The sequence below is a fragment of the Ambystoma mexicanum genome, chromosome 10 (genome assembly GCF_040938575.1).
Source record: "Ambystoma mexicanum isolate Mex_15411 chromosome 10, UKY_AmexF1_1, whole genome shotgun sequence".
Classification (NCBI taxonomy): domain Eukaryota; kingdom Metazoa; phylum Chordata; class Amphibia; order Caudata; family Ambystomatidae; genus Ambystoma; species Ambystoma mexicanum.
Window position 1 is genome coordinate 575,383,084 of NC_090932.1, and position 144,179 is coordinate 575,527,262.

Here is a 144,179-nt window from a genome sequence, read left to right on the forward strand (position 1 = left end):
AATGCTTCTAATACCAAACCTGTAATCCTTCATATAACAAGAGATGTGATATCCAAATCCTTCCCCTTACAAACCTGAGACCCTCCCTTTAGCATGAGATGTGATATCTCAATGCCTCTAATACCAAACCTGAGATCCTTCCGATAGCATGAGATGTGATATCTCAATGCTTCTAATACCAAACCTGAGATCCTTCCTATAACATGAGACGTGATATCCAAATCCTTCCCCTTCCAAACCTGAGACCCTCCCTTTAGCATGAGATGTGATATCCAACTCCTTCCCATTCTAATCCTGAGACCCTTCTGATAGCATGAGATGTGATATCTCAATGCCTCTAATACCAAACCTGAGATCCTACCTCTAACATGAAATGTGATATCCAACTCTTTCCCCTTCCAAACCTGAGAGCCTTCCTATAGCATGAGATGTGATATCCGACTCCTTCCCATTCCAATCCTGAGACCCTTCCGATAGCATGAGATGTGATATCCCAATGCTTCTAATACCAAACCTGAGATCCTTCTTATAACATGTGATGTGATATCCAAATCCTTCCCCTTCCAAACCTGAGACCCTCCCTTTAGCATGAGATGTGATATCCAACTCCTTCCCATTCCAATCCTGAGACCCTTATGATAGATAGCATGAGATGTGATATCTCAATGCCTCTAATACCAAACCTGAGATACTTCCGATAGCATGAGATGTGATATCTCAATGCTTCTAATACCAAACCTGAGATCCTTCCTGTAACATGAGATGTGATATCCAAATCCTTCCCCTTCCAAACCTGAGACCCTCCCTTTAGCATGAGATGTGTTATCCAACTCCTTCCCATTCCAATCCTGAGACCCTTCCGATAGCATGAGATGTGATATCTCAATGCTTCTAATACCAAACCTGTGATCCTTCCTATAACAAGAGATGTGATATCCAAATCCTTCCCCTTCCAAACCTGAGACCCTCCCTTTAGCATGAGATGTGATATCTCAATGCCTCTAATACCAAACCTGAGATCCTTCCTATAACATGAGATGTGATATCCAAATCCTTCCCCTTCCAAACCTGAGACCCTTCTGATAGCATGAGATGTGATATCTCAATGCCTCTAATACCAAACCTGAGATCCTACCTCTAACATGAAATGTGATATCCAACTCTTTCCCCTTCCAAACCTGAGAGCCTTCCTATAGCATGAGATGTGATATCCGACTCCTTCCCATTCCAATCCTGAGACCCTTCCGATAGCATGAGATGTGATATCCCAATGCTTCTAATACCAAAGCTGAGATCCTTCTTATAACATGTGATGTGATATCCAAATCCTTCCCCTTCCAAACCTGAGACCCTCCCTTTAGCATGAGATGTGATATCCAACTCCTTCCCATTCCAATCCTGAGACCCTTATGATAGATAGCATGAGATGTGATATCTCAATGCCTCTAATACCAAACCTGAGATACTTCCGATAGCATGAGATGTGATATCTCAATGCTTCTAATACCAAACCTGAGATCCTTCCTGTAACATGAGATGTGATATCCAAATCCTTCCCCTTCCAAACCTGAGACCCTCCCTTTAGCATGAGATGTGTTATCCAACTCCTTCCCATTCCAATCCTGAGACCCTTCCGATAGCATGAGATGTGATATCTCAATGCTTCTAATACCAAACCTGTGATCCTTCCTATAACAAGAGATGTGATATCCAAATCCTTCCCCTTCCAAACCTGAGACCCTCCCTTTAGCATGAGATGTGATATCTCAATGCCTCTAATACCAAACCTGAGATCCTTCCTATAACATGAGATGTGATATCCAAATCCTTCCCCTTCCAAACCTGAGACCCTCCCTTTAGCATGAGATGTGATATCCAACTCCTTCCCATTCCAATTCTGAGCCCCTTCCTATACCATGAGACTTGATATCCAACTCCTTCCCATTCCAATTCTGAGCCCCTTCCTATACCATGAGACTTGATATCTCAATGCTTCTAATACCAAACCTGAGACCCGTCCTATAACATGAGATGTGATATCCAAATCCTTCCCCTTCCAAACCTTAGACCCTTCCTTTATCATGAGATGTGATATCCAACTCCTTCCCATTCCAATCCTGAGACCATTCCGATATCATGAGATGTGATATCTCAATGCTTCTAATATCAAACTTGAGACCCTCCCTATAGCATGAGATGTGATATCCAAGTCCTTCCCATTCCAATCCTGAGACCCTTCCTATAGCTTGAGTTGTGACATCCAACTCCTTCCCATTCCAATTCTGATCCCCTTTCTATACCATGAGACTTGATATCTCAATGCTTCTAATACCAAACCTGAGACCCGTCCTATAACATGAGATGTGATATCCAAATCCTTCCCCTTCCAAACCTTAGACCCTTCCTTTATCATGAGATGTGATATCCAACTCCTTCCCATTCCAATCCTGAGACCCTTCCGATATCATGAGATGTAATATCTCAATGCTTCTAATATCAAACTTGAGACCCTCCCTATAGCATGAGATGTGATATCCAAGTCCTTCCCATTCCAATCCTGAGACCCTTCCTATAGCATGAGATGTGATATCTCAATGCTTCTAATACCAAACCTGAGACCCTTCTTATAACATGAGATTGGAATATCCAACTCCTTCCCATTCCAATCCTGAGACCCTTCCGATAGCAGAGATGTGATATCTCAATTCTTATACCAAACCTGAGATCCTTCCTATAACATTAGATGTGATATCCAACTCCTTCCCATTCCAATCCTGAGACACTTCCTATAGCATGAGATGTGATATCTCACTGCTTATACCAAACCTGAGACCCTTCCAATAGCATGAGATGTGATATCCAACTCCTTCCCATTCCAATCCTGAGACCCTTCCTATAGCATGAGATGTGATATCTCAATGCTTCTAATATCAAACTTGAGAGCCTCCCTATAGCATGAGATGTGATATCCAAGTCCTTCCCATTCCAATCCTGAGACACTTCCTATAGCATGAGATGTGATATCTCAATGCTTCTAATACCAAACCTGAGACTCTTCCTATAACATGAGATGGGATATCCAACTCCTTCCCATTCCAATCCTGAGACCCTTCCGATAGCAGAGATGTGATATCTCAATGCTTATACCAAACCTGAGACCCTTCCTACGGCATGAGATGTCATATACAACTCCTTCCCATTCCAATCCTGAGACCCTTCCTATAGCATGAGATGTGATATCTCAATGCTTATACCAAACCTGAGACCCTTCCTATAGCATGAGATGTGATATCCAACTCCTTCCCATTCCAATCCTGAGAACCTTCCTATAGCATGAGATGTGATATCTCAATGCTTATACCAAACCTGAGACCCTTCCTATAACATGAGATGGGATATCCAACTCCTTCCCATTCCAATCCTGAGACACTTCCAATAGCAGAGATGTGATATCTCAATGCTTATACCAGACCTTAGACCCTTCCTATAACATGAGATCGGATATCCAACTCCTTCCCGTTCCAAACCTGAGACCCTTCCTTTAGCATGAGATGTGATATCCAGCTCCTTCCCATTCCAATCCTGAGACACTTCCGATAGCATGAGATGTGATATCTCAATGCTTCTAATATCAAAACGGAAACCCTCCCTATAGCATGATATGTGATATCTAAGTCCTTCCCATTCCAATCCTGAGACCCTTCCTATAGCATGAGATGTGATATCTCAATGCTTCTACCAAACCTGAGACCCTTCCTTTAGCATGAGATGTGATATCCAACTCCTTCCCATTCCAATCCTGAGACCCTTCCTATAGCATGAGATGTGATATCTCAATACTTCTAATACCAAACCTGAGATCCTTCCGATAACATGAGATGTGATATCCAAATCCTTCCCCTTCCAAACCTGAGACCCTCCCTTTAGCATGAGATGTGATATCCATCTCCTTCCCATTCCAATCCTGAGACCCTTCTGATAGCATGAGATGTGATATCTCAATGCTTCTAATACCAAACCTGAGATCCTTCCGATAGCATGAGATGTGATATCTCAATGCTTCTAATAGCAAACCTGAGACCCTTCCTATAACATGAGATTGGAATATCCAACTCCTTCCCATTCCAATCCTGAGACCCTTCCGATAGCAGAGATGTGATATCTCAATTCTTATACCAAACCTGAGATCCTTCCTATAACATGAGACGTGATATCCAACTCCTTCCCATTCCAATCCTGAGACACTTCCTATAGCATGAGATGTGATATCTCACTGCTTATACCAAACCTGAGACCCTTCCTATAGCATGAGATGTGATATCTAACTCCTTCCCATTCCAATCCTGAGACCCTTCCTATAGCATGAGATGTGATATCTCAATGCTTCTAATACCAAACCTGAGACTCTTCCTATAACATGAGATGGGATATCCAACTCCTTCCCATTCCAATCCTGAGACCCTTCCGATAGCAGAGATGTGATATCTCAATGCTTATACCAAACCTGAGACCCTTCCTACGGCATGAGATGTCATATACAACTCCTTCCCATTCCAATCCTGAGACCCTTCCTATAGCATGAGATGTGATATCTCAATGCTTATACCAAACCTGAGACCCTTCCTATAGCATGAGATGTGATATCCAACTCCTTCCCATTCCAATCCTGAGACCCTTCCTATAGCATGAGATGTGATATCTCAATGCTTATACCAAACCTGAGACCCTTCCTACGGCATGAGATGTCATATACAACTCCTTCCCATTCCAATCCTGAGACCCTTCCTATAGCATGAGATGTGATATCTCAATGCTTATAGCAAACCTGAGACCCTTCCTATAGCATGAGATGTGATATCCAACTCCTTCCCATTCCAATCCTGAGACCCTTCCTATAGCATGAGATGTGATATCTCAATGCTTATACCAAACCTGAGACCCTTCCTATAACATGAGATGGGATATCCAACTCCTTCCCATTCCAATCCTGAGACACTTCCGATAGCAGAGATGTGATATCTCAATGCTTATACCAGACCTTAGACCCTTCCTATAACATGAGATCGGATATCCAACTCCTTCCCGTTCCAAACCTGAGACCCTTCCTTTAGCATGAGATGTGATATCCAGCTCCTTCCCATTCCAATCCTGAGACCCTCCCTTTAGCATGAGATGTGATATCTCAATGCTTCTAATATCAAAACAGAAACCCTCCCTATAGCATGATATGTGATATCTAAGTCCTTCCCATTCCAATCCTGAGACCCTTCCTATAGCATGAGATGTGATATCTCAATGCTTCTACCAAACCTGAGACCCTTCCTTTAGCATGAGATGTGATATCCAACTCCTTCCCATTCCAATCCTGAGACCCTTCCTATAGCATGAGATGTGATATCTCAATACTTCTAATACCAAACCTGAGACCCTCCCTTTAGCATGAGATGTGATATCCATCTCCTTCCCATTCCAATCCTGAGACCCTTCTGATAGCATGAGATGTGATATCTCAATGCTTCTAATACCAAACCTGAGATCCTTCCGATAGCATGAGATGTGATATCTCAATGCTTCTAATACCAAACCTGAGACCCTTCCTATAACATGAGATTGGAATATCCAACTCCTTCCCATTCCAATCCTGAGACCCTTCCGATAGCAGAGATGTGATATCTCAATTCTTATACCAAACCTGAGATCCTTCCTATAACATGAGATGTGATATCCAACTCCTTCCCATTCCAATCCTGAGACACTTCCTATAGCATGAGATGTGATATCTCACTGCTTATACCAAACCTGAGACCCTTCCTATAGCATGAGATGTGATATCTAACTCCTTCCCATTCCAATCCTGAGACCCTTCCTATAGCATGAGATGTGATATCTCAATGCTTCTAATATCAAACTTGAGAGCCTCCCTATAGCATGAGATGTGATATCCAAGTCCTTCCCATTCCAATCCTGAGACACTTCCTATAGCATGAGATGTGATATCTCAATGCTTCTAATACCAAACCTGAGACTCTTCCTATAACATGAGATGGGATATCCAACTCCTTCCCATTCCAATCCTGAGACCCTTCCGATAGCAGAGATGTGATATCTCAATGCTTATACCAAACCTGAGACCCTTCCTACGGCATGAGATGTCATATACAACTCCTTCCCATTCCAATCCTGAGACCCTTCCTATAGCATGAGATGTGATATCTCAATGCTTATACCAAACCTGAGACCCTTCCTATAGCATGAGATGTGATATCCAACTCCTTCCCATTCCAATCCTGAGACCCTTAGTATAGCATGAGATGTGATATCTCAATGCTTATACCAAACCTGAGACCCTTCCTACGGCATGAGATGTCATATACAACTCCTTCCCATTCCAATCCTGAGACCCTTCCTATAGCATGAGATGTGATATCTCAATGCTTATACCAAACCTGAGACCCTTCCTATAGCATGAGATGTGATATCCAACTCCTTCCCATTCCAATCCTGAGACCCTTCCTATAGCATGAGATGTGATATCTCAATGCTTATACCAAACCTGAGACCCTTCCTATAACATGAGATGGGATATCCAACTCCTTCCCATTCCAATCCTGAGACACTTCCGATAGCAGAGATGTGATATCTCAATGCTTATACCAGACCTTAGACCCTTCCTATAACATGAGATCGGATATCCAACTCCTTCCCGTTCCAAACCTGAGACCCTTCCTTTAGCATGAGATGTGATATCCAGCTCCTTCCCATTCCAATCCTGAGACACTTCCGATAGCATGAGATGTGATATCTCAATGCTTCTAATATCAAAACGGAAACCCTTCCTATCGCATGATATGTGATATCTAAGTCCTTCCCATTCCAATCCTGAGACCCTTCCTATAGCATGAGATGTGATATCTCAATGCTTCTAATACCAAACCTGAGATCCTTCCGATAGCATGAGATCGGATATCCAACTCCTTCCCATTCCAATCCTGAGACACTTCCGATAGCAGAGATGTGATATCTCAATGCTTATACCAGACCTTAGACCCTTCCTATAACATGAGATCGGATATCCAACTCCTTCCCGTTCCAAACCTGAGACCCTTCCTTTAGCATGAGATGTGATATCCAGCTCCTTCCCATTCCAATCCTGAGACACTTCCTATAGCATGAGATGTGATATCTCAATGCTTCTACCAAACCTGAGACCCTTCCTTTAGCATGAGATGTGATATCCAACTCCTTCCCATTCCAATCCTGAGACCCTTCCTATAGCATGAGATGTGATATCTCAATACTTCTAATACCAAACCTGAGATCCTTTCCGATAACATGAGATGTGATATCCAAATCCTTCCCCTTCCAAACCTGAGACCCTCCCTTTAGCATATGTGATATCCATCTCCTTCCCATTCCAATCCTGAGACCCTTCTGATAGCATGAGATGTGATATCTCAATGCTTCTAATACCAAACCTGAGATCCTTCCGATAGCATGAGATGTGATATCTCAATGCTTCTAATACCAAACCTGAGATCCTTCCTATAACATGAGATGTGATATCCAAATCCTTCCCCTTCCAATTCTGAGACCCTCCCTTTAACATGAGATGTGATATCCAACTCCTTCCCATTCCAACCTGAGACCCTTCCTATAGCATGAGATGTGATATCCAAGTCCTTCCCATTCCAATCCTTAGACCCTTCCTACAGCATGCAATATGATATCTCAATGCCTCTAATACCAAACCTGAGATCCTTCCTCTAACATGAAATGTGATATCCAACTCCTTCCCTTTCCAAACCTGAGAGCCTATCTATAGCATGAGATGTGATATCCAAGTCCTTTCCATTCCAATCCTTAGACCCTTCCTACAGCATGCAATATGATATCTCAATGATTCTAATAACAAACCTGAGACCCGTCCTATAACATGAGATGGGATATCCAACTCCTTCCATTTCCAATCCTGAGACTCTTCCTTTAGCATGAGATGTGATATCCAGCTCCTTCCCATTCCAATCGTGAGACACTTCCGATAGCATGAGATGTGATATCTCAATGCTTCTAATATCAAAACTGAGACCCTCCCTATAGCATGATATGTGATATCTAAGTCCTTCCCATTCCAATCCTGAGACCCTTCCTATAGCATGAGATGTGATATCTCAATGCTTCTACCAAACCTGAGACCCTTCCTTTAGCATGAGATGTGATATCCAACTCCTTCCCATTCCAATCCTGAGACCCTTCCTATAGCATGAGATGTGATATCTTAATACTTCTAATACCAAACCTGAGATCCTTCCTATAGCATGAGATGTGATATCTCAATGCTTCTAATACCAAACCTGAGACCCTTCCTACAGCATGCGATGTGATATCTCACTGCTTATACCAAACCTGAGACCCTTCCTATAGCATGAGATGTGATATCCAACTCCTTCCCATTCCAATCCTGAGACCCTTCCTATAGCATGAGATGTGATATCTCAATGCTTCTAATATCAAACTTGAGAGCCTCCCTATAGCATGAGATGTGATATCCAAGTCCTTCCCATTCCAATCCTGAGACACTTCCTATAGCATGAGATGTGATATCTCAATGCTTCTAATACCAAACCTGAGACTCTTCCTATAACATGAGATGGGATATCCAACTCCTTCCCATTCCAATCCTGAGACCCTTCCGATAGCAGAGATGTGATATCTCAATGCTTATACCAAACCTGAGACCCTTCCTACGGCATGAGATGTCATATACAACTCCTTCCCATTCCAATCCTGAGACCCTTCCTATAGCATGAGATGTGATATCTCAATGCTTATACCAAACCTGAGACCCTTCCTATAGCATGAGATGTGATATCCAACTCCTTCCCATTCCAATCCTGAGACTCTTCCTATAGCATGAGATGTGATATCTCAATGCTTATACCAAACCTGAGACCCTTCCTACGGCATGAGATGTCATATACAACTCCTTCCCATTCCAATCCTGAGACCCTTCCTATAGCATGAGATGTGATATCTCAATGCTTATACCAAACCTGAGACCCTTCCTATAGCATGAGATGTGATATCCAACTCCTTCCCATTCCAATCCTGAGACCCTTCCTATAGCATGAGATGTGATATCTCAATGCTTATACCAAACCTGAGACCCTTCCTATAACATGAGATGGGATATCCAACTCCTTCCCATTCCAATCCTGAGACACTTCCGATAGCAGAGATGTGATATCTCAATGCTTATACCAGACCTTAGACCCTTCCTATAACATGAGATCGGATATCCAACTCCTTCCCGTTCCAAACCTGAGACCCTTCCTTTAGCATGAGATGTGATATCCAGCTCCTTCCCATTCCAATCCTGAGACCCTCCCTTTAGCATGAGATGTGATATCTCAATGCTTCTAATATCAAAACAGAAACCCTCCCTATAGCATGATATGTGATATCTAAGTCCTTCCCATTCCAATCCTGAGACCCTTCCTATAGCATGAGATGTGATATCTCAATGCTTCTACCAAACCTGAGACCCTTCCTTTAGCATGAGATGTGATATCCAACTCCTTCCCATTCCAATCCTGAGACCCTTCCTATAGCATGAGATGTGATATCTCAATACTTCTAATACCAAACCTGAAATCCTTCCGATAACATGAGATGTGATATCCAAATCCTTCCCCTTCCAAACCTGAGACCCTCCCTTTAGCATAAGATGTGATATCCAACTCCTTCCCATTCCAATCCTGAGACCCTTCCTATAGCATGAGATGTGATATCTCAATGCTTATATCAAACCTGAGACCCTTCCTATAACATGAGATGGGATATCCAACTCCTTCCCATTCCAATCCTGAGACACTTCCCATAGCAGAGATGTGATATCTCAATGCTTATACCAGACCTTAGACCCTTCCTATAACATGAGATCGGATATCCAACTCCTTCCCGTTCCAAACCTGAGACCCTTCCTTTAGCATGAGATGTGATATCCAGCTCCTTCCCATTCCAATCCTGAGACACTTCTGATAGCATGAGATGTGATATCTCAATGCTTCTAATATCAAAACGGAAACCCTCCCTATAGCATGATATGTGATATCTAAGTCCTTCCCATTCCAATCCTGAGACCCTTCCTATAGCATGAGATGTGATATCTCAATGCTTCTAATACCAAACCTGAGATCCTTCCGATAGCATGAGATCGGATATCCAACTCCTTCCCATTCCAATCCTGAGACACTTCTGATAGCAGAGATGTGATATCTCACTGCTTATACCAGACCTTAGACCCTTCCTATAACATGAGATCGGATATCCAACTCCTTCCCGTTCCAAACCTGAGACCCTTCCTTTAGCATGAGATGTGATATCCAGCTCCTTCCCATTCCAATCCTGAGACACTTCCTATAGCATGAGATGTGATATCTCAATGCTTCTACCAAACCTGAGACCCTTCCTTTAGCATGAGATATGATATCCAACTCCTTCCCATTCCAATCCTGAGACCCTTCCTATAGCATGAGATGTGATATCTCAATACTTCTAATACCAAACCTGAGATCCTTCCGATAACATGAGATGTGATATCCAAATCCTTCCCCTTCCAAACCTGAGACCCTCCCTTTAGCATGAGATGTGATATCCATCTCCTTCCCATTCCAATCCTGAGACCCTTCTGATAGCATGAGATGTGATATCTCAATGCTTCTAATATCAAAACGGAAACCCTCCCTATCGCATGATATGTGATATCTAAGTCCTTCCCATTCCAATCCTGAGACCCTTCCTATAGCATGAGATGTGATATCTCAATGCTTCTAATACCAAACCTGAGATCCTTCCGATATCATGAGATCGGATATCCAACTCCTTCCCATTCCAATCCTGAGACACTTCCGTTAGCAGAGATGTGATATCTCAATGCTTATACCAGACCTTAGACCCTTCCTATAACATGAGATCGGATATCCAACTCCTTCCCGTTCCAAACCTGAGACCCTTCCTTTAGCATGAGATGTGATATCCAGCTCCTTCCCATTCCAATCCTGAGACACTTCCTATAGCATGAGATGTGATATCTCAATGCTTCTACCAAACCTGAGACCCTTCCTTTAGCATGAGATGTGATATCCAACTCCTTCCCATTCCAATCCTGAGACCCTTCCTATAGCATGAGATGTGATATCTCAATACTTCTAATACCAAACCTGAGATCCTTTCCGATAACATGAGATGTGATATCCAAATCCTTCCCCTTCCAAACCTGAGACCCTCCCTTTAGCATATGTGATATCCATCTCCTTCCCATTCCAATCCTGAGACCCTTCTGATAGCATGAGATGTGATATCTCAATGCTTCTAATACCAAACCTGAGATCCTTCCGATAGCATGAGATGTGATATCTCAATGCTTCTAATACCAAACCTGAGATCCTTCCTATAACATGAGATGTGATATCCAAATCCTTCCCCTTCCAATTCTGAGACCCTCCCTTTAACATGAGATGTGATATCCAACTCCTTCCCATTCCAACCTGAGACCCTTCCTATAGCATGAGATGTGATATCCAAGTCCTTCCCATTCCAATCCTTAGACCCTTCCTACAGCATGCAATATGATATCTCAATGCCTCTAATACCAAACCTGAGATCCTTCCTCTAACATGAAATGTGATATCCAACTCCTTCCCTTTCCAAACCTGAGAGCCTATCTATAGCATGAGATGTGATATCCAAGTCCTTTCCATTCCAATCCTTAGACCCTTCCTACAGCATGCAATATGATATCTCAATGATTCTAATAACAAACCTGAGACCCGTCCTATAACATGAGATGGGATATCCAACTCCTTCCATTTCCAATCCTGAGACTCTTCCTTTAGCATGAGATGTGATATCCAGCTCCTTCCCATTCCAATCGTGAGACACTTCCGATAGCATGAGATGTGATATCTCAATGCTTCTAATATCAAAACTGAGACCCTCCCTATAGCATGATATGTGATATCTAAGTCCTTCCCATTCCAATCCTGAGACCCTTCCTATAGCATGAGATGTGATATCTCAATGCTTCTACCAAACCTGAGACCCTTCCTTTAGCATGAGATGTGATATCCAACTCCTTCCCATTCCAATCCTGAGACCCTTCCTATAGCATGAGATGTGATATCTTAATACTTCTAATACCAAACCTGAGATCCTTCCTATAGCATGAGATGTGATATCTCAATGCTTCTAATACCAAACCTGAGACCCTTCCTACAGCATGCGATGTGATATCTCACTGCTTATACCAAACCTGAGACCCTTCCTATAGCATGAGATGTGATATCCAACTCCTTCCCATTCCAATCCTGAGACCCTTCCTATAGCATGAGATGTGATATCTCAATGCTTCTAATATCAAACTTGAGAGCCTCCCTATAGCATGAGATGTGATATCCAAGTCCTTCCCATTCCAATCCTGAGACACTTCCTATAGCATGAGATGTGATATCTCAATGCTTCTAATACCAAACCTGAGACTCTTCCTATAACATGAGATGGGATATCCAACTCCTTCCCATTCCAATCCTGAGACCCTTCCGATAGCAGAGATGTGATATCTCAATGCTTATACCAAACCTGAGACCCTTCCTACGGCATGAGATGTCATATACAACTCCTTCCCATTCCAATCCTGAGACCCTTCCTATAGCATGAGATGTGATATCTCAATGCTTATACCAAACCTGAGACCCTTCCTATAGCATGAGATGTGATATCCAACTCCTTCCCATTCCAATCCTGAGACTCTTCCTATAGCATGAGATGTGATATCTCAATGCTTATACCAAACCTGAGACCCTTCCTACGGCATGAGATGTCATATACAACTCCTTTCCATTCCAATCCTTAGACCCTTCCTACAGCATGCAATATGATATCTCAATGATTCTAATAACAAACCTGAGACCCGTCCTATAACATGAGATGGGATATCCAACTCCTTCCATTTCCAATCCTGAGACACTTCCGATAGCAGAGATGTGATATCTCAATGCTTATACCAGACCTGAGACCCTCCCTATAACATGAGATGTGATATCCAACTCCTTCCCGTTCCAATCCTGAGACTCTTCCTTTAGCATGAGATGTGATATCCAGCTCCTTCCCATTCCAATCGTGAGACACTTCCGATAGCATGAGATGTGATATCTCAATGCTTCTAATATCAAAACTGAGACCCTCCCTATAGCATGATATGTGATATCTAAGTCCTTCCCATTCCAATCCTGAGACCCTTCCTATAGCATGAGATGTGATATCTCAATGCTTCTACCAAACCTGAGACCCTTCCTTTAGCATGAGATGTGATATCCAACTCCTTCCCATTCCAATCCTGAGACCCTTCCTATAGCATGAGATGTGATATCTCAATACTTCTAATACCAAACCTGAGATCCTTCCTATAGCATGAGATGTGATATCTCAATGCTTCTAATACCAAACCTGAGACCCTTCCTACAGCATGCGATGTGATATCTCACTGCTTATACCAAACCTGAGACCCTTCCTATAGCATGAGATGTGATATCCAACTCCTTCCCATTCCAATCCTGAGACCCTTCCTATAGCATGAGATGTGATATCTCAATGCTTCTAATATCAAACTTGAGAGCCTCCCTATAGCATGAGATGTGATATCCAAGTCCTTCCCATTCCAATCCTGAGACACTTCCTATAGCATGAGATGTGATATCTCAATGCTTCTAATACCAAACCTGAGACTCTTCCTATAACATGAGATGGGATATCCAACTCCTTCCCATTCCAATCCTGAGACCCTTCCGATAGCAGAGATGTGATATCTCAATGCTTATACCAAACCTGAGACCCTTCCTACGGCATGAGATGTCATATACAACTCCTTCCCATTCCAATCCTGAGACCCTTCCTATAGCATGAGATGTGATATCTCAATGCTTATACCAAACCTGAGACCCTTCCTATAGCATGAGATGTGATATCCAACTCCTTCCCATTCCAATCCTGAGACCCTTCCTATAGCATGAGATGTGATATCTCAATGCTTATAGCAAACCTGAGACCCTTCCTACGACATGAGATGTCATATACAACTCCTTCCAATTCCAATCCTGAGACCCTTCCTATAGTATGAGATGTGATATCTCAATGCTTATACCAAACCTGAGACCCTTCCTATAGCATGAGATGTGATATCCAACTCCTTCCCATTCCAATCCTGAGACCCTTCCTATAGCATGAGATGTGATATCTCAATGCTTATACCAAACCTGAGACCCTTCCTATAACATGAGATGGGATATCCAACTCCTTCCCATTCCAATCCTGAGACACTTCCGATAGCAGAGATGTGATATCTCAATGCTTATACCAGACCTTAGACCCTTCCTATAACATGAGATCGGATATCCAACTCCTTCCCGTTCCAAACCTGAGACCCTTCCTTTAGCATGAGATGTGATATCCAGCTCCTTCCCATTCCAATCCTGAGACCCTCCCTTTAGCATGAGATGTGATATCTCAATGCTTCTAATATCAAAACAGAAACCCTCCCTATAGCATGATATGTGATATCTAAGTCCTTCCCATTCCAATCCTGAGACCCTTCCTATAGCATGAGATGTGATATCTCAATGCTTCTACCAAACCTGAGACCCTTCCTTTAGCATGAGATGTGATATCCAACTCCTTCCCATTCCAATCCTGAGACCCTTCCTATAGCATGAGATGTGATATCTCAATACTGCTAATACCAAACCTGAAATCCTTCCGATAACATGAGATGTGATATCCAAATCCTTCCCCTTCCAAACCTGAGACCCTCCCTTTAGCATGAGATGTGATATCCAACTCCTTCCCATTCCAATCCTGAGACCCTTCTGATAGCATGAGATGTGATATCTCAATGCTTCTAATACCAAACCTGAGATCCTTCCGATAGCATGAGATGTGATATCTCAATGCTTCTAATACCAAACCTGAGATCCTTCCTATAACATGAGATGTGATATCCAAATCCTTCCCCTTCCAATTCTGAGACCCTCCCTTTAACATGAGATGTGATATCCAACTCCTTCCCATTCCAATCCTGAGACACTTCCCATAGCAGAGATGTGATATCTCAATGCTTATACCAGACCTTAGACCCTTCCTATAACATGAGATTGGATATCCAACTCCTTCCCATTCCAAACCTGAGACCCTTCCTTTAGCATGAGATGTGATATCCAGCTCCTTCCCATTCCAATCCTGAGACACTTCCGATAGCATGAGATGTGATATCTCAATGCTTCTAATATCAAAACGGAAACCCTCCCTATAGCATGATATGTGATATCTAAGTCCTTCCCATTCCAATCCTGAGACCCTTCCTATAGCATGAGATGTGATATCTCAATGCTTCTAATACCAAACCTGAGATCCTTCCGATAGCATGAGATCGGATATCCAACTCCTTCCCATTCCAATCCTGAGACACTTCCGATAGCAGAGATGTGATATCTCAATGCTTATACCAGACCTTAGACCCTTCCTATAACATGAGATCGGATATCCAACTCCTTCCCGTTCCAAACCTGAGACCCTTCCTTTAGCATGAGATGTGATATCCAGCTCCTTCCCATTCCAATCCTGAGACACTTCCTATAGCATGAGATGTGATATCTCAATGCTTCTACCAAACCTGAGACCCTTCCTTTAGCATGAGATGTGATATCCAACTCCTTCCCATTCCAATCCTGAGACCCTTCCTATAGCATGAGATGTGATATCTCAATACTTCTAATACCAAACCTGAGATCCTTCCGATAACATGAGATGTGATATCCAAATCCTTCCCCTTCCAAACCTGAGACCCTCCCTTTAGCATGAGATGTGATATCCATCTCCTTCCCATTCCAATCCTGAGACCCTTCTGATAGCATGAGATGTGATATCTCAATGCCTCTAATACCAAACCTGAGATCCTTCCTCTAACATGAAATGTGATATCCAACTCCTTCCCTTTCCAAACCTGAGAGCCTATCTATAGCATGAGATGTGATATCCAAGTCCTTTCCATTCCAATCCTTAGACCCTTCCTACAGCATGCAATATGATATCTCAATGATTCTAATAACAAACCTGAGACCCGTCCTATAACATGAGATGGGATATCCAACTCCTTCCATTTCCAATCCTGAGACACTTCCGATACCAGAGATGTGATATCTCAATGCTTATACCAGACCTGAGACCCTCCCTATAACATGAGATGTGATATCCAACTCCTTCCCGTTCCAATCCTGAGACTCTTCCTTTAGCATGAGATGTGATATCCAGCTCCTTCCCATTCCAATCGTGAGACACTTCCGATAGCATGAGATGTGATATCTCAATGCTTCTAATATCAAAACTGAGACCCTCCCTATAGCATGATATGTGATATCTAAGTCCTTCCCATTCCAATCCTGAGACCCTTCCTATAGCATGAGATGTGATATCTCAATGCTTCTACCAAACCTGAGACCCTTCCTTTAGCATGAGATGTGATATCCAACTCCTTCCCATTCCAATCCTGAGACCCTTCCTATAGCATGAGATGTGATATCTCAATACTTCTAATACCAAACCTGAGATCCTTCCTATAGCATGAGATGTGATATCTCAATGCTTCTAATACCAAACCTGAGACCCTTCCTACAGCATGCGATGTGATATCTCACTGCTTATACCAAACCTGAGACCCTTCCTATAGCATGAGATGTGATATCCAACTCCTTCCCATTCCAATCCTGAGACCCTTCCTATAGCATGAGATGTGATATCTCAATGCTTCTAATATCAAACTTGAGAGCCTCCCTATAGCATGAGATGTGATATCCAAGTCCTTCCCATTCCAATCCTGAGACACTTCCTATAGCATGAGATGTGATATCTCAATGCTTCTAATACCAAACCTGAGACTCTTCCTATAACATGAGATGGGATATCCAACTCCTTCCCATTCCAATCCTGAGACCCTTCCGATAGCAGAGATGTGATATCTCAATGCTTATACCAAACCTGAGACCCTTCCTACGGCATGAGATGTCATATACAACTCCTTCCCATTCCAATCCTGAGACCCTTCCTATAGCATGAGATGTGATATCTCAATGCTTATACCAAACCTGAGACCCTTCCTATAGCATGAGATGTGATATCCAACTCCTTCCCATTCCAATCCTGAGACCCTTCCTATAGCATGAGATGTGATATCTCAATGCTTATACCAAACCTGAGACCCGTCCTACGGCATGAGATGTCATATACAACTCCTTCCCATTCCAATCCTGAGACCCTTCCTATAGTATGAGATGTGATATCTCAATGCTTATACCAAACCTGAGACCCTTCCTATAGCATGAGATGTGATATCCAACTCCTTCCCATTCCAATCCTGAGACCCTTCCTATAGCATGAGATGTGATATCTCAATGCTTATACCAAACCTGAGACCCTTCCTATAACATGAGATGGGATATCCAACTCCTTCCCATTCCAATCCTGAGACACTTCCGATAGCAGAGATGTGATATCTCAATGCTTATACCAGACCTTAGACCCTTCCTATAACATGAGATCGGATATCCAACTCCTTCCCGTTCCAAACCTGAGACCCTTCCTTTAGCATGAGATGTGATATCCAGCTCCTTCCCATTCCAATCCTGAGACCCTCCCTTTAGCATGAGATGTGATATCTCAATGCTTCTAATATCAAAACAGAAACCCTCCCTATAGCATGATATGTGATATCTAAGTCCTTCCCATTCCAATCCTGAGACCCTTCCTATAGCATGAGATGTGATATCTCAATGCTTCTACCAAACCTGAGACCCTTCCTTTAGCATGAGATGTGATATCCAACTCCTTCCCATTCCAATCCTGAGACCCTTCCTATAGCATGAGATGTGATATCTCAATACTTCTAATACCAAACCTGAAATCCTTCCGATAACATGAGATGTGATATCCAAATCCTTCCCCTTCCAAACCTGAGACCCTCCCTTTAGCATGAGATGTGATATCCAACTCCTTCCCATTCCAATCCTGAGACCCTTCTGATAGCATGAGATGTGATATCTCAATGCTTCTAATACCAAACCTGAGATCCTTCCGATAGCATGAGATGTGATATCTCAATGCTTCTAATACCAAACCTGAGATCCTTCCTATAACATGAGATGTGATATCCAAATCCTTCCCCTTCCAATTCTGAGACCCTCCCTTTAACATGAGATGTGATATCCAACTCCTTCCCATTCCAATCCTGAGACACTTCCCATAGCAGAGATGTGATATCTCAATGCTTATACCAGACCTTAGACCCTTCCTATAACATGAGATCGGATATCCAACTCCTTCCCGTTCCAAACCTGAGACCCTTCCTTTAGCATGAGATGTGATATCCAGCTCCTTCCCATTCCAATCCTGAGACACTTCCGATAGCATGAGATGTGATATCTCAATGCTTCTAATATCAAAACGGAAACCCTCCCTATAGCATGATATGTGATATCTAAGTCCTTCCCATTCCAATCCTGAGACCCTTCCTATAGCATGAGATGTGATATCTCAATGCTTCTAATACCAAACCTGAGATCCTTCCGATAGCATGAGATCGGATATCCAACTCCTTCCCATTCCAATCCTGAGACACTTCCGATAGCAGAGATGTGATATCTCAATGCTTATACCAGACCTTAGACCCTTCCTATAACATGAGATCGGATATCCAACTCCTTCCCGTTCCAAACCTGAGACCCTTCCTTTAGCATGAGATGTGATATCCAGCTCCTTCCCATTCCAATCCTGAGACACTTCCTATAGCATGAGATGTGATATCTCAATGCTTCTACCAAACCTGAGACCCTTCCTTTAGCATGAGATGTGATATCCAACTCCTTCCCATTCCAATCCTGAGACCCTTCCTATAGCATGAGATGTGATATCTCAATACTTCTAATACCAAACCTGAGATCCTTCCGATAACATGAGATGTGATATCCAAATCCTTCCCCTTCCAAACCTGAGACCCTCCCTTTAGCATGAGATGTGATATCCATCTCCTTCCCATTCCAATCCTGAGACCCTTCTGATAGCATGAGATGTGATATCTCAATGCTTCTAATACCAAACCTGAGATCCTTCCGATAGCATGAGATGTGATATCTCAATGCTTCTAATACCAAACCTGAGATCCTTCCTATAACATGAGATGTGATATCCAAATCCTTCCCCTTCCAATTCTGAGACCCTCCCTTTAACATGAGATGTGATATCCAACTCCTTCCCATTCCAACCTGAGACCCTTCCTATAGCATGAGATGTGATATCCAAGTCCTTCCCATTCCAATCCTTAGACCCTTCCTACAGCATGCAATATGATATCTCAATGCCTCTAATACCAAACCTGAGATCCTTCCTCTAACATGAAATGTGCATCCAACTCCTTCCCTTTCCAAACCTGAGAGCCTATCTATAGCATGAGATGTGATATCCAAGTCCTTTCCATTCCAATCCTTAGACCCTTCCTACAGCATGCAATATGATATCTCAATGATTCTAATAACAAACCTGAGACCCGTCCTATAACATGAGATGGGATATCCAACTCCTTCCATTTCCAATCCTGAGACACTTTCGATAGCAGAGATGTGATATCTCAATGCTTATACCAAACCTGAGACTCTTCCTTTAGCATGAGATGTGATATCCAGCTCCTTCCCATTCCAATCGTGAGACACTTCCGATAGCATGAGATGTGATATCTCAATGCTTCTAATATCAAAACTGAGACCCTCCCTATATCATGATATGTGATATCTAAGTCCTTCCCATTCCAATCCTGAGACCCTTCCTATAGCTTGAGATGTGATATCTCAATGCCTCTACCAAACCTGAGACCCTTCCTTTAGCATGAGATGTGATATCCAACTCCTTCCCATTCCAATCCTGAGACCCTTCCTATAGCATGAGATGTGATATCTCAATACTTCTAATCCTGAGATCCTTCCTATAGCATGAGATGTGATATCTCAATGCTTCTAATACCAAACCTGAGACCCTTCCTACAGCATGCAATGTGATATCTCACTGCTTATACCAAACCTGAGACCCTTCCTATAGCATGAGATGTGATATCCAACTCCTTCCCATTCCAATCCTGAGACCCTTCCTATAGCATGAGATGTGATATCTCAATGCTTCTAATATCAAACTTGAGAGCCTCCCTATAGCATGAGATGTGATATCCAAGTCCTTCCCATTCCAATCCTGAGACACTTCCTATAGCATGAGATGTGATATCTCAATGCTTCTAATACCAAACCTGAGACTCTTCCTATAACATGAGATGGGATATCCAACTCCTTCCCATTCCAATCCTGAGACCCATCCGATAGCAGAGATGTGATATCTCAATGCTTATACCAAACCTGAGACCCTTCCTACGGCATGAGATGTCATATACAACTCCTTCCCATTCCAATCCTGAGACCCTTCCTATAGCATGAGATGTGATATCTCAATGCTTATACCAAACCTGAGACCCTTCCTATAGCATGAGATGTGATATCCAACTCCTTCCCATTCCAATCCTGAGACCCTTCCTATAGCATGAGATGTGATATCTCAATGCTTATACCAAACCTGAGACCCTTCCTACGGCATGAGATGTCATATACAACTCCTTCCCATTCCAATCCTGAGACCCTTCCTATAGCATGAGATGTGATATCTCAATGCTTATACCAAACCTGAGACCCTTCCTATAGCATGAAATGTGATATCCAACTCCTTCCCATTCCAATCCTGAGACCCTTCCTATAGCATGAGATGTGATATCTCAATGCTTATACCAAACCTGAGACCCTTCCTATAACATGAGATGGGATATCCAACTCCTTCCCATTCCAATCCTGAGACACTTCCGATAGCAGAGATGTGATATCTCAATGCTTATACCAGACCTTAGACCCTTCCTATAACATGAGATCGGATATCCAACTCCTTCCCGTTCCAAACCTGAGACCCTTCCTTTAGCATGAGATGTGATATCCAGCTCCTTCCCATTCCAATCCTGAGACCCTCCCTTTAGCATGAGATGTGATATCTCAATGCTTCTAATATCAAAACAGAAACCCTCCCTATAGCATGATATGTGATATCTAAGTCCTTCCCATTCCAATCCTGAGACCCTTCCTATAGCATGAGATGTGATATCTCAATGCTTCTACCAAACCTGAGACCCTTCCTTTAGCATGAGATGTGATATCCAACTCCTTCCCATTCCAATCCTGAGACCCTTCCTATAGCATGAGATGTGATATCTCAATACTTCTAATACCAAACCTGAAATCCTTCCGATAACATGAGATGTGATATCCAAATCCTTCCCCTTCCAAACCTGAGACCCTCCCTTTAGCATGAGATGTGATATCCAACTCCTTCCCATTCCAATCCTGAGACCCTTCTGATAGCATGAGATGTGATATCTCAATGCTTCTAATACCAAACCTGAGATCCTTCCGATAGCATGAGATGTGATATCTCAATGCTTCTAATACCAAACCTGAGATCCTTCCTATAACATGAGATGTGATATCCAAATCCTTCCCCTTCCAATTCTGAGACCCTCCCTTTAACATGAGATGTGATATCCAACTCCTTCCCATTCCAACCTGAGACCCTTCCTATAGCATGAGATGTGATATCTCAATGCTTATACCAAACCTGAGACCCTTCCTATAACATGAGATGGGATATCCAACTCCTTCCCATTCCAATCCTGAGACACTTCCCATAGCAGAGATGTGATATCTCAATGCTTATACCAGACCTTAGACCCTTCCTATAACATGAGATCGGATATCCAACTCCTTCCCGTTCCAAACCTGAGACCCTTCCTTTAGCATGAGATGTGATATCCAGCTCCTTCCCATTCCAATCCTGAGACACTTCCGATAGCATGAGATGTGATATCTCAATGCTTCTAATATCAAAACGGAAACCCTCCCTATAGCATGATATGTGATATCTAAGTCCTTCCCATTCCAATCCTGAGACCCTTCCTATAGCATGAGATGTGATATCTCAATGCTTCTAATACCAAACCTGAGATCCTTCCGATAGCATGAGATCGGATATCCAACTCCTTCCCATTCCAATCCTGAGACACTTCCGATAGCAGAGATGTGATATCTCAATGCTTATATCAGACCTTAGACCCTTCCTATAACATGAGATCGGATATCCAACTCCTTCCCGTTCCAAACCTGAGACCCTTCCTTTAGCATGAGATGTGATATCCAGCTCCTTCCCATTCCAATCCTGAGACACTTCCTATAGCATGAGATGTGATATCTCAATGCTTCTACCAAACCTGAGACCCTTCCTTTAGCATGAGATGTGATATCCAACTCCTTCCCATTCCAATCCTGAGACCCTTCCTATAGCATGAGATGTGATATCTCAATACTTCTAATACCAAACCTGAGATCCTTCCGATAACATGAGATGTGATATCCAAATCCTTCCCCTTCCAAACCTGAGACCCTCCCTTTAGCATGAGATGTGATATCCATCTCCTTCCCATTCCAATCCTGAGACCCTTCTGATAGCATGAGATGTGATATCTCAATGCTTCTAATACCAAACCTGAGATCCTTCCGATAGCATGAGATGTGATATCTCAATGCTTCTAATACCAAACCTGAGATCCTTCCTATAACATGAGATGTGATATCCAAATCCTTCCCCTTCCAATTCTGAGACCCTCCCTTTAACATGAGATGTGATATCCAACTCCTTCCCATTCCAACCTGAGACCCTTCCTATAGCATGAGATGTGATATCTCAATGCCTCTAATACCAAACCTGAGATCCTTCCTCTAACATGAAATGTGATATCCAACTCCTTCCCTTTCCAAACCTGAGAGCCTATCTATAGCATGAGATGTGATATCCAAGTCCTTCCCATTCCAATCCTTAGACCCTTCCTACAGCATGCAATATGATATCTCAATGATTCTAATAACAAACCTGAGACCCGTCCTATAACATGAGATGGGATATCCAACTCCTTCCATTTCCAATCCTGAGACACTTCCGATAGCAGAGATGTGATATCTCAATGCTTATACCAAACCTGAGACCCTTCCTATAACATAAGATGTGATATCCAACTCCTTCCCGTTCCAAACCTGAGACTCTTCCTTTAGCATGAGATGTGATATCCAGCTCCTTCCCATTCCAATCCTGAGACACTTCCGATAGCATGAGATGTGATATCTCAATGCTTCTAATATCAAAACTGAGACCCTCCCTATAGCATGATATGTGATATCTAAGTCCTTCCCATTCCAATCCTGAGACCCTTCCTATAGCATGAGATGTGATATCTCAATGCTTCTACCAAACCTGAGACCCTTCCTTTAGCATGATATGTGATATCCAACTCCTTCCCATTCCAATCCTGAGACCCTTCCTATAGCATGAGATGTGATATCTCAATGCTTCTAATATCAAACTTGAGACCCTTCCTACAGCATGCGATGTGATATCTCACTGCTTATACCAAACCTGAGACCCTTCCTATAGCATGAGATGTGATATCTCAATGCTTCTAATACCAAACCTGAGACCCTTCCTACAGCATGCGATGTGATATCTCACTGCTTATACCAAACCTGAGACCCTTCCTATAGCATGAGATGTGATATCCAACTCCTTCCCATTCCAATCCTGAGACCCTTCCTATAGCATGATATGTGATATCTCAATGCTTCTAATATCAAACTTGAGAGCCTCCCTATAGCATGAGATGTGATATCCAAGTCCTTCCCATTCCAATCCTGAGACACTTCCTATAGCATGAGATGTGATATCTCAATGCTTCTAATACCAAACCTGAGACTCTTCCTATAACATGAGATGGGATATCCAACTCCTTCCCATTCAAATCCAGAGACCCTTGCAATAGCAGAGATGTGATATCTCAATGCTTATACCAAACCTGAGACCCTTCCTACGGCATGAGATGTCATAGACAACTCCTTCCCATTCCAATCCTGAGACCCTTCCTATAGCATGAGATGTGATATCTCAATGCTTATACCAAACCTGAGACCCTTCCTATAGCATGAGATGTGATATCCAACTCCTTCCCATTCCAATCCTGAGACCCTTCCTATAGCATGAGATGTGATATATCAATGCTTATACCAAACCTGAGACCCTTCCTACGGCATGAGATGTCATATACAACTCCTTCCCATTCCAATCCTGAGACCCTTCCTATAGCATGAGATGTGATATCTCAATGCTTATACCAAACCTGAGACCCTTCCTATAGCATGAGATGTGATATCCAACTACTTCCCATTCCAATCCTGAGACCCTTCCTATAGCATGAGATGTGATATCTCAATGCTTATACCAAACCTGAGACCCTTCCTATAACATGAGATGGGATATCCAACTCCTTCCCATTCCAATCCTGAGACACTTCCGATAGCAGAGATGTGATACCTCAATGCTTATACCAGACCTTAGACCCTTCCTATAACATGAGATCGGATATCCAACTCCTTCCCGTTCCAAACCTGAGACCCTTCCTTTAGCATGAGATGTGATATCCAGCTCCTTCCCATTCCAATCCTGAGACACTTCCGATAGCATGAGATGTGATATCTCAATGCTTCTAATATCAAAACGGAAACCCTCCCTATAGCATGATATGTGATATCTAAGTCCTTCCCATTCCAATCCTGAGACCCTTCCTATAGCATGAGATGTGATATCTCAATGCTTCTACCAAACCTGAGACCCTTCCTTTAGCATGAGATGTGATATCCAACTCCTTCCCATTCTAATCCTGAGACCCTTCCTATAGCATGAGATGTGATATCTCAATACTTCTAATACCAAACCTGAGATCCTTCCGATAACATGAGATGTGATATCCAAATCCTTCCCCTTCCAAACCTGAGACCCTCCATTTTAGCATGAGATGTGATATCCAACTCCTTCCCATTCCAATCCTGAGACCCTTCTGATAGCATGAGATGTGATATCTCAATGCTTCTAATACCAAACCTGAGATCCTTCCGATAGCATGAGATGTGATATCTCAATGCTTCTAATACCAAACCTGAGATCCTTCCTATAACATGAGATGTGATATCCAAATCCTTCCCCTTCCAATTCTGAGACCCTCCCTTTAACATGAGATGTGATATCCAACTCCTTCCCATTCCAACCTGAGACCCTTCCTATAGCATGAGATGTGATATCTCAATGCCTCTAATACCAAACCTGAGATCCTTCCTCTAACATGAAATGTGATATCCAACTCCTTCCCTTTCCAAACCTGAGAGCCTATCTATAGCATGAGATGTGATATCCAAGTCCTTCCCATTCCAATCCTGAGACCCTTCCTATAGCATGAGATGTGATATCTCAATACTTCTAATCCTGAGATCCTTCCTATAGCATGAGATGTGATATCTCAATGCTTCTAATACCAAACCTGAGACCCTTCCTACAGCATGCAATGTGATATCTCACTGCTTATACCAAACCTGAGACCCTTCCTATAGCATGAGATGTGATATCCAACTCCTTCCCATTCCAATCCTGAGACCCTTCCTATAGCATGAGATGTGATATCTCAATGCTTCTAATATCAAACTTGAGAGCCTCCCTATAGCATGAGATGTGATATCCAAGTCCTTCCCATTCCAATCCTGAGACACTTCCTATAGCATGAGATGTGATATCTCAATGCTTCTAATACCAAACCTGAGACTCTTCCTATAACATGAGATGGGATATCCAACTCCTTCCCATTCCAATCCTGAGACCCATCCGATAGCAGAGATGTGATATCTCAATGCTTATACCAAACCTGAGACCCTTCCTACGGCATGAGATGTCATATACAACTCCTTCCCATTCCAATCCTGAGACCCTTCCTATAGCATGAGATGTGATATCTCAATGCTTATACCAAACCTGAGACCCTTCCTATAGCATGAGATGTGATATCCAACTCCTTCCCATTCCAATCCTGAGACCCTTCCTATAGCATGAGATGTGATATCTCAATGCTTATACCAAACCTGAGACCCTTCCTACGGCATGAGATGTCATATACAACTCCTTCCCATTCCAATCCTGAGACCCTTCCTATAGCATGAGATGTGATATCTCAATGCTTATACCAAACCTGAGACCCTTCCTATAGCATGAAATGTGATATCCAACTCCTTCCCATTCCAATCCTGAGACCCTTCCTATAGCATGAGATGTGATATCTCAATGCTTATACCAAACCTGAGACCCTTCCTATAACATGAGATGGGATATCCAACTCCTTCCCATTCCAATCCTGAGACACTTCCGATAGCAGAGATGTGATATCTCAATGCTTATACCAGACCTTAGACCCTTCCTATAACATGAGATCGGATATCCAACTCCTTCCCGTTCCAAACCTGAGACCCTTCCTTTAGCATGAGATGTGATATCCAGCTCCTTCCCATTCCAATCCTGAGACCCTCCCTTTAGCATGAGATGTGATATCTCAATGCTTCTAATATCAAAACAGAAACCCTCCCTATAGCATGATATGTGATATCTAAGTCCTTCCCATTCCAATCCTGAGACCCTTCCTATAGCATGAGATGTGATATCTCAATGCTTCTACCAAACCTGAGACCCTTCCTTTAGCATGAGATGTGATATCCAACTCCTTCCCATTCCAATCCTGAGACCCTTCCTATAGCATGAGATGTGATATCTCAATACTTCTAATACCAAACCTGAAATCCTTCCGATAACATGAGATGTGATATCCAAATCCTTCCCCTTCCAAACCTGAGACCCTCCCTTTAGCATGAGATGTGATATCCAACTCCTTCCCATTCCAATCCTGAGACCCTTCTGATAGCATGAGATGTGATATCTCAATGCTTCTAATACCAAACCTGAGATCCTTCCGATAGCATGAGATGTGATATCTCAATGCTTCTAATACCAAACCTGAGATCCTTCCTATAACATGAGATGTGATATCCAAATCCTTCCCCTTCCAATTCTGAGACCCTCCCTTTAACATGAGATGTGATATCCAACTCCTTCCCATTCCAACCTGAGACCCTTCCTATAGCATGAGATGTGATATCTCAATGCTTATACCAAACCTGAGACCCTTCCTATAACATGAGATGGGATATCCAACTCCTTCCCATTCCAATCCTGAGACACTTCCCATAGCAGAGATGTGATATCTCAATGCTTATACCAGACCTTAGACCCTTCCTATAACATGAGATCGGATATCCAACTCCTTCCCGTTCCAAACCTGAGACCCTTCCTTTAGCATGAGATGTGATATCCAGCTCCTTCCCATTCCAATCCTGAGACACTTCCGATAGCATGAGATGTGATATCTCAATGCTTCTAATATCAAAACGGAAACCCTCCCTATAGCATGATATGTGATATCTAAGTCCTTCCCATTCCAATCCTGAGACCCTTCCTATAGCATGAGATGTGATATCTCAATGCTTCTAATACCAAACCTGAGATCCTTCCGATAGCATGAGATCGGATATCCAACTCCTTCCCATTCCAATCCTGAGACACTTCCGATAGCAGAGATGTGATATCTCAATGCTTATATCAGACCTTAGACCCTTCCTATAACATGAGATCGGATATCCAACTCCTTCCCGTTCCAAACCTGAGACCCTTCCTTTAGCATGAGATGTGATATCCAGCTCCTTCCCATTCCAATCCTGAGACACTTCCTATAGCATGAGATGTGATATCTCAATGCTTCTACCAAACCTGAGACCCTTCCTTTAGCATGAGATGTGATATCCAACTCCTTCCCATTCCAATCCTGAGACCCTTCCTATAGCATGAGATGTGATATCTCAATACTTCTAATACCAAACCTGAGATCCTTCCGATAACATGAGATGTGATATCCAAATCCTTCCCCTTCCAAACCTGAGACCCTCCCTTTAGCATGAGATGTGATATCCATCTCCTTCCCATTCCAATCCTGAGACCCTTCTGATAGCATGAGATGTGATATCTCAATGCTTCTAATACCAAACCTGAGATCCTTCCGATAGCATGAGATGTGATATCTCAATGCTTCTAATACCAAACCTGAGATCCTTCCTATAACATGAGATGTGATATCCAAATCCTTCCCCTTCCAATTCTGAGACCCTCCCTTTAACATGAGATGTGATATCCAACTCCTTCCCATTCCAACCTGAGACCCTTCCTATAGCATGAGATGTGATATCTCAATGCCTCTAATACCAAACCTGAGATCCTTCCTCTAACATGAAATGTGATATCCAACTCCTTCCCTTTCCAAACCTGAGAGCCTATCTATAGCATGAGATGTGATATCCAAGTCCTTCCCATTCCAATCCTTAGACCCTTCCTACAGCATGCAATATGATATCTCAATGATTCTAATAACAAACCTGAGACCCGTCCTATAACATGAGATGGGATATCCAACTCCTTCCATTTCCAATCCTGAGACACTTCCGATAGCAGAGATGTGATATCTCAATGCTTATACCAAACCTGAGACCCTTCCTATAACATAAGATGTGATATCCAACTCCTTCCCGTTCCAAACCTGAGACTCTTCCTTTAGCATGAGATGTGATATCCAGCTCCTTCCCATTCCAATCCTGAGACACTTCCGATAGCATGAGATGTGATATCTCAATGCTTCTAATATCAAAACTGAGACCCTCCCTATAGCATGATATGTGATATCTAAGTCCTTCCCATTCCAATCCTGAGACCCTTCCTATAGCATGAGATGTGATATCTCAATGCTTCTACCAAACCTGAGACCCTTCCTTTAGCATGATATGTGATATCCAACTCCTTCCCATTCCAATCCTGAGACCCTTCCTATAGCATGAGATGTGATATCTCAATGCTTCTAATATCAAACTTGAGACCCTTCCTACAGCATGCGATGTGATATCTCACTGCTTATACCAAACCTGAGACCCTTCCTATAGCATGAGATGTGATATCTCAATGCTTCTAATACCAAACCTGAGACCCTTCCTACAGCATGCGATGTGATATCTCACTGCTTATACCAAACCTGAGACCCTTCCTATAGCATGAGATGTGATATCCAACTCCTTCCCATTCCAATCCTGAGACCCTTCCTATAGCATGAGATGTGATATCTCAATGCTTCTAATATCAAACTTGAGAGCCTCCCTATAGCATGAGATGTGATATCCAAGTCCTTCCCATTCCAATCCTGAGACACTTCCTATAGCATGAGATGTGATATCTCAATGCTTCTAATACCAAACCTGAGACTCTTCCTATAACATGAGATGGGATATCCAACTCCTTCCCATTCAAATCCAGAGACCCTTGCAATAGCAGAGATGTGATATCTCAATGCTTATACCAAACCTGAGACCCTTCCTACGGCATGAGATGTCATAGACAACTCCTTCCCATTCCAATCCTGAGACCCTTCCTATAGCATGAGATGTGATATCTCAATGCTTATACCAAACCTGAGACCCTTCCTATAGCATGAGATGTGATATCCAACTCCTTCCCATTCCAATCCTGAGACCCTTCCTATAGCATGAGATGTGATATATCAATGCTTATACCAAACCTGAGACCCTTCCTACGGCATGAGATGTCATATACAACTCCTTCCCATTCCAATCCTGAGACCCTTCCTATAGCATGAGATGTGATATCTCAATGCTTATACCAAACCTGAGACCCTTCCTATAGCATGAGATGTGATATCCAACTACTTCCCATTCCAATCCTGAGACCCTTCCTATAGCATGAGATGTGATATCTCAATGCTTATACCAAACCTGAGACCCTTCCTATAACATGAGATGGGATATCCAACTCCTTCCCATTCCAATCCTGAGACACTTCCGATAGCAGAGATGTGATACCTCAATGCTTATACCAGACCTTAGACCCTTCCTATAACATGAGATCGGATATCCAACTCCTTCCCGTTCCAAACCTGAGACCCTTCCTTTAGCATGAGATGTGATATCCAGCTCCTTCCCATTCCAATCCTGAGACACTTCCGATAGCATGAGATGTGATATCTCAATGCTTCTAATATCAAAACGGAAACCCTCCCTATAGCATGATATGTGATATCTAAGTCCTTCCCATTCCAATCCTGAGACCCTTCCTATAGCATGAGATGTGATATCTCAATGCTTCTACCAAACCTGAGACCCTTCCTTTAGCATGAGATGTGATATCCAACTCCTTCCCATTCTAATCCTGAGACCCTTCCTATAGCATGAGATGTGATATCTCAATACTTCTAATACCAAACCTGAGATCCTTCCGATAACATGAGATGTGATATCCAAATCCTTCCCCTTCCAAACCTGAGACCCTCCATTTTAGCATGAGATGTGATATCCAACTCCTTCCCATTCCAATCCTGAGACCCTTCTGATAGCATGAGATGTGATATCTCAATGCTTCTAATACCAAACCTGAGATCCTTCCGATAGCATGAGATGTGATATCTCAATGCTTCTAATACCAAACCTGAGATCCTTCCTATAACATGAGATGTGATATCCAAATCCTTCCCCTTCCAATTCTGAGACCCTCCCTTTAACATGAGATGTGATATCCAACTCCTTCCCATTCCAACCTGAGACCCTTCCTATAGCATGAGATGTGATATCTCAATGCCTCTAATACCAAACCTGAGATCCTTCCTCTAACATGAAATGTGATATCCAACTCCTTCCCTTTCCAAACCTGAGAGCCTATCTATAGCATGAGATGTGATATCCAAGTCCTTCCCATTCCAATCCTTAGACCCTTCCTACAGCATGCAACATGATATCTCAATGATTCTAATAACAAACCTGAGACCCGTCCTATAACATGAGATGGGATATCCAACTCCTTCCCATTCCAATCCTGAGACACTTCCGATAGCAGAGATGTGATATCTCAATGCTTATACCAAACCTGAGACCCTTCCTATAACATGAGATGTGATATCCAACTCCTTCCCGTTCCAAACCTGAGACTCTTCCTTTAGCATGAGATGTGATATCCAGCTCCTTCCCATTCCAATCCTGAGACACTTCCGATAGCATGAGATGTGATATCTCAATGCTTCTAATATCAAAACTGAGACCCTCCCTATAGCATGATATGTGATATCTAAGTCCTTCCCATTCCAATCCTGAGACCCTTCTGATAGCATGAGATGTGATATCTCAATGCCTCTAATACCAAACCTGAGATCCTACCTCTAACATGAAATGTGATATCCAACTCTCTCCCCTTCCAAACCTGAGAGCCTTCCTATAGCATGAGATGTGATATCCAAGTCCTTCCCATTCCAATCCTGAGACCCTTCCTATAACATGAGATGTGATATCCAACTCCTTCCCATTCCAACCTGAAACCCTTCCTATAGCATGAGATGGGATATCCAACTCCTTCCAAATCCAATCCTGATACCATTCCGATAGCATGAGATGTGATATCCCAATGCTTCTACCAAACCTGAGACCCATACTATGGCATGAGATGTGATATCAAACTCCTTCCCATTCCAATTCTGAGACCCTTCCTATACCATGAGACTTGCTATCTCAATGCTTCTAATACCAAACCTGAGACCCGTCCTATAACATGAGATGTGATATCCAAATCCTTCCCCTTCCAAACCTTAGACCCTTCCTTTATCATGAGATGTGATATCCAACTCCTTCCCATTCCAATCCTGAGACCCTTCCGATATCATGAGATGTGATATCTCAATGCTTCTAATATCAAACTTGAGACCCTCCCTATAGCATGAGATGTGATATCCAAGTCCTTCCCATTCCAATCCTGAGACCCTTCCTATAGCATGAGATGTGATATCTCAATGCTTCTAATACCAAACCTGAGACCCTTCCTATAACATGAGATGGGAATATCCAACTCCTTACATTCCAATCCTGAGACCCTTCCGATAGCAGAGATGTCATATCTCAATGTTTATACCAAACCTGAGATCCTTCCTATAACATGAGATGTGATATCCAACTCCTTCCCATTCCAATACTGAGACACTGCCTATAGCATGAGATGTGATATCTCATTGCTTATACCAAACCTGAGACCCTTCCTATAGCATGAGATGTGATATCCAACTCCTTCCCATTCCAATCCTGAGACCCTTTCTATAGCATGAGATGTGATATCTCAATGCTTCTAATATCAAACTTGAGAGCCTCCCTATAGCATGAGATGTGATATCCAAGTCCTTCCCATTCCAATCCTGAGACACTTCCTACAGCATGAGATGTGATATCTCAATGCCTCTAATACCAAACCTGAGACTCTTCCTATAACATGAGATGGGATATCCAACTCCTTCCCATTCCAATCCTGAGACCCTTCCGATAGCAGAGATGTGATATCTCAATGCTTATACCAAACCTGAGACCCTTCCTACGGCATGAGATCTCATATACAACTCCTTCCCATTCCAATCCTGAGACCCTTCCTATAGCATGAGATGTGATATCTCAATGCTTCTAATATCAAACTTGAGACCCTCCCTATAGCATGAGATGTGATATCCAAGTCCTTCCCATTCCAATCCTGAGACACTTCCTATAGCATGAGATGTGATATCTCAATGCTTCTAATACCAAACCTGAGACTCTTCCTATAACATGAGATGGGATATCCAACTCCTTCCCATTCCAATCCTGAGACGCTTCCGATAGCAGAGATGTGATATCTCAATGCTTATACCAAACCTGAGACCCTTCCTACGGCATGAGATGTCATATACAACTCCTTCCCATTCCAATCCTGAGACCCTTCCTATAGCATGAGATGTGATATCTCAATGCTTATACCAAACCTGAGACCCTTCCTATAGTATGAGATGTGATATCCAACTCCTTCCCATTCCAATGCTGAGACCCCTCCTATAGCATGAGATGTGATGTCTCAATGCTTCTAATACCAAACCTGAGATCCTTCCTATAACATGAGATGTGATATCCAACTCCTTCCATTCCAATCCTGAGACCCTTCCTATAGCATGAGATTTGATATCTCAATGCTTATACCAAACCTGAGACCCTTCCTATAGCATGAGATGTGATATCCAAGTCCTTCCCATTCCAATCCTTAGACCCTTCCTACAGCATGCAATATGATATCTCAATGATTCTAATAACAATCCTGAGACCCGTCCTATAACATGAGATGGGATATCCAATTCCTTCCCATTCCAATCCTGAGACACTTCCGATAGCAGAGATGTGATATCTCAATGCTTATACCAAACCTGAGACCCTTCCTATAACATGAGATCGGATATCCAACTCCTTTTCGTTCCAAACCTGAGACCCTTCCTTTAGCATGAGATGTGATATCCAGCTCCTTCGCATTCCAATCCTGAGACCCTTCCGATAGCATGAGATGTGATATCTCAATGCTTCTAATACCAAACCTGTGATCCTTCCTATAACAAGAGATGTGATATCCAAATCCTTCCCCTTACAAACCTGAGACCCTCCCTTTAGCATGAGATGTGATATCTCAATGCCTCTAATACCAAACCTGAGATCCTTCCGATAGCATGAGATGTGATATCTCAATGCTTCTAATACCAAACCTGAGATCCTTCCTATAACATGAGACGTGATATCCAAATCCTTCCCCTTCCAAACCTGAGACCCTCCCTTTAGCATGAGATGTGATATCCAACTCCTTCCCATTCTAATCCTGAGACCCTTCTGATAGCATGAGATGTGATATCTCAATGCCTCTAATACCAAACCTGAGATCCTACCTCTAACATGAAATGTGATATCCAACTCTTTCCCCTTCCAAACCTGAGAGCCTTCCTATAGCATGAGATGTGATATCCGACTCCTTCCCATTCCAATCCTGAGACCCTTCCGATAGCATGAGATGTGATATCCCAATGCTTCTAGTACCAAACCTGAGATCCTTCTTATAACATGTGATGTGATATCCAAATCCTTCCCCTTCCAAACCTGAGACCCTCCCTTTAGCATGAGATGTGATATCCAACTCCTTCCCATTCCAATCCTGAGACCCTTATGATAGATAGCATGAGATGTGATATCTCAATGCCTCTAATACCAAACCTGAGATACTTCCGATAGCATGAGATGTGATATCTCAATGCTTCTAATACCAAACCTGAGATCCTTCCTGTAACATGAGATGTGATATCCAAATCCTTCCCCTTCCAAACCTGAGACCCTCCCTTTAGCATGAGATGTGTTATCCAACTCCTTCCCATTCCAATCCTGAGACCCTTCCGATAGCATCAGATGTGATATCTCAATGCTTCTAATACCAAACCTGTGATCCTTCCTATAACAAGAGATGTGATATCCAAATCCTTCCCCTTCCAAACCTGAGACCCTCCCTTTAGCATGAGATGTGATATCTCAATGCCTCTAATACCAAACCTGAGATCCTTCCTATAACATGAGATGTGATATCCAAATCCTTCCCCTTCCAAACCTGAGACCCTCCCTTTAGCATGAGATGTGATATCCAACTCCTTCCCATTCCAATTCTGAGCCCCTTCCTATACCATGAGACTTGATATCCAACTCCTTCCCATTCCAATTCTGAGCCCCTTCCTATACCATGAGACTTGATATCTCAATGCTTCTAATACCAAACCTGAGACCCGTCCTATAACATGAGATGTGATATCCAAATCCTTCCCCTTCCAAACCTTAGACCCTTCCTTTATCATGAGATGTGATATCCAACTCCTTCCCATTCCAATCCTGAGACCCTTCCGATATCATGAGATGTGATATCTCAATGCTTCTAATATCAAACTTGAGACCCTCCCTATAGCATGAGATGTGATATCCAAGTCCTTCCCATTCCAATCCTGAGACCCTTCCTATAGCTTGAGTTGTGACATCCAACTCCTTCCCATTCCAATTCTGATCCCCTTTCTATACCATGAGACTTGATATCTCAATGCTTCTAATACCAAACCTGAGACCCGTCCTATAACATGAGATGTGATATCCAAATCCTTCCCCTTCCAAACCTTAGACCCTTCCTTTATCATGAGATGTGATATCCAACTCCTTCCCATTCCAATCCTGAGACCCTTCCGATATCATGAGATGTAATATCTCAATGCTTCTAATATCAAACTTGAGACCCTCCCCATAGCATGAGATGTGATATCCAAGTCCTTCCCATTCCAATCCTGAGACCCTTCCTATAGCATGAGATGTGATATCTCAATGCTTCTAATACCAAACCTGAGACCCTTCCTATAACATGAGATTGGAATATCCAACTCCTTCCCATTCCAATCCTGAGACCCTTCCGATAGCAGAGATGTGATATCTCAATTCTTATACCAAACCTGAGATCCTTCCTATAACATGAGATGTGATATCCAACTCCTTCCCATTCCAATCCTGAGACACTTCCTATAGCATGAGATGTGATATCTCACTGCTTATACCAAACCTGAGACCCTTCCAATAGCATGAGATGTGATATCCAACTCCTTCCCATTCCAATCCTGAGACCCTTCCTATAGCATGAGATGTGATATCTCAATGCTTCTAATATCAAACTTGAGAGCCTCCCTATAGCATGAGATGTGATATCCAAGTCCTTCCCATTCCAATCCTGAGACACTTCCTATAGCATGAGATGTGATATCTCAATGCTTCTAATACCAAACCTGAGACTCTTCCTATAACATGAGATGGGATATCCAACTCCTTCCCATTCCAATCCTGAGACCCTTCCGATAGCAGAGATGTGATATCTCAATGCTTATACCAAACCTGAGACCCTTCCTACGGCATGAGATGTCATATACAACTCCTTCCCATTCCAATCCTGAGACCATTCCTATAGCATGAGATGTGATATCTCAATGCTTATACCAAACCTGAGACCCTTCCTATAGCATGAGATGTGATATCCAACTCCTTCCCATTCCAATCCTGAGACCCTTCCTATAGCATGAGATGTGATATCTCAATGCTTATACCAAACCTGAGACCCTTCCTACGGCATGAGATGTCATATACAACTCCTTCCCATTCCAATCCTGCGACCCTTCCTATAGCATGAGATGTGATATCTCAATGCTTATACCAAACCTGAGACCCTTCCTATAGCATGAGATGTGATATCCAACTCCTTCCCATTCCAATCCTGAGACCCTTCCTATAGCATGAGATGTGATATCTCAATGCTTATACCAAACCTGAGAGCCTCCCTATAGCATGAGATGTGATATCCAAGTCCTTCCCATTCCAATCCTGAGACACTTCCTATAGCATGAGATGTGATATCTCAATGCTTCTAATACCAAACCTGAGACTCTTCCTATAACATGAGATGGGATATCCAACTCCTTCCCATTCCAATCCTGAGACCCTTCCGATAGCAGAGATGTGATATCTCAATGCTTATACCAAACCTGAGACCCTTCCTACGGCATGAGATGTCATATACAACTCCTTCCCATTCCAATCCTGAGACCATTCCTATAGCATGAGATGTGATATCTCAATGCTTATACCAAACCTGAGACCCTTCCTATAGCATGAGATGTGATATCCAACTCCTTCCCATTCCAATCCTGAGACCCTTCCTATAGCATGAGATGTGATATCTCAATGCTTATACCAAACCTGAGACCCTTCCTACGGCATGAGATGTCATATACAACTCCTTCCCATTCCAATCCTGCGACCCTTCCTATAGCATGAGATGTGATATCTCAATGCTTATACCAAACCTGAGACCCTTCCTATAGCATGAGATGTGATATCCAACTCCTTCCCATTCCAATCCTGAGACCCTTCCTATAGCATGAGATGTGATATCTCAATGCTTATACCAAACCTGAGACCCTTCCTATAACATGAGATGGGATATCCAACTCCTTCCCATTCCAATCCTGAGACACTTCCGATAGCAGAGATGTGATATCTCAATGCTTATACCAGACCTTAGACCCTTCCTATAACATGAGATCGGATATCCAACTCCTTCCCGTTCCAAACCTGAGACCCTTCCTTTAGCATGAGATGTGATATCCAGCTCCTTCCCATTCCAATCCTGAGACACTTCCGATAGCATGAGATGTGATATCTCAATGCTTCTAATATCAAAACGGAAACCCTCCCTATAGCATGATATGTGATATCTAAGTCCTTCCCATTCCAATCCTAAGACCCTTCCTATAGCATGAGATGTGATATCTCAATGCTTCTACCAAACCTGAGACCCTTCCTTTAGCATGAGATGTGATATCCAGCTCCTTCCCATTCCAATCCTGAGACACTTCCGATAGCATGAGATGTGATATCTCAATGCTTCTAATATCAAAACGGAAACCCTCCCTACAGCATGATATGTGATATCTAAGTCCTTCCCATTCCAATCCTGAGACCCTTCCTATAGCATGAGATGTGATATCTCAATACTTCTAATACCAAACCTGAGATCCTTCCGATAACATGAGATGTGATATCCAAATCCTTCCCCTTCCAAACCTGAGACCCTCCCTTTAGCATGAGATGTGATATCCATCTCCTTCCCATTCCAATCCTGAGACCCTTCTGATAGCATGAGATGTGATATCTCAATGCTTCTAATACCAAACCTGAGATCCTTCCGATAGCATGAGATGTGATATCTCAATGCTTCTAATACCAAACCTGAGACCCTTCCTATAACATGAGATTGGAATATCCAACTCCTTCCCATTCCAATCCTGAGACCCTTCCGATAGCAGAGATGTGATATCTCAATTCTTATACCAAACCTGAGATCCTTCCTATAACATGAGATGTGATATCCAACTCCTTCCCATTCCAATCCTGAGACACTTCCTATAGCATGAGATGTGATATCTCACTGCTTATACCAAACCTGAGACCCTTCCTATAGCATGAGATGTGATATCTAACTCCTTCCCATTCCAATCCTGAGACCCTTCCTATAGCATGAGATGTGATATCTCAATGCTTCTAATACCAAACCTGAGACTCTTCCTATAACATGAGATGGGATATCCAACTCCTTCCCATTCCAATCCTGAGACCCTTCCGATAGCAGAGATGTGATATCTCAATGCTTATACCAAACCTGAGACCCTTCCTACGGCATGAGATGTCATATACAACTCCTTCCCATTCCAATCCTGAGACCCTTCCTATAGCATGAGATGTGATATCTCAATGCTTATACCAAACCTGAGACCCTTCCTATAGCATGAGATGTGATATCCAACTCCTTCCCATTCCAATCCTGAGACCCTTCCTATAGCATGAGATGTGATATCTCAATGCTTATACCAAACCTGAGACCCTTTCTACGGCATGAGATGTCATATACAACTCCTTCCCATTCCAATCCTGAGACCCTTCCTATAGCATGAGATGTGATATCTCAATGCTTATACCAAACCTGAGACCCTTCCTATAGCATGAGATGTGATATCCAACTCCTTCCCATTCCAATCCTGAGACCCTTCCTATAGCATGAGATGTGATATCTCAATGCTTATACCAAACCTGAGACCCTTCCTATAACATGAGATGGGATATCCAACTCCTTCCCATTCCAATCCTGAGACACTTCCGATAGCAGAGATGTGATATCTCAATGCTTATACCAGACCTTAGACCCTTCCTATAACATGAGATCGGATATCCAACTCCTTCCCGTTCCAAACCTGAGACCCTTCCTTTAGCATGAGATGTGATATCCAGCTCCTTCCCATTCCAATCCTGAGACACTTCCGATAGCATGAGATGTGATATCTCAATGCTTCTAATATCAAAACGGAAACCCTCCCTATAGCATGATATGTGATATCTAAGTCCTTCCCATTCCAATCCTGAGACCCTTCCTATAGCATGAGATGTGATATCTCAATGCTTCTACCAAACCTGAGACCCTTCCTTTAGCATGAGATGTGATATCCAACTCCTTCCCATTCCAATCCTGAGACCCTTCCTATAGCATGAGATGTGATATCTCAATACTTCTAATACCAAACCTGAGATCCTTCCGATAACATGAGATGTGATATCCAAATCCTTCCCCTTCCAAACCTGAGACCCTCCCTTTAGCATGAGATGTGATATCCATCTCCTTCCCATTCCAATCCTGAGACCCTTCTGATAGCATGAGATGTGATATCTCAATGCTTCTAACACCAAACCTGAGATCCTTCCGATAGCATGAGATGTGATATCTCAATGCTTCTAATACCAAACCTGAGACCCTTCCTATAACATGAGATTGGAATATCCAACTCCTTCCCATTCCAATCCTGAGACCCTTCCGATAGCAGAGATGTGATATCTCAATTCTTATACCAAACCTGAGATCCTTCCTATAACATGAGATGTGATATCCAACTCCTTCCCATTCCAATCCTGAGACACTTCCTATAGCATGAGATGTGATATCTCACTGCTTATACCAAACCTGAGACCCTTCCTATAGCATGAGATGTGATATCTAACTCCTTCCCATTCCAATCCTGAGACCCTTCCTATAGCATGAGATGTGATATCTCAATGCTTCTAATACCAAACCTGAGACTCTTCCTATAACATGAGATGGGATATCCAACTCCTTCCCATTCCAATCCTGAGACCCTTCCGATAGCAGAGATGTGATATCTCAATGCTTATACCAAACCTGAGACCCTTCATACGGCATGAGATGTCATATACAACTCCTTCCCATTCCAATCCTGAGACCCTTCCTATAGCATGAGATGTGATATCTCAATGCTTATACCAAACCTGAGACCCTTGCTATAGCATGAGATGTGATATCCAACTCCTTCCCATTCCAATCCTGAGACCCTTCCTATAGCATGAGATGTGATATCTCAATGCTTATACCAAACCTGAGACCCTTCCTATAACATGAGATGGGATATCCAACTCCTTCCCATTCCAATCCTGAGACACTTCATACGGCATGAGATGTCATATACAACTCCTTCCCATTCCAATCCTGAGACCCTTCCTATAGCATGAGATGTGATATCTCAATGCTTATACCAAACCTGAGACCCTTCCTATAGCATGAGATGTGATATCCAACTCCTTCCCATTCCAATCCTGAGACCCTTCCTATAGCATGAGATGTGATATCTCAATGCTTATACCAAACCTGAGACCCTTCCTATAGCATGAGATGTGATATCCAACTCCTTCCCATTCCAATCCTGAGACCCTTCCTATAGCATGAGATGTGATATCTCAATGCTTATACCAGACCTTAGACCCTTCCTATAACATGAGATCGGATATCCAACTCCTTCCCGTTCCAAACCTGAGACCCTTCCTTTAGCATGAGATGTGATATCCAGCTCCTTCCCATTCCAATCCTGAGACACTTCCGATAGCATGAGATGTGATATCTCAATGCTTCTAATATCAAAACGGAAACCCTCCCTATAGCATGATATGTGATATCTAAGTCCTTCCCATTCCAATCCTGAGACCCTTCCTATAGCATGAGATGTGATATCTCAATGCTTCTACCAAACCTGAGACCCTTCCTTTAGCATGAGATGTGATATCCAACTCCTTCCCATTCCAATCCTGAGACCCTTCCTATAGCATGAGATGTGATATCTCAATACTTCTAATACCAAACCTGAGATCCTTCCGATAACATGAGATGTGATATCCAAATCCTTCCCCTTCCAAACCTGAGACCCTCCCTTTAGCATGAGATGTGATATCCATCTCCTTCCCATTCCAATCCTGAGACCCTTCTGATAGCATGAGATGTGATATCTCAATGCTTCTAATACCAAACCTGAGATCCTTCCGATAGCATGAGATGTGATATCTCAATGCTTCTAATACCAAACCTGAGACCCTTCCTATAACATGAGATTGGAATATCCAACTCCTTCCCATTCCAATCCTGAGACCCTTCCGATAGCAGAGATGTGATATCTCAATTCTTATACCAAACCTGAGATCCTTCCTATAACATGAGATGTGATATCCAACTCCTTCCCATTCCAATCCTGAGACACTGGGAAGGGCATTTCGGGTTATTCCAAACAGTACACGTAGTGAATTGTTATAGTATAACTTTAAAAAGGCCATAGTCCTATCACACAGTATGGAAACAAGTACGTTGTTAACTTTAAATGCTTCCAAATCAGAAACGCTGAAAAAGATGTGTGCGGAGAGAGGTGTTTCCTCTCAAGGCACGAAATTGGAAATGATCCAAAGAATCGTGGCGTGGCAAGAAGCGCAGCTTGATGCTATTACTTCTGAGGACAGTGCGGAAGGTGGTGGGGCCGCTCTCACTGGCAGAACCGACGGTTCTGCCGCCGCACTGTTCCACCGCGACCACGAGGACAGGGAGGACGAGATGTCTAATGTTTCCTCTGCCAGTGCTGATGGGGAGGCTAGGTTTGAATTCAAGAAGCAAGAGCTGCGGTTTAGGCAGCAGGAGCTTGAATTCAGCATAGCCAAACTGAAAATCGAACAGGCAGAAAAACAAAAAGACAGGGATCACCAGTTGGAACTGGCCAAGCTTCAGGTTGCAAATGGGTCCACGGGTCCTGGACATGGGTCTGGGGCCTCCTCTCATCCACGGTTTCCAAAAGATCTGCTCAGTGTGTATGAGGAACGGAATGACATTATGGACTGGCTGAATGCGTTTGAGTATGCATGCGAAGTTCAGAAAGTTGACAATGCTGACAAGATTGCGTGGTTGCTCAGTAGACTGCCCCATTCTGGCTGTAGTGCCATTATGGAGATGTCGAAGGCTGAGCGAGCTGATTTCGCAATGTTGAAGCAGGCTCTCATTTTAAAGTTTGGGAAGACTCCGGCCCAATATTTAAAGCGTTTTCGAGAGTATAAGAAAAAGGAAGGTGGTACTTGGGTATCTTATGTCACTGAATCTTTGAAAAACTTAACTGGCTGGGTCGAAGGCTATAAGGTTTCTACCTTCGCCGGCATGATAAATCTTGTCATGCTGGAACACATTTTTGCTTCTTCTTCCCCGGAGCTTAAGCAGCACTTGGCCGATTCGAAGGAGATAGATCCTAAGAAGCTGGCCATGGCCGCCGACTTATGGGTGTCACATCGAGTGTCCCATAAGGACAAAACTCATCCTGGTAAGCAGGAGGAAGGGAAAAAGTCCAAAGATATGGAGGGTGGAGAATCTGCTAAATCTTCTTCCCAAAAGGGCCACAAAAAGAAAAACAAGGGTAAGACACAAGAGAACTCACAGGGTAGTGGAGGTCCGCCTCCGAAACAGAACTCTGGTTACAATAAGCCTCCCTATGTAAACAGACCCATTGGATCTTGTTTTGCTTGTGGAGCAACTGACCATGTGAAGGGGGATCCCCGTTGTAAGGTTAGACCTTTGGGGGTCCACTCCGCTAATCTGGCCTTCTCCTTCTACGAGGAAGAAGAGATTACAGGAGCATCCTTCTCCTCAGACTCATTTCCCAGCGGAATAGAGGCTGAGGTAGTTTTAGTGTCCCTGGGTTCCTGGGAGCCTAAAGTCGCAGAGGCGTATGCTAGGATTCCGGATAATACCAAGCACTACTTTAAAGACAGTGTGCTGATCAATGGAGTAGACACTCCAGCTCTTAGGGATAGTGGGTGCAGTCGCACTGTAGTGGATTCTACCTTGGTAGACTCAGAGGAAGTTGCCAGAGCTACTCTGATGCCCACTAAGTTGGCTGACGGCCCCCTCCGCATGTTTCCCGTGATCCCTGTTAATCTTACTTTAAATGGTACAGCAGTCAGGATTCCAGTGAGCATTCAGAGAAACGTCCCGGGAAAGGTCTTGTTAGGTAATGATCTCAGAGCTTTAGGGCTCGTAGGAGACACTGCCGAACGACCCTACACACGGTCTCAAGCACGGGCAGCATTGGCCAAGCCCAATACGCCGCCCCAGCCGAAGGGGAAACCCAAGGCGAAAGGAGTCAACAAGTCACGACGAGGGAAAGAAAATATTCCCCCGAGCTCGCCTACCACTGCGGTGGAGGAAGTTGGTCGATCGCCCGAGCCTGACGAGGAAGTGGCGATGCCTGAAGTATTCGACCCCAACGATCATCCTGAACTAAACGACTTGTTAGTTGAAGGAGGTCCTGATAGGGACGAATTCAGTAAAGGCCAACGTGAGTGCCCATCTCTGGAAGGCCTAAGGAGACAGGCCTGCTCCCAGCTTGAGGGTGAACCACATGGGACGCATAGGATTTATTGGGAAGGTGGACTCCTGTATAGTGAGCCCACAGAGTCTACAGAAGGAGACCATAGGAGGTTGGTGGTTCCCCTTGCTGTTAGGCCCTTCCTCCTGCAGTTGGCGCATGAAGTTCCCCTTGCTGGTCACCTTGGTATGAAGAGGACCAAGCAAAGGTTATCCATGCACTTCTACTGGCCCAAGATGGGGGTGCAAGTAGAAAGTCACTGCAGGAGTTGTGCCTCCTGCCAGTTGTCTGGTAAGGTTGGCGCGACAATCCAAGCTCCGTTGGTACCGCTCCCAGTTGTGGGGGTACCATTTGAAAAGGTAGGGATCGACATCGTTGGTCCCCTTGACCCGCAAACATCCTCGGGCAATAGGTTTATCCTGGTGCTGGTCGACCATGCAACCAGGTATCCTGAGGCCATCCCATTAAAAACTGTAACTGCCAAGTCAGTTGCAAAAGCTTTACTCGGCATATTTACTAGGGTTGGCTTCCCTAAAGAAGTTGTGTCAGATCGTGGCAGCAACTTTATGTCGAAGTATATGCAGGCTATGTGGAAAGAATGTGGGGTCACCTACAAGTTCTCTTCTGCATACCACCCCCAGACCAATGGTCTGGTGGAACGCTTCAACAGAACGTTAAAGAGCATGATTGGGGCTCTGGAGGAGCCCCAGAGAAGAAAATGGGATCTTCTTTTACCATGTTTGCTGTTTGCCTACCGAGAGGTACTACAGGAGGGTGTTGGCTTCAGCCCCTTCGAACTTCTGTTCGGTCATCCCGTACGGGGACCCTTAGCCATCGTCAAAGAGGGATGGGAGATGCCCACTCCCCCTGTTACTACCAATGTAGTTGATTATGTGCTGGGGCTCAGAAAACGGATGGTACTTCTGATGGGCTTGGCTAGTGATAAGTTGAAGGCAGGGCAAGCGCTGGTGAAACATTGGTACGACCAGAAAGCTTCCCTCATCAACTTTACACCTGGTCAGCAAGTCCTGATCATGAATCCTATAAGGCCTCGAGCTTTACAGGACAAATGGTCAGGCCCTTACACAGTGGTGGAGCCCCTGGGTGAGGTGAACTATTTAGTGGACCTTGGAAGGCCTGGACAGGCTCCAAAAGTGTTCCACGTGAATAGGCTGAAGGCTTTCGTCCCAAGAGTCGAAATCGCAGCACTGCTACTGGCTTCAGACGTTGAGGAAGAGGAGTCTGAACCTCTCCCCGACCTGTTCCAAGGCGGTCCTTCAGATAGCTCCTTTGAGGGTGTCCGTGTGGCCCCTCACCTGACTTCTGATCAGCAGGCTGAGGTGAAAAGTTTGCTTCGGCAGTTTTCCCCCCTGTTTTCACAGTCGCCTGGTTTGATACCTTGGTGCAAACATAACATTGACACAGGAGACAGTGTACCTACCAAAAGTAGGGGATACAGGATGTCGGATAAAGTACGGTCTTATATTAAGACCGAGGTCAACAAAATGTTAGACCTTGGGGTGATTGAACCCTCTAGTAGTCCTTGGTCCAGCCCTGTGGTTTTGGTTCCAAAGGCAGGCACTTCTGAATTGAGGTTCTGCGTGGACTACAGGGCTCTGAATGCTGTCACCAAGACAGATGCACACCCCTTGCCTCGAACAGATGAGCTGGTGGATACTTTGGGTGCCTCCAAGTACCTCAGCACGTTTGACCTTACTGCTGGCTATTGGCAAATAGCGTTAGCAGAACATGCTAAGGAGAAGACAGCATTTTCTACTCCAGACGGCCTTTACCAATTCCGGGTAATGCCGTTCGGGTTGAAGAATGCACCTGCCACTTTCCAGAGGCTTGTGAATCATGTGTTGAATGGGTTGGACGAATTCTGTCTTGCATATCTGGACGATATAGCAGTTTTCAGTGCCACCTGCGAAGACCATGTGAAACACCTCGGGATTGTGCTCCAGGCTCTTCAGAAAGCCCACTTGACCATAAAGGCTAGTAAATGCCAGATTGGACAAGGCTCAGTGGTTTACCTTGGACATGAAGTAGGTGGAGGGAGGATACAGCCTCTACCCAGTAAAGTACAAGCAGTACAAGACTGGCCTACCCCCACTACGCAAACCCAAGTGAGGGCCTTCTTAGGACTCACGGGGTATTATCGGAATTTTATGGCAGACTATGGCACCATAGCTGCTCCTCTGACTGCTCTCACAACTCCGAAGAAACCCAAGAAGGTAACTTGGACCGACGAGTGTGAGAAGGCCTTCAATGGCTTAAAAGACTCCTTGTGCCAGGCCCCTGTCTTCAGGGCCCCGGATTATCAAAGAACTTTTATCGTGCAGACGGACGCCTCTGACACTGGGATAGGAGCTGTACTATCACAAGTAGATGAGAAGGGTAAGGAACACCCTATCGGTTTTATTAGTCGCCAGCTTAAGGACAGAGAGCTCAGATGGTCCACGGTAGAGAAAGAATGTTTCTCTGTTGTGTGGGCCCTAAGGAAGCTGAGGCCCTACCTCTATGGGACCCACTTCACTGTGCAAACTGACCATAAGCCGTTAAAGTGGCTAATGAACATGAAGGGGGAGAATCCAAAGTTGCTTAGGTGGTCCATAAGTCTACAAGGCTTCGACTTCACTATTGAGCATAGGCCAGGTGTACAACATAGCAATGCTGATGGGTTGTCCAGAATGTTTAACCGACCTGAACACGAGACTCATCCAGGGGTGGATTAGTTCCCCCTGTCCATAGTCTGGGAGGGGCGAGTGTTAGGAAAGATTTCGTTATTGTAGGGAATTTTCCTTCCATGTGGCAACCCCTAAACTTTTTGCTATTGTTTTTAACCTTGTTCTTGACTTTGCCAGGGAAGTACAGCCTTCTGCCGCACTTCCCTGGGCTTTCGCTCCTTTCTTACGGGGAAACTGACATGCCCTTATGACAGTCAGTACCGGGGAACGTTGTTTCCCGTAGTTTCTTCTATCGTGTCGCAGCTTCTCCTTCCCATTCCAATCCTGAGACCCTTCCTATAGCATGAGATGTGATATCTCAATGCTTATACCAAACCTGAGACCCTTCCTATAGCATGAGATGTGATATCCAACTCCTTCCCATTCCAATCCTGAGACCCTTCCTATAGCATGAGATGTGATATCTCAATGCTTATACCAAACCTGAGACCCTTCCTACGGCATGAGATGTCATATACAACTCCTTCCCATTCCAATCCTGAGACCCTTCCTATAGCATGAGATGTGATATCTCAATGCTTATACCATACCTGAGACCCTTCCTACAGCATGAGATGTGATATCCAACTCCTTCCCATTCCAATCCTGAGACCCTTCCTATAGCATGAGATGTGATATCTCAATGCTTATACCAAACCTGAGACCCTTCCTATAACATGAGATGGGATATCCAACTCCTTCCCATTCCAATCCTGAGACACTTCCGATAGCAGAGATGTGATATCTCAATGCTTATACCAGACCTTAGACCCTTCCTATAACATGAGATCGGATATCCAACTCCTTCCCGTTCCAAACCTGAGACCCTTCCTTTAGCATGAGATGTGATATCCAGCTCCTTCCCATTCCAATCCTGAGACACTTCCGATAGCATGAGATGTGATATCTCAATGCTTCTAATATCAAAACTGAAACCCTCCCTATAGCATGATATGTGATATCTAAGTCCTTCCCATTCCAATCCTGAGACCCTTCCTATAGCATGAGATGTGATATCTCAATGCTTCTACCAAACATGAGACCCTTCCTTTAGCATGAGATGTGATATCCAACTCCTTCCCATTCCAATCCTGAGACCCTTCCTATAGCATGAGATGTGATATCTCAATACTTCTAATACCAAACCTGAGATCCTTCCGATAACATGAGATGTGATATCCAAATCCTTCCCCTTCCAAACCTGAGACCCTCCCTTTAGCATGAGATGTGATAACCAACTCCTTCCCATTCCAATCCTGAGACCCTTCTGATAGCATGAGATGTGATATCTCAATGCTTCTAATACCAAACCTGAGATCCTTCCGATAGCTTGAGATGTGATATCTCAATGCTTCTAATACTAAACCTGAGATCCTTCCTATAACATGAGATGTGATATCCAAATCCTTCCCCTTCCAATTCTGAGACCCTCCCTTTAACATGAGATGTGATATCCAACTCCTTCCCATTCCAATCCTGAGACCCTTCTGATAGCATGAGATGTGATATCTCAATGCCTCTAATACCAAACCTGAGATCCTACCTCTAACATGAAATGTGATATCCAACTCTTTCCCCTTCCAAACCTGAGAGCCTTCCTATAACATGAGATGTGATATCCAATTCCTTCCCATTCCAACCTGAGACCCTTCCTATAGCATGAGATGTGATATCTCAATGCCTCTAATACCAAACCTGAGATCCTTCCTCTAACATGAAATGTGATATCCAACTCCTTCCCTTTCCAAACCTGAGAGCCTATCTATAGCATGAGATGTGATATCCAAGTCCTTCCCATTCCAATCCTTAGACCCTTCCTACAGCATGCAATATGATATCTCAATGATTCTAATAACAAACCTGAGACCCGTCCTATAACATGAGATGGGATATCCAAGTCCTTCCCATTCCAATCCTGAGACACTTCCGATAGCAGAGATGTGATATCTCAATGCTTATACCAAACCTGAGACCCTTCCTATAACATGAGATGAGATATCCAACTCCTTCCCGTTCCAAACCTGAGACTCTTCCTTTAGCATGAGATGTGATATCCAGCTCCTTCCCATTCCAATCCTGAGACACTCACGATAGCATGAGATGTGATATCTCAATGCTTCTAATATCAAAACTGAGACCCTCCCTATAGTATGATATGTGATATCTAAGTCCTTCCCATTCCAATCCTGAGACCCTTCCTATAGCATGAGATGTGATATCTCAATGCTTCTACCAAACCCGAGACCCTTCCTTTAGCATGAGATGTGATATCCAACTCCTTCCCATTCCAATCCTGAGACCCTTCCTATAGCATGAGATGTGATATCTCAATACTTCTAATACCAAACCTGAGATCCTTCCGATAACATGAGATGTGATATCCAAATCCTTCCCCTTCCAAACCTGAGACCCTCCCTTTAGCATGAGATGTGATATCCAACTCCTTCCCATTCCAATCCTGAGACCCTTCTGATAGCATGAGATGTGATATCTCAATGCCTCTAATACCAAACCTGAGATCCTACCTCTAACATGAAATGTGATATCCAACTCTTTCCCCTTCCAAACCTGAGAGCCTTCCTATAACATGAGATGTGATATCCAACTCCTTCCCATTCCAACCTGAGACCCTTCCTATAGCATGAGATGTGATATCTCAATGCCTCTAATACCAAACCTGAGATCCTTCGTCTAACATGAAATGTGATATCCAACTCCTTCCCTTTCCAAACCTGAGAGCCTATCTATAGCATGAGATGTGATATCCAAGTCCTTCCCATTCCAATCCTTAGACCCTTCCTACAGCATGCAATATGATATCTCAATGATTCTAATAACAAACCTGAGACCCGTCCTATAACATGAGATGGGATATCCAAGACCTTCCCATTCCAATCCTGAGACACTTCCGATAGCAGAGATGTGATATCTCAATGCTTATACCAAACCTGAGACCCTTCCTATAACATGAGATGTGATATCCAACTCCTTCCCGTTCCAAACCTGAGACTCTTCCTTTAGCATGAGATGTGATATCCAGCTCCTTCCCATTCCAATCCTGAGACACTCACGATAGCATGAGATGTGATATCTCAATGCTTCTAATATCAAAACTGAGACCCTCCCTATAGTATGATATGTGATATCTAAGTCCTTCCCATTCCAATCCTGAGACCCTTCCTATAGCATGAGATGTGATATCTCAATGCTTCTACCAAACCTGAGACCCTTCCTTTAGCATGAGATGTGATATCCAACTCCTTCCCATTCCAATCCTGAGACCCTTCCTATAGCATGAGATGTGATATCTCAATACTTCTAATACCAAACCTGAGATCCTTCCGATAACATGAGATGTGATATCCAAATCCTTCCCCTTCCAAACCTGAGACCCTCCCTTTAGCATGAGATGTGATATCCAACTCCTTCCCATTCCAATCCAGAGACCGTTCTGATAGCATGAGATGTGATATCTCAATGCTTCTAATACCAAACCTGAGACCCTTCCTACAGCATGCGATGTGATATCTCAATGCTTCTAATATCAAACCTGAGACCCGTCCTATAACATGAGATGGGATATCCAACTCCTTCCCGTTCCAAACCTGATACCCTTCCTATAGCATGAGATGTGATATCCAATTCCTTCCCATCCCAATCCTGAGACACCTCTGATAGCACAGATGTGATATCTCAATGCTTATACCAAACCTGAGACTCTTCCTATAACATGAGATGTGATATCCAACTCCTTCCCGTTCCAAACCTGAGACCCTTCCTATAGCATGAGATGTGATATCCAACTCCTTCCCGTTCCAAACCTGAGACCCTTCCTTTAGCATGAGATGTGATATCCAGCTCCTTCCCATTCCAATCCTGAGACACTTCCGATAGCATGAGATGTGATATCTCAATGCTTCTAATATCAAAAATGAGACCCTCCCTATAGCATGATATGTGATATCTAAGTCCTTCCCATTCCAATCCTGAGACCCTTCCTATAGCATGAGATGTGATATCTCAATGCTTCTACCAAACCTGAGACCCTTCCTTTAGCATGAGATGTGATATCCAACTCCTTCCCATTCCAATCCTGAGACCCTTCCTATAGCCTGAGATGTGATATCTCAATACTTCTAAAACCAAACCTGAGATCCTTCCGATAACATGAGATGTGATATCCAAATCCTTCCCCTTCCAAACCTGAGACCCTCCCTTTAGCATGAGATGTGATATCCAACTCCTTCCCCTTCCAAACCTGAGACCCTTCCTTTAGCATGAGATGTGATATCCAACTCCTTCCCATTCCAATCCTGAGACCGTTCTGATAGCATGAGATGTGATATCTCAATGCTTCTAATACCAAACCTGAGACCCTTCCTAAAGCATGCAATGTGATATCTCAATGCTTCTAATATCAAACCTGAGACCCGTCCTATAACATGAGATGGGATATCCAACTCCTTCCCGTTCCAAACCTGATACCCTTCCTATAGCATGAGATGTGATATCCAATTCCTTCCCATCCCAATCCTGAGACACCTCCGATAGCAGAGATGTGATATCTCAATGCTTATACCAAACCTGAGACTCTTCCTAAAGCATGCAATGTGATATCTCAATGCTTCTAATATCAAACCTGAGACCCGTCCTATAACATAAGATGTGATATCCAACTCCTTCCCATTCAAAACCTGAGACCGTTCTGATAGCATGAGATGTGATATCTCAATGCTTCTAATACCAAACCTGAGACCCTTCCTAAAGCATGCAATGTGATATCTCAATGCTTCTAATATCAAACCTGAGACCCGTCCTATAACATAAGATGTGATATCCAACTCCTTCCCATTCAAAACCTGAGACCCTTCCGATAGCATGAGATGTGATATCTCAATGCTTCTAATACCAAACCTGTGATCCTTCCTATAACAAGAGATGTGATATCAACATCCTTCCCCTTCCAAACCTGAGACCCTCCCTTTAGCATGAGATGTGATATCTCAATGCCTCTAATACCAAACCTGAGATCCTTCCGATAGCATGAGATGTGATATCTCAATGCTTCTAATACCAAACCTGAGATCCTTCCTATAACATGAGATGTGATATCCAAATCCTTCCCCTTCCATTCCTGAGACCCTCCCTTTAGCATGAGATGTGATATCCAAGTCCTTCCCATTCCAATCCTGAGACCCTTCCTATAGCATGAGATGTGATATCTCAATGCTTCTAATACCAAACCTGAGACCCTTCCTATAACATAAGATGGGATATCCAACTCCTTCCCATTCCAATCCTGAGACCCTTCCGATAGCAGAGATGTGATATCTCAATGCTTATACCAAACCTGAGACCCTTCCTGTGGCATGAGATGTCATATACAACTCCTTCCCATTCCAATCCTGAGACCCTTCCTATAGCATGAGATGTGATATCGAACTCCTTCCCATTCCAATCCTGAGACCCTTCCTATAGCATGAGTTTTGATATCTCAATGCTTCTAATACCAAACCTGAGATCCTTCCGATAGCATGAGATGTGATATCTCAATGCTTCTAATACCAAACCTGAGATCATTCCTATAACACGAGATGTAATATCCAAATCCTTCCCCTTCCAAACCTGAGACCCTCCCTTTAGCATGAGATGTGATATCCAACTCCTTCCCATTCCAATTCTGAGACCCTTCCTATAGCATGAGATGTGATGTCTCAATGCGTCTAATACCAAACCTGAGATCCTTCCTATAACATGAGATGTGATATCCAACTCCTTCCCATTCCAATCCTGAGACACTTCCTATAGCATGAGAAGTGATATCTCCATGCTTATACCAAACCTGAGACCCTTCCTATAGCATGAGATGTGATATCCAAATCCTTCCCATTCCAATCCTGAGACCCTTCCTATAGCATGAGATGTGATATCTCAATACTTCTAATACCAAACCTGAGATCCTTCCGATAACATGAGATGTGATATCCAAATCCTTCCCCTTCCAAACCTGAGACTCTCCCTTTAGCATGAGATGTGATATCCAACTCCTTCCCATTCCAATCCTGAGACCCTTCTGATAGCATGAGATGTGATATCTCAATGCCTCTAATACCAAACCTGAGATCCTACCTCTAACATGAAATGTGATATCCAACTCTTTCCCCTTCCAAACCTGAGAGCCTTCCTATAACATGAGATGTGATATCCAACTCCTTCCCATTCCAACCTGAGACCCTTCCTATAGCATGAGATGTGATATCTCAATGCCTCTAATACCAAACCTGAGATCCTTCCTCTAACATGAAATGTGATATCCAACTCCTTCCCTTTCCAAACATGAGAGCCTATCTATAGCATGAGATGTGATATCCAAGTCCTTCCCATTCCAATCCTTAGGCCCTTCCTACAGCATGCAATATGATATCTCAATGATTCTAATAACAAACCTGAGACCCGTCCTATAACATGAGATGTGTTAAGACGGATTTCTGAACTCTGTCCTGGTGGCGCAGAAGTTCAGAAGGCCAACCTAATTACTTGGAACAGGGTAACCTCTGGACGAGCCAGACCAATCAAGGTAGCGATCGCGGCGGTCAAGACTAGGTCTCAAGAGCGGTGAGGGTGACTGAAAGCCTGCAATGAGCACACAAAACAAGATCACTTACAAACTACTCCAAACAGGCGTTATATAAAAAATATATACACGTTTATTTTAAGGCCTTTAAAACAATGACCGTAGCGAGAAAATCACAATATCACAATATTAAACCAACACATACCGGTGTCCTGTCAATTGGTCGACTGCAATTTGGTCGACTGCAATTTGGTCGACACCATTTGGTCGAATGCCAAATGGTCGAATTTTTTTTTTTTATTTATATATTTTTTTTGTGGGTTTTCGTGTGGGGAAAGAAAAAAAAAGAAAAAAAGGGCTTTGGGTGGGGGACCCCCCCAAAAAAAACCAAAAAAGGGGTAAAAAAAAAAAAAAAAAAATTCGACCATTTGGCATTCGACCAAATGGTGTCGACCAATTGTCCTGTCGAACAAATGTTTTCGACCAATTGACTGGTAACCACACATACCATATCAACACAATATATATACAAATACGACAGTCGCAAGCGTTATATGCACGAAATGTGTAGTCCACCTGAAAGGGAAGGAAAACAGGCAGTGCGATACAATGCTTTAGACTCAGTTCGCCTTCAGAGACACCTAACTAGATGGAAGTCCGAGCCCTGCGAAGAGTGGAGCCTTGTGCTCAAAGTACCTGCACGCGCTGGTGCCAACGGGCAAAAGGAGAAGCTCTTCGAAGGAAGTCAGGCAGTTCAGTTTAGTGCATACAGAAGAAGAACAAGTTCCGCGACTCAAGCGCAGCCTCCACAGTGGGCAGAAGCAGAGCGCGAGTACGGACAAACGGGTGCTGTTTTACACAGCGGGGAAAAGCAATGGGCTCCTGCAGGAGGGCGACCAGATCCTAGCTATACTACTCACCGGTCCCCTATGCAAGCAGACCCAGGCTTCTCCGCGTCAGTTTCAGCAGCTGGCAGGTTCAGAAGAGCAGGGAACGTCTCGTCGTCGTGTTGAGTAAAAAGACGTCCCAATCGAAGAAACCTGCACAGTTTTGTCACCACAGCAGGGCAACGGAGCGGCCGTGTGTATCTGAGCCAAATGTACACTACTCACTTCCGACCTGGGAACGCCAAGTGTACGAAGCGTGTGAGAGTGACAAGGACTCGAAATACTACACAACCTGGCGGCGGTTACAGAGCAAGGCTCCCGGGTAAGCTGGTCAGTCAACTGGATGGCCCAGAGACGCTTCCGAAGGCTTACTGGCAGGAGATGGTGAAGATGCCGAGAATAGCTGTTCCCGCTATTCCAAGGGTCGAAGTACCAGTACAGGCCTTCTGGTTCGATCAAAGGTGAAAAGGGTTTCACAAGGCGACAGCAGTGCAGAGGAGGAGTCCTTCAGCGGGTCACCAGCGATTCCTCGGTCCAGCCTCTTGGTTGCAGGATACTTGGCTCCTGTATTCCTTCGTTCGTGAGAACTCAGGAGATCGACATGGTAGTGGTGTTTCCAGCCCCCTCTTATCCACGGTTCCCTTCGCGCCAAAACGGAGGGGACCCAATGGGAGATCCGCTCATCAACACTCACACCATTCGTGGACCAATCACGGACCACGGTGGTCCCAGGCATTCACACTACCCTAGACTCTCTGGCACCCAGGATGTGTATTGGGACCAGACATCCCAGCCCACACCCTGGAGGCACACACAAGACATGTAGAAGCCCGCGAAAGCATCTGTGTTTCGCGGGAAAGTACATGCCCAAATAAGGAAGGCCCCGGGTCGGCTCGACCTGGGGAAGTTGAAGGGAGCAAGACGGTCAGCGGACAGGACAAAGGAGCCTCGTGGTCTGGCCATTTTGGGAGCCAGGCCACCATTTTGGGTTAAGCGCAGAAAACGCGCTTAGAACGCCAAAAGGAGCTCAAAATACAAAGAAACGATCGCTGCCACCATTCCCGTCCCTGAATCACTTGCACCGATCAAATACAATCCTAAACGAGTATCTAGGGCCTGTAGAAGGCTAGAGACCCAAGAGAGCTGTAACTTAGCTTACAGTGCCCTCTTGTGTCATGTTGCACTAAAGCCGCAACATGATAAAAGAAACTACGGGAAACAGCGTTCCCCGGTACTGACTGTCTTAAGGGCATGTCAGTTTCCCCGTAAGAAAGGAGCGAAAGCCCAGAGGAGTGCGGCAGAAGGCTGCACTTCTCTGGCAAAGTCAAGAACAAGGTGAAAAACAACAGCAAAAAGTTTAGGGGTTGCCACATGGAAGGAAAATTACCTACAATTACGAAATCTTTCCTAACAAGATGTGATATCCAAATCTTTCCCATTCCAATCCTGAGACCCTTCTGATAGCATGAGATGTGATATCTCAATGCCTCTAATACCAAACCTGAGATCCTACCTCTAACATGAAATGTGATATCCAACTCACTCCCCTTCCAAACCTGAGAGCCTTCCTATAGCATGAGATGTGATATCCAAGTCCTTCCCATTCCAATCCTGAGACCCTTCCTATAACATGAGATGTGATATCCAACTCCTTCCCATTCCAACCTGAGACCCTTCCTATAGCATGAGATGGGATATCCAACTCCTTCCAAATCCAATCCTGATACCCTTCCGATAGCATGAGATGTGATATCCCAATGCTTCTACCAAACCTGAGACCCATACTATGGCATGAGATGTGATATCAAACTCCTTCCCATTCCAATCCTGAGACCCTTCCTATAGCTTGAGATGTGATATCCAACTCCTTCCCATTCCAATCCTGAGACCCTTCCGATATCATGAGATGTGATATCTCAATGCTTCTAATATCAAACTTGAGACCCTCCCTATAGCATGAGATGTGATATCCAAGTCCTTCCCATTCCAATCCTGAGACCCTTCCTATAGCATGAGATGTGATATCTCAATGCTTCTAATACCAAACCTGAGACCCTTCCTATAACATGAGATGGGAATATCCAACTCCTTACCATTCCAATCCTGAGACCCTTCCGATAGCAGAGATGTGATATCTCAATGCTTATACCAAACCTGAGATCCTTCTTATAACATGAGATGTGATATCCAACTCCTTCCCATTCCAATACTGAGACACTTCCTATAGCATGAGATGTGATATCTCACTGCTTATACCAAACCTGAGACCCTTCCTATAGTGACTACCTCCCGCTAAAAATCAATGTCTCGCCCAACTGCACCATATCCATGCACATTGTATACAGACCCCCTGGCCCATGTACGGACTTCCATGACACCCTTATCCCTGCATTGTCTCACAACATCAAAAAGACCTCTCAGGTTCTACTCCTTGGTGACCTCAACCTAGGGCTGAATGCTCTCAGGTTTGGAAAGGGAAGGAGTTGGATATCACATTTCATGTTAGAGTTAGGATCTCAGGTTTGGTATTAGAGGCATTGAGATATCACATCTCATGCTACCAGAAGGGTATCAGGATTGGAATGGGAAGGAGTTGGATATCACATCTCATGCTAAAGGGAGGGTCTCAGGTTTGGATGGGGAAGGATTTGGATATCACATCTCATGTTATAGGAAGGATCTCAGGTTTGGTATTAGAAGCATTGAGATATCACATCTCATGCTATCGGAAGGATCTCAGGTTTGGTATTAGAAGCATTGAGATATCACATCTCATGCTATAGGAAGGGTCTCAGGATTGGAATGGGAAGGACTTGGATATCACATCTCATGCTAAAGGAAGGGTCTCAGTTTTAGTAAAAGCATTGTGATATCACATCTCATGCTATAGGAAGGGTCTCAGGATTGGAATCGAAAGTAGTTGGATATCACATCTCATGCTATAGGAAGGGTCTCAGGTTTGGTATAAGCATTGAGATATCACATCTCTGCTATCGGAAGGGTCTCAGGATTGGATTGGGAAGGAGTTGGATATCACATCTCATGTTATAGGAAGGAATGGGAAGGAGTTGGATATCACATCTCATGCTATAGGAAGGATCTCAGGTTTGGTATTAGAAGCATTGAGATATCAGATCTCATGCTATCGGAAGGATCTCAGGTTTGGTATTAGAAGCATTGAGATATCACATCTCATGCTACCAGAAGGGTCTCAGGATTGGAATGGGAAGGAGTCGGATATCACATCTCATGCTAAAGGGAGGGTTTCAGGTTTGGAAGTGGAAGGATTTGGATATCACATCTCATGTTATAGGAAGATCTCAGGTTTGGTATTAGAAGCATTGAGATATCACATCTCATGCTATCGGAAGGATCTCAGGTTTGGTATTAGAAGCATTGAGATATCACATCTCATGCTATCAGAAGGGTCTCAGGATTGGAATGGGAAGGAGTCGGATATCACATCTCATGCTAAAGAGAGGGTCTCAGGTTTGGAAGGGGAAGGATTTGAATATCACATCACATGTTATAGGAAGGATCTCAGGTTTGGTATTAGAGGCATTGAGATATCACATCTCATGCTATAGGAAGGGTCTCAGGATTGGAATGGGAAGGAGTTGGATATCACATCTCATGCTAAAGGAAGGGTCTCAGTTTTGGTAGAAGCATTGAGATATCACATCTCATGCTATAGGAAGGGTCTCAGTTTTGGTAGAAGCATTGAGATATCACATCTCTGCTATCGGAAGGGTCTCAGGATAGGAATGGGAAGGACTTAGATATCACATCTCATGCTATAGGGAGGGTCTCAGTTTTGATATTAGAAGCATTGAGATATCACATCTCATGCTATCGGAAGGGTCTCAGGATTGGAATGGGAAGGAGTTGGATATCACATCTCAAGCTATCTCAGGATTGGAATGGGAAGGAGTTTGATATCACATCTCAAGCTATAGGAAGGGTCTCAGGTTTGGAAGGGGAAGGATTTGGATCTCACATCTCATGTTTTAGGACGGGTCTCAGGTTTGGTATTAGAAGCATTGAGATATCACATCTCATGGTATAATAAGGGTCTCAGGATTGGAATGGGAAGGAGTTTGATATCACATCTCAAGCTATAGGAAGGGTCTCAGGTTTGGGAAGGGAAGGATTTGGATAGCACATCTCATGTTATAGGATGGTTCTCATGTTTGGTTTTAGAAGCATTGAGATATCACATCTCATGCTATCGGAAAGGTCTCAGGTTTGGAATGGGAAGGAGTTGGATATCACATCTCATGTTATAGGAAGGATCTCAGGTTTGGTATTAGAGGCATTGAGATATCATATCTCATGCTATATGAAGGGTCTCAGGATTGGAATGTGAAGGATTTGGATATCACATCTCATGCTAAAGGAAGGGTCTCGGGTTTGGCAGAAGCATTGAGATATCACATCTCATGCTATAGGAAGGGTCTCAGGATTGGAATGGGAAGGATTTGGATATCACATCTCATGCCATAGTAAGGGTCTCAGGTTTGGTATAAGCATTGAGATATCACATCTCTGCTATCGGAAGGGTCTCAGGATTGGATTGGGAAGGAGTTGGATATCCCTTCTCATGCTATAGGAAGGGTCTCAGGTTGGAATGGGAAGGAGTTGGATATCACATCTCTTGCTATAGGAAGGGTCTCAGTTTTTTATTAGAAACATTGAGATATCACATCTCATGCTATAGGAAGGGTTTCAGGATTGGAATGGGAAGGATTTGGATATCACATCTCATGCTAAAGGAAGGGTCTCAGGTTTGGAAGGGGAAGGAGTTGGATATCACAACTCATGGTAAAGGAAGGGTCTCAGGTTTGATAGAAGCATTGAGATATTACAGCTCATGCTATAGGAAGGGTCTCAGGATTGGAATGGGAAGGAGTTGGATATCACATCTCATGCTAAAGGAAGGGTCTCAGGTTTGATAGAAGCATTGAGATATCACATCTCATGCTATAGGAAGGGTCTCAGGTTTGGTATAAGCATTGAGATATCACATCTCTGCTATCGGAAGGGTCTCAGGATAGGAATGGGAAGGACTTAGATATCACATCTCATGCTATAGGGAGGGTCTCAGTTTTGATATTAGAAGCATTGAGATATCACATCTCATGATATCGGAAGGGTCTCAGGATTGGAATGGGAAGGAGTTGGATATCACATCTCAAGCCATCTCAGGATTGGAATGGGAAGGAGTTTGATATCACATCTCAAGCTATAGGAAGGGTCTCAGGTTTGGAAGGGGAAGGATTTGGATCTCACATCTCATGTTTTAGGACGGGTCTCAGGTTTGGTATTAGAAGCATTGAGATATTTTTTTTTATTTTTTATTTATTTGCATTTGTTAAGCGCGCTTGCAGCCCGTAAGGCATCGAGGCGCTGTTACAGAGGATACGCAAACTTAGGATTACAGACAGGTGCCAGGAGGGCTCTTAGTTACAGATTGGTAGGCATCTATGCAATGGACGATACAGGTTCAGGTTAAACAAAGAGTCTGGTTTTGATAGCCTTACGGAAGGCTAGGTGGGATTGAATGAGTCTTAGGTGAGGTGGCAGAGCGTTCCAGTGCGTGGCTGCTAGGGTGGGGAAGCTGGAGCCACCAGCGCGCACTTTCCCAGTAGTAGGCGTGACAATTGTGTTGGCATAAGGGGACCTGAGAGGTCTCGTGGCGGTGTGCCTAGTAATTCTGTTGGTCAGGTAAGGAGGGGCAAGTTCGTGAAGGCATTTGTGTGTGAGAGCAAGAGTTTTAAAGACAATTCTCTCTTTGACAGGGAGCCAGTGTGCTTGCCTTCTGATTTCGGAGATATGGTTTGTTCTTGAGGTACCGGTGGCTGCCCTTAGCGCATTGTTCTGGGCTAGCTGCAATTTGGCCAGGTTTTTGCTGGATGTCCCCACGAGAAGGGCATTACAGTAGTCAAGTCTTGACCCGATAATTGCCCTGGCAATCGTGAGGCAATTTTGACGGGCCAAGAAGGGCCTGGCTGCATTGTGGACTTTGGAGTAGTAGGCTGAGGATGCAGCGATAGCATTGACCTGTTTATCCATGGACAGGTCGGAGTCAAGGTAGACTCCGAGTGTCTTAACATGGTTCGAGACCTTGATTGGAATGTTATCAAGTGAGAAGGAGGCGTACTGATCTCCGAGGTTACCCAGAGTGAAGGGTGACCCAATGAGGAGGAGTTCGGTCTTTTCGCTGTTGAGGCACAGCCAATTCTCCGCCATCCAGGATTGGATGGTAGTGTAGATAGAGGTGAGGGTGTTGGAATCTGCTAGGTAGTCGCTCGTGAGTGGGATCAGTACCTGCGTATCGTCAGCATAGTTGGTATATGAAATACCAAGGGAATCCAAGATGCTAAACAGGGGCCTTGTAAAGAGGTTATAGAGTGTTGGGGCGATACAGGATCCCTGAGGGACACCGCAGGTGAGGAGGCTAGGGGTGGCGGCGGCAGCTTCAGAAAAGACTTTCATGGCCCTTTCTTGGAGAAAGGAGGTGATCCACTGGCAGGCTTTCGGGGAGAAGTTGGCTTGGGTGGCTAGGTGGTGACACAAGGTGTTGTGGTCAACCAGATCGAACGCTGCGGATAGATCCAGGAGCAGTAGGAGGGCAGGTTTGCCTGCATCTCTGAGGTCATCCATTTGGTTCTTTAGATCTAGGAGGGCCGTTTCAGTGCCATGTCGGGGGCGGAACCCAGATTGCCGCAGGCCGAGGAGACGGTTGTCCTCTAAGAACTTTTGGACCTGCAGGTAGGCTGCTTTGGCCAAGATTTTGAGCAGGAATGGTACAGTTGTGATGGGCCTGTAATTCCCCGGGACGGTTGGGTCGAGTGAGGGTTTCTTGAGGAGTGGGCGTACCCACGCTTCCTTGAGTCCTGATGGGACATGGCCTGATTGGAAGGAGGAGTTGATAAAGGCTGTAAGGAAGGGGGCGAGAGTATGTGCGGAGTCTTTGATGAGGCTGGCTGGGCAGGCATCGCCTTTACAATTGGAGGGTTTAATATAGTTGAGGAGGATGATGACCTCTTGCTCAGTGATGTCTTTGAATTCGAACATCGGGGATGACGTGGACTTGATGGGTGGCTTGGCGTGGATGTTCGCTATGATATGGGAAAGGGCTTTTTGGTGGCCACAAATTTTTGTTTGGAGGGTGTTGAGCTTCTCTAGCATGGCAGATTGAATGCTGTTGCACCACTTGTCATCTTTGATAACTGAGGAGGGGGGGGCAGATGGTTTTTCAAGTTCCCTGAAGATTGTGAATAGTTCCTTAGATCCTGACTTGGCGTCGGAGATCCTGGCGTTGAAGGAGGCAGCCTTTGCCAGTGTGATGTTAGTCTTGTAGGATTTGGAAATGGCTTTGAACTTCTGTTTAGTGGCTTCAGAGGGGTTTGCTTTCCAGGAGGATAGTGCAATCCTCTTTTGCGCACGTTGGTCAAGGAGTTCTTTAGAGAACCATGAGTTAGCATGTTTGGCTTTCTTAGCTTTTTTGAGAGTCAGGGGAGCAATGGCGTCCACGGCTGACGTGATGACATCCTTGAAGGTGTCAGCTAAGGTGTCAGGGTTATTAGATGAAGGTGCCTGAAGGGCTGGGTTAAGGAGGTAGGGTGCTAGGTTCTCGACTGTGAGGAGGCGTGAGCTCCTGGCGTAGGTGGCGAGGCATGGTGATGGCGGAGAGAGAGCCACTTTTCTGGTTCCGAGGTTGAATTGGATGTAGTGATGGTCAGACCAGGGGATAGGGGTATTGGCCGTGATGAGAAGGGAGCAGTTGTGATGACTGATCCAGTCAAGGGTGCGCCCTTTGATGTGCGTGGTGTCAGAAATGGAGTGCACAAAGCTGATGTTGGAGAGTGCCTTCTTGAGGTGTTTCGCTGGGGAGTCTTTAGGGTCATTCAGCCCTAGGTTGAGGTCACCAAGGAGTAGAACCTGAGAGGTCTTTTTGATGTTGTGAGACAATGCAGGGATAAGGGTGTCATGGAAGTCCGTACATGGGCCAGGGGGTCTGTATACAATGTGCATGGAAATGGTGCAGTTGGGCGAGACATTGATTTTTAGCGGGAGGTAGTCACTATTGCTATCAAGGATGCCTTCAGCTTCTCTGATGGTAAGGGTGTCCCTCGCGATGAGGGCAACGCCTCCACCTCTCTGAGAGGTGCGGTCTTTCCTAAAAATGGAATATCCAGGTGGGATGGCGAGTGATAAGACTGGGCCTGAGCTTTCATTCAGCCAGGTTTCAGTAAGGATGAGGAGGTCGAGCTTGTTGTTTATGAGCAGGTCGTTGATGTCAAGGGCGTGAGCTGGTATGGAGCGGGCATTAAGCAGGGCGCAGCTTAGCATGTAGGCATGGGGAGGCGTGGGGATAGGTGGGCTGGTGGGTGAGGATGGAGGGTCAGAAGTACTAGGTGGTGTGGTCGAGGGTGTGGCAACAGTAGGATGAATAGGCACAGAAACATCATTGAGCTGCACAAAATCAAGTGTGGTCATGGGTGTGGCAACAGTAGGATGAATAGGCACAGAAACATCATTGAGCTGCACAAAATCAAGTGTGGTCATGGGTGTGGCAACAGTAGGATGAATAGGCACAGAAACATCATTGAGCTGCACAAAATCAAGTGTGGTCATGGGTGTGGCAACAGTAGGATGAATAGGCACAGAAACATCATTGAGCTGCACAAAATCAAGTGTGGTCATGGGTGTGGCAACAGTAGGATGAATAGGCACAGAAACATCATTGCGCTGCACAAAATCAAGTGTGGTCATGGGGGCGGCAACAGTATGCGCTACAGGCATGGGTGCAGTAGGACTGAAGGGCGAAGGTTGTGGGGCAAAGTTAAAGTTCATAGTAGGGTTGGTGATCGTGAAGTATTGTTTGTTGACAAGACCCTTGATGATGAACTGTCGTGCCGTGGCAGAGCATGTGTGTGCTGGCCGCTGGCTTCTTATGCCCAACCTAACATTTCGGTAACCCAAGGTAGGGGTAGAACTGATGGGGTTGGTGGGCTGAGTGCGGGACCGTAGTCGCGCATTCCTGCTGTGGTACAGCAGAGGGCGTGTGTTTGCTAGCAAGGTAGGCGCACATGAAGGTTGTAGCATGGGGGCATTAATGCTAATGGCCTTACCTTGTACTGGTTTAACAAGGCGTGGGGGCGCCAACTGCGCCATCGAGCAGCGGAGAGCTGCAGAGAGAAATGCGGCCTTGGGGGAGTAACTGGCAGTTCTTGGGTGTCTGGGCTGAGGTGAAACTTAAGTTTCTGGGACACCACTCCTACCAAGAGAGTGCAGATTCTTCATTCCCTGAAGGGGAAACTGTTAATATATATTGTGCAGCGTGTCGCGTTTAGCTCTCTCATAGCATGAGGGAATTTTATGGCGAGGCGCGTGGTGTTTAATATTTGGTTAGAGCTGCAATATGCTCTGGATGCAGCGTGTGGAGTCGTGCTTCTTGTGCCTGGGACCGTTGGGAAGCTGGACCCCCGCTTTGCGTATGTTTGTATAGGGGTGTTTTCTGAGACGGGGCTTCCCGTGCCTCCGTTATACAGCAGTCTTATGTGGATGGGTTAACAGCCGGGCCTTGGTGTCGAGTGATTCGGGTTTCCCTGGGGGGGGGGAGGGAGGGGAACGGGACGCCTGGCTTGACACCCCCAAAACTCTGTGCCGCGGACACACCGAGGCTCAAGAGTCTCCTGTGCAATGACAGCCCCTGCGCAGGTGGGGTGGGGGAGTGGGGGAGGGGGCCCACAGCCGCCGAATCTACAGGTGCTCTCCGCTGTGCGGAGCACCCGCGACCACCTTACTTGTTGCACGAGGTGTCCGCGGCGCCTTGGGGCCCCCTCCTTAAGAGCTTCACGCGTCTCTCCTCTGCTCTTGTAAACTGGGAGGCAGCTCTCGCGTTGTGTAGTTGCGGCGGGGACCGTTAGGTCGGGCCAAACTTCCGCGAGGAGATTTTTATGTGCAACTGCACTTCCCCGCTACAGAGCTTTTCAAAGTCCGGTGCTCTTCCAATTTCTTCTTTTTTCTTTATTTTCTCCTTCTTTTCCCCTTTTCCTTCAGTGGCGCACCTCGTTTGTCAGGTATAATAAGGGTCTCAGGATTGGAATGGGAAGGAGTTGGATATCACATCTCAAGCTATAGGAAGGGTCTCAGGTTTGGGAAGGGAAGGATTTGGATAGCACATCTCATGTTATAGGATGGTTCTCATGTTTGGTTTTAGAAGCATTGAGATATCATATCTCATGCTATCGGAAAGGTCTCAGGTTTGGAATGGGAAGGAGTTGGATATCACATCTCATGTTATAGGAAGGATCTCAGGTTTGGTATTAGAAGCATTGAGATATCATATCTCATGCTATAGGAAGGGTCTCAGGATTGGAATGTGAAGGATTTGGATATCAGATCTCATGCTAAAGGAAGGGTCTCAGGTTTGGCAGAAGCATTGATATATCACATCTCATGCTATAGGAAGGGTCTCAGGATTGGAATGGGAAGGATTTGGATATCACATCTCATGCCATAGTAAGGGTCTCAGGTTTGGTATAAGCATTGAGATATCACATCTCTGCTATCGGAAGGGTCTCAGGATTGGATTGGGAAGGAGTTGGATATCCCTTCTCATGCTATAGGAAGGGTCTCAGGTTGGAATGGGAAGGATTTGGATATCACATCTCATGTTATAGGTAGGGTCTCAGGATTGGAATGGGAAGGATTTGGATATCACATCTCTTGCTATAGGAAGGGTCTCAGGTTTTTATTAGAAACATTGAGATATCACATCTCATGCTATAGGAAGGGTTTCAGGATTGGAATGGGAAGGATTTGGATATCACATCTCATGCTAAAGGAAGGGTATCAGGTTTGGAAGGGGAAGGATTTGGATATCATATCTCATGTTATAGGACGGGTCCCAGGTTTGGTATTAGAAGCATTGAGATATCACATCTCATGGTATAGGAAGGGTCTCAGGATTGGAATGGGAAGGAGTTGGATATCACATCTCATCCAATAGGAAGGGTCTCAGGTTTGGAATGGGAAATAATTGGATATCACATCTCATGTTATAGGAAGGATCTCAGGATTGGAATGGGAAGGATTTGGATATCACATCTCTTGCTATAGGAAGGGTCTCAGGATTGGAATGGGAAGGAGTTCGATTTCCCTTCTCATGCTATAGGAAGGGTCTCAGGTTGGAATGGGAAGGACTTGGATAACACATCTCATGTTATAGGAAGGGTCTCAGGATTGGAATGGGAAGGATTTGGATATCACATCTCTTGCTATAGGAAGGGTCTCAGGTTTTTTATTAGAAACATTGAGTTATCACATCTCATGCTATAGGAAGGGTTTCAGAATTGGAATGGGAAGGATTTGGATATCACATCTCATGCTAAAGGAAGGGTCTTAGGTTTGGAAGGGGAAGGATTTGGATATCACATCTCATGTTATAGGACGGGTCCCAGGTTTGGTATTAGAAGCATTGAGATATCACAACTCATGCTATAGGAAGGGTCTCAGGATTGGAATGGGAAGGAGTTGGATATCACATGTCATGCTAAAGGAAGGGTCTCAGGTTTGATAGAAGCATTGAGATTTCACATCTCATGCTATAGGAAGGGTCTCAGGATTGGAATGGGAAGGAGTTGGATATCACATCTCATGCCATAGGAAGGGTCTCAGATTTGGTATAAGCATTGAGATATAACAACTCTGCTATCGGAAGGGTCTCATGATAGGAATGGGAAGGACTTAGATATCACATCTCATGCTATAGGGAGGGTCTCAGTTTTGATATTAGAGGCATTGAGATATCACATCTCATGCTATCGGAAGGGTCCCAGGATTGGAATGGGAAGGAGTTGGATATCACATCTCAAGCTATCTCAGGATTGGAATGGGAAGGAGTTTGATATCACATCTCAAGCTATAGGAAGGGTCTCAGGTTTGGAAAGGGAAGGATTTGGATTTCACATCTCATGTTGTAGGATGGTTCTCATGTTTGGTTTTAGAAGCATTGAGATATCACATCTCATGCTATCGGAAGGGTCTCAGGTTTGGAAAGGGAAGGATTTGGATTTCACATATTTTATAGGATAGTTCTCAGGTTTGGTTTTAGAAGCATTAAGATATCACATCTCATGCTATAGGAAGGGTCTCAGGTTTGGAATGGGAAGGAGTTGGATACACATCTCATGTTATAGGAAGGATCTCAGGTTTGGTATTAGAAGCATTGAGATATCACATATCATGCTATAGGAAAGGTCTCAGGATTGGAATGGGAAGGAGTTGGATATCACATCTCATGCTAAAGGAAAGGTCTCAGGTTTGGAAGGGGAAGGATTTGGATCTCACAAATGTTTTAGGATGGGTGTCAGGTTTGGTATTAGAAGCATTGAGATATCACATCTTATGGTATAGGAAGGGTCTCAGGATTGGAATGGGAAGGAGTTGGATAGCACATCTCAAGCTATCTCAGGATTGGAATGGGAAGGAGTTTGATATCACATCTCAAGCTATAGGAAGGGTCTCAGGTTTGGAAAGGGAATGATTTGGATTTCACATGTTACAGGATAGTTCTCATGTTTGGTTTTAGAAGCATTAAGATATCACATCTCATGTTATAGGAAGGATCTCAGGTTTGGTATTAGAAGCATTGAGATATCACATCTCATGCTATAGGAAGGGTCTCAGGTTTGGAATGGGAAGGAGTTGGATATCACATCTCATGCTATAGGAAGGATCTCAGGTTTGGTATTAGAAGCATTGAGATATCAGATCTCATACTATCGGAAGGATCTCAGGTTTGGTATTAGAAGCATTGAGATATCACATCTCATGCTACCAGAAGGGTCTCAGGATTGGAATGGGAAGGAGTCGGATATCACATCTCATGCTAAAGGGAGGGTTTCAGGTTTGGAAGTGGAAGGATTTGGATATCACATCTCATGTTATAGGAAGATCTCAGGTTTGGTATTAGAAGCATTGAGATATCACATCTCATGCTATCGGAAGGATCTCAGGTTTGGTATTAGAAGCATTGAGATATCACATCTCATGCTATCAGAAGGGTCTCAGGATTGGAATGGGAAGGAGTCGGATATCACATCTCATGCTAAAGGGAGGGTCTCAGGTTTGGAAGGGGAAGGATTTGAATATCACATCACATGTTATAGGAAGGATCTCAGGTTTGGTATTAGAGGCATTGAGATATCACATCTCATGCTATAGGAAGGGTCTCAGGATTGGAATGGGAAGGAGTTGGATATCACATCTCATGCTAAAGGAAGGGTCTCAGTTTTGGTAGAAGCATTGAGATATCACATCTCATGCTATAGGAAGGGTCTCAGGATTGGAATGGGAAGGAGTTGGATATCACATCTCATGCCATAGGAAGGGTCTCAGGTTTGGTATAAGCATTGAGATATCACATTGGTCTCAGGATTGGATTGGGAAGGAGTTGGATATCACATCTCATCCAATAGGAAGGGTCTCAGGTTTGGAATGGGAAGGAATTGGATATCACATCTCATGTTATAGGAAGGATCTCAGGATTGGAATGGGAAGGATTTGGATATCACATCTCTTGCTATAGGAAGGGTCTCAGGTTTTTTATCAGAAACATTGAGATATCACATCTCATGCTATAGGAAGGGTTTCAGGATTGGAATGGGAAGGAGTTGGATATCACATCTCATGTTATAGGAAGGATCTCAGGATTGGAATGGGAAGGATTTGGATATCACATCTCTTGCTATAGGAAGGGTCTCAGGTTTTTTATTAGAAACATTGAGATATCACATCTCATGCTAAAGGAAGGGTTTCAGGATTCGAATGGGAAGGATTTGGATATCATATCTCATGTTATAGGACGCGTCCCAGGTTTGGTATTAGAAGCATTGAGATATCACATCTCATGCCATAGGAAGGGTCTCAGGTTTGGTATAAGCATTGAGATATCACATTGGTCTCAGGATTTGATTGGGAAGGAGTTGGATATCACATCTCATCCAATAGGAAGGGTCTCAGGTTTGGAATGGGAAGGAATTGGATATCACATCTCATGTTATAGGAAGGATCTCAGGATTGGAATGGGAAGGATTTGGATATCACATCTCTTGCTATAGGAAGGGTCTCAGGTTTTTTATCAGAAACATTGAGATATCACATCTCATGCTATAGGAAGGGTTTCAGGATTGGAATGGGAAGGAGTTGGATATCACATCTCATGTTATAGGAAGGATCTCAGGATTGGAATGGGAAGGATTTGGATATCACATCTCTTGCTATAGGAAGGGTCTCAGGTTTTTTATTAGAAACATTGAGATATCACATCTCATGCTAAAGGAAGGGTTTCAGGATTCGAATGGGAAGGATTTGGATATCATATCTCATGTTATAGGACGCGTCCCAGGTTTGGTATTAGAAGCATTGAGATATCACATCTCATGGTATAGGAAGGGTCTCAGGATTGGAATGGGAAGGAGTTGGATATCCCTTCTCATGCTATAGGAAGGGTCTCAGGTTGGAATGGGAAGGAGTTGGATATCACATCTCATGTTATAGGAAGGGTCTCAGGATTGGAATGGGAAGGATTTGGATATCATATCTCTTGCTATAGGAAGGGTCTCATGTTTTTTATTAGAAACAGAGATATCACATCTCATGGTATAGGAAGGGTTTCAGGATTGGAATGGGGAGGATTTGGATATCACATTTCATGCTAAAGGAAGGGTCTCAGGTTTGGAAGGGGAAGGAGTTGGATATCACATCTCATGCTAAAGGAAGGGTCTCAGGTTTGATAGAAGCATTGAGATATCACATCTCATGCTATAGGAAGGGTCTTAGGTTTGGTATAAGCATTGAGATATCACATCTCTGCTATCGGAAGGGTCTCGGGTTAGGAATGGGAAGGAGTTGGATATCACATCTCAAGCTATCTCAGGATTGGAATGGGAAGGAGTTTGATATCACATCTCAAGCTTTAGGAAGGGTCTCAGGTTTGGAAGGGGAAGGATTTGGATCTCACATCTCATGTTTTAGGACGGGTCTCAGGTTTGGTATTAGAAACATTGAGATATCACATCTCATGGTATAGGAAGGGTCTCAGGATTGGAATGGGAAGGAGTTGGATATCACATCTCATGCTATAGGAAGGGTCTCAGTTTTGATATTAGAAGCATTGAGATATCACATCTCATGCTATCGGAAGGGTCTCAGGATTGGAATGGGAAGGAGTTGGATATCACATCTCAAGCTATCTCAGGATTGGAATGGGAAGGAGTTTGATATCACATCTCAAGCTTTAGGAAGGGTCTCAGGTTTGGAAGGGGAAGGATTTGGATCTCACATCTCATGTTTTAGGACGGGTCTCAGGTTTGGTATTAGAAACATTGAGATATCACATCTCATGGTATAGGAAGGGTCTCAGGATTGGAATGGGAAGGAGTTGGATATTACATCTCATGCTATAGGAAGGGTCTCAGGTTTGGTAGAAGCATTGAGATATCACATCTCATGCTATAGGAAGGGTCCCAGGATTGGAATGGGAAGGAGTTGGATATCACATCTCATGCCATAGGAAGGGTCTCAGGTTTGGTATAAGCATTGAGATATCACATCTCTGCTATCATAAGGGTCTCATGATTGGTATAGGAAGGAGTTGTATATCCCATCTCATGCTTTAAGAAGGGTCTCAGGTTTGGTATTAGAATTATTGAGATATCACATCTCATGCTATAGGAAGGGTCTAAGGATTGGAATGGGAAGGAGTTGGGTATCACATCTTATGCTATAGGAAGGGTCTCAGGTTTGGTATTAGAAGCATTGTGATATTACATCTCATGCTATAGGAAGGGTCTCAGGTTTGGAATGGGAAGGGTTTGTACATCACATCTCTTGCTATAGGAAGGGCCTCAGGTTTGGTATGAGAAACATTGAGATATCACATCTCATGGTATAGGAAGGATCTCAGGATTAGAATGGGAAGGAGTTGGATATCACATCTCATGTTATAGGAAGGATATCAGGTTTGGTATTAGAAGCATTGAGATATCACATCTCATGATATAGGAAGGGTCTCAGGATTGGAATGGGAAGGTTTTGGATATCACATCTCATGCTATAGGAAGGGTCTCAGGATTGGAATGGGAAGGAGTAGTATATGACATCTCATGCCATAGGAATGGTCTCAGGTTTGGTATAAGCATTGAGATATCACATCTCTGCTATCGAAAGGGTCTCAGGATTGGAATGGGAAAGAGTTGGATATCCCATCTCATGTTATATGAAGGGTCTCAGGTTTGGTATTAGAAGCATTGAGATTTCACATCTCATGCTATAGGAAGGGTCTCAGGATTGGAATGGGAAGGGCTTGGATATCCCATCTCATGTTATAGGACGGGTCTCAGGTGTGGTATTAGAAGCATTGAGATATCACATCGCATGCTGTAGGAAGGGTCTCAGGTTTGGAATGGGAAGGAATTGGATATCACATCTCATGTCATAGGAAGGATATCAGGTTTTCTATTAGAAGCATTGAGATATCACATCTCATGCTATAGGAAAGGTCTCAGGATTGGAATGGGAACTAGTTGGATATTACATTCTTGTTATAGGAAGGGTCTCAGGTTTGGAATGGGAAGGAGTTGGATATCACATATGCTATAGGAAGGGTCTCAGGTTTGGAACGGGAAGGAGTTGGATATCTCATCTCATGCTTAAAGAAGGGTCTCAGTTTTGGTATTAGAAGCATTGAGATATCACATCTCATGCTATAGGAAGGGTCTCAGGATTGGAATGGGAAGGAGTTGGATATCACATCTCATGGTATAGGAAGGGTCTCAGGGTTGGTATTACAAGCATTGTGATATTACATCTCATGCTATAGGAAGGGTCTCAGGATTGGATTGGGAAGGAGTCGGATATCACATCTCATGCTATAGGAAGGGTATCAGGTTTGGGAAGGATTTGTATATCACATCTCTTGCTATAGGAAGGGCCTCAGGTTTGGTATGAGAAACATTGAGATATCACATCTCATAGTATAGGAAGGATCTCAGTATTGGAATGGAAAGGAGTTGGATATCACATCTCATGTTATAGGAAGGATATCAGGTGTGGTATTAGAAGCATTGAGATATAACATCTCATGCTATAGGAAGGGTCTCAGGATTGGAATGGGAAGGAGTTGGACATCACATCTCATGCTATAGGGAGGGTCTCAGGTTTGGTAAAAGCATTGAGATATCAGATCTCATGCTATCGGAAGGATCTCAGGTTTGGTATAAGAAGCATTGAGATATCACATCTCATGCTACCAGAAGGGTCTCAGGATTGGAATGGGAAGGAGTCGGATATCACATCTCATGCTAAAGGGAGGGTTTCAGGTTTGGAAGTGGAAGGATTTGGATATCACATCTCATGTTATAGGAAGATCTCAGGTTTGGTATTAGAAGCATTGAGATATCACATCTCATGCTATCGGAAGGATCTCAGGTTTGGTATTAGAAGCATTGAGATATCACATCTCATGCTATCATAAGGGTCTCATGATTGGTATAGGAAGGAGTTGTATATCCCATCTCATGCTTTAAGAAGGGTCTCAGGTTTGGTATTAGAATTATTGAGATATCACATCTCATGCTATAGGAAGGGTCTAAGGATTGGAATGGGAAGGAGTTGGGTATCACATCTTATGCTATAGGAAGGGTCTCAGGTTTGGTATTAGAAGCATTGTGATATTACATCTCATGCTATAGGAAGGGTCTCAGGTTTGGAATGGGAAGGGTTTGTACATCACATCTCTTGCTATAGGAAGGGCCTCAGGTTTGGTATGAGAAACATTGAGATATCACATCTCATGGTATAGGAAGGATCTCAGGATTAGAATGGGAAGGAGTTGGATATCACATCTCATGTTATAGGAAGGATATCAGGTTTGGTATTAGAAGCATTGAGATATCACATCTCATGATATAGGAAGGGTCTCAGGATTGGAATGGGAAGGTTTTGGATATCACATCTCATGCTATAGGAAGGGTCTCAGGATTGGAATGGGAAGGAGTAGTATATGACATCTCATGCCATAGGAATGGTCTCAGGTTTGGTATAAGCATTGAGATATCACATCTCTGCTATCGAAAGGGTCTCAGGATTGGAATGGGAAAGAGTTGGATATCCCATCTCATGTTATATGAAGGGTCTCAGGTTTGGTATTAGAAGCATTGAGATTTCACATCTCATGCTATAGGAAGGGTCTCAGGATTGGAATGGGAAGGGCTTGGATATCCCATCTCATGTTATAGGACGGGTCTCAGGTGTGGTATTAGAAGCATTGAGATATCACATCGCATGCTGTAGGAAGGGTCTCAGGTTTGGAATGGGAAGGAATTGGATATCACATCTCATGTCATAGGAAGGATATCAGGTTTTCTATTAGAAGCATTGAGATATCACATCTCATGCTATAGGAAAGGTCTCAGGATTGGAATGGGAACTAGTTGGATATTACATTCTTGTTATAGGAAGGGTCTCAGGTTTGGAATGGGAAGGAGTTGGATATCACATATGCTATAGGAAGGGTCTCAGGTTTGGAACGGGAAGGAGTTGGATATCTCATCTCATGCTTAAAGAAGGGTCTCAGTTTTGGTATTAGAAGCATTGAGATATCACATCTCATGCTATAGGAAGGGTCTCAGGATTGGAATGGGAAGGAGTTGGATATCACATCTCATGGTATAGGAAGGGTCTCAGGGTTGGTATTACAAGCATTGTGATATTACATCTCATGCTATAGGAAGGGTCTCAGGATTGGATTGGGAAGGAGTCGGATATCACATCTCATGCTATAGGAAGGGTATCAGGTTTGGGAAGGATTTGTATATCACATCTCTTGCTATAGGAAGGGCCTCAGGTTTGGTATGAGAAACATTGAGATATCACATCTCATAGTATAGGAAGGATCTCAGTATTGGAATGGAAAGGAGTTGGATATCACATCTCATGTTATAGGAAGGATATCAGGTGTGGTATTAGAAGCATTGAGATATAACATCTCATGCTATAGGAAGGGTCTCAGGATTGGAATGGGAAGGAGTTGGACATCACATCTCATGCTATAGGGAGGGTCTCAGGTTTGGTAAAAGCATTGAGATATCAGATCTCATGCTATCGGAAGGATCTCAGGTTTGGTATAAGAAGCATTGAGATATCACATCTCATGCTACCAGAAGGGTCTCAGGATTGGAATGGGAAGGAGTCGGATATCACATCTCATGCTAAAGGGAGGGTTTCAGGTTTGGAAGTGGAAGGATTTGGATATCACATCTCATGTTATAGGAAGATCTCAGGTTTGGTATTAGAAGCATTGAGATATCACATCTCATGCTATCGGAAGGATCTCAGGTTTGGTATTAGAAGCATTGAGATATCACATCTCATGCTATCAGAAGGGTCTCAGGATTGGAATGGGAAGGAGTCGGATATCACATCTCATGCTAAAGGGAGGGTCTCAGGTTTGGAAGTGGAAGGATTTGGATATCACATCTCATGTTATAGGAAGGATCTCAGGTTTGATATTAGAAGCATTGAGATATCACATCTCATGCTATAGGAAGGGTTTCAGGATTGGAATGGGAAGGAGTTGGATATCACATCTCATGCTAAAGGAAGGGTCTCAGTTTTGGTAGAAGCATTGAGATATCACATCTCATGCTATAGGAAGGGTCTCAGGATTGGAATGGGAAGGAGTTGGATATCACATCTCATGCCATAGGAAGGGTCTCAGGTTTGGTATAAGCATTGAGATATCACATTGGTCTCAGGATTGGATTGGGAAGGAGTTGGATATCACATCTCATCCAATAGGAAGGGTCTCAGGTTTGGAATGGGAAGGAATTGGATATCACATCTCATGTTATAGGAAGGATCTCAGGATTGGAATGGGAAGGATTTGGATATCACATCTCTTGCTATAGGAAGGGTCTCAGGTTTTTTATCAGAAACATTGAGATATCACATCTCATGCTATAAGAAGGGTTTCAGGATTGGAATGGGAAGGAGTTGGATATCACATCTCATGTTATAGGAAGGGTCTCAGGATTGGAATGGGAAGGAATAGTATATGACATCTCATGCCATAGGAAGGGTCTCAGGTTTGGTATAAGCATTGAGATATCACATCTCTGCTATCGAAAGGGTCTCAGGATTGGAATGGGAAAGAGTTGGATATCCCATCTCATGTTATAGGAAGGGTCTCAGGTTTGGTATTAGAAGCATTGAGATATCACATTGCATGCTGTAGGAAGGGTCTCAGGTTTGGAATGGGAAGGAATTGGATATCACATCTCATGTCATAGGAAGGATATCAGGTTTTCTATTAGAAGCATTGAGATATCACATCTCATGCTATAGGAAAGGTCTCAGGATTGGAATGGGAACTAGTTGGATATTACATTCTTGTTATAGGAAGGGTCTCAGGTTTGGAATGGGAAGGAGTTGGATATCACATATGCTATAGGAAGGGTCTCAGGTTTGGAACGGGAAGGAGTTGGATATCTCATCTCATGCTTAAAGAAGGGTCTCAGTTTTGGTATTAGAAGCATTGAGATATCACATCTCATGCTATAGGAAGGGTCTCAGGATTGGAATGGGAAGGAGTTGGATATCACATCTCATGGTATAGGAAGGGTCTCAGGGTTGGTATTACAAGCATTGTGATATTACATCTCATGCTATAGGAAGGGTCTCAGGATTGGATTGGGAAGGAGTCGGATATCACATCTCATGCTATAGGAAGGGTATCAGGTTTGGGAAGGATTTGTATATCACATCTCTTGCTATAGGAAGGGCCTCAGGTTTGGTATGAGAAACATTGAGATATCACATCTCAAAGTATAGGAAGGATCTCAGTATTCGAATGGAAAGGAGTTGGATATCACATCTCATGTTATAGGAAGGATATCAGGTGTGGTATTAGAAGCATTGAGATATAACATCTCATGCTATAGGAAGGGTCTCAGGATTGGAATGGGAAGGAGTTGGACCTCACATCTCATGCTATAGGGAGGGTCTCAGGTTTGGTAAAAGCATTGAGATATCAGATCTCATGCTATCGGAAGGATCTCAGGTTTGGTATTAGAAGCATTGAGATATCACATCTCATGCTACCAAAAGGGTCTCAGGATTGGAATGGGAAGGAGTCGGATATCACATCTCATGCTAAAGGGAGGGTTTCAGGTTTGGAAGTGGAAGGATTTGGATATCACATCTCATGTTATAGGAAGATCTCAGGTTTGGTATTAGAAGCATTGAGATATCACATCTCATGCTATCGGAAGGATCTCAGGTTTGGTATTAGAAGCATTGAGATATCACATCTCATGCTATCAGAAGGGTCTCAGGATTGGAATGGGAAGGAGTCGGATATCACATCTCATGCTAAAGGGAGGGTCTCAGGTTTGGAAGTGGAAGGATTTGGATATCACATCTCATGTTATAGGAAGTGTTAAGACGGATTTCTGAACTCTGTCCTGGTGGCGCAGAAGTTCAGAAGGCCAACCTAATTACTTGGAACAGGGTAACCTCTGGACGAGCCAGACCAATCAAGGTAGCGATCGCGGCGGTCAAGACTAGATCTCAAGAGGGGTGAGGGTGACTGAAAGCCCGCAATGAGCACACAAAACCAGAACACTTACAAACTACTCCAAACAGGTGTTATATCAAAAATATATACACATTTATTTTAAGGCCTTTAAAACAACGACTGTAGCGAGAAAAGCACAATATCACAATATTAAACCAACACATACCATATCAACACAATATATATACAAATACTACAGTCGCAAGCGTTTAAAGCACGAAATATGTAGTCCACCTGAAAGGGAAGGAAAACAGGCAGTGCGATAATGCTTTCGACTCAGTTCGCCTTCATAGGCACCTAACTAGATGGAAGTCCGAGCCCTGCGAAGAGTGGAGCCTGGTGCTCAAAGTACCTGCACGCGCTGGTGCCAACGGGCAAAAGGAGAAGCTCTTCGAAGGAAGTCAGGCAGTTCGGGTTAGTGCACAGCAGAAGAAGAACAGGGTCCGCAACTCAAGCTCAGCCTCCACAGCGGGCAGAAGAAGAGCGCGAGTACGGGCGAAAATTGTGCTGTTTTACACAGCGGGGAAAAGCAATGGGCTACTGCAGGAGGGCGACCAGATCCTAGCTATGCTACTCACCGGTCCCCGAAGCAAGCAGTCCCAGGCTTCTCCACGTTAGTTTCAGCAGCTGGCAGGTTCAGAAGAGCAGGGAACGCTTTGTAGTCGTGTAGAGCAAAAAGACGTCCCAATCGACGAAACCGGCACAGTTTGTTGCCGCAGCAGGACAACGGAGCGGCCGTGCTTATCTGAGTCAAAAGTACACTCCTCCCTTCAGACCTGGGAACGCCAAGTGCACGAAGCGTGGGAGAGTGACAAGGACTCGAGATACTGCACAACCTGGCGGCGGTTGCAGAGCCAGACTCCTTTGTAAGCTGGTCAGTCAACTGGATGGCCCAGAGACGCTTCCGAAGGCTTACTTGGCAGGAGATGGTTGAAGATGCCGGGAATAGCTGTTCCTGCTATCCCAAAGGTCGAAGCACCAGTACAGGCCTTCTGGTTCGAACAAAGGAGGACAGGGGCTCTCAGGACGACAGCAGTGCAAAGGAGGATTCCTTCAGCGGGTCACCAGCGATTCCTCGGTCCAGCCTCTTGGTTGCAGGATACTTGGCTCCTGTATTCCTTCGTTCGTGAGAACTCAGGAGATCGACATGGTAGTGGTGTTTCCAGCCTCCTCTTATCCATGGTTCCCTTCGCGCCAAAACGGAGGGGAGCCAATGGGAGATCCGCTCATCAACACACATACCATACGTGGACCAATCACGGACCACGGTGGTCCCAAGCATTCACACCACCCTAGACTCTCTGGCACCCAGGATGTGTATTGGGACCAGACATCCCAGCCCACACCCTGGAGGCACACAAACGACATGTAGAAGCCCGCGAAAGCATCCGTGTTTCGCGGGAAAGTACATGCCCAAATAAGGAAGGTTTCCGGGTCGCTGGACCTGGGGAAGGTGAAGGGAGCAAGACGGTCAGTGGACAGGACAAAGGAGCCTCGTGGTCTGGCCATTTTGGGGAGCCAGGCCACCATTTTGGGTTCAGTGCAAAAACGTGCTCAGAACGCCAAAAGGAGCTCAAAATATACAAAACGATCGCTGCCACCATTCCAGTCCCTGAATGACTTGCACCGATCAAATACCATCCTAAACGAGTATCTAGGGCCTGTAGAAGGCTAGAGACCCAAGAGAGCTGTAACTTAGCTTACAGTGCCCTCTTGTGTCATGTTGCACTAAAGCTGCGACACGATAAAAGAAACTACGGGAAACAACGTTCCCCGGTACTGACTGTCTTAAGGGCATGTCAGTTTCCCCGTAAGAAAGGAGCGAAAGCCCAGAGAAGTGCGGCAGAAGGCTGTACTTCTCTGGCAAAGTCAAGAACAAGGTTAAAAACAATAGCAAAAAGTTTAGGGGTTGCCACATGGAAGGAAGATTACCTACAATTACGAAATCTTTCCTAACACTCGCCCCTCCCAGACTATGGACAGGGGGAACTAATCCACCCCTGGATGAGTCTCATGTTCAGGTCGGTTAAACATTCTGGACAACCCATCAGCATTGCTATGTTGGACACCTGGCCTATGCTCAATAGTGAAGTCGAAGCCTTGAAGACTTATGGACCACCTAAGCAACTTTGGATTCTCCCCCTTCATGTTCATTAGCCACTTTAACGGCTTATGGTCAGTCTGCACAGTGAAGTGGGTCCCATAGAGGTAGGGCCTCAGCTTCCTTAGGGCCCACACAACAGAGAAACATTCTTTCTCTACCGTGGACCATCTGAGCTCTCTGTCCTTAAGCTGGCGACTAATAAAACCGATAGGGTGTTCCTTACCCTTCTCATCTACTTGTGATAGTACAGCTCCTATCCCAGTGTCAGAGGCGTCCGTCTGCACGATAAAAGGTCTTTGATAATCAGGGGCCCTGAGGACAGGGGCCTGGCACAAGGAGTCTTTTAAGCCATTGAAGGCCTTCTCACACTCGTCGGTCCAAGTTACCTTCTTGGGTTTCTTCGGAGTTGTGAGAGCAGTCAGAGGAGCAGCTATGGTGCCATAGTCTGCCATAAAATTGTGGTAATACCCCGTGAGTCCTAAGAAGGCTCTCACTTGGTTTTGCGTAGTGGGGGTAGGCCAGTCTTGTACTGCTTGTACTTTACTGGGTAGAGGCTGTATCCTCCCTCCACCTACTTCATGTCCAAGGTAAACCACTGAGCCTTGTCCAATCTGGCATTTACTAGCCTTTATGGTCAAGTGGGCTTTCTGAAGAGCCTGGAGCACAATCCCGAGGTGTTTCACATGGTCTTCCCAGGTGGCACTGAAAACTGCTATATCGTCCAGATATGCGAGACAGAATTCGTCCAACCCATTCAACACATGATTCACAAGCCTCTGGAAAGTGGCAGGTGCATTTTTCAACCCGAACGGCATTACCCGGAATTGGTAAAGGCCGTCTGGCGTAGAAAATGCTGTCTTCTCCCTGGCATGTTCTGCTAAAGCTATTTGCCAATAGCCAGCAGTAAGGTCAAACGTGCTGAGGTACTTGGAGGCACCCAAAGTATCCACCAGCTCATCTGTTCGAGGCAGGGGGTGTGCGTCTGTCTTGGTGACAGCATTCAGAGCCCTGTAATCCACGCAGAACCTCAATTCAGAAGTGCCTGCCTTTGGAACCAAAACCACAGGACTGGACCAAGGACTACTAGAGGGTTCAATCACCCCAAGGTCTAACATCTTGTTGACCTCGGTCTTAATATAAGACCGTCGTACTTTGTCTGACATCCTGTATCCCCTACTTTTGGTAGGTACACTGTCTCCTGTGTCAATGTTATGTTTGCACCAAGGTGTCAAACCAGGCGACTGTGAGAACAGGGGGGAAAACTGCCTAAGCAAACTTTTCACCTCAGCCTGCTGATCAGAAGTCAGGTGAGGGGCCACTCGGACACCCTCAATGGAGCTATCTGAAGGACCGCCTTGGAACAGGTCGGGGAGAGGTTCAGACTCCTCTTCCTCAACGTCTGAAGCCAGTAGCAGTGCTGCGATTTCGACTCTTGGGACGAAAGCCTTCAGCCTATTTACGTGGAACACTTTTGGAGCCTGTCCAGGCCTTCCAAGGTCCACTAAATAGTTCACCTCACTCAGGGGCTCCACCACTGTGTAAGGGCCTGACCATTTGTCCTGTAAAGCTCGAGGCCTTATGGGATTCATGATCAGGACTTGCTGACCAGGTGTAAAGTTGATGAGGGAAGCTTTCTGGTCGTACCAATGTTTCACCAGCGCTTGCCCTGCCTTCAATTTATCACTAGCCAAGCCCATCAGAAGTACCATCCGTTTTCTGAGCCCTAGCACATAATCAACTACGTTGGTAGTAACAGGGGGAGTGGGCATCTCCCATCCCTCTTTGACGATGGCTAAGGGTCCCCGTACGGGATGACCGAACAGAAGTTCGAAGGGGCTGAAGCCAACACCCTCCTGTGGTACCTCTCGGTAGGCAAACAGTAAGCATGGTAAAAGAAGATCCCATTTTCTTCTCTGGGGCTCCTCCAGAGCCCCAATCATGCTCTTTAACGTTCTGTTGAAACGTTCCACCAGACCATTGGTCTGGGGGTGGTATGCAGAAGAGAACTTGTAGGTGACCCCACATTCTTTCCACATAGCCTGCATATACTTCGACATAAAGTTGCTGCCACGATCTGACACAACTTCTTTAGGGAAGCCAACCCTAGTAAATATGCCGAGTAAAGCTTTTGCAACTGACTTGGCAGTTACAGTCTTTAATGGGATGGCCTCAGGATACCTGGTTGCATGGTCGACCAGCACCAGGATAAACCTATTGCCCGAGGATGTTTGCGGGTCAAGGGGACCAACTATGTCGATCCCTACCCTTTCAAATGGTACCCCCACAACTTTGAGCGGTACCAACGGAGCTTGGATTGTCGCGCCAACTTTCCCAGACAACTGGCAGGAGGCACAACTCCTGCAGTGACTTTCTACTTGCACCCCCATCTTGGGCCAGTAGAAGTGCATGGATAACCTTTGCTTGGTCCTCTTCATACCAAGGTGACCAGCAAGGGGAACTTCATGCGCCAACTGCAGGAGGAAGGGCCTAACAGCAAGGGGAACCACCAACCTCCTATGGTCTCCTTCTGTAGACTCTGTGGGCTCACTATACAGGAGTCCACCTTCCCAATAAATCCTATGCGTCCCATGAGGTTCACCCTCAAGCTGGGAGCAGGCCTGTCTCCTTAGGCCTTCCAGAGATGGGCACTCACGTTGGCCTTTACTGAATTCGTCCCTATCAGGACCTCCTTCAACTAACAAGTCTTTTAGTTCAGGATGATCGTTGGGGTCGAAAACTTCAGGCATCGCCACCTCCTCGTCAGGTCCGGGCGATTGACCAACTTCCTCCACCGCAGTGGTAGGCGAGCTCGGGGGAATATTCTCTTTCCCTCGTCGTGACTTGTTGACTCCTTTCGCCTTGGGTTTCCCCTTTGGCTGGGGCGGCGTATTGGACTTGGCCAATGCTGCCCGTGCTTGAGACCGTGTGTAGGGTCGTTCGGCAGTGTCTCCTACGAGCCCTAGAGCTCTGAGATCATTACCTAGTAAGACCTTTCCCGGGACGTTTCTCTGAATGCTCACTGGAATCCTGACTGCTGTACCATTTAAAGTAAGATTTACAGGGATCACGGGAAACATACGGAGGGGGCCGTCAGCCAACTTAGTGGGCATCAGAGTAGCTCTGGCAACTTCCTCTGAGTCTACCAAGGTAGAATCCACTACAGTGCGACTGCACCCACTATCCCTAAGAGCTGGAGTATCTACTCCATTGATCAGCACACTGGGCCTCATTACGACCCTGGCGGAAAGTAACTGACATGACCGCCATGGCATAAATAGCGTTTCCGCCATTGCACGATGGAGTAAAGTGCGGCCAATTCCGACCCATCGGGCACGAGCATCACGCCATGGCGGAAGTGCAAAGTCCGCGATGGCGGAAATGACCCCAAAACGCCCCTTAACGCCGTCGTACGGCGCCCCAGGTGCAATTCCGCCACCCATCTCAGCGGTCACCGTAATGAGCGGACAGCGCAAAGTACGGGCACCGTAAATGTACGGAAACGGAAGTAAAAACATGTGGCCGGAACGGGAAACAGCACGCCGTACACCTATAAAATCAGAATCCCAACACAACCATTAAAAATCCGACCCTGAGACACATCCCAACCCGTCAGCCACCCCAGTTAAAATAATAAATATGGGAAAAGTAGCCAAAAAAGCCTGCGACCGCAAGCGGCAGGTCCACTTCTCCCACGAGGAACTCACCGTGCTCACAGAGACCCTCCAGGACAATGCCGCCGTCGTCTTCTCGACGCAAATGACCAGGACGGCACTTGCAAACAAGAAGGCCATATGGGCTCTGGTGGCACAGCGGGTAAGTGCGGTGGGGACCACACCCCGCAACCCACAGCAATGCAGAAAGCGATGGGACGACTTGCGGATACGCGTCCGGAGCATACTTTCGGCCAACCGAAACATCGCCACAGCCACCGGGGGAGGATCGGATTCACCCATCAAGCTGACCCCCTGGGAAGAGATCTGTGCCTCCACCATTGGAATGGAGAGCATAGAGGGAGTCGGAGGGATGGAGAAAGGAGTGCAGACATCAGAAGAATCAGGTAGGTGGCCCAAATAAAACAATGCCAAATCCACAATGTCCAATCATGTGAAGCACCATGTGTCCCCATAGTGCAACAGAAACACATGTCCAGGAGAACGTCCACATACATAGCGCCCTTGAAAAGTCCCATTAAAAACATAAATAAGTCAAAATCCTAAAAACACCCTCTACATGTGCAGCATGCACACCCTAACTGCAGGCCGCAATACAACTGCATCCTCACTCCACACAATAATGAGACCACCCCCAAGGCCCTGACCCAAACCACCCTCAGGTACCACCCCAATGCATGTGATACATTGCCATTCCAATTTCCACAGACCCATGAATAACGCACGCCCTCCTTTACTCCACCACAGGGTCCGATTCAAACGACGAGCGCCAGGACACCCCTACCAGCACACCTGCAAAGAGGGCCAAGACCAACGGCCAAAGACCCTCCACCTCAGCTGCACGGATCAAGACACGGCAGCAGCACAAATCAAGTGGCAGCACACTGGAGGGGACTCCAACAGGCACCCCAGCAGCCAGCATGTCCACAACAGCAGCACCACAGGTCCCCCCAATGGATGCCACAGAAGGCACTGCTTCTGGTGGCAGCAGCCCCATAGGTGACACTGCATACATGCCAGCCTGCTCCGACACAGAAAACGGCGCTGTCGATGTAGGAGCCATCCATGACCTGTCTCAAACCCCCTGTATGTCACATCCCATACACCATGAGGAAACCACGCAGGGGCACCCACAAGACGACGACTGGCCAACCACCCCAAGTCCTGTGGCAAGGCAACATGAGGTGATCAGCCCCTCTGTGACACCACCGCAAATGGCCATGGCCCAGCAGAGGCAACAGTCCCTCGAGCAGATGATCGTGCAACAGCAGCAACTGGCCACGCTCCTCAAGGAGCATGCTGCTGAATGTGGGGGTTCCAAGGCAGCCATCGAGGCATCTACCGAGACACTCAGGGCAGCAATGGAGACAAGCACCGAGACACTAAGGGCACAAATGGAGAGAAGCACCGAGAGCCTGAGGGGACAAATGGAGAGAAGCACCGAGACCCTGAGGGGGGAACTGCATGCGACGTCCAAAGACGTATGTGGTGAACTTGCCGCTGTGCGCCGTGTGCTCACTGAGCTCTCACAAACCCTTAGGGACATGCATGGACGTGAGCAGGCAGAGACATCATCCGTTGCAGGGTCCGTCCAGGGCAGCCCCCAACGTAGATCTGGGAGGAACCTGCGCTCCACAGGCAGGGGTGCCCCTGATACCCGGAGAGGGGGCCTGCAATAGCGTCTGCCCACTGACAATGATCAACTTTGGACACTGGTGTTCGGGGGGGAGGTAGGAGGGTGGAGGGGGTGTGTTGGGCTTCACTGGGTGGCGGGTCGGTTGGGTGTGTAACATCATTTCACAATTGCAATACAACTATTCATATCCATCCAATGAGATGCGTGGACATTGTTCCTTGTGTACGAGGCCACACTTGGCGTACAGTCCACATTGTGCATGCACCAGACACACACAGTGCCACAAGTCCCGTGTCCATGTAACAGCCACCAGGCGTGAGTGCTAGAAGCATGCATCTATGATATGCTGACGATTTTCACGGGCCTCCTGTGCCTCGCGGACTCCTTGAGGTGCTGCCACATCCCCACCCTCATCATGTCCATCATCAGGTGCCTGCAGTTCTGCGTCAGGGGGCATAGCCACATTCCTACGTACGCACATGTTGTGTAGCATGACACATGCCATGACCATCTTTGCAACCTTCTCATGGCGGTACAGGAGTGCCCCGCCAGACCTGCTGAGGCAGCGGAAACGAGCCTTCAGTAGGCCGAATGCCTGTTCTATGACTACCCGGGTGCGTGAGTGGGCATGGTTGTAGTCCTCCTCATGCTGGTCCTGTGGGTTCCGGATTGGTGTGAGGAGCCATCTCTTCAGTGGATACCCGGCATCACCTGTATGTGGACAATAGAGTATGTTGGTGGAATGACATTGCTACGTACGCATCCCCCCCCCCTCCCTGCCAGGTCATTGACGCATCACCTACCCCACATTCACATGCATTAAATGAGACTCACCGAGTAGCCAGGATCGGTGCCCTGCGTGTCGCTCCATGTAGCGTGGTATTGTAGAGTTCCTCAAGACCATAGAATCATGGGTCGATCCCGGAAATCGGGCACAACAGTGTGTGAAGATCCTGTTGGAGTCACACACCATTTGTACATTGATGGAATGATACTGTTTCCGGTTGCGGTACTGGACCTCCATGGCATGTGGGACAACCAATTCCACATGGGTGCAGTCGATGGCACCAATGCAACCCGGAATGCCGGCAAGTGCATGGAATCCCACTTTCGCGTTTGTGAGCTCCTGCTCCGAGCGTGGCATGAAGATGTAGTCGTCTGAGTGCTTCAGGAGGGCATCAAGCACTTGGAATAGTGTCCGTGACAATAGTGGCTGTGAAATGCCATGCAACTGTCCGACTGTGTGCTGGTAGGTGCCTGTGGCCAGGAAGTGGAGTACAGACACCACCTTCAGTAGGGGTGGAATGGCGGTTGGGCTGTCTATCATGCTGACAAGGTCAGCGTGTGTCATGTCGACGATGGCGGTTATGGTGTCCCGGTCCAAACGGTAGAGGGTGTGGATCTGCTCAGCAGTGAGGTTGAACGGATTGGCTCGGAGGCGTGGGATTGCGGGCTGCCTGCGTGGTGGTAGTGGCTGTGCTGGTGGCCCTTGCTGCCCGTGCCTTGCCCTCCTCCTGCGTCTCCTCTGTGCGGCCGGTTGTTGTAGTAGTTGGAGTTCGTCTTCTTCTTGGAGTTGGAGTACTTGCAGTGCTATCAGGTCCCCCAGGCCCAACATCGCTAGTCCTGCCGGTAGCATTTTGGAGTGGGTGTGGTTGTGGGAGGGGGTTGGGCGTACAATTTATGTGTTTTCAGGCTGTATTGCATCCACCTGTGCTGATTCATCCAACCTGTGGCAGCTGCAGTAACTTTCGGCCGGGCACGTCCCGCACACAAGGCTGCAATTTGACGCATGGCATCTTGCAATTTCGATCATGTATTTGATCCCGATGGCAGTGCAACATTGGTTCATATGTTAATTCTGCTATGGTCCCATTGTTTCACGTACTAGATCTGCAGTCGCAAACGTACTTGGGTGGGGTCAGTGGAATGTAGTACTCGATCAACGGTGGACCCTCATTCAGCACTGTGGCGACGTACACCGGCGGGCGGGGTTTACGATTAGTGATTGTAGCCAGTTAACATTTTCACACACAGCCGCACTACATAGATCTAATTGTGTATCCAAGCGTTCACAGATGCCTTTTCGGCGTGATGTTGCAAATGAGGAATTCGAAGGACAGCGCCTTTGGTTTTCAACTAGCGGCGAGGAGCCGCCCACAGGTCTGACTGGAAGTGTAACGTTCTATTGTAGAATGTCCTTGGGACAGGGCCCATGACGGGAATGCAATGATTGGTATGAATTGAATGGGATGCGCAATGGCGTGGTGGACGATGAGGCAGGACATACCCAGATACATGTTACTTCACTGCACTGGTAATCCGGGCAGGAGCACAGTGGATTTTGCAGACTGCATTACGCACAGACTCAATGGACATTTCTAATGTGATGTGAGTACATATTCAGGCGTTTTCATATTGGGATGAGGGAATGATGAATGGATGCATGGACAGAAGATTGGATTGGGAGTTTGCCATGTACATGGCTTTTTGGGATCTGTCCCCTTCCCCTGCGCTATGTGATGCAAAGCTGCCATGGTGGGACCAGCGTCTATCTGCCCTTGTTGTACCCTCCCTGTCTCGACGCGCCTTCAGGCACCTGTGTCTATGCACGTTAGTATTCCCATTTGATGGATTCTGTTTTGGCAGGCGCATGCACACAGACACTCGTTTGTAATGGTGTATGCTCCTCGATTACTTTCGTTGTGATTCGCAAGTGATTCCTGGGTGACATTGCTCCTTTTGAGTGGGCTGCCATGCATGTGGTTGTAGGATTAGTTTGGCGAATGAAGTGAGTGATGCATTGGAAGTCCGGATGCCCATACTGTTTTTTTTATTCATTTGGGTGACAGGTTTCTCCTGCCCTTTTGCCGCTGCCATCTGTACGCCACTCCTGCAGATGGCTTCTTCAGTCGACACCTGCAGCTTCGAGTCAATCAGTGGAGCACCATTACCATCTTATGGGACGATCGCCAATGGCCCACTTGCCCTTACGCAGTACTAGTGGCTAGGAGCAACATTTCGACCTTTCAGATGGACTAGTGCCTACTTCATGGGACGGCCCTGCGGTTCGAGGCGCTTCCGTGTTGCCTTTTGGACGTTAATGTGGCCCCTGTGTACCATGGAGGAACAGGGCGTCACACTGGGAGATGCTGGTCATTTGTTGCGGATGCAGCCCACTGTACTGCTATTATTTTGGAGTTCATTAGCAGATGGCTGTATGGGCTTGGTGTTTATGATGTGCATTAAATCTATGTGCAGTTGTTCACCGTGTAGCGTTGTTCTTTGCTAGTGATGTGGCTTATTCAGGTTGTGGGGCACAATTTGTGGGATGTTCTGCATTGTGTTCCGGCTTCTGAGTGGAGTTGTGTGGTTCTGGACTGGCCGCGTTTGCCTACGGAGCCCAGTTGGGTCAGGGATGGGGGCTGCCATTCTGGATGTTGTTATGATGTCATGCTCCGGTCCGTTGGATTTGCTTCTGTATTCGTGCCATCTGTGCCCTACAGCTCCCATTGGCCCCTCTTGAGATGTGGCTGGCTGCTCAGTCACTCTGCCAACTTGTGTGGTACATGCTTATGCTGCTGGTTGGTTTGTCTACTGGCATGTGTACAGGGCTAATGCAGTCTCCCTCAGGATGCTGCTTTGGATGTTGATTTACACTGGGGGCAAGCGATGGGGGACTTGTGCATTTCACTGGTTGCATGGTGTGACTACATTGCGCCTACGAGGAGTTGTGCAATGTGGCCAGGGAGTGGAGTACAGGCACTCGATGGGCCCATTTACGGTTGGTTCGCGATGCCGTATTTCTCGCCATGGCGGAATGGTACTTTCCGCCATGCTTGATGGCGTTCCGTATCTGTCCGCTGGGGTCAGCATTCGCGTACCGTTGCGCCATGGCGGATATTACGGTCTTGCAGGGCGCGCGTGCTTGGTGCAGTTAGCGTTGGCGTTCACTGCGGTGTCGCTAATGGCATCGTACTTTACGGTGACGGGTCCGAATCGCAACGGGCGGTATTCGATGGCGGGGTTGCATTTCCGCCATCGATTTTCGGACTCCGCCAGGGTCGTAATGAGGGCCACTGTCTTTAAAGTAGTGCTTGGTATTATCCGGAATCTTAGCATAAGCCTCTGCGACTTTAGGCTCCCAGGAACCCAGGGACACTAAAACTACCTCAGCCTCTATTCCGCTGGGAAATGAGTCTGAGGAGAAGGATGCTCCTGTAATCTCTTCTTCCTCGTAGGAGGAGAAGGCCAGATTAGCGGAGTGGACCCCCAAAGGTCTAACCTTACAACGGGGATCCCCCTTCACATGGTCAGTTGCTCCACAAGCAAAACACGATCCAATGGGTCTGTTTACATAGGGAGGCTTATTGTAACCAGAGTTCTGTTTCGGAGGCTGCCCTCCACTACCCTGTGAGTTCTCGTGTGTTTTACCCTTGTTTTTCTGTTTGTGGCCCTTATGGGAAGAAGATTTAGCAGATTCCCCACCCGCCATATCTTTGAACTTTTTCCCTTCCTCCTGCTTACCAGGATGAGTTTTGTCCTTATGGGACACTCGATGTGACACCCATAAATCTGCTGCAATGGCCAGCTTCTTAGGATCTATCTCCTTCGAATCGGCCAAATGCTGCTTAAGCTCCAGGGAAGAAGAAGCAAAAATATGTTCCAGCATGACAAGATTTATCATGCCGGCGAAGGTAGAAACCATATAACCTTCGACCCAGCCAGTTAAGTTTTTCAAGGATTCAGCGACATACGATACCCAAGTACCACCTTCCTTTTTCTTATACTCTCTAAAACGTTTTAAATATTGGGCCGGAGTCTTCCCAAACTTTAAAATGAGAGTCTGCTTCAACATTGCGAAATCAGCTCGCTCAGCCTTCGACATCTCCATAATGGCACTACAGCCAGAATGGGGCAGTCTACTGAGTAACCACGCAATCTTATCAGCATTGTCAACTTTCTGAACTTCGCATGCATACTCAAACGCATTCAGCCAGTCCATAATGTCATTCCCTTCTTCATACACACTGAGCAGATCTTTTGGAAACCGTGGATGAGAGGAGGCCCCAGACCCATGTCCAGGACCCGCGGACCCAGTTGCAACCTGAAGCTTGGCCAGTTCCAACTGGTGATCCCTGTCTTTTTGTTTTTCTGCCTGTTCGATTTTTAGTTTGGCTATGCTGAATTCAAGCTCCTGCTGCCTAAACCGCAGCTCTTGCTTCTTGAATTCAAGCATAGCCTCCCCATCAGCACTGGCAGAGGAAACATTAGACATCTCGTCCTCCCTGTCCTCGTGGTCGCGATGGATCAGTGCGGCGGCAGAACCGTCGGTTCTGCCAGTGAGAGCAGCCCCACCACCTTCCGCACTGTCCTCAGAAGTGATAGCGTCAAGCTGCGCTTCTTGCCACGCCACGATTCTTTGGATCATTTCCAATTTCGTGCCTTGAGAGGAAACCACTCTCTCCGCACACATCTTTTTTAGTGTTTCTGATTTAGAAGCATTCAAAGTTAACAAGGTACTTGTTTCCATACTGTGTGATAGGACTATGGCCTTTTTAAAGTTATATTACAACAATTCACTACGTGTACTGGTTGGAATAACCTGAAATGCCTTAGTTCGAGCGCAACACTGGATACCTTCAGTCGTATCCCACCGCTGCCACCAATTTGTTAAGACGGATTTCTGAACTCTGTCCTGGTGGCGCAGAAGTTCAGAAGGCCAACCTAATTACTTGGAACAGGGTAACCTCTGGACGAGCCAGACCAATCAAGGTAGCGATCGCGGCGGTCAAGACTAGATCTCAAGAGGGGTGAGGGTGACTGAAAGCCCGCAATGAGCACACAAAACCAGAACACTTACAAACTACTCCAAACAGGTGTTATATCAAAAATATATACACATTTATTTTAAGGCCTTTAAAACAACGACCGTAGCGAGAAAAGCACAATATCACAATATTAAACCAACACATACCATATCAACACAATATATATACAAATACTACAGTCGCAAGCGTTTAAAGCACGAAATATGTAGTCCACCTGAAAGGGAAGGAAAACAGGCAGTGCGATAATGCTTTCGACTCAGTTCGCCTTCATAGGCACCTAACTAGATGGAAGTCCGAGCCCTGCGAAGAGTGGAGCCTGGTGCTCAAAGTACCTGCACGCGCTGGTGCCAACGGGCAAAAGGAGAAGCTCTTCGAAGGAAGTCAGGCAGTTCGGGTTAGTGCACAGCAGAAGAAGAACAGGGTCCGCAACTCAAGCGCAGCCTCCACAGCGGGCAGAAGCAGAGCGCGAGTACGGGCGAAAAGGGTGCTGTTTTACACAGCGGGGAAAAGCAATGGGCTACTGCAGGAGGGCGACCAGATCCTAGCTATGCTACTCACCGGTCCCCGAAGCAAGCAGTCCCAGGCTTCTCCACGTTAGTTTCAGCAGCTGGCAGGTTCAGAAGAGCAGGGAACGCTTTGTAGTCGTGTAGAGCAAAAAGACGTCCCAATCGACGAAACCGGCACAGTTTGTTGCCGCAGCAGGACAACGGAGCGGCCGTGCGTATCTGAGTCAAAAGTACACTCCTCCCTTCAGACCTGGGAACGCCAAGTGCACGAAGCGTGGGAGAGTGACAAGGACTCGAGATACTGCACAACCTGGCGGCGGTTGCAGAGCCAGACTCCTTTGTAAGCTGGTCAGTCAACTGGATGGCCCAGAGACGCTTCCGAAGGCTTACTTGGCAGGAGATGGTTGAAGATGCCGGGAATAGCTGTTACTGCTATCCCAAAGGTCGAAGCACCAGTACAGGCCATCTGGTTCGATCAAAGGAGGACAGGGACTTTCAGGACGACAGCAGTGCAAAGGAGGATTCCTTCAGCGGGTCACCAGCGATTCCTCGGTCCAGCCTCTTGGTTGCAGGATACTTGGCTCCTGCATTCCTTCGTTCGTGAGAACTCAGGAGATCGACATGGTAGTGGTGTTTCCAGCCTCCTCTTATCCATGGTTCCCTTCGCGCCAAAACGGAGGGGAGCCAATGTGAGATCCGCTCATCAACACACATACCATACGTGGACCAATCACGGACCACGGTGGTCCCAAGCATTCACACCACCCTAGACTCTCTGGCACCCAGGATGTGTATTGGGACCAGACATCCCAGCCCACACCCTGGAGGCACACAAACGACATGTAGAAGCCCGCAAAAGCATCCGTGTTTCGCGGGAAAGTACATGCCCAAATAAGGAAGGTTTCCAGGTCGCTGGACCTGGGGAAGGTGAAGGGAGCAAGACGGTCAGTGGACAGGACAAAGGAGCCTCGTGGTCTGGCCATTTTGGGGAGCCAGGCCACCATTTTGGGTTCAGTGCAAAAACGTGCTCAGAACGCCAAAAGGAGCTCAAAATATACAAAACGATCGCTGCCACCATTCCAGTCCCTGAATGACTTGCACCGATCAAATACCATCCTAAACGAGTATCTAGGGCCTGTAGAAGGCTAGAGACCCAAGAGAGCTGTAACTTAGCTTACAGTGCCCTCTTGTGTCGTGTTGCACTAAAGCTGCGACACGATAAAAGAAACTACGGGAAACAACGTTCCCCGGTACTGACTGTCTTAAGGGCATGTCAGTTTCCCCGTAAGAAAGGAGCGAAAGCCCAGAGAAGTGCGGCAGAAGGCTGTACTTCTCTGGCAAAGTCAAGAACAAGGTTAAAAACAATAGCAAAAAGTTTAGGGGTTGCCACATGGAAGGAAGATTACCTACAATTACGAAATCTTTCCTAACAGGAAGGATCTCAGGTTTGATATTAGAAGCATTGAGATATCACATCTCATGCTATAGGAAGGGTCTCAGGAATGGAATGGGAAGGAGTTGGATATCACATCTCATGCTAAAGGAAGGGTCTCAGTTTTGGTAGAAGCATTGAGATATCACATCTCATGCTATAGGAAGGGTCTCAGGATTGGAATGGGAAGGAGTTGGATATCACATCTCATGCCATAGGAAGGGTCTCAGGTTTGGTATAAGCATTGAGATATCACATTGGTCTCAGGATTGGATTGGGAAGGAGTTGGATATCACATCTCATCCAATAGGAAGGGTCTCAGGTTTGGAATGGGAAGGAATTGGATATCACATCTCATGTTATAAGAAGGATCTCAGGATTGGAATGGGGAGGATTTGGATATCACATCTCTTGCTATAGGAAGGGTCTCAGGTTTTTTATCAGAAACATTGAGATATCACATCTCATGCTATAGGAAGGGTTTCAGGGTTGGAATGGGAAGGAGTTGGATATCACATCTCATGTTATAGGAAGGGTCTCAGGATTGGAATGGGAAGGATTTGGATATCACATCTCTTGCTAAAGGAAGGCTCTCAGGTTTTTTATTAGAAACATTGAGATATCACATCTCATGCTAAAGGAAGAGTTTCAGGATTCGAATGGGAAGGATTTGGATATCATATCTCATGTTATAGGACGGGTCCCAGGTTTGGTATTAGAAGCATTGAGATATCACATCTCATGGTATAGGAAGGGTCTCAGGATTGGAATGGGAAGGAGTTGGATATCACATCTTATGCTATAGGAAGGGTCTCAGGATTGGTATTACAAGCATTGTGATATTACATCTCATGCTATAGGAAGGGTCTCAGGATTGGATTGGGAAGGAGTTGGATATCACATCTCATGCTATAGGAAGGGTCTCAGGTTTGGAATGGGAAGGATTTGTACATCACATCTCTTGCTATAGGAAGGGCCTCAGGTTTGGTATGAGAAACATTGAGATATCACATCTCATGCTATCGGAAGGGTCAAAGGATTGGAATGGGAAGGAGTTGGATATCACATCTCAAGCTATCTCAGGATTGGAATGGGAAGGAGTTTGATATCACATCTCAAGCTATAGGAAGGGTCTCAGGTTTGGAAGGGGAAGGATTTGGATCTCACATCTCATGTTTTAGGACGGGTCTCAGGTTTGGTATTAGAAACATTGAGATATCACATCTCATGGTATAGGAAGGGTCTCAGGATTGGAATGGGAAGGAGTTGGATATCACATCTCATGCTATAGGAAGGGTCTCAGGTTTGGTAGAAGCATTGAGATATCACATCTCATGCTATAGGAAGGGTCTCAGGATTGGAATAGGAAGGAGTTGGATATCACATCTCATGCTAAAGGAAGGGTCTCAGTTTTGGTAGAAGCATTGAGATATCACATCTCATGCTATAGGAAGTGTCTCAGGATTGGAATGGGAAGGAGTTGGATATCACATCTCATGCCATATGAAGGGTCTCAGGTTTGGTATAAGCATTGAGATATCACATTGGTCTCAGGATTGGAATGGGAAGGAGTTGGATATCACATCTCATCCAATAGGAAGGGTCTCAGGTTTGGAATGGGAAGGAATTGGATATCACATCTCATGTTATAGGAAGGATCTCAGGATTGGAATGGGAAGGATTTGGATATCACATCTCTTGCTATAGGAAGGGTCTCAGGTTTTTTATTAGAAATATTGAGATATCACATCTCATGCTATAAGAAGGGTTTCAGGATTGGAATGGGAAGGAGTTGGATATCTCATCTCATGTTATAGGAAGGGTCTCAGGAGTGGAATGGGAAGGATTTGGATATCACATCTCTTGCTATAGGAAGGGTCTCAAGTTTTTTATTAGAAACATTGAGATATCACATCTCAAGCTAAAGGAAGGGTTTCAGGATTGGAATGGGAAGGATTTGGATATCATATCTCATGTTATAGGACAGGTCCCAGGTTTGGTATTAGAAGCATTGAGATATCACATCTCATGGAATAGGAAGGGTCTCAGGATTGGAATGGGAAGGAGTTGGATATCCCTTCTCATGCTATAGGAAGGGTCTCAGGTTGGAATGGGAAGGAGTTGGATATCACATCTCATGTTATAGGAAGTGTCTCAGGATTGGAATGGGAAGGATTTGGATATCATATCTCTTGCTATAGGAAGGGTCTCATGTTTTTTATTAGAAACATAGAGATAACACATCTCATGGTATAGGAAGGGTTTCAGGATTGGAATGGGAAGGATTTGGATATCACATCTCATGCTAAAGGAAGGGTCTCAGGTTTGGAAGGGGAAGGAGTTGGATATCACATCTCATGCTAAAGGAAGGGTCTCAGGTTTGATAGAAGCATTGAGATATTACATCTTATGCTATAGGAAGGGTCTCAGGATTGGAATGGGAAGGAGTTGGATATCACATCTCATGCCATAGGAAGGGTCTCAGGTTTGGTATAAGCATTGAGATATCACATTGGTCTCAGGATTGGATTAGGAAGGAGTTGGATATCACATCTCATCCAATAGGAAGGGTCTCAGGTTTGGAATGGGAAGGAATTGGATATCACATCTCATGTTATAGGAAGGATCTCAGGATTAGAATGGGGAGGATTTGGATATCACATCTCTTGCTATAGGAAGGGTCTCAGGTTTTTTATCAGAAACATTGAGATATCACATCTCATGCTATAGGAAGGGTTTCAGGATTGGAATGGGAAGGAGTTGGATATCACATCTCATGTTATAGGAAGGGTCTCAGGATTGGAATGGGAAGGATTTGGATATCACATCTCTTGCTATAGGAAGGGTCTCAGGTTTTTTATTAGAAACATTGAGATATCACATCTCATGCTAAAGGAAGAGTTTCAGGATTCGAATGGGAAGGATTTGGATATCATATCTCATGTTATAGGACGGGTCCCAGGTTTGGTATTAGAAGCATTGAGATATCACATCTCATGGTATAGGAAGGGTCTCAGGATTGGAATGGGAAGGAGTTGGATATCACATCTTATGCTATAGGAAGGGTCTCAGGATTGGTATTACAAGCATTGTGATATTACATCTCATGCTATAGGAAGGGTCTCAGGATTGGATTGGGAAGGAGTTGGATATCACATCTCATGCTATAGGAAGGGTCTCAGGTTTGGAATGGGAAGGATTTGTACATCACATCTCTTGCTATAGGAAGGGCCTCAGGTTTGGTATGAGAAACATTGAGATATCACATCTCATGCTATCGGAAGGGTCAAAGGATTGGAATGGGAAGGAGTTGGATATCACATCTCAAGCTATCTCAGGATTGGAATGGGAAGGAGTTTGATATCACATCTCAAGCTATAGGAAGGGTCTCAGGTTTGGAAGGGGAAGGATTTGGATCTCACATCTCATGTTTTAGGACGGGTCTCAGGTTTGGTATTAGAAACATTGAGATATCACATCTCATGGTATAGGAAGGGTCTCAGGATTGGAATGGGAAGGAGTTGGATATCACATCTCATGCTAAAGGAAGGGTCTCAGTTTTGGTAGAAGCATTGAGATATCACATCTCATGCTATAGGAAGTGTCTCAGGATTGGAATGGGAAGGAGTTGGATATCACATCTCATGCCATATGAAGGGTCTCAGGTTTGGTATAAGCATTGAGATATCACATTGGTCTCAGGATTGGAATGGGAAGGAGTTGGATATCACATCTCATCCAATAGGAAGGGTCTCAGGTTTGGAATGGGAAGGAATTGGATATCACATCTCATGTTATAGGAAGGATCTCAGGATTGGAATGGGAAGGATTTGGATATCACATCTCTTGCTATAGGAAGGGTCTCAGGTTTTTTATTAGAAATATTGAGATATCACATCTCATGCTATAAGAAGGGTTTCAGGATTGGAATGGGAAGGAGTTGGATATCTCATCTCATGTTATAGGAAGGGTCTCAGGAGTGGAATGGGAAGGATTTGGATATCACATCTCTTGCTATAGGAAGGGTCTCAAGTTTTTTATTAGAAACATTGAGATATCACATCTCAAGCTAAAGGAAGGGTTTCAGGATTGGAATGGGAAGGATTTGGATATCATATCTCATGTTATAGGACAGGTCCCAGGTTTGGTATTAGAAGCATTGAGATATCACATCTCATGGAATAGGAAGGGTCTCAGGATTGGAATGGGAAGGAGTTGGATATCCCTTCTCATGCTATAGGAAGGGTCTCAGGTTGGAATGGGAAGGAGTTGGATATCACATCTCATGTTATAGGAAGTGTCTCAGGATTGGAATGGGAAGGATTTGGATATCATATCTCTTGCTATAGGAAGGGTCTCATGTTTTTTATTAGAAACATAGAGATAACACATCTCATGGTATAGGAAGGGTTTCAGGATTGGAATGGGAAGGATTTGGATATCACATCTCATGCTAAAGGAAGGGTCTCAGGTTTGGAAGGGGAAGGAGTTGGATATCACATCTCATGCTAAAGGAAGGGTCTCAGGTTTGATAGAAGCATTGAGATATTACATCTTATGCTATAGGAAGGGTCTCAGGATTGGAATGGGAAGGAGTTGGATATCACATCTCATGCTAAAGGAAGTGTCTCAGGTTTGATAGAAGCATTGAGATATCACATCTCATGCTATAGGAAGATCTCGGGTTTGGTATTAGAAGCATTGAGATATCACATCTCATGCTATCGGAAGGATCTCAGGTTTGGTATTAGAAGCATTGAGATATCACATCTCATGCTATCAGAAGGGTCTCAGGATTGGAATGGGAAGGAGTTGGATATCACATCTCATGCTAAAGGAAGGGTCTCAGTTTTGGTAGAAGCATTGAGATATCACATTGGTCTCAGGATTGGATTGGGAAGGAGTCGGATATCACATCTCATGCTAAAGGGAGGGTCTCAGGTTTGGAAGTGGAAGGATTTGGATATCACATCTCATGTTATAGGAAGGATCTCAGGTTTGATATTAGAAGCATTGAGATATCACATCTCATGCTATAGGAAGGGTCTCAGGATTGGAATGGGAAGGAGTTGGATATCACATCTCATGCCATAGGAAGGGTCTCAGGATAGGTATAAGCATTGAGATATCACAATGGTCTCAGGATTGGATTGGGAAGGAGTTGGATATCACATCTCATGCCATAGGAAGGGTTTCAGGATTGGAATGGGAAGGAGTTGGATATCACATCTCATGTTATAGGAAGGGTCTCAGGATTGGAATGGGAAGGATTTGGATATCACATCTCTTGCTATAGGAAGGGTCTCAGGTTTTTTATTAGAAACATTGAGATATCACATCTCATGCTAAAGGAAGGGTTTCAGGATTGGAATGGGAAGGATTTGGATATCATATCTCATGTTATAGGACGGGTCCCAGGTTTGGTATTAGAAGCATTGAGATATCACATCTCATGGTATAGGAAGGGTCTCAGGATTGGAATGGGAAGGAGTTGGATATCCCTTCTCATTCTATAGGAAGGGTCTCAGGTTGGAATGGGAAGGAGTTGGATATCACATCTCATGTTATAGGAAGGGTCTCAGGATTGGAATGGGAAGGATTTGGATATCATATCTCTTGCTACAGGAAGGGTCTCATGTTTTTTATTAGAAAAATAGAGATATCACATCTCATGGTATAGGAAGGGTTTCAGGATTGGAATGGGAAGGATTTGGATATCACATCTCATGCTAAAGGAAGGGTCTCAGGTTTGGAAGGCGAAGTTGGATATCACATCTCATGCTAAAGGAAGGGTCTCAGGTTTGATAGAAGCATTGAGATATTACATCTCATGCTATAGAAAGGGTCTCAGGATTGGAATGGGAAGGAGTTGGATATCACATCTCATGCTAAAGGAAGGGTCTCAGGTTTGATAGAAGCATTGAGATATCACATCTCATGCTATAGGAAGGGTCTCAGGTTTGGTATAAGCATTGAGATATCACATCTCTGCTATCGGAAGGGTCTCAGGATAGGAATGGGAAGGACTCAGATATCACATCTCATGCTATAGGGAGGGTCTCAGTTTTGATATTAGAAGCATTGAGATATCACATCTCATGCTATCGGAAGGGTCTCAGGATTGGAATGGGAAGGAGTTGGATATCACATCTCAAGCTATCTCAGGATTGGAATGGGAAGGAGTTTGATATCACATCTCAAGCTATAGGAAGGGTCTCAGGTTTGGAAGGGGAAGGATTTGGATCTCACATCTCATGTTTTAGGACGGGTCTCAGGTTTGGTATTAGAAACATTGAGATATCACATCTCATGGTATAGGAAGGGTCTCAGGATTTGAATGGGAAGGAGTTGGATATCACATCTCATGCTATAGGAAGGGTCTCAGGTTTGGTAGAAGCATTGAGATATCACATCTCATGGTATAGGAAGGGTCCCAGGATTGGAATGGGAAGGAGTTGGATATCACATCTCATGCCATAGGAAGGGTCTCAGGTTTGGTATAAGCATTGAGATATCACATCTCTGCTATCATAAGGGTCTCAGGATTGGTATAGGAAGGAGTTGGATATCCCATCTCATGCTTTAAGAAGCGTCTCAGGTTTGGTATTAGAAGCATTGAGATATCACATCTCATGCTATAGGAAGGGTCTAAGGATTGGAATGGGAAGGAGTTGGATATCACATCTTATGCTATAGGAAGGGTCTCAGGTTTGGTATTACAAGCATTGTGATATTACATCTCATATAGGAAGGGTCTCAGGATTGGATTGGGAAGGAGTTGGATATCACATCTCATGCTATAGGAAGGGTCTCAGGTTTGGAATGGGAAGGGTTTGTACATCAGAGATGTGATATCTCAATGCTTATACCAAACCTGAGACCCTACCTTTAGCATGATGTGATATCCAAATCCTTCACATTCCAATCCTGAGACCCTTCCTATAGCATGAGATGTGATATCTCAATGCTTCTAATACCAAACCTGAGAACCATCCTATAACATGAGATGTGAAATCCCAATCCTTCCCTTCCCAATCCTGACACCCTTCCTATAGCTCGAGATGTGATATCAAACTCCTTCCCATTCCAATCCTGAGATAGCTTGAGATGTGATGTCCAACTCCTTCCCATTCCAATCCTGAGACCCTTATCATACCATGAGATGTGATATCTCAAGGCTTCTAATACCAAACCTGAGACCCGTCCTAAAACATGAGATGTGAGATCCAAATCCTTCCCCTTCCAAACCTGAGACCTTTCCTTTAGCATATGTGATATCCAACTCCTTCCCATTCCAAACCTGAGACCCTTCCTACAGCATGCAATGTGATATCTCAATGCTTCTAATACCACACCTGAGACCCGTCCTATAACATGAGATGGGATATCCAAGCCCTTCCCATTCCAATCCTGAGACCCTTCCTATAGCATGAGATGTGATATCTCAATGCTTCTAATACCAAACCTGAGACCCTTCCTATAACATGAGATGGGATATCCAACCCCTTCCCATTCCAATCCTGAGACCCTTTCGATAGCAGAGATGTGATATCTCAATGCTTCTAATACCAAAATTGATATCCTTCCAATAACATGAGATGTGATATCTCAATGTTTCTCATACCAAACCTGAGACCCTTCCTATAGCATAAAATGTGATATCCAACTCCTTCCCATTCCAATCCTTAGACCCTTCCTATAGCATGAGATGTGATATCTCAATGCTTCTAATACCAAACCTGAGATCCTTCCTATAGCATGAGATCTGATATCAAACTCCTTCCCATTCCAAACCTGAGACCCTTCTGATAGCATGAGATGTGATATCTCAATGCTTCTAAAACCAAACATGAGAACCATCCTATAACATGAGATGTGAAATCCAAATCATTCCCTTTCCAAACCTGAGACCCTTCCTATAGCTTGAGATGTGATATCAAACTCCTTCCCATTCAATGTGATATCCAACTCCTTCCCATTCCAAACCTGAGACCCTTCCTATAGCATGAGATGTTATATCGTAATGCTTCTAAAACCAAACCTGAGAACCATCCTATAACATGTGAACTCCAAATCCTTCCCTTTCCAAACCTGAGACCCTTCCGATAGCATGAGATGTGATATCTCAATGCTACTAAAACCAAACATGAGAACCATCCTATAACATGAGATGTGAAATCCAAATCCTTCCCTTTCCAAACCTGAGACCCTTCCTATAGCTTGAGATGTGATATCAAACTCCTTCCCATTCCAAACCTGAGATAGCTTGAGATGTGATATCCAACTCCTTCCCATTCCAATCCTGAGACCCTTCCTATACCATGAGATGTGATATCTCAATGCTTCTAATACCAAACCTGAGACCCGTCCTAAAACATGAGATGTGAGATCCAAATACTTCCCCTTCCAAACCTGAGACCCTTCCTATAGCTTGAGATGTGATATCAAACTCCTTCCCATTCCAATCCTGAGATAGCTTGAGATGTGATATCCAACTCCATCCCATTCCAATCCTGAGACCCTTCCGATAGCATGAGATGTGATAGCTCAATGCTTCTAATATCAAAACTGAGACCCTCCCTATAGTATGAGTATCTAAGTCCTTCCCATTCCTATCCTGAGACCCTTCCGATAGCAGAGATGTGATATCTCAATGCTTATACCAAACCTGATGACCCATCCTAAGGCATGAGATGTGATATCCAACTCCTTCCCATTGCAATCCTGAGTTCCTTCCTATAGCATGAGATGTGATCTCAATGCTTCTATCAAACCTGAGACCCTTCCTTTAGCATGAGATGTGATATCCAACTCCTTGCCATTCCAATCCTGAGACCCTTCCTATAACATGAGACGTGATATCCAACTCCTTCCCATTCCAATCCTGAGACACCTCCTATAGCATGAGATGTGATATCTCAATGCTTCTGATACCAAACCTGGGACCCGTCCTATAACATGAGATATGATATCCAAATCCTTCCCCTTCCAAACCTGAGACCCTTCAATTAGCATGAGATGTGATATCCAAATCCTTCCATTCCAATTCTGAAACCCTTCCTATAGCATGAGATGTGATGGCTCAATGTTTCTAATAAAAAACCTGAGACCCTTCCTATAGCAAGAGCTGTGATATCCAAATCCTTCCCATTCCAATCCTGAGACCCTTCCTATAACGAGATGTGATATCCAACTCCTTCCCATTCCAACCTGACCTTCCTTTAGCATGAGAAGGGATATCCAACTCCTTCCCATTCCAATCCTGAAACCCTTCCTATAGCATGAGATGTGATATCTCAATGTTTCTAATAAAAAACCTGAGACCCTTCCTATAGCAAGAGATGGGATATCCAAATCCTTCCCATTTCAATCTTGAGACCCTTCCTATAGCATGAGATGTGATATCCAACTCCTTCCCATTCTAACCTGATACCCTTCCTATAGCATAAGGGATATCCAACTCCTTCCCAATCCAATCCTGAGACCCTTCCGATAGCAGAGATGTGATATCTCAATGCTTATACCAAACCTGAGACCCTACCTTTAGCATGATGTGATATCCAAATCCTTCACATTCCAATCCTGAGACCCTTCCTATAGCATGAGATGTGATATCTCAATGCTTCTAATACCAAACCTGAGAACCATCCTATAACATGAGATGTGAAATCCCAATCCTTCCCTTCCCAATCCTGACACCCTTCCTATAGCTCGAGATGTGATATCAAACTCCTTCCCATTCCAATCCTGAGATAGCTTGAGATGTGATGTCCAACTCCTTCCCATTCCAATCCTGAGACCCTTATCATACCATGAGATGTGATATCTCAAGGCTTCTAATACCAAACCTGAGACCCGTCCTAAAACATGAGATGTGAGATCCAAATCCTTCCCCTTCCAAACCTGAGACCTTTCCTTTAGCATATGTGATATCCAACTCCTTCCCATTCCAAACCTGAGACCCTTCCTACAGCATGCAATGTGATATCTCAATGCTTCTAATACCACACCTGAGACCCGTCCTATAACATGAGATGGGATATCCAAGCCCTTCCCATTCCAATCCTGAGACCCTTCCTATAGCATGAGATGTGATATCTCAATGCTTCTAATACCAAACCTGAGACCCTTCCTATAACATGAGATGGGATATCCAACCCCTTCCCATTCCAATCCTGAGACCCTTTCGATAGCAGAGATGTGATATCTCAATGCTTCTAATACCAAAATTGATATCCTTCCAATAACATGAGATGTGATATCTCAATGTTTCTCATACCAAACCTGAGACCCTTCCTATAGCATAAAATGTGATATCCAACTCCTTCCCATTCCAATCCTTAGACCCTTCCTATAGCATGAGATGTGATATCTCAATGCTTCTAATACCAAACCTGAGACGCTTCTTAAAGCATGAGATGGGATATCCAACTCCTTCCTATTCCAATCCTGAGACCCTTACGATAGCAGAGATGTGATATCTCAATGCTTATACCAAAGCTGAGACCCTTCTTATGGCATGAGATGTGATATCCAACTCCTTTCCATTCCAATCCTGAGACCCTTCCTATAGCATGAGATGTGATATCTCAATGCTTCTACCAAACCTGAGACCCTTCCTATTGCATGAGATGTGATATCCAACTCCTTCCCAATCCAATCCTGAGACCCTTCCTATACCATGAGATGGGATATCTCAATGTTTCTAATACCAAACCTGAGACCCGTCCTAAAACATGAGATGTGAAATCCAAATCCTTCCCCTTTTCAAACCTGAGACCCTTCCTATAGCTTGAGATGTGATATCAAACTCCTTCCCATTCCAATCCTGAGATAGCTTGAGATGTGATATCCAACTCCTTCCCATTCCAAGCCTGAGGCCCTTCCTATAGCAAGAGATGTGATGTACAAATCCTTCCCATTCCAAACCTGAGACCCTTCCTATAGCATGAGATGTGATATCCAACTCCTTCCCAATCCAATCCTGAGACTCTTCCTATAGCATGAGATGTAATATCACAATGCTTGTAATACCAAACCTGAGACCCTTCCTATAGCATAAGATGTGATATCCAACTCCTTCCCATTCCAATCCTTAGACCCTTCCTATAGCATGAGATGTGATATCTCAATGCTTCTAATACCAAACCTGAGACCCTTCTTAAAGCATGAGATGGGATATCCAACTCCTTCCTATTCCAATCCTGAGACCCTTACGATAGCAGAGATGTGATATATCAATGCTTATACCAAACCTGAGACCCTTCCTATGGCATGAGATGTGATATCCAACTCCTTTCCATTCCAATCCTGAGACCCTTCCTATAGCATGAGATGTGATATCTCAATGCTTCTAATACCAAAACTGAGACCCTTCTTAAAGCATGAGATGTGATATCCAACTCCTTCCCGTGTTCCAAACCTGAGACCCTTCCTATAGCATATGTGATATCCAACTCCTTCCTATTGCAAACCTGAGACCCTTCCTATAGCAAGAATGTAATATCCAACTCCTTCCCATTCCAATCCTGAGACCATTCCTATAGCATGAGATGTGATATCTCAATGCTTCTAATAGAAAACCTGAGATCCTTCCTATGACATGAGATGTGATATCCAATTCCTTCCCATTCCAAACCTGAGACCATTCCTACAGCATGCAATGTGATATCTCAATGCTTCTAATACCACACCTGAGACCCGTCCTATAACATGAGATGGGATATCCAAGCCCTTCCCATTCCAATCCTGAGACCCTTCCTATAGCATGAGATGTGATATCTCAATGCTTCTAATACCAAATCTGAGACCCTTCCTATAACATGAGATGGGATATCCAACTCCTTCCCATTCCAATCCTGAGACCCTTTCGATAGCAGAGATGTGATATCTCAATGCTTCTAATACCAAACCTGATATCCTTCCTATAACATGAGATGTGATATCTCAATGTTTCTCATACCAAACCTGAGGCCCTTCCTACAGCAAGAGATGTGATGTACAAACCCTTCCCATTCCAAACCTGAGACCCTTCCTATAGCATGAGATGTGATATCCAACTCCTTCCCAATCCAATCCTGAGACCCTTCCTATACCATGAGATATAATATCACAATGCTTGTAATACCAAACCTGAGACCCTTCCTATAGCATAAAATGTGATATCCAACTCCTTCCCATTCCAATCCTTAGACCCTTCCTATAGCATGAGATGTGATATCTCAATGCTTCTAATACCAAACCTGAGACCCTTCTTAAGGCATGAGATGGGATATCCAACTCCTTCCTATTCCAATCCTGAGACCCTTACGATAGTAGAGATGTGATATCTCAATGCTTATACCAAACCTGAGACCCTTCCTATGGCATGAGATGTGATATCCAACTCCTTTCCATTCCAATCCTGAGACCCTTCCTATAGCATGGGATGTGATATCTCAATGCTTCTACCAAACCTGAGACCCTTACTATGGCATGAGATGTGATATCCAACTCCTTGCCATTCAAATCCTGAGACCCTCCCTATAACAAGAGATGTCATATCCAACTCCTTCCCATTCCAAACCTGAGACCCTTCCTTTAGCATGAGATGTGATATCCAATCCTTCACATTCCAATCCGGAGACCAATCCTATAGCATGAGATGTGATATCTCAATGCTTCTAATACCAAACCTGAGACCCTTCCGATAGCATGAGATGTGATATCTCAATGCTTCAAAAACCAAACATGTGAACCATCCTATAACATGAGATGTGAAATCCAAATCCTTCCCTTCCCAAACCTGAGACTCTTCCTATAGCATGAGATGTGATATCTCAATGCTTCTACCAAACCTGAAACCCTTCCTATAGCATGAGATGTGATATCCAACTCCTTCCCATTCCAATCCTGAGACACTTCCTATAGCATGAGATGTGATATCACAATGCTTCTAATACCAAACCTGAGACCCATCCTATAACATGAGATGTGATATCCAAATCCTTCCCCTTCCAAACCTGAGACCCTTCCTTTAGCATGAGATGTGATATCCAGCTCCTCCCATTCCAATCCTGAGACCCTTCCGATAGCATGAGATGTGGTATCTCAATGCTTCTAATATCAAAACTGAGACCCTCTCTATAGCATGAGATGTGATATCTAAGTCCTTCCCATTCCAATCCTGAGACCCTTCCGATAGCAGAGATGTGATATCTCAATGCTTATAACAAACCTGAGACCCTTCCTATGGCATGAGATGTGATATCCAACTCCTTGCCATTCAAATCCTGAGACCCTCCCTATAACAAGAGATGTCATATCCAACTCCTTCCCATTCCAAACCTGAGACCCTTCCTTTAGCATGAGATGTAATATCCAAATCCTTCACATTCCAATCCGGAGACCAATCCTATAGCATGAGATGTGATATCTCAATGCTTTTAATATCAAAACTGAGACCAACAAAAATGATATGTGATATCTAAGTCCTTCCCATTCCAATCCTGAGACCCTTCCTATAGCATGAGATGTGATATCTCAATGCTTCTAATATCAAACTTGAGACCCTCCCTATAGCATGAGATGTGATATCCAAGTCCTTCCCATTCCAATCCTGAGACACTTCCTATAGCATGAGATGTGATATCTCAATGCTTCTAATACCAAACCTGAGACTCTTCCTATAACATGAGATGGGATATCCAACTCCTTCCCATTCCAATCCTGAGACTCTTCCGATAGCAGAGATGTGATATCTCAATGCTTATACCAAACCTGAGACCCTTCCTACGGCATGAGATGTCATATACAACTCCTTCCCATTCCAATCCTGAGACCCTTCCTATAGCATGAGATGTGATATCTCAATGCTTATACCAAACCTGAGACCCTTCCTATAGCATGAGATGTGATATCCAACTCCTTCCCATTCCAATCCTGAGACCCTTCCTATAGCATGAGATGTGATGTCTCAATGCTTCTAATACCAAACCTGAGATCCTTCCTATAACATGAGATGTGATATCCAACTCCTTCCATTCCAATCCTGAGACCCTTCCTATAGCATGAGATTTGATATATCAATGCTTATACCAAACCTGAGACCCTTCCTATAGCATGAGATGTGATATCCAACTCCTTCCCGTTCCAAACCTGAGACCCTTCCTTTAGCATGAGATGTGATATCCAGCTCCTTCCCATTCCAATACTGAGACACTTCCGATAGCATGAGATGTGATATCTCAATGCTTCTAATATCAAAACTGAGACCAACAAAAATGATATGTGATATCTAAGTCCTTCCCATTCCAATCCTGAGACCCTCCCTATAGCATGAGATGTGATATCCAAGTCCTTCCCATTCCAATCCTGAGACCCTTCCTATAGCATGAGATGTGATATCTCAATGCTTCTAATACCAAACCTGAGACCCTTCCTATAACATGAGATGGGAATATCCAACTCCTTACCATTCCAATCCTGAGACCCTTCCGATAGCAGAGATGTGATATCTCAATGCTTATACCAAACCTGAGATCCTTCCTATAACATGAGATGTGATATCCAACTCCTTCCCATTCCAATCCTGAGACCCTTCCTATAGCATGAGATGTGATATCTCACTGCTTATACCAAACCTGAGACCCTTCCTATAGCAGGAGATGTGATATCCAACTCCTTCCCATTCCAATCCTGAGACCCTTCCTATAGCATGAGATGTGATATCTCACTGCTTATACCAAACCTGAGACCCTTCCTATAGCATGAGATGTGATATCCAACTCCTTCCCATTCCAATCCTGAGACCCTTCCTATAGCATGAGATGTGATATCTCAATGCTTCTAATATCAAACTTGAGACCCTCCCTATAGCATGAGATGTGATATCCAAGTCCTTCCCATTCCAATCCTGAGACACTTCCTATAGCATGAGATGTGATATCTCAATGCTTCTAATACCAAACCTGAGACTCTTCCTATAACATGAGATGGGATATCCAACTCCTTCCCATTCCAATCCTGAGACCCTTCCAATAGCAGAGATATGATATCTCAATGCTTATACCAAACCTGAGACCCTTCCTACGGCATGAGATGTCATATACAACTCCTTCCCATTCCAATCCTGAGACCCTTCCTATAGCATGAGATGTTATATCTCAATGCTTATACCAAACCTGAGACCCTTCCTATAGCATGAGATGTGATATCCAACTCCTTCCCATTCCAATCCTGAGACCCTTCCTATAGCATGAGATGTGATGTCTCAATGCTTCTAATACCAAACCTGAGATCCTTCCTATAACATGAGATGTGATATCCAACTCCTTCCATTCCAATCCTGAGACCCTTCCTATAGCATGAGATTTGATATCTCAATGCTTATACCAAACCTGAGACCCTTCCTATAGCATGAGATGTGATACCCAAGTCCTTCCCATTCCCATCCTTAGACCCTTCCTACATCATGCAATATGATATCTCAATGATTCTAATAACAATCCTGAGACCCGTCCTATAACGTGAGATGGGATATCCAATTCCTTCCCATTCCAATCCTGAGACACTTCCGATTGCAGAGATGTGATATCTCAATGCTTATACCAAACCTGAGACCCTTCCTATAACATGAGATCGGATATCCAACTCCTTCCCGTTCCAAACCTGAGACCCTTCCTTTAGCATGAGATGTAATATCCAGCTCCTTCCCATTCCAATCCTGAGACACTTCCGATAGCATGAGATGTGATATCCAGCTCCTTCCCATTCCAATACTGAGACACTTCCGATAGCATGAGATGTGATATCTCAATGCTTCTAATATCAAAACTGAGACCAACAAAAATGATATGTGATATCTAAGTCCTTCCCATTCAAATCCTGAGATCCTTCCTATAGCATGAGATGTGATATCTCAATGCTTATACCAAACCTGAGACCCTTCCTACGGCATGAGATGTCATATACAACTCCTTCCCATTCCAATCCTGAGACCCTTCCTATAGCATGAGATGTGATATCTCAATGCTTATACCAAACCTGAGACCCTTCCTATAGCATGAGATGTGATATCCAACTCCTTCCCATTCCAATCCTGAGACCCTTCCTATAGCATGAGATGTGATGTCTCAATGCTTCTAATACCAAACCTGAGATCCTTCCTATAACATGAGATGTGATATCCAACTCCTTCCATTCCAATCCTGAGACCCTTCCTATAGCATGAGATTTGATATCTCAATGCTTATACCAAACCTGAGATCCTTCCTATAGCATGAGATGTGATATCCCAGTCTTTCCCATTCCAATCCTTAGACCCTTCCTACAGCATGCAATATGATATCTCAATGATTCTAATAACAATCCTGAGACCCGTCCTATAACATGAGATGGGATATCCAATTCCTTCCCATTCCAATCCTGAGACACTTCCGATAGCAGAGATGTGATATCTCAATGCTTATACCAAACCTGAGACCCTTCCTATAACATGAGATCGGATATCCAACTCCTTCCCGTTCCAAACCTGAGACCCTTCCTTTAGCATGAGATGTAATATCCAGCTCCTTCCCATTCCAATCCTGAGACACTTCCGATAGCATGAGATGTGATATCTCAATGCTTCTAATATCAAAACTGAAACCCTCCCTATAGCATGATATGTGATATCAAAGTCCTTTCCATTCCAATCCTGAGACCCTTCCTATAGCATGAGATGTGATATCTCAATGCTTCTACCAAACCTGAGACCCTTCCTTTAGCATGAGATGTGATATCCAAATCCTTCACATTCCAATCCGGAGACTCTTCCTATAACATGAGATGAGATATCCAACTCCTTCCCAATCCAATCCTGAGACCCTTCCGATAGCAGAGATGTGATATCTCAATGCTTATACCAAACCTGAGACCCTTCCTATGGCATGAGATGTGATATCCAACTCCTTGCCATTCAAATCCTGAGACCCTCCCTATAACAAGAGATGTCATATCCAACTCCTTCCCATTCCAAACCTGAGACCCTTCCTTTAGCATGAGATGTGATTTCCAAATCCTTCACATTCCAATCCGGAGACCAATCCTATAGCATGAGATGTGATATCTCAATGCTTCTAATACCAAACCTGAGACCCTTCCGATAGCATGAGATGTGATATCTCTATGCTTCAAAAACCAAACATGAGAACCATCCTATAACATGAGATGTGAATTCCAAATCCTTCCCTTCCCAAACCTGAGACTCTTCCTATAGCATGAGATGTGATATCTCAATGCTTCTAATATCAAACTTCAGACCCTCCCTATAGCATGAGATGTGATATCCAAGTCCTTCCCATTCCAATCCTGAGACACTTCCTATAGCATGAGATGTGATGTCTCAATGCTTCTAATACCAAACCTGAGACTCTTCCTATAACATGAGATGGGATATCCAACTCCTTCCCATTCCAATCCTGAGACTCTTCTGATAGCAGAGATGTGATATCTCAATGCTTCTACCAAACCTGAGACCCTTCCTTTAGCATGAGATGTGATATCCAACTCCTTCCCATTCCAATCCTGAGACCCTTCCTATAGCATGAGATGTGATATCTCAATACTTCTAATACCAAACCTGAGATCCTTCCGATAACATGAGATGTGATATCCAAATCCTTCCCCTTCCAAACCTGAGACCCTCCCTTTAGCATGAGATGTGATATCCAACTCCTTCCCATTCCAATCCTGAGACCCTTCTGATAGAATGAGATGTGATATCTCAATGTTTCTAATACCAAACCTGAGATTCTTCCGATAGCATGAGATGTGATATCTCAATGCTTCTAATACCAAACCTGAGATCCTTCCTATAACATGAGATGTGATATCCAAATCCTTCCCCTTCCAAACCTGAGACCCTCCCTTTAGCATGAGATGTGATATCCAACTCCTTCCCATTCCAATCCTGAGACCCTTCTGATAGCATGAGATGTGATATCTCAATGCCTCTAATACCAAACCTGAGATCCTACCTCTAACATGAAATGTGATATCCAACTCTTTCCCCTTCCAAACCTGAGAGCCTTCCTATAACATGAGATGTGATATCCAACTCCTTCCCATTCCAACCTGAGATCCTTCCTATAGCATGAGATGTGATATCTCAATGCCTCTAATACCAAACCTGAGATCCTTCCTCTAACATGAAATATGATATCCAACTCCTTCCCTTTCCAAACCTGAGAGCCTATCTATAGCATGAGATGTGATATCCAAGTCCTTCCCATTCCAATCCTTAGACCCTTCCTACAGCATGCAATATGATATCTCAATGATTCTAATAACAAACCTGAGACCCGTCCTATAACATGAGATGGGATATCCAACTCCTTCCCATTCCAATCCTGAGACACTTCCGATAGCAGAGATGTGATATCTCAATGCTTATACCAAACTTGAGACCCTTCCTATAACATGAGATGTGATATCCAACTCCTTCCCGTTCCAAACCTGAGACCCTTCCTTTAGCATGAGATGTGATATCCAGCTCCTTCCCATTCCAATACTGAGACACTTCCGATAGCATGAGATGTGATATCTCAATGCTTCTAATATCAAACCTGAGACCAACAAAAATGATATGTGATATCTAAGTCCTTCCCATTCAAATCCTGAGACCCTTCCTATAGCATGAGATGTGATATCTCAATGCTTATACCAAACCTGAGACCCTTCCTACGGCATGAGATGTCATATACAACTCCTTCCCATTCCAATCCTGAGACCCTTCCTATAGCATGAGATGTGATATCTCAATGCTTATACCAAACCTGAGACCCTTCCTATAGCATGAGATGTGATATCCAACTCCTTCCCATTCCAATCCTGAGACCCTTCCTATAGCATGAGATGTGATGTCTCAATGCTTCTAATACCAAACCTGAGATCCTTCCTATAACATGAGATGTGATATCCAACTCCTTCCATTCCAATCCTGAGACCCTTCCTATAGCATGAGATTTGATATCTCAATGCTTATACCAAACCTGAGACCCTTCCTATAGCATGAGATGTGATATCCCAGTCTTTCCCATTCCAATCCTTAGACCCTTCCTACAGCATGCAATATGATATCTCAATGATTCTAATAACAATCCTGAGACCCGTCCTATAACATGAGATGGGATATCCAATTCCTTCCCATTCCAATCCTGAGACACTTCCGATAGCAGAGATGTGATATCTCAATGCTTATACCAAACCTGAGACAATTCCTATAACATGAGATCGGATATCCAACTCCTTCCCGTTCCAAACCTGAGACCCTTCCTTTAGCATGAGATGTAATATCCAGCTCCTTCCCATTCCAATCCTGAGACACTTCCGATAGCATGAGATGTGATATCTCAATGCTTCTAATATCAAAACTGAAACCCTCCCTATAGCATGATATGTGATATCAAAGTCCTTCCCATTCCAATCCTGAGACCCTTCCTATAGCATGAGATGTGATATCTCAATGCTTCTACCAAACCTGAGACCCTTCCTTTAGCATGAGATGTGATATCCAACTCCTTCCCATTCCAACCTGAGACCCTTCCTATAGCATGAGAAGGGATATCCAACTCCTTCCCAATCCAATCCTGAGACCCTTCCGATAGCATAGATGTGATATCTCAATGCTTATACCAAACCTGAGACCCTTCCTATGGCATGAGATGTGATATCCAACTCCTTGCCATTCAAATCCTGAGACCCTCCCTATAACAAGAGATGTCATATCCAACTCCTTCCCATTCCAAACCTGAGACCCTTCCTTTAGCATGAGATGTGATATCCAAATCCTTCACATTCCAATCCGGAGACTCTTCCTATAACATGAGATGAGATATCCAACTCCTTCCCAATCCAATCCTGAGACCCTTCCGATAGCAGAGATGTGATATCTCAATGCTTATACCAAACCTGAGACCCTTCCTATGGCATGAGATGTGATATCCAACTCCTTGCCATTCAAATCCTGAGACCCTCCCTATAACAAGAGATGTCATATCCAACTCCTTCCCATTCCAAACCTGAGACCCTTCCTTTAGCATGAGATGTGATTTCCAAATCCTTCACATTCCAATCCGGAGACCAATCCTATAGCATGAGATGTGATATCTCAATGCTTCTAATACCAAACCTGAGACCCTTCCGATAGCATGAGATGTGATATCTCTATGCTTCAAAAACCAAACATGAGAACCATCCTATAACATGAGATGTGAATTCCAAATCCTTCCCTTCCCAAACCTGAGACTCTTCCTATAGCATGAGATGTGATATCTCAATGCTTCTAACATCAAACTTGAGACCCTCCCTATAGCATGAGATGTGATATCCAAGTCCTTCCCATTCCAATCCTGAGACACTTCCTATAGCATGAGATGTGATATCTCAATGCTTCTAATACCAAACCTGAGACTCTTCCTATAACATGAGATGGGATATCCAACTCCTTCCCATTCCAATCCTGAGACTCTTCTGATAGCAGAGATGTGATATCTCAATGCTTATACCAAACCTGAGACCCTTCCTACGGCATGAGATGTCATATACAACTCCTTCCCATTCCAATCCTGAGACCCTTCCTATAGCATGAGATGTGATATCTCAATGCTTATACCAAACCTGAGACCCTTCCTATAGCATGAGATGTGATATCCAACTCCTTCCCATTCCAATCCTGAGACCCTTCCTATAGCATGAGATGTGATGTCTCAATGCTTCTAATACCAAACCTGAGATCCTTCCTATAACATGAGATGTAATATCCAACTCCTTCCATTCCAATCCTGAGACCCTTCCTATAGCATGAGATTTGATATCTCAATGCTTATACCAAACCTGAGACCCTTCCTATAGCATGAGATGTGATATCCAAGTCTTTCCCATTCCAATCCTTAGACCCTTCCTACAGCATGCAATATGATATCTCAATGATTCTAATAACAATCCTGAGACCCATCCTATAACATGAGATGGGATATCCAATTCCTTCCCATTCCAATCCTGAGACACTTCCGATAGCAGAGATGTGATATCTCAATGCTTATACCAAACCTGAGACCCTTCCTACAACATGAGATCGGATATCCAACTCCTTCCCGTTCCAAACCTGAGACCCTTCCTTTAGCATGAGATGTAATATCCAGCTCCTTCCCATTCCAATCCTGAGACACTTCCGATAGCATGAGATGTGATATTTCAATGCTTCTAATATCAAAACTGAAACCCTCCCTATAGCATGATATGTGATATCTAAGTCCTTCCCATTCCAATCCTGAGACCCTTCCTATAGCATGAGATGTGATATCTCAATGCTTCTACCAAACCTGAGACCCTTCCTTTAGCATGAGATGTGATATCCAACTCCTTCCCATTCCAACCTGAGACCCTTCCTATAGCATGAGAAGGGATATCCAACTCCTTCCCAATCCAATCCTGAGACCCCTCCGATAGCAGAGATGTGATATCTCAATGCTTATACCAAACCTGAGACCCTTCCTATGGCATGAGATGTGATATCCAACTCCTTGCCATTCAAATCCTGAGACCCTCCCTATAACAAGAGATGTCATATCCAACTCCTTCCCATTCCAAACCTGAGACCCTTCCTTTAGCATGAGATGTGATATCCAAATCCTTCACATTCCAATCCAGAGACCCTTCCTATAACATGAGATGTGATATCCAACTCCTTCCCAATCCAATCCTGAGACCCTTCCGATAGCAGAGATGTGATATCTCAATGCTTATACCAAACCTGAGACCCTTCCTATGGCATGAGATGTGATATCCAACTCCTTGCCATTCAAATCCTGAGACCCTCCCTATAACAAGAGATGTCATATCCAACTCCTTCCCATTCCAAACCTGAGACCCTTCCTTTAGCATGAGATGTGATATCCAAATCCTTCACATTCCAATCCGGAGACCAATCCTATAGCATGAGATGTGATATCTCAATGCTTCTAATACCAAACCTGAGACCCTTCCGATAGCATGAGATGTGATATCTCAATGCTTCAAAAACCAAACATGAGAACCATCCTATAACATGAGATGTGAAATCCAAATCCTTCCCTTCCCAAACCTGAGACTCTTCCTATAGCATGAGATGTGATATCTCAATGCTTCTACCAAACCTGAAACCCTTCCTATAGCATGAGATGTGATATCCAACTCCTTCCCATTCCAATCCTGAGACACTTCCTATAGCATGAGATGTGATATCACAATGCTTCTAATACCAAACCTGAGACCCATCCTATAACATGAGATGTGATATCCAAATCCTTCCCCTTCCAAACCTGAGACCCTTCCTTTAGCATGAGATGTGATATCCAGCTCCTCCCATTCCAATCCTGAGACCCTTCCGATAGCACGAGATGTGGTATCTCAGTGCTTCTAATATCAAAACTGAGACCCTCCCTATAGCATGAGATGTGATATCTAAGTCCTTCCCATTCCAATCCTGAGACCCTTCCGATAGCAGAGATGTGATATCTCAATGCTTATACCAAACCTGAGACCCTTCCTATGGCATGAGATGTGATATCCAACTCCTTGCCATTCAAATCCTGAGACCCTCCCTATAACAAGAGATGTCATATCCAACTCCTTCCCATTCCAAACCTGAGACCCTTCCTTTAGCATGAGATGTGATATCCAAATCATTCACATTCCAATCAGGAGACCAATCCTATAGCATGAGATGTGATATCTCAATGCTTCTAATACCAAACCTGAGACCCTTCCGATAGCATGAGATGTGATATCTCAATGCTTCAAAAACCAAACATGAGAACCATCCTATAACATGAGATGTGAAATCCAAATCCTTCCCTTCCCAAACCTGAGACCCTCCCTATAGCATGAGATGTGATATCCAAGTCCTTCCCATTCCAATCCTGAGACACTTCCTATAGCATAAGATGTGATATCTCAATGCTTCTAATACCAAACCTGAGACTCTTCCTATAACATGAGATGGGATATCCAACTCCTTCCCATTCCAATCCTGAGACTCTTCTGATAGCAGAGATGTGATATCTCAATGCTTATACCAAACCTGAGACCCTTCCTACGGCATGAGATGTCATATACAACTCCTTCCCATTCCAATCCTGAGACCCTTCCTATAGCATGAGATGTGATATCTCAATGCTTCTAATATCAAACTTGAGACCCGCCCTATAGCATGAGATGTGATATCCAAGTCCTTCCCATTCCAATCCTGAGACACTTCCTATAGCATGAGATGTGATATCTCAATGCTTCTAATACCAAACATGAGACCCTTCCTATAGCATGAGATGTGATATCCAACTCCTTCCCATTCCAATCCTGAGACCCTTCCTATAGCATGAGATGTGATGTCTCAATGCTTCTAATACCAAACCTGAGATCCTTCCTATAACATGAGATGTGATATCCAACTCCTTCCATTCCAATCCTGAGACCCTTCCTATAGCATGAGATTTGATATCTCAATGCTTATACCAAACCTGAGACCCTTCCTATAGCATGAGATGTGATATCCAAGTCTTTCCCATTCCAATCCTTAGACCCTTCCTACAGCATGCAATATGATATCTCAATGATTCTAATAACAATCATGTGACCCGTCCTTTAACATGAGATGGGATATCCAATTCCTTCCCATTCCAATCCTGAGACACTTCCGATAGCAGAGATGTGATATCTCAATGCTTATACCAAACCTGAGACCCTTCCTATAACATGAGATCGGATATCCAACTCTTTCCCGTTCCAAACCTGAGACCCTTCCTTTAGCATGAGATGTAATATCCAGCTCCTTCCCATTCCAATCCTGAGACACTTCCGATAGCATGAGATGTGATATCTCAATGCTTCGAATATCAAAACTGAAACCCTCCCTATAGCATGATATGTGATATCTAAGTCCTTCCCATTCCAATCCTGAGACCCTTCCTATAGCATGAGATGTGATATCTCAATGCTTCTACCAAACCTGAGACCCTTCCTTTAGCATGAGATGTGATATCCAACTCCTTCCCATTCCAACCTGAGACCCTTCCTATAGCATGAGAAGGGATATCCAACTCCTTCCCAATCCAATCCTGAGACCCTTCCGATAGCAGAGATGTGATATCTCAATGCTTATACCAAACCTGAGACCCTTCCTATGGCATGAGATGTGATATCCAACTCCTTGCCATTCAAATCCTGAGACCCTCCCTATAACAAGAGATGTCATATCCAACTCCTTCCCATTCCAAACCTGAGACCCTTCCTTTAGCATGAGATGTGATATCCAAATCCTTCACATTCCAATCCTGAGACCCTTCCTATAACATGAGATGTGATATCCAACTCCTTCCCAATCCAATCCTGAGACCCTTCCGATAAGAGATGTGATATCTCAATGCTTATACCAAACCTGAGACCCTTCCTATGGCATGAGATGTGATATCCAACTCCTTGCCATTCAAATCCTGAGACCCTCCCTATAACAAGAGATGTCATATCCAACTCCTTCCCATTCCAAACCTGAGACCCTTCCTTTAGCATGAGATGTGATATCCAAATCCTTCCCTTCCCAAACCTGAGACTCTTCCTATAGCATGAGATGTGATATCTCAATGCTTCTAATATCAAACTTGAGACCCTTCCGATAGCATGAGATGTGATATCCAAGTCCTTCCCATTCCAATCCTGAGACACTTCCTATAGCATGAGATGTGATATCTCAATGCTTCTAATACCAAACCTGAGACTCTTCCTATAACATGAGATGGGATATCCAACTCCTTCCCATTCCAATCCTGAGACTCTTCTGATAGCAGAGATGTGATATCTCAATGCTTATACCAAACCTGAGACCCTTCCTACGGCATGAGATGTCATATACAACTCCTTCCCATTCCAATCCTGAGACCCTTCCTATAGCATGAGATGTGATATCTCAATGCTTATACCAAACATGAGACCCTTCCTATAGCATGAGATGTGATATCCAACTCCTTCCCATTCCAATCCTGAGACCCTTCCTATAGCATGAGATGTGATGTCTCAATGCTTCTAATACCAAACCTGAGATCTTTCCTATAACATGAGATGTGATATCCAACTCCTTCGATTCCAATCCTGAGACCCTTCCTATAGCATGAGATTTGATATCTCAATGCTTATACCAAACCTGAGACCCTTCCTATAGCATGAGATGTGATATCCAAGTCTTTCCCATTCCAATCCTTAGACCCTTCCTACAGCATGCAATATGATATCTCAATGATTCTAATAACAATCCTGTGACCCGTCCTTTAACATGAGATGGGATATCCAATTCCTTCCCATTCCAATCCTGAGACACTTCCGATAGCAGAGATGTGATATCTCAATGCTTATACCAAACCTGAGACCCTTCCTATAACATGAGATCGGATATCCAACTCCTTCCCATTCCAAACCTGAGACCCTTCCTTTAGCATGAGATGTAATATCCAGCTCCTTCCCATTCCAATCCTGAGACACTTCCGATAGCATGAGATGTGATATCTCAATGCTTCTAATATCAAAACTGAAACCCTCCCTATAGCATGATATGTGATATCTAAGTCCTTCCCATTCCAATCCTGAGACCCTTCCTATAGCATGAGATGTGATATCTCAATGCTTCTACCAAACCTGAGACCCTTCCTTTAGCATGAGATGTGATATCCAACTCCTTCCCATTCCAACCTGAGACCCTTCCTATAGCATGAGAAGGGATATCCAACTCCTTCCCAATCCAATCCTGAGACCCTTCCGATAGCAGAGATGTGATATCTCAATGCTTATACCAAACCTGAGACCCTTCCTATGGCATGAGATGTGATATCCAACTCCTTGCCATTCAAATCCTGAGACCCTCCCTATAACAAGAGATGTCATATCCAACTCCTTCCCATTCCAAACCTGAGACCCTTCCTTTAGCATGAGATGTGATATCCAAATCCTTCACATTCCAATCCGGAGACCCTTCCTATAACATGAGATGTGATATCCAACTCCTTCCCAATCCAATCCTGAGACCCTTCCGATAAGAGATGTGATATCTCAATGCTTATACCAAACCTGAGACCCTTCCTATGGCATGAGATGTGATATCCAACTCCTTGCCATTCAAATCCTGAGACCCTCCCTATAACAAGAGATGTCATATCCAACTCCTTCCCATTCCAAACCTGAGACCCTTCCTTTAGCATGAGATGTGATATCCAAATCCTTCACATTCCAATCCGGAGACCAATCCTATAGCATGAGATGTGATATCTCAATGCTTCTAATACCAAACCTGAGACCCTTCCGATAGCATGAGATGTGATATCTCAATGCTTCAAAAACCAAACATGAGAACCATCCTATAACATGAGATGTGAAATCCAAATCCTTCCCTTCCCAAACCTGAGACTCTTCCTATAGCATGAGATGTGATATCTCAATGCTTCTAATATCAAACTTGAGACCCTCCGTATAGCATGAGATGTGATATCCAAGTCCTTCCCATTCCAATCCTGAGACACTTCCTATAGCATGAGATGTGATATCTCAATGCTTCTAATACCAAACCTGAGACTCTTCCTATAACATGAGATGGGATATCCAACTCCTTCCCATTCCAATCCTGAGACTCTTCTGATAGCAGAGATGTGATATCTCAATGCTTATACCAAACCTGAGACCCTTCCTACGGCATGAGATGTCATATACAACTCCTTCCCATTCCAATCCTGAGACCCTTCCTATAGCATGAGATGTGATATCTCAATGCTTATACCAAACCTGAGACCCTTCCTATAGCATGAGATGTGATATCCAACTCCTTCCCATTCCAATCCTGAGACCCTTCCTATAGCATGAGATGCGATGTATCAATGCTTCTAATACCAAACCTGAGATCCTTCCTATAACATGAGATGTGATATCCAACTCCTTCCATTCCAATCCTGAGACCCTTCCTATAGCATGAGATTTGATATCTCAATGCTTATACCAAACCTGAGACCCTTCCTATAGCATGAGATGTGATATCCAAGTCTTTCCCATTCCAATCCTTAGACCCTTCCTACAGCATGCAATATGATATCTCAATGATTCTAATAACAATCCAGAGACCCGTCCTATAACATGAGATGGGATATCCAATTCCTTCCCATTCCAATCCTGAGACACTTCCGATAGCAGAGATGTGATATCTCAATGCTTATACCAAACCTGAGACCCTTCCTATAACATGAGATCGGATATCCAACTCCTTCCCGTTCCAAACCTGAGACCCTTCCTTTAGCATGAGATGTAATATCCAGCTCCATCCCATTCCAATCCTGAGACACTTCCGATAGCATGAGATGTGATATCTCAATGCTTCTAATATCAAAACTGAAACCCTCCCTATAGCATGATATGTGATATCTAAGTCCTTCCCATTCCAATCCTGAGACCCTTCCTATAGCATGAGATGTGATATCTCAATGCTTCTACCAAACCTGAGACCCTTCCTTTAGCATGAGATGTGATATCCAACTCCTTCCCATTCCAACCTGAGACCCTTCCAGTAGCATGAGAAGGGATATCCAACTCCTTCCCAATCCAATCCTGAGACCCTTCCGATAGCAGAGATGTGATATCTCTATGCTTATACCAAACCTGCGACCCTTCCTATGGCATGAGATGTGATATCCAACTCCTTGCCATTAAAATCCTGAGACCCTCCCTATAACAAGAGATGTCATATCCAACTCCTTCCCATTCCAAACCTGAGACCCTTCCTTTAGCATGAGATGTGATATCCAAATCCTTCACATTCCAATCCGGAGATCCTTCCTATAACATGAGATGTGATATCCAACTCCTTCCCAATCCAATCCTGAGACCCTTCCGATAGCAGAGATGTGATATCTCAATGCTTATACCAAACCTGAGACCCTTCCTATGGCATGAGATGTGATATCCAACTCCTTGCCATTCAAATCCTGAGACCCTCCCTATAACAAGAGATGTCATATCCAACTCCTTCCCATTCCAAACCTGAGACCCTTCCTTTAGCATGAGATGTGATATCCAAATCCTTCACATTCCAATCCAGAGACCAATCCTATAGCATGAGATGTGATATCTCAATGCTTCTAATACCAAACCTGAGACCCTTCCGATAGCATGAGATGTGATATCTCAATGCTTCAAAAACCAAACATGAGAACCATCCTATAACATGAGATGTGAAATCCAAATCCTTCCCTTCCCAAACCTGAGACTCTTCCTATAGCATGAGATGTGATATCTCAATGCTTCTAATATCAAACTTGAGACCCTCCCTATAGCATGAGATGTGATATCCAAGTCCTTCCCATTCCAATCCTGAGACACTTCCGATAGCATGAGATGTGATATCTCAATGCTCTTAATACCAAACCTGAGACTCTTCCTATAACATGAGATGGGATATCCAACTCCTTCCCATTCCAATCCTGAGACTCTTCTGATAGCAGAGATGTGATATCTCAATGCTTATACCAAACCTGAGACCCTTCCTACGGCATGAGATGTCATATACAACTCCTTCCCATTCCAATCCTGAGACCCTTCCTATAGCATGAGATGTGATATCTCAATGCTTATACCAAACCTGAGACCCTTCCTATAGCATGAGATGTGATATCCAACTCCTTCCCATTCCAATCCTGAGACCCTTCCTATAGCATGAGATGTGATGTCTCAATGCTTCTAATACCAAACCTGAGATCCTTCCTATAACATGAGATGTGATATCCAACTCCTTCCATTCCAATCCTGAGACCCTTCCTATAGCATGAGATTTGATATCTCAATGCTTATACCAAACCTGAGACCCTTCCTATAGCATGAGATGTGATATCCAAGTCTTTCCCATTCCAATCCTTAGACCCTTCCTACAGCATGCAATATGATATCTCAATGATTCTAATAACAATCCTGAGACCCGTCCTATAACATGAGATGGGATATCCAATTCCTTCCCATTCCAATCCTGAGACACTTCCGATAGCAGAGATGTGATATCTCAATGCTTATACCAAACCTGAGACCCTTCCTACAACATGAGATCGGATATCCAACTCCTTCCCGTTCCAAACCTGAGACCCTTCCTTTAGCATGAGATGTGATATCCAGCTCCTTCCCATTCGAATCCTGAGACACTTCCGATAGCATGAGATGTGATATCTCAATGCTTCTAATATCAAAACTGAAACCCTCCCTATAGCATGATATGTGATATCTAAGTCCTTCCCATTCCAATCCTGAGACCCTTCCTATAGCATGAGATGTGATATCTCAATGCTTCTACCAAACCTGAGACCCTTCCTTTAGCATGAGATGTGATATCCAACTCCTTCCCATTCCAACCTGAGACCCTTCCTATAGCATGAGAAGGGATATCCAACTCCTTCCCAATCCAATCCTGAGACCCCTCCGATAGCAGAGATGTGATATCTCAATGCTTATACCAAACCTGAGACCCTTCCGATAGCATGAGATGTGATATCTCAATGCTTCAAAAACCAAACATGAGAACCATCCTATAACATGAGATGTGAAATCCAAATCCTTCCCTTCCCAAACCTGAGACTCTTCCTATAGCATGAGATGTGATATCTCAATGCTTCTACCAAACCTGAAACCCTTCCTATAGCATGAGATGTGATATCCAACTCCTTCCCATTCCAATCCTGAGACACTTCCTATAGCATGAGATGTGATATCACAATGCTTCTAATACCAAACCTGAGACCCATCCTATAACATGAGATGTGATATCCAAATCCTTCCCCTTCCAAACCTGAGACCCTTCCTTTAGCATGAGATGTGATATCCAGCTCCTCCCTTTCCAATCCTGAGACCCTTCCGATAGCATGAGATGTGGTATCTCAATGCTTCTAATATCAAAACTGAGACCCTCCCTATAGCATGAGATGTGATATCTAAGTCCTTCCCATTCCAATCCTGAGACCCTTCCGATAGCAGAGATGTGATATCTCAATGCTTATACCAAACCTGAGACCCTTCCTATGGCATGAGATGTGATATCCAACTCCTTGCCATTCAAATCCTGAGACCCTCCCTATAACAAGAGATGTCATATCCAACTCCTTCCCATTCCAAACCTGAGACCCTTCCTTTAGCATGAGATGTGATATCCAAATCCTTCACATTCCAATCCGGAGACCAATCCTATAGCATGAGATGTGATATCTCAATGCTTCTAATACCAAACCTGAGACCCTTCCGATAGCATGAGATGTGATATCTCAATGCTTCAAAAACCAAACATGAGAACCATCCTATAACATGAGATGTGAAATCCAAATCCTTCCCTTCCCAAACCTGAGACTCTTCCTATAGCATGAGATGTGATATCTCAATGCTTCTAATATCAAACTTGAGACCCTCCCTATAGCATGAGATGTGATATCCAAGTCCTTCCCATTCCAATCCTGAGACACTTCCTATAGCATGAGATGTGATATCTCAATGCTTCTAATACCAAACCTGAGACTCTTCCTATAACATGAGATGGGATATCCAACTCCTTCCCATTCCAATCCTGAGACTCTTCTGATAGCAGAGATGTGATATCTCAATGCTTATACCAAACCTGAGACCCTTCCTACGGCATGAGATGTCATATACAACTCCTTCCCATTCCAATCCTGAGACCCTTCCTATAGCATGAGATGTGATATCTCAATGCTTATACCAAACCTGAGACCCTTCCTATAGCATGAGATGTGATATCCAACTCCTTCCCATTTCAATCCTGAGACCCTTCCTATAGCATGAGATGTGATGTCTCAATGCTTCTAATACCAAACCTGAGATCCTTCCTATAACATGAGATGTGATATCCAACTCCTTCCATTCCAATCCTGAGACCCTTCCTATAGCATGAGATTTGATATCTCAATGCTTATACCAAACCTGAGACCCTTCCTATAGAATGAGATGTGATATCCAAGTCTTTCCCATTCCAATCCTTAGACCCTTCCTACAGCATGCAATATGATATCTCAACGATTCTAATAACAATCCTGAGACCCGTCCTATAACATGAGATGGGATATCCAGTCCCTTCCCATTCCAATCCTGAGACACTTCCGATAGCAGAGATGTGATATCTCAATGCTTATACCAAACCTGAGACCCTTCCTACAACATGAGATCGGATATCCAACTCCTTCCCGTTCCAAACCTGAGACCCTTCCTTTAGCATGAGATGTGATATCCAGCTCCTTCCCATTCGAATCCTGAGACACTTCCGATAGCATGAGATGTGATATCTCAATGCTTCTAATATCAAAACTGAAACCCTCCCTATAGCATGATATGTGATATCTAAGTCCTTCCCATTCCAATCCTGAGACCCTTCCTATAGCATGAGATGTGATATCTCAATGCTTCTACCAAACCTGAGACCCTTCCTTTAGCATGAGATGTGATATCCAACTCCTTCCCATTCCAACCTGAGACCCTTCCTATAGCATGAGAAGGGATATCCAACTCCTTCCCAATCCAATCCTGAGACCCCTCCGATAGCAGAGATGTGATATCTCAATGCTTATACCAAACCTGAGACCCTTCCGATAGCATGAGATGTGATATCTCAATGCTTCAAAAACCAAACATGAGAACCATCCTATAACATGAGATGTGAAATCCAAATCCTTCCCTTCCCAAACCTGAGACTCTTCCTATAGCATGAGATGTGATATCCCAATGCTTCTACCAAACCTGAAACCCTTCCTATAGCATGAGATGTGATATCCAACTCCTTCCCATTCCAATCCTGAGACACTTCCTATAGCATGAGATGTGATATCACAATGCTTCTAATACCAAACCTGAGACCCATCCTATAACATGAGATGTGATATCCAAATCCTTCCCCTTCCAAACCTGAGACCCTTCCTTTAGCATGAGATGTGATATCCAGCTCCTCCCATTCCAATCCTGAGACCCTTCCGATAGCATGAGATGTGGTATCTCAATGCTTCTAATATCAAAACTGAGACCCTCCCTATAGCATGAGATGTGATATCTAAGTCCTTCCCATTCCAATCCTGAGACCCTTCCGATAGCAGAGATGTGATATCTCAATGCTTATACCAAACCTGAGACCCTTCCTATGGCATGAGATGTGATATCCAACTCCTTGCCATTCAAATCCTGAGACCCTCCCTATAACAAGAGATGTCATATCCAACTCCTTCCCATTCCAAACCTGAGACCCTTCCTTTAGCATGAGATGTGATATCCAAATCCTTCACATTCCAATCCGGAGACCAATCCTATAGCATGAGATGTGATATCTCAATGCTTCTAATACCAAACCTGAGACCCTTCCGATAGCATGAGATGTGATATCTCAATGCTTCAAAAACCAAACATGAGAACCATCCTATAACATGAGATGTGAAATCCAAATCCTTCCCTTCCCAAACCTGAGACTCTTCCTATAGCATGAGATGTGATATCTCAATGCTTCTAATATCAAACTTGAGACCCTCCCTATAGCATGAGATGTGATATCCAAGTCCTTCCCATTCCAATCCTGAGACACTTCCTATAGCATGAGATGTGATATCTCAATGCTTCTAATACCAAACCTGAGACTCTTCCTATAACATGAGATGGGATATCCAACTCCTTCCCATTCCAATCCTGAGACTCTTCTGATAGCAGAGATGTGATATCTCAATGCTTATACCAAACCTGAGACCCTTCCTACGGCATGAGATGTCATATACAACTCCTTCCCATTCCAATCCTGAGACCCTTCCTATAGCATGAGATGTGATATCTCAATGCTTATACCAAACATGAGACCCTTCCTATAGCATGAGATGTGATATCCAACTCCTTCCCATTCCAATCCTGAGACCCTTCCTATAGCATGAGATGTTATGTCTCAATGCTTCTAATACCAAACCTGAGATCCTTCCTATAACATGAGATGTGATATCCAACTCCTTCCATTCCAATCCTGAGACCCTTCCTATAGCATGAGATTTGATATCTCAATGCTTATACCAAACCTGAGACCCTTCCTATAGCATGAGTTGTGATATCCAAGTCTTTCCCATTCCAATCCTTAGACCCTTCCTACAGCATGCAATATGATATCTCAATGATTCTAATAACAATCCTGAGACCCGTCCTATAACATGAGATGGGATATCCAATTCCTTCCCATTCCAATCCTGAGACACTTCCGATAGCAGAGATGTGATATCTCAATGCTTATACCAAACCTGAGACCCTTCCTATAACATGAGATCGGATATCCAACTCCTTCCCGTTCCAAACCTGAGACCCTTCCTTTAGCATGAGATGTAATATCCAGCTCCTTCCCATTCCAATCCTGAGACACTTCCGATAGCATGAGATGTGATATCTCAATGCTTCTAATATCAAAACTGAAACCCTCCCTATAGCATGATATGTGATATCTAAGTCCTTCCCATTCCAATCCTGAGACCCTTCCTATAGCATGAGATGTGATATCTCAATGCTTCTACCAAACCTGAGACCCTTCCTTTAGCATGAGATGTGATATCCAACTCCTTCCCATTCCAACCTGAGACCCTTCCTATAGCATGAGAAGGGATATCCAACTCCTTCCCAATCCAATCCTGAGACCCTTCCGATAGCAGAGATGTGATATCTCAATGCTTATACCAAACCTGAGACCCTTCCTATGGCATGAGATGTGATATCCAACTCCTTGCCATTCAAATCCTGAGACCCTCCCTATAACAAGAGATGTCATATCCAACTCCTTCCCATTCCAAACCTGAGACCCTTCCTTTAGCATGAGATGTGATATCCAAATCCTTCACATTCCAATCCGGAGACCCTTCCTATAACATGAGATGTGATATCCAACTCCTTCCCAATCCAATCCTGAGACCCTTCCGATAGCAGAGATGTGATATCTCAATGCTTATACCAAACCTGAGACCCTTCCTATGGCATGAGATGTGATATCCAACTCCTTGCCATTCAAATCCTGAGACCCTCCCTATAACAAGAGATGTCATATCCAACTCCTTCCCATTCCAAACCTGAGACCCTTCCTTTAGCATGAGATGTGATATCCAAATCCTTCACATTCCAATCCGGAGACCAATCCTATAGCATGAGATGTGATATCTCAATGCTTCTAATACCAAACCTGAGACCCTTCCGATAGCATGAGATGTGATATCTCAATGCTTCAAAAACCAAACATGAGAACCATCCTATAACATGAGATGTGAAATCCAAATCCTTCCCTTCCCAAACCTGAGACTATTCCTATAGCATGAGATGTGATATCTCAATGCTTCTAATATCAAACTTGAGACCCTCCCTATAGCATGAGATGTGATATCCAAGTCCTTCCCATTCCAATCCTGAGACACTTCCTATAGCATGAGATGTGATATCTCAATGCTTCTAATACCAAACCTGAGACTCTTCCTATAACATGAGATGGGATATCCAACTCCTTCCCATTCCAATCCTGAGACTCTTCTGATAGCAGAGATGTGATATCTCAATGCTTATACCAAACCTGAGACCCTTCCTACGGCATGAGATGTCATATACAACTCCTTCCCATTCCAATCCTGAGACCCTTCCTATAGCATGAGATGTGATATCTCAATGCTTATACCAAACCTGAGACCCTTCCTATAGCATGAGATGTGATATCCAACTCCTTCCCATTCCAATCCTGAGACCCTTCCTATAGCATGAGATGCGATGTATCAATGCTTCTAATACCAAACCTGAGATCCTTCCTATAACATGAGATGTAATATCCAACTCCTTTCATTCCAATCCTGAGACCCTTCCTATAGCATGAGATTTGATATCTCAATGCTTATACCAAACCTGAGATCCTTCCTATAACATGAGATGTGATATCCAACTCCTTCCATTCCAATCCTGAGACCCTTCCTACAGCATGCAATATGATATCTCAATGATTCTAATAACAATCCTGAGACCCGTCCTATAACATGAGATGGGATATCCAATTCCTTCCCATTCCAATCCTGAGACACTTCCGATAGCAGAGATGTGATATCTCAATGCTTATACCAAACCTGAGACCCTTCCTATAACATGAGATCGGATATCCAACTCCTTCCCGTTCCAAACCTGAGACCCTTCCTTTAGCATGAGATGTAATATCCAGCTCCTTCCCATTCCAATCCTGAGACACTTCCGATAGCATGAGATGTGATATCTCAATGCTTCTAATATCAAAACTGAAACCCACCCTATAGCATGATATGTGATATCTAAGTCCTTCCCATTCCAATCCTGAGATCCTTCCTATAGCATGAGATGTGATATCTCAATGCTTCTACCAAACCTGAGACCCTTCCTTTAGCATGAGATGTGATATCCAACTCCTTCCCATTCCAACCTGAGACCCTTCCTATAGCATGGGAAGGGATATCCAACTCCTTCCCAATCCAATCCTGAGACCCTTCCGATAGCAGAGATGTGATATCTCTATGCTTATACCAAACCTGAGACCCTTCCTATGGCATGAGATGTGATATCCAACTCCTTGCCATTCAAATCCTGAGACCCTCCCTATAACAAGAGATGTCATATCCAACTCCTTCCCATTCCAAACCTGAGACCCTTCCTTTAGCATGAGATGTGATATCCAAATCCTTCACATTCCAATCCGGTGACCCTTCTTATAACATGAGATGTGATATCCAACTCCTTCCCAATCCAATCCTGAGACCCTTCCGATAGCAGAGATGTGATATCTCAATGCTTATACCAAACCTGAGACCCTTCCTATGGCATGACATGTGATATCCAACTCCTTGCCATTCAAATCCTGAGACCCTCCCTATAACAAGAGATGTCATATCCAACTCCTTCCCATTCCAAACCTGAGACCCTTCCTTTAGCATGAGATGTGATATCCAAATCCTTCACATTCCAACCCAGAGGCCAATCCTATAGCATGAGATGTGATATCTCAATGCTTCTAATACCAAACCTGAGACCCTTCCGATAGCATGAGATGTGATATCTCAATGCTTCAAAAACCAAACATGAGAACCATCCTATAACATGAGATGTGAAATCCAAATCCTTCCCTTCCCAAACCTGAGACTCTTCCTATGGCATGAGATGTGATATCCAGCTCCTCCCATTCCAATCCTGAGACCCTTCCGATAGCATGAGATGTGATATCTCAATGCTTCTAATATCAAAACTGAGACCCTCCCTATAGCATGAGATGTGATATCTAAGTCCTTCCCATTCCAATCCTGAGACCCTTCCAATAGCAGAGATGTGATATCTCAATGCTTATACCAAACATGAGACCCTTCCTATGGCATGAGATGTGATATCCAACTCCTTGCCATTCAAATCCTGAGACCCTCCCTATAACAAGAGATGTCATATCCAACTCCTTCCCATTCCAAACCTGAGACCCTTCCTTTAGCATGAGATGTGATATCCAAATCCTTCACATTCCAATCCGGAGACCAATCCTATAGCATGAGATCTGATATCTCAATGCTTCTAATACCAAACCTGAGACCCTTCCATAGCATGAGATGTAATATCTCAATGCTTCAAAAACCAAACATGAGAACCATCCTATAACATGAGATGTGAAATCCAAATCCTTCCCTTCCCAAACCTGAGACTCTTCCTATAGCATGAGATGTGATATCTCAATGCTTCTAATATCAAACTTGAGACCCTCCCTATAGCATGAGATGTGATATCCAAGTCCTTCCCATTCCAATCCTGAGACCCTTCCTATAGCATGAGATATGATATCTCAATGCTTCTAATACCAAACCTGAGACTCTTAATATAACATGAGATGGGATACCCAACTCCTTCCCATTCCAATCCTGAGACCCTTCCGATAGCAGAGATGTGATATCTCAATGCTTATACCAAACCTGAGACCCTTCCTATAGCATGAGATGTGATGTCTCAATGCTTCTAATTCAAAACCTGAGGCCCTTCCTATAGCAAGAGATGTGATATCCAACTCCTTCCCATTCCAATCCTGAGACCCTTCCGATAGCAGAGATGTGATATCTCAATGCTTATACCAAACCTGAGACCCTTCCTATGGCATGAGATGTCATATACAACTCCTTCCCATTCCAATCCTGAGACCCTTCCTATAGCATGAGATGTGATATCTCAATGCTTATACCAAACCTGAGACCCTTCCTATAGCATGAGATGTGATATCCAACTCCTTCCCATTCCAATCCTGAGACCCTTCCTATAGCATGAGATGTGATGTCTCAATGCTTATACCAAACCTGAGACCCTTCCTATAGCATGAGATGTGATATCCAAGTCTTTCCCATTCCAATCCTTAGACCCTTCCTACCGCATGCAATATGATATCTCAATGATTCTAATAACAATCCTGAGACCCGTCCTATAACATGAGATGGGATATCCAATTCCTTCCCATTCCAATCCTGAGACACTTCCGATAGCAGAGATGTGATATCTCAATGCTTATACCAAACCTGAGACCCTTCCTATAACATGAGATCGGATATCCAACTCCTTCCCGTTCCAAACCTGAGACCCTTCCTTTAGCATGAGATGTAATATCCAGCTCCTTCCCATTCCAATCCTGAGACACTTCCGATAGCATGAGATGTGATATCTCAATGCTTCAAATATCAAAATTGAAACCCTCCCTATAGCATGATATGTGATATCTAAGTCCTTCCCATTCCAATCCTGAGACCCTTCCTATAGCATGAGATGTGATATCTCAATGCTTCTACCAAACCTGAGACCCTTCCTTTAGCATGAGATGTGATATCCAACTCCTTCCCATTCCAACCTGAGACCCTTCCTATAGCATGAGAAGGGATATCCAACTCCTTCCCAATCCAATCCTGAGACCCTTCCGATAGCAGAGATGTGATATCTCAATGCTTATACCAAACCTGAGACCCTTCCTATGGCATGAGATGTGATATCCAACTCCTTGCCATTCAAATCCTGAGACCCTCCCTATAACAAGAGATGTCATATCCAACTCCTTCCCATTCCAAACCTGAGACCCTTCCTTTAGCATGAGATGTGATATCCAAATCCTTCACATTCCAATCCGGAGACCCTTCCTATAACATGAGATGTGATATCCAACTCCTTCCCAATCCAATCCTGTGACCCTTCCGATAGCAGAGATGTGATATCTCAATGCTTATACCAAACCTGAGACCCTTCCTATGGCATGAGATGTGATATCCAACTCCTTGCCATTCAAATCCTGAGACCCTCCCTATAACAAGAGATGTCATATCCAACTCCTTCCCATTCCAAACCTGAGACCCTTCCTTTAGCATGAGATGTGATATCCAAATCCTTCACATTCCAATCCAGAGACCAATCCTATAGCATGAGATGTGATATCTCAATGCTTCTACCAAACCTGAAACCCTTCCTATAGCATGAGATGTGATATCCAACTCCTTCCCATTCCAATCCTGAGACACTTCCTATAGCATGAGATGTGATATCACAATGCTTCTAATACCAAACCTGAAACCCATCCTATAACATGAGATGTGATATCCAAATCCTTCCCCTTCCAAACCTGAGACCCTTCCTTTAGCATGAGATGTGATATCCAGCTCCTCCCATTCCAATCCTGAGACCCTTCCGATAGCATGAGATGTGATATCTCAATGCTTCTAATATCAAAACTGAGACCCTCCCTATAGCATGAGATGTGATATCTAAGTCCTTCCCATTCCAATCCTGAGACCCTTCCGATAGCAGAGATGTGATATCTCAATGCTTATACCAAACCTGAGACCCTTCCTATGGCATGAGATGTGATATCCAACTCCTTGCCATTCAAATCCTGAGACCCTCCCTATAACAAGAGATGTCATATCCAACTCCTTCCCATTCCAAACCTGAGACCCTTCCTTTAGCATGAGATGTGATATCCAAATCTTTCACATTCCAATCCGGAGACCAATCCTATAGCATGAGATGTGATATCTCAATGCTTCTAATACCAAACCTGAGACTCTTCCTATAGCATGAGATGTGATATCTCAATGCTTCTAATATCAAACTTGAGACCCTCCCTATAGCATGAGATGTGATATCCAAGTCCTTCCCATTCCAATCCTGAGACACTTCCTATAGCATGAGATGTGATATCTCAATGCTTCTAATACCAAACCTGAGACTCTTCCTATAACATGAGATGGGATATCCAACTCCTTCCCATTCCAATCCTGAGACTCTTCTGATAGCAGAGATGTGATATCTCAATGCTTATACCAAACCTGAGACCCTTCCTACGGCATGAGATGTCATATACAACTCCTTCCCATTCCAATCCTGAGACCCTTCCTATAGCATGAGATGTGATATCTCAATGCTTATACCAAACCTGAGACCCTTCCTATAGCATGAGATGTGATATCCAACTCCTTCCCATTCCAATCCTTAGACCCTTCCTACAGCATGCAATATGATATCTCAATGATTCTAATAACAATCCTGAGACCCGTCCTATAACATGAGATGGGATATCCAATTCCTTCCCATTCCAATCCTGAGACACTTCCGATAGCAGAGATGTGATATCTCAATGCTTATACCAAACCTGAGACCCTTCCTATAACATGAGATCGGATATCCAACTCCTTCCCGTTCCAAACCTGAGACCCTTCCTTTAGCATGAGATGTAATATCCAGCTCCTTCCCATTCCAATCCTGAGACACTTCCGATAGCATGAGATGTGATATCTCAATGCTTCTAATATCAAAACTGAAACCCTCCCTATAGCATGATATGTGATATCTAAGTCCTTCCCATTCCAATCCTGAGACCCTTCCTATAGCATGAGATGTGATATCTCAATGCTTCTACCAAACCTGAGACCCTTCCTTTAGCATGAGATGTGATATCCAACTCCTTCCCATTCCAACCTGAGACCCTTCCAGTAGCATGAGAAGGGATATCCAACTCCTTCCCAATCCAATCCTGAGACCCTTCCGATAGCAGATATGTGATATCTCTATGCTTATACCAAACCTGCGACCCTTCCTATGGCATGAGATGTGATATCCAACTCCTTGCCATTCAAATCCTGAGACCCTCCCTATAACAAGAGATGTCATATCCAACTCCTTCCCATTCCAAACCTGAGACCCTTCCTTTAGCATGAGATGTGATATCCAAATCCTTCACATTCCAATCCGGAGACCCTTCCTATAACATGAGATGTGATATCCAACTCCTTCCCAATCCAATCCTGAGACCCTTCCGATAGCAGAGATGTGATATCTCAATGCTTATACCAAACCTGAGACCCTTCCTATGGCATGAGATGTGATATCCAACTCCTTGCCATTCAAATCCTGAGACCCTCCCTATAACAAGAGATGTCATATCCAACTCCTTCCCATTCCAAACCTGAGACCCTTCCTTTAGCATGAGATGTGATATCCAAATCCTTCACATTCCAATCCAGAGACCAATCCTATAGCATGAGATGTGATATCTCAATGCTTCTAATACCAAACCTGAGACCCTTCCGATAGCATGAGATGTGATATCTCAATGCTTCAAAAACCAAACATGAGAACCATCCTATAACATGAGATGTGAAATCCAAATCCTTCCCTTCCCAAACCTGAGACTCTTCCTATAGCATGAGATGTGATATCTCAATGCTTCTAATATCAAACTTGAGACCCTCCCTATAGCATGAGATGTGATATCCAAGTCCTTCCCATTCCAATCCTGAGACACTTCCTATAGCATGAGATGTGATATCTCAATGCTTCTAATACCAAACCTGAGACTCTTCCTATAACATGAGATGGGATATCCAACTCCTTCCCATTCAAATCCTGAGACTCTTCTGATAGCAGAGATGTGATATCTCAATGCTTATACCAAACCTGAGACCCTTCCTACAGCATGAGATGTCATATACAACTCCTTCCCATTCCAATCCTGAGACCCTTCCTATAGCATGAGATGTGATATCTCAATGCTTATACCAAACCTGAGACCCTTCCTATAGCATGAGATGTGATATCCAACTCCTTCCCATTCCAATCCTGAGACCCTTCCTATAACATGAGATGTGATATCCAACTCCTTCCATTCCAATCCTGAGACCCTTCCTATAGCATGAGATTTGATATCTCAATGCTTATACCAAACCTGAGACCCTTCCTATAGCATGAGATGTGATATCCAAGTCTTTCCCATTCCAATCCTTAGACCCTTCCTACAGCATGCAATATGATATCTCAATGATTCTAATAACAATCCTGAGACCCGTCCTATAACATGAGATGGGATATCCAATTCCTTCCCATTCCAATCCTGAGACACTTCCGATAGCAGAGATGTGATATCTCAATGCTTATACCAAACCTGAGACCCTTCCTACAACATGAGATCGGATATCCAACTCCTTCCCGTTCCAAACCTGAGACCCTTCCTTTAGCATGAGACGTGATATCCAGCTCCTTCCCATTCCAATCCTGAGACACTTCCGATAGCATGAGATGTGATATCTCAATGCTTCTAATATCAAAACTGAAACCCTCCCTATAGCATGATATGTGATATCTAAGTCCTTCCCATTCCAATCCTGAGACCCTTCCTATAGCATGAGATGTGATATCTCAATGCTTCTACCAAACCTGAGACCCTTCCTTTAGCATGAGATGTGATATCCAACTCCTTCCCATTCCAACCTGAGACCCTTCCTATAGCATGAGAAGGGATATCCAACTCCTTCCCAATCCAATCCTGAGACCCCTCCGATAGCAGAGATGTGATATCTCAATGCTTATACCAAACCTGAGACCCTTCCTATGGCATGAGATGTGATATCCAACTCCTTGCCATTCAAATCCTGAGACCCTCCCTATAACAAGAGATGTCATATCCAACTCCTTCCCATTCCAAACCTGAGACCCTTCCTTTAGCATGAGATGTGATATCCAAATCCTTCACATTCCAATCAGGAGACCCTTCCTATAACATGAGATGTGATATCCAACTCCTTCCCAATCCAATCCTGAGACCCTTCCGATAGCAGAGATGTGATATCTCAATGCTTATACCAAACCTGAGACCCTTCCTATGGCATGAGATGTGATATCCAACTCCTTGCCATTCAAATCCTGAGACCCTCCCTATAACAAGAGATGTCATATCCAACTCCTTCCCATTCCAAACCTGAGACCCTTCCTTTAGCATGAGATGTGATATCCAAATCCTTCACATTCCAATCCGGAGACCAATCCTATAGCATGAGATGTGATATCTCAATGCTTCTAATACCAAACCTGAGACCCTTCCGATAGCATGAGATGTGATATCTCAATGCTTCAAAAACCAAACATGAGAACCATCCTATAACATGAGATGTGAAATCCAAATCCTTCCCTTCCCAAACCTGAGACTCTTCCTATAGCATGAGATGTGATATCTCAATGCTTCTACCAAACCTGAAACCCTTCCTATAGCATGAGATGTGATATCCAACTCCTTCCCATTCCAATCCTGAGACACTTCCTATAGCATGAGATGTGATATCACAATGCTTCTAATACCAAACCTGAGACCCATCCTATAACATGAGATGTGATATCCAAATCCTTCCCCTTCCAAACCTGAGACCCTTCCTTTAGCATGAGATGTGATATCCAGCTCCTCCCATTCCAATCCTGAGACCCTTCCGATAGCATGAGATGTGGTATCTCAATGCTTCTAATATCAAAACTGAGACCCTCCCTATAGTATGAGATGTGATATCTAGGTCCTTCCCATTCCAATCCTGAGACCCTTCCGATAGCAGAGATGTGATATCTCAATGCTTATACCAAACCTGAGACCCTTCCTATGGCATGAGATGTGATATCCAACTCCTTGCCATTCAAATCCTGAGACCCTCCCTATAACAAGAGATGTCATATCCAACTCCTTCCCATTCCAAACCTGAGACCCTTCCTTTAGCATGAGATGTGATATCCAAATCCTTCACATTCCAATCCGGAGACCAATCCTATAGCATGAGATGTGATATCTCAATGCTTCTAATACCAAACCTGAGACCCTTCCGATAGCATGAGATGTGATATCTCAATGCTTCAAAAACCAAACATGAGAACCATCCTATAACATGAGATGTGAAATCCAAATCCTTCCCTTCCCAAACCTGAGACTCTTCCTATAGCATGAGATGTGACATCTCAATGCTTCTAATATCAAACTTGAGACCCTCCCTATAGCATGAGATGTGATATCCAAGTCCTTCCCATTCCAATCCTGAGACACTTCCTATAGCATGAGATGTGATATCTCAATGCTTCTAATACCAAACCTGAGACTCTTCCTATAACATGAGATGGGATATCCAACTCCTTCCCATTCCAATCCTGAGACTCTTCTGATAGCAGAGATGTGATATCTCAATGCTTATACCAAACCTGAGACCCTTCCTACGGCATGAGATGTCATATACAACTCCTTCCCATTCCAATCCTGAGACCCTTCCTATAGCATGAGATGTGATATCTCAATGCTTATACCAAACATGAGACCCTTCCTATGGCATGAGATGTGATATCTAAGTCCTTCCCATTCCAATCCTGAGACCCTTCCGATAGCAGAGATGTGATATCTCAATGCTTATACCAAACCTGAGACCCTTCCTATGGCATGAGATGTGATATCCAACTCCTTGCCATTCAAATCCTGAGACCCTCCCTATAACAAGAGATGTCATATCCAACTCCTTCCCATTCCAAACCTGAGACCCTTCCTTTAGCATGAGATGTGATATCCAAATCCTTCACATTCCAATCCGGAGACCAATCCTATAGCATGAGATGTGATATCTCAATGCTTCTAATACCAAACCTGAGACCCTTCCGATAGCATGAGATGTGATATCTCAATGCTTCAAAAACCAAACATGAGAACCATCCTATAACATGAGATGTGAAATCCAAATCCTTCCCTTCCCAAACCTGAGACTCTTCCTATAGCATGAGATGTGATATCTCAATGCTTCTAATATCAAACTTGAGACCCTCCCTATAGCATGAGATGTGATATCCAAGTCCTTCCCATTCCAATCCTGAGACACTTCCTATAGCATGAGATGTGATATCTCAATGCTTCTAATACCAAACCTGAGACTCTTCCTATAACATGAGATGGGATATCCAACTCCTTCCCATTCCAATCCTGAGACTCTTCTGATAGCAGAGATGTGATATCTCAATGCTTATACCAAACCTGAGACCCTTCCTACGGCATGAGATGTCATATACAACTCCTTCCCATTCCAATCCTGAGACCCTTCCTATAGCATGAGATGTGATATCTCAATGCTTATACCAAACATGAGACCCTTCCTATAGCATGAGATGTGATATCCAACTCCTTCCCATTCCAATCCTGAGACCCTTCCTATAGCATGAGATGTTATGTCTCAATGCTTCTAATACCAAACCTGAGATCCTTCCTATAACATGAGATGTGATATCCAACTCCTTCCATTCCAATCCTGAGACCCTTCCTATAGCATGAGATTTGATATCTCAATGCTTATACCAAACCTGAGACCCTTCCTATAGCATGAGTTGTGATATCCAAGTCTTTCCCATTCCAATCCTTAGACCCTTCCTACAGCATGCAATATGATATCTCAATGATTCTAATAACAATCCTGAGACCTGTCCTATAACATGAGATGGGATATCCAATTCCTTCCCATTCCAATCCTGAGACACTTCCGATAGCAGAGATGTGATATCTCAATGCTTATACCAAACCTGAGACCCTTCCTATAACATGAGATCGGATATCCAACTCCTTCCCGTTCCAAACCTGAGACCCTTCCTTTAGCATGATATGTGATATCTAAGTCCTTCCCATTCCAATCCTGAGACCCTTCCTATAGCATGAGATGTGATATCTCAATGCTTCTACCAAACCTGAGACCCTTCCTTTAGCATGAGATGTGATATCCAACTCCTTCCCATTCCAACCTGAGACCCTTCCTATAGCATGAGAAGGGATATCCAACTCCTTCCCAATCCAATCCTGAGACCCTTCCGATAGCAGAGATGTGATATCTCAATGCTTATACCAAACCTGAGACCCTTCCTATGGCATGAGATGTGATATCCAACTCCTTGCCATTCAAATCCTGAGACCCTCCCTATAACAAGAGATGTCATATCCAACTCCTTCCCATTCCAAACCTGAGACCCTTCCTTTAGCATGAGATGTGATATTAAAATCCTTCACATTCCAATCCGGAGACCCTTTATAACATGAGATGTGATATCCAACTCCTTCCCAATCCAATCCTGAGACCCTTCCGATAGCAGAGATGTGATATCTCAATGCTTATACCAAACCTGAGACCCTTCCTATGGCATGAGATGTGATATCCAACTCCTTGCCATTCAAATCCTGAGACCCTCCCTATAACAAGAGATGTCATATCCAACTCCTTCCCATTCCAAACCTGAGACCCTTCCTTTAGCATGAGATGTGATATCCAAATCCTTCACATTCCAATCCGGAGACCCTTCCTATAACATGAGATGTGATATCCAACTCCTTCCCAATCCAATCCTGAGACCCTTCCGATAGCAGAGATGTGATATCTCAATGCTTATACCAAACCTGAGACCCTTCCTATGGCATGAGATGTGATATCCAACTCCTTGCCATTCAAATCCTGAGACCCTCCCTATAACAAGAGATGTCATATCCAACTCCTTCCCATTCCAAACCTGAGACCCTTCCTTTAGCATGAGATGTGATATCCAAATCCTTCACATTCCAATCCAGAGACCAATCCTATAGCATGAGATGTGATATCTCAATGCTTCTAATACCAAACCTGAGACCCTTCCGATAGCATGAGATGTGATATCTCAATGCTTCAAAAACCAAACATGAGAACCATCCTATAACATGAGATGTGAAATCCAAATCCTTCCCTTCCCAAACCTGAGACTCTTCCTATAGCATGAGATGTGATATCTCAATGCTTCTAATATCAAACTTGAGACCCTCCCTATAGCATGAGATGTGATATCCAAGTCCTTCCCATTCCAATCCTGAGACACTTCCTATAGCATGAGATGTGATATCTCAATGCTTCTAATACCAAACCTGAGACTCTTCCTATAACATGAGATGGGATATCCAACTCCTTCCCATTCAAATCCTGAGACTCTTCTGATAGCAGAGATGTGATATCTCAATGCTTATACCAAACCTGAGACCCTTCCTACAGCATGAGATGTCATATACAACTCCTTCCCATTCCAATCCTGAGACCCTTCCTATAGCATGAGATGTGATATCTCAATGCTTATACCAAACCTGAGACCCTTCCTATAGCATGAGATGTGATATCCAACTCCTTCCCATTCCAATCCTGAGACCCTTCCTATAACATGAGATGTGATATCCAACTCCTTCCATTCCAATCCTGAGACCCTTCCTATAGCATGAGATTTGATATCTCAATGCTTATACCAAACCTGAGACCCTTCCTATAGCATGAGATGTGATATCCAAGTCTTTCCCATTCCAATCCTTAGACCCTTCCTACAGCATGCAATATGATATCTCAATGATTCTAATAACAATCCTGAGACCCGTCCTATAACATGAGATGGGATATCCAATTCCTTCCCATTCCAATCCTGAGACACTTCCGATAGCAGAGATGTGATATCTCAATGCTTATACCAAACCTGAGACCCTTCCTACAACATGAGATCGGATATCCAACTCCTTCCCGTTCCAAACCTGAGACCCTTCCTTTAGCATGAGATGTGATATCCAGCTCCTTCCCATTCCAATCCTGAGACACTTCCGATAGCATGAGATGTGATATCTCAATGCTTCTAATATCAAAACTGAAACCCTCCCTATAGCATGATATGTGATATCTAAGTCCTTCCCATTCCAATCCTGAGACCCTTCCTATAGCATGAGATGTGATATCTCAATCCTTCTACCAAACCTGAGACCCTTCCTTTAGCATGAGATGTGATATCCAACTCCTTCCCATTCCAACCTGAGACCCTTCCTATAGCATGAGAAGGGATATCCAACTCCTTCCCAATCCAATCCTGAGACCCCTCCGATAGCAGAGATGTGATATCTCAATGCTTATACCAAACCTGAGACCCTTCCTATGGCATGAGATGTGATATCCAACTCCTTGCCATTCAAATCCTGAGACCCTCCCTATAACAAGAGATGTCATATCCAACTCCTTCCCATTCCAAACCTGAGACCCTTCCTTTAGCATGAGATGTGATATCCAAATCCTTCACATTCCAATCAGGAGACCCTTCCTATAACATGAGATGTGATATCCAACTCCTTCCCAATCCAATCCTGAGACCCTTCCGATAGCAGAGATGTGATATCTCAATGCTTATACCAAACCTGAGACCCTTCCTATGGCATGAGATGTGATATCCAACTCCTTGCCATTCAAATCCTGAGACCCTCCCTATAACAAGAGATGTCATATCCAACTCCTTCCCATTCCAAACCTGAGACCCTTCCTTTAGCATGAGATGTGATATCCAAATCCTTCACATTCCAATCCGGAGACCAATCCTATAGCATGAGATGTGATATCTCAATGCTTCTAATACCAAACCTGAGACCCTTCCGATAGCATGAGATGTGATATCTCAATGCTTCAAAAACCAAACATGAGAACCATCCTATAACATGAGATGTGAAATCCAAATCCTTCCCTTCCCAAACCTGAGACTCTTCCTATAGCATGAGATGTGATATCTCAATGCTTCTACCAAACCTGAAACCCTTCCTATAGCATGAGATGTGATATCCAACTCCTTCCCATTCCAATCCTGAGACACTTCCTATAGCATGAGATGTGATATCACAATGCTTCTAATACCAAACCTGAGACCCATCCTATAACATGAGATGTGATATCCAAATCCTTCCCCTTCCAAACCTGAGACCCTTCCATTAGCATGAGATGTGATATCCAGCTCCTCCCATTCCAATCCTGAGACCCTTCCGATAGCATGAGATGTGGTATCTCAATGCTTCTAATATCAAAACTGAGACCCTCCCTATAGTATGAGATGTGATATCTAGGTCCTTCCCATTCCAATCCTGAGACCCTTCCGATAGCAGAGATGTGATATCTCAATGCTTATACCAAACCTGAGACCCTTCCTATGGCATGAGATGTGATATCCAACTCCTTGCCATTCAAATCCTGAGACCCTCCCTATAACAAGAGATGTCATATCCAACTCCTTCCCATTCCAAACCTGAGACCCTTCCTTTAGCATGAGATGTGATATCCAAATCCTTCACATTCCAATCCGGAGACCAATCCTATAGCATGAGATGTGATATCTCAATGCTTCTAATACCAAACCTGAGACCCTTCCGATAGCATGAGATGTGATATCTCAATGCTTCAAAAACCAAACATGAGAACCATCCTATAACATGAGATGTGAAATCCAAATCCTTCCCTTCCCAAACCTGAGACTCTTCCTATAGCATGAGATGTGACATCTCAATGCTTCTAATATCAAACTTGAGACCCTCCCTATAGCATGAGATGTGATATCCAAGTCCTTCCCATTCCAATCCTGAGACACTTCCTATAGCATGAGATGTGATATCTCAATGCTTCTAATACCAAACCTGAGACTCTTCCTATAACATGAGATGGGATATCCAACTCCTTCCCATTCCAATCCTGAGACTCTTCTGATAGCAGAGATGTGATATCTCAATGCTTATACCAAACCTGAGACCCTTCCTACGGCATGAGATGTCATATACAACTCCTTCCCATTCCAATCCTGAGACCCTTCCTATAGCATGAGATGTGATATCTCAATGCTTATACCAAACATGAGACCCTTCCTATGGCATGAGATGTGATATCTAAGTCCTTCCCATTCCAATCCTGAGACCCTTCCGATAGCAGAGATGTGATATCTCAATGCTTATACCAAACCTGAGACCCTTCCTATGGCATGAGATGTGATATCCAACTCCTTGCCATTCAAATCCTGAGACCCTCCCTATAACAAGAGATGTCATATCCAACTCCTTCCCATTCCAAACCTGAGACCCTTCCTTTAGCATGAGATGTGATATCCAAATCCTTCACATTCCAATCCGGAGACCAATCCTATAGCATGAGATGTGATATCTCAATGCTTCTAATACCAAACCTGAGACCCTTCCGATAGCATGAGATGTGATATCTCAATGCTTCAAAAACCAAACATGAGAACCATCCTATAACATGAGATGTGAAATCCAAATCCTTCCCTTCCCAAACCTGAGACTCTTCCTATAGCATGAGATGTGATATCTCAATGCTTCTAATATCAAACTTGAGACCCTCCCTATAGCATGAGATGTGATATCCAAGTCCTTCCCATTCCAATCCTGAGACACTTCCTATAGCATGAGATGTGATATCTCAATGCTTCTAATACCAAACCTGAGACTCTTCCTATAACATGAGATGGGATATCCAACTCCTTCCCATTCCAATCCTGAGACTCTTCTGATAGCAGAGATGTGATATCTCAATGCTTATACCAAACCTGAGACCCTTCCTACGGCATGAGATGTCATATACAACTCCTTCCCATTCCAATCCTGAGACCCTTCCTATAGCATGAGATGTGATATCTCAATGCTTATACCAAACTTGAGACCCTCCCTATAGCATGAGATGTGATATCCAAGTCCTTCCCATTCCAATCCTGAGACACTTCCTATAGCATGAGATGTGATATCTCAATGCTTCTAATACCAAACCTGAGACTCTTCCTATAACATGAGATGGGATATCCAACTCCTTCCCATTCCAATCCTGAGACTCTTCTGATAGCAGAGATGTGATATCTCAATGCTTATACCAAACCTGAGACCCTTCCTACGGCATGAGATGTCATATACAACTCCTTCCCATTCCAATCATGAGACCCTTCCTATAGCATGAGATGTGATATCTCAATGCTTATACCAAACATGAGACCCTTCCTATAGCATGAGATGTGATATCCAACTCCTTCCCATTCCAATCCTGAGACCCTTCCTATAGCATGAGATGTTATGTCTCAATGCTTCTAATACCAAACCTGAGATCCTTCCTATAACATGAGATGTGATATCCAACTCCTTCCATTCCAATCCTGAGACCCTTCCTATAGCATGAGATTTGATATCTCAATGCTTATACCAAACCTGAGACCCTTCCTATAGCATGAGTTGTGATATCCAAGTCTTTCCCATTCCAATCCTTAGACCCTTCCTACAGCATGCAATATGATATCTCAATGATTCTAATAACAATCCTGAGACCTGTCCTATAACATGAGATGGGATATCCAATTCCTTCCCATTCCAATCCTGAGACACTTCCGATAGCAGAGATGTGATATCTCAATGCTTATACCAAACCTGAGACCCTTCCTATAACATGAGATCGGATATCCAACTCCTTCCCGTTCCAAACCTGAGACCCTTCCTTTAGCATGATATGTGATATCTAAGTCCTTCCCATTCCAATCCTGAGACCCTTCCTATAGCATGAGATGTGATATCTCAATGCTTCTACCAAACCTGAGACCCTTCCTTTAGCATGAGATGTGATATCCAACTCCTTCCCATTCCAACCTGAGACCCTTCCTATAGCATGAGAAGGGATATCCAACTCCTTCCCAATCCAATCCTGAGACCCTTCCGATAGCAGAGATGTGATATCTCAATGCTTATACCAAACCTGAGACCCTTCCTATGGCATGAGATGTGATATCCAACTCCTTGCCATTCAAATCCTGAGACCCTCCCTATAACAAGAGATGTCATATCCAACTCCTTCCCATTCCAAACCTGAGACCCTTCCTTTAGCATGAGATGTGATATCCAAATCCTTCACATTCCAATCCGGAGACCCTTTATAACATGAGATGTGATATCCAACTCCTTCCCAATCCAATCCTGAGACCCTTCCGATAGCAGAGATGTGATATCTCAATGCTTATACCAAACCTGAGACCCTTCCTATGGCATGAGATGTGATATCCAACTCCTTGCCATTCAAATCCTGAGACCCTCCCTATAACAAGAGATGTCATATCCAACTCCTTCCCATTCCAAACCTGAGACCCTTCCTTTAGCATGAGATGTGATATCCAAATCCTTCACATTCCAATCCGGAGACCAATCCTATAGCATGAGATGTGATATCTCAATGCTTCTAATACCAAACCTGAGACCCTTTCCGATAGCATGAGATGTGATATCTCAATGCTTCAAAAACCAAACATGAGAACCATCCTATAACATGAGATGTGAAATCCAAATCCTTCCCTTCCCAAACCTGAGACTCTTCCTATAGCATGAGATGTGATATCTCAATGCTTCTAATATCAAACTTGAGACCCTCCCTATAGCATGAGATGTGATATCCAAGTCCTTCCCATTCCAATCCTGAGACACTTCCTATAGCATGAGATGTGATATCTCAATGCTTCTAATACCAAACCTGAGACTCTTCCTATAACATGAGATGGGATATCCAACTCCTTCCCATTCCAATCCTGAGACTCTTCTGATAGCAGAGATGTGATATCTCAATGCTTATACCAAACTTGAGACCCTTCCTACGGCATGAGATGTCATATACAACTCCTTCCCATTCCAATCCTGAGACCCTTCCTATAGCATGAGATGTGATATCTCAATGCTTATACCAAACCTGAGACCCTTCCTATAGCATGAGATGTGATATCCAACTCCTTCCCATTCCAATCCTGAGACCCTTCCTATAGCATGAGATGCGATGTATCAATGCTTCTAATACCAAACCTGAGATCCTTCCTATAACATGAGATGTAATATCCAACTCCTTCCATTCCAATCCTGAGACCCTTCCTATAGCATGAGATTTGATATCTCAATGCTTATACCAAACCTGAGATCCTTCCTATAACATGAGATGTGATATCCAACTCCTTCCATTCCAATCCTGAGACCCTTCCTACAGCATGCAATATGATATCTCAATGATTCTAATAACAATCCTGAGACCCGTCCTATAACATGAGATGGGATATCCAATTCCTTCCCATTCCAATCCTGAGACACTTCCGATAGCAGAGATGTGATATCTCAATGCTTATACCAAACCTGAGACCCTTCCTATAACATGAGATCGGATATCCAACTCCTTCCCATTCCAAACCTGAGACCCTTCCTTTAGCATGAGATGTAATATCCAGCTCCTTCCCATTCCAATCCTGAGACACTTCCGATAGCATGAGATGTGATATCTCAATGCTTCTAATATCAAAACTGAAACCCTCCCTATAGCATGATATGTGATATCTAAGTCCTTCCCATTCCAATCCTGAGACCCTTCCTATAGCATGAGATGTGATATCTCAATGCTTCTACCAAACCTGAGACCCTTCCTTTAGCATGAGATGTGATATCCAACTCCTTCCCATTCAAACCTGAGACCCTTCCTATAGCATGAGAAGGGATATCCAACTCCTTCCCAATCCAATCCTGAGACCCTTCCGATAGCAGAGATGTGATATCTCTATGCTTATACCAAACCTGAGACCCTTCCTATGGCATGAGATGTGATATCCAACTCCTTGCCATTCAAATCCTGAGACCCTCCCTATAACAAGAGATGTCATATCCAACTCCTTCCCATTCCAAACCTGAGACCCTTCCTTTAGCATGAGATGTGATATCCAAATCCTTCACATTCCAATCCGGAGACCCTTCTTATAACATGAGATGTGATATCCAACTCCTTCCCAATCCAATCCTGAGACCCTTCCGATAGCAGAGATGTGATATCTCAATGCTTATACCAAACCTGAGACCCTTCCTATGGCATGAGATGTGATATCCAACTCCTTGCCATTCAAATCCTGAGACCCTCCCTATAACAAGAGATGTCATATCCAACTCCTTCCCATTCCAAACCTGAGACCCTTCCTTTAGCATGAGATGTGATATCCAAATCCTTCACATTCCAATCCAGAGACCAATCCTATAGCATGAGATGTGATATCTCAATGCTTCTAATACCAAACCTGAGACCCTTCCGATAGCATGAGATGTGATATCTCAATGCTTCAAAAACCAAACATGAGAACCATCCTATAACATGAGATGTGAAATCCAAATCCTTCCCTTCCCAAACCTGAGACTCTTCCTATAGCATGAGATGTGATATCTTAATGCTTCTACCAAACCTGAAACCCTTCCTATAGCATGAGATGTGATATACAACTCCTTCCCATTCCAATCCTGAGACACTTCCTATAGCATGAGATGTGATATCACAATGCTTCTAATACCAAACCTGAGACCCATTCTATAACATGAGATGTGATATCCAAATCCTTCCCCTTCCAAACCTGAGACCCTTCCTTTAGCATGAGATGTGATATCCAGCTCCTCCCATTCCAATCCTGAGACCCTTCCGATAGCAGGAGATGTGATATCTCAATGCTTCTAATATCAAAACTGAGACCCTCCCTATAGCATGAGATGTGATATCTAAGTCCTTCACATTCCAATCCTGAGACCCTTCCGATAGCAGAGATGTGATATCTCAATGCTTATACC